Source organism: Trachypithecus francoisi, unplaced genomic scaffold, assembly GCF_009764315.1.
Source record: "Trachypithecus francoisi isolate TF-2019V2 unplaced genomic scaffold, Tfra_2.0 Lachesis_group3, whole genome shotgun sequence".
Classification (NCBI taxonomy): Eukaryota; Metazoa; Chordata; class Mammalia; order Primates; family Cercopithecidae; genus Trachypithecus; species Trachypithecus francoisi.
In genome coordinates this window covers 131,610,850-131,732,745 of record NW_022681468.1, presented here as the reverse complement: position 1 = coordinate 131,732,745, position 121,896 = coordinate 131,610,850, and the positions used below count along the sequence as shown (strand labels likewise).

General features: G+C 41.8%; 1 protein-coding gene across 2 annotated transcripts; it reads left to right on the top strand.

The window, feature by feature from the left end:
- The first annotated feature begins 2,958 nt into the window (after nt 1–2,958).
- AQP9 (aquaporin 9) lies at nt 2,959–52,250 on the top strand. Of its 2 annotated transcripts, XM_033189971.1 has the most exons (6): nt 2,962–3,438; nt 32,662–32,788; nt 39,372–39,509; nt 41,190–41,308; nt 45,423–45,640; nt 50,305–52,250. In XM_033189971.1, the coding sequence occupies exons 1-6, from the start codon at nt 3,328–3,330 to the stop codon at nt 50,477–50,479; spliced, it is 888 nt and encodes a 295-aa protein (XP_033045862.1). In that variant the 5' UTR covers nt 2,962–3,327; the 3' UTR covers nt 50,480–52,250. The 2 variants fall into 2 exon arrangements, with proteins under 2 accessions (XP_033045863.1, XP_033045862.1); XM_033189972.1 differs by lacking the exon at nt 45,423–45,640 and having other exon boundaries at nt 2,959–3,438; nt 50,305–50,391.
- The last annotated feature ends 69,646 nt before the right edge of the window (nt 52,251–121,896 follow it).

Genomic DNA, 121,896 nt, shown 5'->3' with positions numbered 1-121,896 from the left:
AAGACAAGGTAGGAAGGGGCAGAGCCAAGGGAACTATTAACAAAAGAACAGCATACGCCAGCCCTGGAGAATCAGTATAGCAGTGCATCCAGGAAAGCTCATCAGCTTTAGAACTGTTGATGGCAGTCACCGTACTCATTCTTTCCTCTGTATGTTGCCAAATGCACAGTTAGCGCTCAGATGTCCCTATGGTGACAGAAATTTTGGTTCAGTATCTTGCTTACAACTCTGTTCTACTCTATGGTGTGTCTTTGTCACTTAGACTATTAATTCCTTAATAATAGAGTTTTTTTTTTTTTTTCATTTTTAAATTCCCACTGCTTAATGCTATGCCTAACACATGGTACATATTCAATGAAAACTTTTTCTGAGTGAACGAAATTTAAAAGCTGCCTTATGCTTCCAGTTAGCACTTTGGAGTCAGGGTATTTTGACAAAGGCCCCCTCTCAGGTGGAAGAAAGGAGGAATACTATTCATTGCTTACCCTCTTAGAATGCTTTTGAACATTTTGTTAGGTGGCTGGAACATTTTGTTCAGTGAATATTTTATATGAGTAAGCTATGTTTGATGATGAGCTGTTTGTGATGATGGAGGTGAGAAGTGTGACTGTCAATTGAAGGTAGAAAAACAGAAATAATGAAGATTCCATCCTCCTCTACCTAAGCATGAAATGTTCCATATCAAACTCTTAGCTCTCTTCAAACTCTCTCCCTAGGGAGCCTTTTCACTCCAGGCTCCAGTTATCACTACCATGAGCACACAGACATTCCTTCTTCATCTGGACCCATATCACTTCCTAATTTACGTCACTCAGAAGCCCCTGAGGCTCAACTTTGCACAAGCAGAATTAACGATCTTCCACTGCACTTCTGGTCCTCTTCCAGGATTTCCTCTCACAGGGCTCAGCAGCATTTTCCCCAGCAAGTTAGGAACCAGGAACCAACCTTTCTCAGTCTCTTTTCCTCATCTCCCACATCTGATCTACCAAATTCTTCCAATTTTAAGATATAAAGAACTCTTGGATCCTTCCATTTCTCCATTATCAAAGCTACCACCTGGTTCTGGAATTCAGTAATACCCCCAAATGGATCTACCTATGACCATTCCAAGTCCCCTCCAGTCCCCTCTCTACCTCACAGCTCGGAGGATCTTTTCAAAACTCTAATCTGATCGTGTCATATTTCTGCTTAAACCACCTCAATGACTTAAGCTTTTAGCCCTAACTACCACTTACAAGGCCTAGTAAGGTCTGACCCTTGCCCACACCTCGGGGTTCATTTTGCATGCTGTACTCCTTCACTCTCTCTGGGGCCAACCACAGTAAATTTCTCTTATTCTTTGAGAGACATCATGCTGTCCCCTACCCTCTACCCCCAAACCCACCAAGGCCTTTGTACATGTATTTTCTTCCCCACTTCATGTAGTTAAACCCATGCTTCTTTCTGATCTCAGTCCATACATGATTTCCTTGGAGAAGCCATCAGCGATCTCTCTGACAAAGTCAAATCTTTTTGTTATATTTGCTTATAGAAATATGGCCCCCATCTTTGCAGCATACATCTCAGTTGTGATTTTGTATTTATGTGTATGGGATTATTTCACTTACATCTGTCTGCTTCACTAGACTCTAGGCTCTGTGAAGGGCAAGAACCCTATGTGCTCTTGCTAAGGGCAGTGCTTGGCATGTACTGAGTGTGCAATAAATAGTTGTTAGATGAGTGAATGGGAAGACCAGAGAACACTCTTGCATGTTATTAGCTGTAGTCACAGTAAGAAAGTCCTGTTTCTCTGGTCCACCCACTGGGACTTGGTAATGGTATGGTCATAGGTAACCCTTCTAGACAATGGTAGTTCTGATAACTTCACCAGGAATTAAAGCCAAAATGCTGAGGTTTTGTCCTGGTTCCGCAGTGGTGTGGCCTCAGGCAAGTTATAACTTTTTAAAGTCTAAATTCTAAATGTCACCTGCAGATCAGAAGTCTCCTTCTGCCTTTGGCCTCTCATCAGCTGCTTTCTCCATATCCTCTCCTCCCTCCCTTTTTGCAAAGCTAGGGGAGGGCCTGATGCAGAGCTGGCTTCCCTGTGGGAGGACTGGAAGGAACCACACAGCATGGGTACTAATTCCATGAATCCACACTGGTAATCAGAAACTAGGCCCGCCTTGGTGTTTAGAAACTAATGTTGTATTCTATTTCTTCAGATAAGCCAGTTTTGAAAAACAAGGCTTGACTATTTGGCAGGACAAGAAGCTAGTACCAAACACAGTTTGTTGCCAGCAAGGATGTCAATTTATCAAATTTAAAGGGTATAACCTAGGACCCTTGGTTAGGTGTACTTTCTTATTTGATTAGGATGGCATACATGCTGATAGATCTCTTTCCAGCTCAGTAATCTCCATGCAGTAAAGAATTTCAAGCTGCTATTGTTTATTTCCTATGTATTATGTCTAAATATTTCATGGTAAATGAAGAAGAGTGATTGTTTTCAAACTGGAATACTTCTTCAGAAGAAACCCAAAAAGGTGACTCCTCCATCTTTCTCATTCTTGGATCCTAAAGTATCTTTAGCAAATGAAGCCCAGTTTCATAACCAAAGAGGTGACTTGCAGTGTGAAACTTGCAATGCTCTCCCTGTATGTTAATTTCTCTATCTCTAGGATGGCCTCTGTGGTTCTTACTAACCTCAGAGTGGTATCATGAAGTCACTGAAATGATACTGGAAGAAAACAAGAGTGATGAGTCTTCTAGGGTGATAAATCTATATTTTCTTCAAATTCTTCATTTTGCAATAAAAACCTTTTTCAGAAAAGAATGTTTACATTGGATATATCTACACCTGATTTGACAATTCCAAACTACACTCCAACCACCCACTTCTGAATGAGAAAAAAAAAAAAAAAAAAAAATCAGAAGCCTGCAATTGCGTAACATGCAAATCTTTTCTGGACAAAGGCCCATCACTGTGGTTTGGCAACACAACCGGCACATCTCTTTTCTCATCTCTTGAAAAACACCAACAGAGAAAAACGTACCTTGAGAATAAAGGTAATGATTAATCTATTAGGTACAAAAAGGATCATTTGGGGGATTTCAGGTTCTAAGTCGCAGTTCAAACAAATAGCAGCGAACAGGGAATGACAGTTCCACCAGAAGACGATTAAGCCACAGCCTCTAATTGGAACGGCATTTGTACGTCAGAGACTCTCACCAGACATCTCCAGGAATCTGTGAGCCACTGTCAAAACGTCCATTTTCATGTGGCTGTGAAAGTGAGGACCACAACAGGTAGGCATTGGTGGAAACAGGAGTCCTCAGAGAAGCCCCAAGATGCAGCCAGAGAAAGCAGAAAAGGGGAAAAGCTTCAAGCAGAGACTGGTCTTGAAGAGCTGCTTAGCGAAAGAAACCCTCTCTGAGTTCTTGGGCACGTTCATCATGATTGTAAGTATTTCCTGATTTCCTCGATTCAGACCCAATACTGCCTCCCTAGCTGCCAGGCTGGTAGTGGAGAGTTCTGTTCGGTTTGTTTTCTTTAAGTTAATTATCAGATTCATCTTTTCCAGGAAGCAACAAGTTACTAAAGGCTGTTTGACTATTTAGTGGTTGTGATATTAAGTTTTCAATTACCCATTGCATTTGTCCACAAAAGTTGATGGAAATGGAAGAGAGGGAGTGTGTGAAGTGCCTTCTTTATTTCAGGTATTTACTTATACTCTAAAATGGCTTTGTGATTTAAAAGTCAGTCATTAGACAATGTTTTCATTGATGAACTGATTTGTACCCTGCTTGCTTCCTCTAAGCATTGGGGTGACTTGGTCACCTGGAATAAGCAACAATAGTCAATAAACATGGTTGGCAAAAATACGTATATGGATGGCAAGAGACATCCCAGTATGACAAGTGCTTGACAAGTATTGTGCTGTCAGATCACTTGATTTGTAAGAAATTAAAAATTGCACTAGGTAGAAATAGTATGTCAGGCAATAGTCCAGCTTAGTTTTGTATCATTTTTTGTCTCTATTTAAAGTAAAGTAATCTCTAAAGATCTTTGGAGATTTACAAGACAATTACAAGAACCTTCTAGATATAAACGAGGGATGACTTCTAAGAACCTCTTGAGGATTGCCCAGAGATTTACTCAGCTATTAACAAGAGACTGGAAAGTTTACTTAAGTAGTCTGGGCTTTCATTTTGCTGCACGTTCTAGCATTCTCTGTATCCTGAAGTTTTACCTGGAGCCAGACCATTTGTGAATAGAAATGTATTATCATGTGGCAACTATTGATTTCAACTGTTTTTTTTTTTTTTTAATCCTACTTAAGGATTTCCTACTCCAGGTATAAATAATTTCATTTTCCTTAAAGTTATAGAGAGTAGCCCATAAACTCTGTGCATTAAAAGTTCTTTGCTTTTGGGCAAATACATAATAATTTAGAAGAATAAGCACAGAATGCATCAGCTAAGCCAAGATTGAGAAACAAACGTGAACTCAAAATATTGAACTAGTGTAACGTGAAGAGACAGTCATAAATTTTCTGGTCTCTGAGAGACACATTAGACCAGATTCGTTAAAGTATTTTCAGGGAGCTATGGACAATTTCTTGCACTCCTCATCTTCCCTTGGCATTCATTGTTGACTGCTCTGACCACACTCACTGTCATAATGTAGTAAGAGGAGTTAGAAGGAAAAGAGAGAAGATAAAAGTCAATGATTCTTATGATTCCCAGTTACTGCTTACTGGAAAATCTTTCTTAGGGAGACTGAGACCCCTCTGTCATGTTACCTGACAATCTGGCCCCAAAGAGGAAAGCAGTTGTCGGTACAGACTGGTTACAGCCTCACAGTGACGAGTGCGTCAGAAAAGTGAAGCAAATTCAGTTACAATTCTTAGTGCTCTACGGAAAACAGAGAAGGAAGTGAACTACATATCCTTTTTTTTTTTTTTTTTGCAACCAAAAAGTTTAAAACCTTCTTTATTTCTTAAGAAAAACCCGTTTCATAATCTCATGCTTTCTGCATTGTAAGTGAAAGTTACTTTCAGCAGTTCACTGCTCAACTGGTCTTGTGTCTTCCCCACTACGCAAGGTGGGGGTTTAATAAAGAACATCTTGATATTGTCTGTTGAAAAATTAAACCTTATATCTTCTGGATAAAGCCAGTCATTACCTGAAATATTTAATTTCCATTTATACCATACGTTTATTTTCTAAAGTGAACCCTAATAAAATCTGCAACCTTGATTATCATCTTCAGTTTTGTTGGAGCTTGGGGGGATGTATAAACAAAAAGTTCCTGCACAAACACAATTTTTTTAAACCAAGAAATCTACATGGTTTTGCTCAAAGTTTATCCAAAGTAATTGTTTCTGCTTTATTAGAGAATGTGCATTGTGCCTTGTATTTTCTAGTAAAAAGCTTTGTATATTGATAAGGCAAAGGGGAGGGGAGCATTAAAAAGATGGCAGAGGATATGAAGGGCTCAGTCCTTTAAACATGTGAGATCGGTTTTTTCCCTCGACCTTGGGAGTCTGGTGCTATTTTTTTCCCTTCTTTCAAAAACTGCTCTTATGGGGAGCATCTCAAACTAATCCACACCATGGTATAAATTAGGGGTCCCCAACCTATAGGCCACAGACTGGTACAGGTGATCCCTGGTGCCAAAAGATCGGGAGCAGTTGGTGTAAAGGATTGATAAGGCCTACTGGTAGCATTAAGAGAAAAGAAGGTCTATGAAAAATTCTTTATAAACTACAATTAAAACCAACAACAATTAAGTCATAAGCCAAAAAGCTAGCTCTAATGTGGCCTTTTAGTCATTGGGATAGGTAGGCCTTTCACCTTTACTAGTATCGGGGGAAAGTTTGCAACGCAAAACGCTGATCTCTTCCTTAGGCTGAACTTCACAGATTCTCTAGTCATGTCTAGTCATTTCTCACAGGAACTATGCTCACTCCTACTACTTTATATATTCTCCTCTCTCTTCAAACTTTTCAGGATTCTTTGATACAGAGCTCATCTTATTTAAGATGCTGAAGTGACAACCCAGCAAGCAGCCCCATTTCCTCCTAAGGTGGAAGGACAGGCTTCCAGGGCTGGACTTTTGAGTAGATAACATACTGTGCAGACGGACAGATCCTAAATTCTTTTCTCATCCTGTCAAACTTCCACATTAGAGGTCTAACTTTTAGCATCTCTTAGAATGGAAAAAAATGCAAGTACTTCTGCTAAAAGTAGTACCCTTGATCTTTACCTTGAGTGCCCTGAAGGAAACAGAAAGAAACTATCCCGGAACACAGACTATGGAGGAAATAGGGGAGTGGGCAGTACAGGAAGGAGGAAGGAAGGACGGGGATGGTTGATTGTGTGTGAGAAATTTCAGGCACTGCAGTGTTCCCTTCTTCCTGCTCCTACCTTCTGCCAGGACTGGGTGAGAAAGTGTCCCTCCTTGCTGGGGTCACAGAGTTTGTCACTCCATTTTGAGAGGATTCTCAATCAGATATGCTGGTTATAGACACCCTAGGGATAAAATTATTATTACAAAGTTTGTTCAGATCTTGAAGTAGGTCTATTCTACCTTAGGGAGCGTTTGAGACAAAAGAATCTATGGTCAGGATTTAGAGTGAAATCAGAAAGTTCGTAAGCCAAATTAAAGGAGACATTCACTTTGCAGGGCAGAATCCAGGACAATTTTGGTCTAATACATTATTTGGAATGCCCAGGTACTGGCAGGAGAGCTCTGAGATAAGGGTGGGCAGATATCACTGGCCCTTTTTATTGGTGGAGAAGCTGAGCAGAGGCTGATGTAATCATGCATCCCAGGAATCAGCCCAGAGCCCAGCTGACCTGCCCTGGGCACACACTCGCCCTTGGACTTCCACTGTGCTCTTCCCTCGAGCAGCACAGAGTATTCACTCATCCAAATTCTTGTTTCTGTTTATATGTTTCCTGAAGAGAGAGAAAGGAGAGCGATCAAGTATGTTTTGCCAGATGGAGAGACAAGTGTAACATAATTAAGAGACTTATCAGCCCTTGAATGAAAGAGCTGGGCTTGTTATCTTGACTCCAGTCATTTCCTAATACCATCATTTGATGAGAATTAACTCCTTTCATGTGAAAGCCCAAGAAAACTTGACAAATTTTACAGCCTAAAATACAATAGCAGTGTCAAAAGATGATTTTACAGAACAGACGTGATGGTGGTGGGGACATTTTGTAGAAGATCTGCTAGCAGAGTCTTGGGATCTCTTTACCACCTACAAACACATTCAAACCTCAAGTAACACCAGGGTTCTGAGGTGGCTCAGTGATGTCTTCACAGCTCTGATAAACTCACTGACCATGCATTGCTCTGTATTTTTCCTCTAGTATTTCTGTTTTCTAGCTTCTCCTTAAGACCACTCTTTTGGTTCAGAGCAAAGGACCTACAGGAAAGTGGGCCTCAAGAGATCCCATAACTTCTCTTTCTTGCTTTCTGGCTCAACAGCCACCTGTTCTTTCTCTGTTTCCTCCATGCTTGGTTCTTCTAGCTTGCTATTTTACAAAACCATCCATCTCTCCAAGTCTAGGGTGCCCAGGACTGAGGGTCACACAGAGTTAGAGCTGTCAGTTGGCCAATAGATGATAGATCAGAAGCCCCTGCTGTCAGCAGTACCCTGGATGATTCTGTCTGTGGGTGGTTTGTCTGTCCACGTCGTGCAGGTATCCACCATCCTCGGGCCCTCACTCAGAAGCTTTGGAAGAAGATGGCCTCTGTTGCCTGACCCTTGCATCTTTCAGATGAGAGAACAGACACCCACAGTCTTGCAGAATTTTATCAAAAGCTCTTTCCACCACAGCAGAACATTAGAGGATGTCTACAGTCAGTTTCACCTGCCTCTTGTTATTATGATTTATGTTCAATGCTCAGTCCTTCAAGGATTGGTACTTCTGTACTTGGGAGTTCTGTCCCTTTAAGAATGTCTGAGGTTCAAGCAGAGAGCCAAATCAGGAATGAACTTCCATTCACAATTGCTTCAAAGAGAATAAAATACCTAGGAATCCAGCTTACAAGGGATGTAAAGGACCTCTTCAAGGAGAACTACAAACCACTGCTCAGTGAAATCAAAGAGGACACAAACAAATGGAAGAACATACCATGCTCATGGATAGGAAGAATCAATATCGTGAAAATGGCCATACTGACCAAGGTTATTTATAGATTCAATGCCATCCCCATCAAGCTACCAATGACTTTCTTCACAGAATTGGAAAAAACGGCTTTAAAGTTCATATGGAACCAAAAAAGAGCCCGCATTGCCAAGACAATCCTAAGTCAAAAGGACAAAGCTGGAGGCGTCATGCTACCTGACTTCAAACTATACTACAAGGCTACAGTAACCAAAACAGCATGGTACTGGTACCACAACAGAGATATAGACCAATGGAACAGAACAGAGTCCTCAGAAATAATACCACACATCTACAGCCATCTGATCTTTGACAAACCTGAGAGAAACAAGAAATGGGGAAAGGATTCCCTATTTAATAAATGGTGCTGGGAAAATTGGCTAGCCATAAGTAGAAAGCTGAAACTGGATCCTTTCCTTACCCCTTATACGAAAATTAATTCAAGATGGATTAGAGACTTAAATGTTAGACCTAATACCATAAAAACCCTAGAAGAAAATCTAGGTAATACCATTCAGGACATAGGCATGGGCAAGGACTTCATGTCTAAAACACCAAAAGCAACGGCAGCAAAAGCAAAAATTGACACATGGGATCTAATTAAACTAAAGAGCTTTTGCACAGCTAAAGAAACTACCATCAGAGTGAACAGGCAACCTACAGAATGGGAGAAAATTTTTGCAATCTACTCATCTGACAAAGGGCTAATATCCAGAATCTACAAAGAACTCAAACAAATATACAAGAAAAAAACAAACAACCCCATCAAAAAGTGGGCAAAGGATATGAACAGACATTTCTCAAAAGAAGACATCCATACCGCCAACAGACACATGAAAAAATGCTCATCATCACTGGCCATCAGAGAAATGCAAATCAAAACCACAATGAGATACCATCTCACACCAGTTAGAATGGCAATCATTAAGAAGTCAGGAAACAACAGGTGTTGGAGAGGATGTGGAGAAATAGGAACACTTTTACACTGTTGGTGGGATTGTAAACTAGTTCAACCATTATGGAAAAGAGTATGGCGATTCCTCAAGGATCTAGAACTGGATGTACCATATGACCCAGCCATCCCACTACTGGGTATATACCCAAAGGATTATAAATTACTCCACTACAAAGACACATGCACACGTATGTTTATTGCGGCACTATTCACAATAGCAAAGACTTGGAATCAACCCAAATGTCCATCTGTGACAGACTGGATTAAGAAAATGTGGCACATATACACCATGGAATACTATGCAGCCATCAAAAAGGATGAGTTTGCGTCCTTTGTAGGGACATGGATGCAGCTGGAAACCATCATTCTTAGCAAACTATCACAAGAAGAGAAAACCAAACACCGCATGTTCTCACTCATAGGTGGGAACTGAACAATGAGATCACTTGGACTCGGGAAGGGGAGCATCACACACTGGGGCCTATCATGGGGAGGGAGGAGGAGGGAGGGATTGCATTGGGGAGTTATACATGATATAAACGTCATGCACATGTACCCTAGAACTTAAAGTATAATTAAAAAAAAAAGAATTAATAAGAAATGATAAATTTTATAAATATTTTTAATATTCTGCAGCTGGTATTAAAATTCAGTATACTGTTTCACAAAATATTAAGAACTGATAAAACATCTGGCAATTCTAGAAGTTGTATTTATCAGTGTTAAGATTTATATCATTTGCAATGTTCTGAAAATCATGTCTATGTAATTCTATATTTAAAATACTTTATTAATCTAGAAAAAAAAAAAAAGAATGTCTGAGGTTCTAAATCAATGTGCAGAAGTGCTCAACACTGAGGATTCTCCTCAGATCCTTACCTTGAAGCAAGAGTTTAAAGACCCGAGACTCTCTCCTGTCAAGTATGATGACAAGGAAAAGAGAGGGCAAAGAAGGTTAACACTGAGCATACTCTATACCCCAGACACTTTGATCCTTAAACCAAATCTAAACTAAATCTAATGAGATAAAGATATTGCTCTCATTTTATAGATGAGGAAATTAGGACTTAGTATAGTTAAGTGACTTGACCACAAGCAAGTGTGTGATGGAGTTGGGATTAGAATCAAATCTCTCCAGTTTCTCTTAACCATGCTGCAGTTAACATTCTAATATATGCTTTTGAACTTTTACTACAGTTGTCTATAAGTATATTATAGTTTTATATGTTTAAAAATTTACATATATAGCTTCATAGCTTGTACACCTCCTCCAGTCTGAGACTTTTCCCCAGAGACACTTTCTGAAATTTGATAATTTGGGAACATGTATGGCTGGCTTATGTATCCATCGCCCTCTCACTATTGATTACAATTACCAAGACTGCTGCATTGAACATCTTGGTACGTGTCTCCCTGTACACATGTTCAAGAGTTTCTCTGGAGTATATACCTAGAAGAGGACCTGGTGGTCTTAGGGTATGTGCGTTCTCAACTTTATGTGAATTATAAAATCGCTCTCCAGAGTGATTTCAAAGTTGTACTTCCAGCAGCGACACGAGTTCCCATTTAGCATATACTCAACCTCCCTTGATATCATCCAACTTTTATATGTTGCTAATTTGACAGATAGAAAAATGGAATTTCACTAGTAATTGTACTCAATTCCAGTGCAGTGATTATCTTTTCATATATTTACTAAATGTTTAGGTGCCTCTTTTGTAAATTGCCTGATTAAAGCCTCTGCACATTTCTCTTTGGGATACTTTACTTTTTCTTAATTGTTATAGGATATTTGTATTTATTTTAAATCCATACATTAAAGTATTTTGTGTTTTCTTATTGACTTTTAATATTTTGCTTTTCATATTTGTGTCTTTAAATAATTAGAATGCATTTGGTGTATGATGTGGGATTGGGGTCTATTATCTATGTCTGGAAGGATAGACAATTGTCCCAGGACCAATTTTGACAGTCTATCTTTTCTCCACTGATTGTGATGACATTCCTATCATATACCTGTTCACACGTGTATGTGGTTCTGTATCTGGACTACTCAGAGCCATTGTTCTGTTTGTCCAAATTTGCACTACCTCATATATCATTTTTTTGTTGCTGAGAACATTGTTTGTTGTTGTTGTTCTCTTTCTACTTTTATTACCAAGGTTATATTAGATTCATGAAATGAATCAAAATTTCCCCTTTTTTTTCTATTTTCTGGAGCACTTTGTGTAAAATGGGGGTTATCTATTTCTTGAAGATTACTCAGCATGTGCATGAAAAAAGAGAGGGATGGACAGATGACAAGAAAAAATTTCTTTAAAAGTTACAGGTCTGGCCAGGCGCAGTGGCTCATGCCTGTAATCCCAGCACTTTGGGAGGCTGAGGCGGGTGGATCAAGAGGTCAGGAGTTCGAGACCAGCTGGGTCAATATGGTGAAACCCCATCTTTACTAAAAATACAAAAATTAGCTGGGCATGATGGCATGTACCAGTAGTCCTAGCTACTCAGGAGGCTGAGGCAGGAGAATCGCTTGAACCCGGGAGGCGGAGGTTGCAGTGAGCTGAGATTGTGCCACTGCACTCTGGCATGGGTGACGGAGCAAGACTCCAACTCAAAAAAAACAAACAAAAAAAAATCTCTACTATATCTGAGGTGACATCCTCTTTTCAAATTTTAAAAAGAAGTTAGAAGTTTCTTTGTTTTCCACTTCAGTAATTTCTGCTTTGATCTTCCTTATGTCCTCCTATTGAGTTGATCAGCTTTCTTTATTCTTGCCTTTTCTCCTCTGTGTGCCCTTTCTATTAAAGTATTTACCCTTAGGCTGGGTGCAATGGCTCATGCCTATAATCCTAGCACTTTGGAAGGCTGAGGCGGGTGGATCACCTGAGGTCAGGAGTTCAAAACCAGCCTGGCCAACATGGTGAAACCTGGTCTCTACCAAAAACACAAAAATTAGCCAGGCATAGTGGTGCGCACTTGTAATCCCAGCTACTCAGGAGGCTGAGGCAGGAGAATTGCTTGAACCTGGGAGGTGGAGATTGTGCCAAAGCACTCCAGCCTGGGCAACAAAGCAAGACTTTGTGTCCAAAAAAAAAAAAAAAATTACATATATATTTAAGTAAATCAATTTTTCTTCTGAACAACATAAAAACTTTAAAAAATCCTAATTCCAATCAACCACTCCATCTTACATGTCATTGTTGTCTAATAAATTTTTCCCTCATTATTATGGTTATTACTGGTGTTTTAAAATAAAAACTTATTTTTATTTGCTTATGTAAAAATGCATTCCTATCATTTACTGGTTTATTTGCTAATCATTACTGCATACACTCACTACTTTCTCTTGGGTTCTATCTCCTTCTTCTTGCAGTTCTTCCTTTAGAAAATTTTTCAGGAAGGGTGTGTGACAGATGAACTTTCTCAGTCTTTGTCTGAATGTGTCTATTTTATGCTCAAGGTTGAATGATAAATTAGCTGATACATTTCAGGTTGATAATTATTTTTGCTTGGCATTTTTCAGGTGTCATTCCAATGTCTCTATTATTGCTGCTGACAAGCCTGTTGGTCTCATTTTGTTCCTTAATAATCTGAATTTATCTGGTAACTAATAAGAGTTTTACTTTGTTTTTTATTTTGAAATTTCACCATAATGTGACTAGAGGTGAACTTATGTCTAGTGCTTAACTCATTTTTTATCTTCAGTTTAAAGAGTTACAATTTTTACCAATTCTGGAAAATTTTCATCTTTATTACCTTGTCTTTCCCTCAGTCTGTTTTCTCCTTTTAGAACTCCTATTGGTATGCATGTTTGACCTTGTCTTTTTTTTCAGTCTCAACTGTTTTTTTCATATTTCTTCTCTTATTCTCTTAATCCATACTGAATTTTGTATAGTTGTTTCAAATCTATCTTTCAGTTCACCAATTCCCTATTTGGTTCTATCTAATCTTCTGTTTAACACATTCATTGAGTCTTTAGTTTCATTATGTTTTCATTTCTATATGTTTTGTTTGGTTTTTTTTTTTCTTTTTTTAGTTTCTTTTCTTATGTGCTTATTTCTTTAATTTCCTTAACTCACCAAAGCCTAATATATTTATAATATTTTAAACCTGTTCTGTCATCTCGAGTTTTGGGGGAGTGAATCATTCTGCCTATTTTATCTACTGACTCTTATTCATAAAGGATCTTTTCCTTTAGTGTTTTATACATCTGTATTGTAAATTCTTCAGGGAGATTTATTTTTCCCTGTGGGAATTCCACGTGGCCTGAGCTGTGGATCTGTTCTTCCAGAGCAGGTTTGCATTTGTTTCTGCTGGGTTCCCCAGGTATATCGCCAGCCAGAAATGATTACTGTGAAGTGGCAAACTGAAAAGAGAAGCCTGGGGGATGCAGGTGCCTGTTGAAAAGCACTCTCCCAAAAGAACAGCGCTCTGTGCCCTTTCTCCCAAACTGGGACCTGTGACCATGAATGACTGAGAGACCTCGTGCTTCCTACAAACGAGGCCGGCTCTTCTGACATCCTTAGACTTTGAGTCAGTAGCAGCTGAGGGAGAATTTTCCTACAGACTTCCTCCTGTCAGCAATGAACGCGGAGGACCAGGTTCGCCTGGGAAATCTCACAGTTTAAGGCGCTTGGTAGAAAAGTACGTTCTGAATCATTGATCTAAAGGTTGCAGACTCCCGGAGCCAAACTTGATTCTGCCAAACAGGATTCTGCTTCTGATTGTGAATTTTAATTTTACCCAGAAAACTCACTGTTTTCATTGACTTTCAAAGGGGAAGTATTTTTTTTTCTACTTTCCAGAAGTGGGTTTGGTTAGTTTTTCTTTAGTGATGAAGCCCATTGCAACATGTTCTCATTACATGACAAGAAAGGAAAACATGGTAATGAGAACAGAAGTTGGCCCTTCTTTACTCATCAGCCCTGTGAAAGTGACCTAACAACCCACAGATGGTTCAAATGGCTGAGGCAGTTCAGCCGTGAAGAAATTAGGTGCCCACTATACCTCCAGCAGGCACTTAATTTCATGTCTGGGGCAGGATTGCTGAGTTCACTTAAACTTCTAAGCAAAGCAAATGATTTAAGAGAAACTATGCCAGCAAAGTGTGCCTGCCCTGCCCCCTGCCCTTTTCTCCATCTTGTTATATTGGCTGATCATGCTAAGATATAAGCCTGGAACAGTCAGTCAAGACCATAAAGGACTTGAGGGCTTAGTCCCTTCTCAGCGCACATACCTTAGAGTCTGTCTGGAAACTCAAGCTTTGTTATGAGAATACCTCCCAAAAACCCTATGCTTCTATCAACAGGTGATTGGTTAAAGAAATGGGGGTGCATCTATGCAAGACTCCTATTTTGCCATTAAATAGAAGGTTTACATGCTAATATGAAAATACTCTAAGCTACTCAAGTAGAAAAAGCAGGCAGAAATGGTATGTGTTAAATACCCTCACCTGTATAAACACACACACACACACACACACACACACACAGGCACATGCACATCTTTTTGACAACATACCAGAAAGTATTGATATTAGTTACCTGTGGAGAATAATATTTAAAATCTGGGGTGGGAAGGAAATACATTTCTTATATTCTATTGTATACCCTTTTGAAATTTTTAAAATTGTACATATTCATGTGTATTTTCTTCACCCTCTTCCTCCCCATGAGAGAGTTCACCCAGTAGAGTATGCATTTTCAAAGCATTTTTTTTAGGGAGTTGCTCAAAATCTGTTCTGAAAAACACTAGCTCCAAAAGATGCAAATAAGAATTAAGTGAAAGAAAATATGCAGTCCTTCCCAAATATGCTTGGGAAACACTGAGTTAAACAAAAATAAGCAGTTTTCTCAACTGCAGGAATTATCAGAGCCTTTAATGTTCTCTATAAATCTCTAAGAGGGGAACAGAATGTAAAGCTGTCTTCATCTCTACTTAACCACAAACCCCTTTTTTGAGGAGCATCTCATGGGACTAATGATCTGTGAAACATACTTTGAGATTTGCAGACTCTGGAAACACATCAATCCTCAGAACTCCTCCGTCTGCAGAGATCTCCCAGGTTGAGAGTGATAGGAGGTGGCCTTGGCACTGCTGGGCCCTGTGGGTACAAGGAGAACTGTCCTCAGCAACCCCCACTCACACACAGCCCACTCAGAGTCACAGTTATCCTAACGCAAACACACACAACTTAATTAATAAATGCTTCATTCGTTTCTTATTCTGGCCCTTGGGATGGTGATCAACTTCCCATCCACGTCAGCATTTGGGATGAGTTGAGCGATGTGAATGCCTGGCGGGGTCAGAAAAGGAGAGCATTGTTCTTTTCAGCCCAGTAGAGACAGTGGAGTTCAATCACCTCTCCTTTCTGAGCTTTGAGTTGGTTCTTGGTACTTTTTTCTGCTTGGAGAGTACTGAGGCTGGCCATGTTCCCATTCACCTGGGTCTCACATTGCAGATTCCTCTGTTTTTATGAGCCTGCCCTGTTATTGCCTCTTTTCAAGTACAGCTGGTTCTTGGGTGATTGATCTTATGCTGATATTCTCTCAGGCTGCATGCCACCACATACTTTATTTTTAGCCAGAAGATCCAGGTTTCAGTCTTGGTTCTTTGTGACTATTTTTGTTATGACTGAGAAAGTTTTATTTTGCAATTGGAAAACCAACTGACGGGAAAGTTGTGCATAAATCTGCACTCTGTGCTAATAAAGGAAACAGGCTGACCCACAGAGGCAGCAGCAGTTGTCACAGGAGGAACACTAGGATGGGAATCAAAGAATCTGGCTCCAGATTCAGAAACTGTCACCTATTCGCAATATGTCTTGTATCAAGTCACTCAAACTTTCAGTTTTTAACTGGGGATGAAGTATTGGGAGGACTCACAGAAGTAAAGTGCGTGACAGCGCCTCACCATGGCTAAAGTGCCATGTGAATATTTCCTCTTTCACCCATTGCTGGTCAAAATCATGTGCAGTCAAACCTTGGCCCCAGCACTTACCACTTACGGGAATGTGAGAGCAAGTGTTTTAACCTCTCTAAGCTTTGGTTTCCTAGTTTGTAAAATGGAGACAGGAAGAGGGCCTGACTCATAGGTCATTGTGGGGACTGGTGAGCTAATGCATGGAAAGTGCTTAACTCACAAAAACCATTCAATATAGATTAGTTGTTATTGGTATTATTATCTTCATATGTTCAAAAGGCTATAGTCACATAAGCTGAATAGGTGGGAATAAACAGGTGGAGCAGGACGGGTGGGAGACTTCTCTAACACACACCTACAGCACAGGCTGGAGGGCCAAGGTTTGCAGAGAGTGCCGTGCTGACAGATTGCCATGGATTCTCCTTCCCCTCCAGTTACAACCTTATAGGAGCAGGGAAGCCTCTGGTAAGCCCTGAAGTGACTCCCTTCTCAAGAATGGGGATTGCATTGTTTGGAAACACTATGGCCACCACCTTAGACAAAGTTTTGCCTATAGGCAGCCCTTCCTTTGATGGTAGCCACAGATTCTTTCTTCAGGAGCTAGGATTGCATCCCAACCCAGGTGTGTTATCACCATGGTATCTGCAAGGCCAGGAAATCGCTGGCACCAAAAGCTTAATGGTTTCATCTTCCCAGACCTTAAGACAGGAGTCAACAGCTCCAAAGCAGACTGATGGGTCTTGACTCTTTATCCAGTTTGCCAGTCTGTGTCTTTTAATTGGAGCATTTAGTCCATTAACATTTAAGGTTAATATGGTTATGTGTGAACTTGATCCTGCCATTATGATATTAACTGGTTATTTTGCTCGTTAGTTGATGCAGTTTCTTCCTAGCCTCCATGGTCTTTACATTTTGGCATGTTTTTGCAATGGCTGGTATGGGTTGTTCCTTTCCATGTTTAGGGCTTCCTTCAGGGTCTCTTGTAAGGCAGGCCTGGTGGTGACAAAATCTCTAAGCATTTGCTTATCTGTAAAGGATTTTATTTCTCCTTCACTTATGAAACTTAGTTTGGCTGGATATGAAATTCTGGGTTGAAAATTCTTTAAGAACGTTGAATATTGGCCCCCACTCTCTTCTGGCTTGTAGAGTTTCTGCCGAGAGGTCTGCTGTTAGTCTGATGGGCTTCCCTTTGTGGGTAACCCGACCTTTCTCTCTGGCTGCCCTTAAGATTTTTTCCTTCATTTCAACTTTGGTGAATCTGGCAATTATGTGTCTTGGAGTTGCTCTTCTCGAGGAGTATCTTTGTGGTGTTCTCTGTACTTCCTGAATTTGAATGATGACCTGCCCTACTAGGTTGGGGAAGTTCTCCTGGATGATATCCTGAAGAGTGTTTTCCAACTTGGTTCCATTTTCCCCCTCACTTTCAGGCACCCCAATCAGACGTAGATTTGGTCTTTTTACATAATCCCATACTTCTTGCAGGCTTTGTTCATTTCTTTTTCTTCTTTTTTCTTTTGGTTTCTCTTCTCGCTTCATTTCATTCATTTGATCCTCAATCGCTGATACTCTTTCTTCCAGTTGATGGAGTCGGTTACTGAAGCTTGTGGATTTGTCACGTATTTCTCGTGTCATGGTTTTCATCTCTGTCATTTCATTTGTGACCTTCTCTGCATTAATTATTCTAGCTATCAATTCTTCCACTCTTTTTTCAAGATTTTTAGTTTCTTTGCGCTGGGTACGTAATTCCTCCTTTAGCTCTGAGAAGTTTGATGGACTGAAGCCTTCTTCTGTCATCTCGTCAAAGTCATTCTCTGACCAGCTTTGATCCGTTGCTGGTGATGAGCTACGCTCCTTTGCAGGGGGAGATGCACTCTTATTTCTTGAATTTCCAGCTTTTCTGCCCTGCTTTTTCCCCATCTTCATGGTTTTATCTGCCTCTGGTCTTTGATGATGGTGACGTACTGATGGGGTTTTGGTATAGGTGTTCTTCCTGTTTGATAGTTTTCCTTCTAATAGTCAGGACCCTCAGCTGTAGGTCTGTTGGAGATTGCTTGAGGTCCACTCCAGATCCTGTTTGCCTGGGTATCAGCAGCAGAGGTTGCAGAAGATAGAATATTGCTGAACAGCGAGGGTACCTGTCTGATTCTTACTTTGGAAGCTTCCTCTCAGTGGTGTACTCCACCCTGTGAGGTGTGGGGTGTCAGACTGCCCCTAGTGGGGGATGTCTCCCAGTTAGGCTACTCAGGGGTCAGGGACCCACTTGAGCAGGCAGTCTGTCCCTTCTCAGATCTCAACCTCTGTGTTGGGGGATCCACTGCTCTCTTCAAAGCTGTCAGACAGTCGTTCGCGTCTGCACAGGACTCTGCTGCTTCCTCTTTTGCTGTTTAGCTGTGCCCTGTCCCCAGAGGTGGAGTCTACAGAGACAGGCAGGTTTCCTTGAGCTGCTGTGAGCTCCACCCAGTTCGAGCTTCCCAGCGGCTTTGTTTACCTACTTAAGCCTCAGCAATGGCGGGCGCCCCTCCCCCAGCCTCGCTGCTGCCGTTTTGGTTAGATCGCAGACTGCTGTGCTAGCAATGAGGGAGGCTCTGTTGCCGTGGGACCCTCCTGGCCAGGTGTGGGTATAATCTTCTGGTGTGCCCGTTTGCTTAAAGCGCAGAATTGGGGTGGGAATTACCCGATCTTCCAGGTGTTGTGTGTCTCAGTTCCCCTGGCTAGGAAAAGGGATTCCCTTCCCCCTTGCGCTTCCCAGGTGAGGCAATGCCTCACCCTGCTTCAGCTCTTGCTGGTCGGGCTGCAGCAGCTGACCAGCACCAATTGTCCGGCACTCCCCAGTGAGATGACCCCAGTACCTCAGTTGAAAATGCAGAAATCAGCCGTATTCTGTGTCTCTCGCACTGGGAGTTGGAGACTGGAGCTGTTCCTATTTGGCCATCTTGCTCCGCCCCCACCCACGTCTTTTTAAAAGCTACATATGTTCAGGATCCACCAACCATAATCTCAGTGATGAACAAGACATCTGAAAAATAGGAGGACTATTCAAGACTCTACTCCTCACTTCCTCCTCCCTTATCATTGGCAGCCTTGCACATACAGGTATGCCTTTCCTCACAGGTTTTTATTCTGAAGACCTCATTATTGAAACCACAAACACATCATACACCAATGCCTGAGCCCTTTCTTATTACTCTTATTGCAACCTCCCTAACAGCGGTCTATAGTACCCAAATTATTTTCTTCCCTCTGATAGGATGACCTAGCTTCGCAACTCTGATTATTGTTAATAAAAGTAACCCTTTCCTAATTAACCCAATTAAGTGCCTAATAATCAGCAGTATCTTCGCTGGATGCCTCATTACCAATAATATTGTTCCCACTTCATCCCCCTAAACAACTATGCCACTTCACCTAAAACTCACAGCCCTAGGTGTGACCACGTTAGGCCTCTTACTAGCAATAGAACTAAATTTTATAATGAATAACCTTAAGCTAAAGTATCCATTACAGACATTTAACTTCTCCAATATACTAGGTTTTTACTCAGCCACAATCCACCGTACAGCCCCCCCACCCACTCAAGCCTATTTACAAGCCAAAATATTTGATTAGGAAAGTCCATACCAAAAACCATTTCACAAACTCAGATATCAGCCTCCATTATTGTATCTGCCCCAAAAGGCCTACAAAATTCTATTTCCTCTCCTTTTTTTTATTTTACCTCTTCCAATTCTAATCTTAATTATCTAATCATCACCCCGAGTAACTTCAAGTGCAACATAAATACTAACAAATAACGTTCAACCAGCAACTACCACCAATACCCATAACTTTATAAAGCAGCCACACCCACAGAATCCTCACGCAAACCACCCTCACCCTCAAAAGTTATGCAACTCCCTACGCTATTAAATTAATTGTAATGACCATCCCATCATACTCAGCCATTCGCCAAATCAACACCAACTCTATTAATAATCCTAATAATAAAGCCCCTCAAATGTTAATACCTGACCTTCATATTTCAGGATATTCCTCAACAACCACTGCCACCGTATAACCAAAAACAACCATTATACCACCCAAATAAATTAAGAAGACGATTAACCCTACGAAAGTCCCACCAAAATTCAACACAATACCACAACCCACAGCACCACTAATAATTAACCATAGACCCCCATAAACAGGAGACAGTTTCAAAGAAAAACCTGCAAACCCTATAACCAAAAGAATACTTAATAAAAATAAAATATAAGCCATTATTCCTACATGGACTACAACCATGACTAATGGTATGAGAAACCATCATTGTATTTCAACTGTAAGAACACTAATGACCAAAATATGCAAAACACCTACTAATAAAAATTATTAATCATTCATTCATTGATCTTCCCACACCATCCAACATTTCTACATGAGGAAACTTTGGCTCACTTACTGGTGCCTGCTTAATTCTCCAAATCACCACAGGATTGTTTCTGGCCATACACTGCACATCAGATCCCTTAACCGCCTTCTCTTCAATCGCCAATATCAGCCAAGATGTAAACTAAGGCTGAATAACTCGCTATCTTCATGCTAACGGCGCTTCAGTATTTTTCATCTGCCTCTTCCTACATGTTGGCCAAGGCTTATACTATGCGTCATTTATATTTCTAGAAACCTGAAATATTGGTATTATCCTGCTATTCATGACCATAGCAATAGCATTTGCAGGTTACATACTCCCATGAGACCAAATATTCTGAGTTTTTACAAACCTATTCTGAGTAATTACAAACCTACTATCAGCCATTCCATATATTGGAACTGATCTTGTACAATGAATCTGAGGTGGATTTTCAGTAGACAAAGCCACCCTTACACAATTTTTTGCCTTCCATTTTATCTTACCTTTCATCATTGCAACTTTAGTGGCTGTTCACCTGTTGTTCTTACATGAAACAGGATCTAATAACCCTTCAGGGATCTCCTCAGACCCTGACAAAATCACTTTCCACCCTTACTACACAATCAAAGATATTCTAGGCCTAATTCTCCTCCTCCTCTTCCTAATAATTCTAATAATTCGAGTGCTATTTTCACCTGATCTCCTGAGCAACCCAGATAATTACACTTTAGCCAACTCCCGCAATACCTCACCCCACATTAAACCAGAGTGATACTTTTTATTTGCATATGCAATCTTATGATCCATCCCTAATAAACTAGGGGGTGTACTGGTCCTTATATTTTCCATTCTTCTTCTAGCAGTTATTCCTGTACCTCACATGTCTAAACAGCAAGGCATAGTATTCTGTCCACTAGTCTCACACTCACATGAATCAGAGTGCAGCCAGTCAACTACCCTTTTATTATCATCGGACAAACAGCATCCATTATGCACATCTCTACTATCCTCACCTTATACCAATTATGGCCCTAATTGAAAACAAATTATTCAAATGAAACTGCCCTTGTAGTATAACTCAATACTCTGGTCTTATAAACCAGAAATGGAGAATTCCCTCCCCAGGACAACTCAGGGAAGAAGCATTTCTTCTTCACCATCAACACCCAAGCTGAAATTCTAATTAAACTATTCCCTGTACTTTTTTCGGCACACACTTTAACCACTATGTCAGTATTAATGAACTAATACCTAAGTGCTTTTATGTACTTCATGCATTACTGTTAATCCCATGAATAATATATTGTACTGTAATTGTGTAACCATATATAGTACATTAATACATTAAAGTACATCAAGAATATAATCCACATACATATAACCACATATTAACAATCCCCGAATCAACTATAACACATTCACCATATCAACCGTATTAACTCAAACTAGTCAACACGAATATCAACCCATACTAAAAATCCTTAATATTACATAGTACCTTAAATCGTTCATCGAACATAGCGCATTTCGGTCAAGAAACTCCTCATCAATATGGATGTAACCTCACGGCCCAGGGACCGCAAACTGGGCAGGAAAACTGCAATCCCCTGTAAACAGCATGCAGTTTATATAGTATTTTCGCTTAATAACCTCCTCTTAATGACTTTCACCTGTCAACCTTCATTTAACTCAAAACTCAGGGCCTCAATGCCTTGTACAGCCCATGTTGCATAGAACTGGACAGGGTTCAGATGTTCATGATAGATAGGGAACGCATCTCTGGGTTGGCCACTTCCAGATTCCCTAGCTCAGAACATTCAGGTGCATCTGCCATACAGGGTCAGTCTAAGGGTGGGCTTACGTTATTGCTATCAGGTGCGCTTACCCTACAAATGTCCTCAGGAAAATTACTTAATTTCTTTGTCCAAAGGTTTCTTTAGATGGAAAAAGGAGTCCTTTCCTCCCCCTAAAGGGGACTAAATGAGAATATACATACCACATATATACATGTATACAAACACACATATATGTGTGCATACATACACACAAATCAGTTGATTTAAAATATGTGTTGCCACAAATAAGCTCTTTTAATGCTTGTTTTTATAAATATTTGCATCACTTAATGACAAATTACTGGAGAGTATTTTTGCTTAATAATTTAAATGTGTTCCTTTCCTATATCCAAGAAGACGTGCAGCAGGGTACGAGGTAAAGCAGTCACACGGAACTCATGTTCCTGGGTCACGTTGCTGCTGTCCACATAGCATGGAGCAAAGGTGCCCTGAACTGGCACCACTGGATCTGCTTCCCAGAAAAGTCTTTGAAAGAACAATAATGAACACATTCCAGCTGGGTGAGACTTGGTGTTATTGGGGCATTTTAGAATGTCCACCTGGGTTACTTGTTTGACTTTAGCTAAATAAAATGTAATAAAGGGGGCAGGTGGGAGTAAGGGGAATTGTTCAACTCCCTTGTAAGTGCCCCAAATGCTGACCAGTGCCACAGAAACCCATGTGGCTGTTGGGCGTGGCTCATCCGTGTGGGAAAGGCCCCTTCTAGGTCCATACTCACTTTCAGCATTAGGCATATTTGGTCAGCATTAGCGGGGAGTGTGTGTTGATAACCACAAAATTGGAAGACACTATGAGGAGAGGAGAGGAGAATGTGAGAGAGAACAAGAGAGGAAAGGGTTTAACTGTACCTTTCACTCTAGTTTTCTACTGGTGGGCGCTTGATCATCTAGTGGAAGTTGTCTGTGCAAGCGGAGCTAGAAATCAAGTGAGCAGAAATCAAGAAAATAGATTTTGCATAAATTGAAAAAGCTGGAGGTAATCACCAAAATATCTCAGTCATCTCTGAGAAAGGAAGGGAAATTGGAGCTGAAAGATTTTCTTTTCTAGGTCCCTGAGATGCTTTGATGACAAAGCACGAGTGTTGTATATTTTCTGAACTAGGGTGACCATACTTATTGTTACCAGAAAAGCACTTGTCCTGGCAAAGACCAGGAACTATAAGGAGACAAGTAACTTCAGCCTCAGTCCTTTCTCTTTGGACTGACACATCTGGTTTACAATGAGGCCGTTTATACTAGATAGATTGGGAACAGATGGCTGCTACCTGGGGTCTTCAAGTCCTCACCTTCCCAGACAGCCCTCTGCTTTCAACATGCAGATAGAAAAACTGATGCCCCTATTCCACATCCTGTGGAAAACCCAGTATCCTCCCTGAAGATATCCATGGATTCTTGGAGGCATCAGCTGCATCTGATGACCGCTTGTTCCATCCAGTGTGTGATGGCTAAAAGTTCAGGCCTCTGACTAAGACAGACCTGTGATCAAATCCTGGTTCTGTCTCCTTACAATGATGTAAAATGAGGCAAGTGGCTTTGATCTTTCTCAGCCTCAATTTGCTCATCCATGATATGGAGATAATACTCCTTACCTCCCAGAATGTTATAACTGTCAATAACGGGATAGTGATAAAGGAATACAAGTAAAGCACTTAGCATGCAACCTGGCACAAAGAATGAACTAAATAGAGGGTAGCTAGTATTCCTTTATTCACACTACCCTAAACAGATGAGTCAAGATGGTAAACTTTTTGTACAGTATTTATTCCAAAGCCCGTGACAATCTTTCCCAAGGAGATCTTTTTAACTTCAAAAATTTTCAAGAACTCTATACACTACAACATTCTTTTGGTATTCATTAATTCTGAAAATACAAGATCACAAAAGGAAGATAGAAGACATGTTATTTTTTCAATTTTTGGACAATGTTTGACGCACACAAGGAATCATAGACCTCTTGCAGTAATTCTAGGGTTCCATGGTGGTCCCTGGCCCCAGGTTGCATGCATTCACAAACACTTCACTAAGGAATTCCTAAACTTCATTAACTACTGCTTTTCTGAAAGGACTCAGTTCTTACATACTCACCGAACAAATATTTATTGAGTGTCGGTTATGCACCATGTATTCTGCTAGGACTATCTTGTTTTACACTTTAAAGGACGTAATAAATATACAAGAGATTTGAGAAGGGTTACGTGCAATAAAACCTGTGGGTTGATTATTCCCTCTCTGTTCCCAGCATGTCAGCTTGTGGTAATCACTTCACCATGTCAGCTTTTACATTGTGTCCAATAAACAGCTTGTCATAGGGGTCATGGCTCAGTTGGGAACTGCCCAGCAGTGCCACTTGATATTTCTTAGAAATTACACCTCCTACTTTTCACATTTCATATCATACCTCCAAATTAAGTTGGGTTTTTTAAGATTCCCATTTATTTATCATTTCCACATTGTTTAAAGGAGGATTATTCAGGGTAGTTTTGTATCCTGCTTTTCTTTTTTTATTCATACCTAACAGATGTGCATATTTTGGGGGTATATGGGACATTTTAATACATTCATATAATGTATAAAAATCAAATCAGTGTGATTAGGTGATCCATTGCCTTAAATATTCGTCTTTTCATTCTGCTAGAAATATTCAAATTATTTTCTTCTGGCAACTTTGAAATATACAATAGATTATTGTTAACTATAGTCATGTTACTGATCTGTCAAGCACTAGGTCTTACTTCTTCTATCACACTGTATATTTTTACCTATTAGTCAACCTTTCTTCATTCCTCTGCCGTTTCTTGACCTCTAGTAACCACCCCATCTACTCTCTGTCTTCATGAGACCCACTTTTTCAGCTCTCACATAAAAGTGAGAACATGTGATGTCTATCTTTCTATGCCTGGCTTATTTCACTTAACATAATGACTCCAGTTCCATTCACATTGCTACAAATGACAGGATTTCCTTCTTCTTTATGGTTGAATAATGTTTCGTTGCATATATATGCCACATTTTCTTTATCCATTCATCTGGTTGGTGGGCACTTAGGTTGATTCCATATTTTGGCTATTGTGAATAGTGCTGCAGTAAACATGAGAGTGCAGATAGCTCTTCAACATACTGATTTTATTTCTTTTGGACACATGCCCAGTAGTGAAACTGCTGAATCATATGGCGGTCCTATTTTTAGTTTTCTGAGGAACCTCCTCCCTATTTTCCATAGTGGCTATGCTAGTTTCCATTCCCACCAACAGTGTATAAAGGTTCCTCTTTCTCCGTATCCATCATTCCCTGTCTTTTTGATAAAAGCTGTTTTAACTGGGGTGAGTTGCTATCTCATTGTGGTTTTGATTTGCATTTCTCTGATGATTAATGATTGTTTGAGCATTTTTTTCTTATACCTGTTGGTCACTGTATGTCTTCTGAGAAATGACTACTCAGATCTCTTGCCCATTTTTAAAATCAGATTATTTGGATTTTGTTTGTTTGTTTGTTTGCTATTGAGTTGTTTGAGCTCCTTGTATATTCTGGTTATTAATCCCTTATCAGATGGATAGGCCAAACTAAACTTTTTATCTTTTCCTGCTTTTTCTTGAAAGCAGGGAAATTTTTTTTTTGCCCTTGCTTAAGTTTAGATATTTTAATATCTTTCATCAAATATTATTATACTTAAGCATGGAATATAAAGAATTAGGGTAATCACTCTGTAGTTCTTCCCATGTATACATGTTAAATAAATTTGTATGCTTTTTCTCCAATTAACCTGAAAAACAAATGTACTTCCCTGGTGGACGTTATAGTTTTGGGGGGATTGGTGCCACAAGACAAGCTGGCAGGTATATAATAAAATGGCAAAGTGCAGACGTGGTAGAGTAGGCACAGGAAGTCAGTGAGGGCTTCTGTTGTCAGAGAAAGTCCTATCGAGAAGGCAAGATTTCAGCTCATCATTCAGAACAGATTGGGTTTAGTTGGAGAAGGTGCAAGGAAAGGGTGTTTCTTCTGAAAGGCACAGCATAGCAGATATGCAGAGATGAAAACAAGTGTCATTAGCTCAAAGGGCTCCAAGTGACTAGGATGTCAGCCTGGCTGATGCAGATCTGTGCTAAAGAATACTGGAAAGGAAGGTGGCTGGGAATCGTGAGGTAAGGCAATGGAGAGCCCTGAGCACCCGCCTGAGGACTCTGGGCTGACATTTCCTGAGCAGTGGGGAGGTGGTGTGTGCTGCTTCATCTGGAAGGGTCTCTGGATGGGGAGAGATCGGAGGTGGGGACACTGATTGGAGGCTGCAGACGACCAGATGTGGGAATGACGGACTATGGGTGGCCAAGGGAGAGAAGGGGAAGGAATAACAGGTATTAATAATCCCAGAATTTTTGCTCTGGGTAATCGGGAATGACTGGAGGAATTCCCACCAATCAATGTTTTGTAGGAATTCTGCCTTTCAAGTGTCTTTCTTCCTTTTCCAATGGAAGTCTTTTCCTTCTTCCATGTATGGAAACTGATAGTAAAAAAAAAGCATTTATCTTTCTATTTTCTAGCATTGCTTTCCTACAAAAAGCACTAAAATCCTGCCAATTATGAAATGGCCTATCTTTGGAGAGTAATCACAAATAGTCAAAACACCTTGAAGATCTTATCAGCTTCCTGCTTTCCCTCTCTCACCAAAATTAAATCCCATGACTAGGAATGAAACAACAAATATTTCAACTAGATGTATTCTGTTATAGATGCCTTTTCTCCCCTGTTTTTATTGCCAGGCAGCGAGTTAGCAGTTAAGTTCATGGGTCTATTTTCTTAACCTATTCACCCTAAACTGGAATTTTTGAGTTTATACTAAAAACAATAATATCCTACCCTTATTGTTGCCCATTGTTGTTTAAATATTGCATTTATTCATGTTATCTCATTTGATTCTTTATCAAAAAACCATAAGATTCAAACCTGGCACATATCATTATTCCCCTTGAATATATGAGCAAGCTGAGAACGAGAAATAACATGTTCATTTACATTGCCAACAAGTGTCATCCCTGGAAATAATGTCCAGATCTGTTACTCAATTACATCCAATATACTAGAAGCTGTTACAGAGACAAAAAGAGTTCAGCATATTATCTTGAAAATCTTCTTATACAATTGAGAAAATCAGGCATAAATATGTAAACAGTTAAATAACATTCCATGGCTAAGAGTCGCACAAGACGGCAATAGAAGCCATGAGTCAGAAGGTTAATTACCATGTCATAATGTGATATACAAATATGGGAGGACTGTGTCCATTTCTGGGCTCTGTGTTTTAAGAGAGACACTGACAACATAGAGCTTACCCAGGTGAGACTCACTGGGAGTCTAAGGAGACGCAGAGATCAAAGATGAAGGGACAAGTATCCAAACAAAGAGAAAACCCAGGGAGGACATTATGCCCCTCCACTTATTGCAATGCCTGGTATGTGAAAAGCTTATTCTCCTTGGTCTCAACAGTATGCCAGGGGCTAATGGACAGAAGTTACAGGAAGGAAGCGTCCAACTTCATGTAAGGAAGGATGTTCCAACCACAGGAACAATAAAAAGTATACAGAACAAGCTGCCTAACGTGGTAATGAGCTCCCTATCCCTAAAGGTGATCCAGTATGGGTTAGGTGAACACCGATTTAGGATGTTTTAGGGATAATACCTGTATCACATGCCTTCTGTGTGCTATCGAGTTCAGAACCAGCAAAATGGTATAACTGAGAGATGGCATGGTACAGGATTTAAGAGCACAGTCTCTGGAGTCTATATGATGCTCAGTCTTGGAACTGAACCACCATATTGTAAAGAAGCCAGGCCCCATGGAGAAACCATTTGTAAGCCCCAGCTAAGGTATCAGCAAACAGTCAACATCAACCTTGAGATGCATGAACATGCAAGCTTTCAAATAATTCCAGTGTTTCATTTTTTGAGCCACTCCATTTGATACCAAGTAGAGCAGGGATGAGATGCCCTGCCAAACTCCTCCCAAATTGCAGATTCATAAGCAAAATAAATGTTATCATTTTAAGCCAGTAAGTTTGGGGGTGGTGAATTCTTCAGTGCTGGATAACTGAAATACAAAGTTTGTGTGATATTCTGAGTAACCATTGGTCTTCACATCCATTAATAGGTGCTGAGTCAACTAGAAGGTGGTGTTACATGCAGAAAGGCAGTTGGGTGGGTTGTGCTGATGAGAGAAGAGAAGGCTTGGTGAAGCTATCGAGAGAACATGAATGAAAGATTAATGAGGAACTTTAAAGACACAGTGAAGGACTCATTGAACACTAGATCTTCACTGTGTCCATGCATTTGTCATGCCCTCCATCTCCTCTATAGTTTTGTGACTTTTCTAATTCTTCTTGAAGAGGCAGCTAGATTGAGCAAGTGCTAGGTCCTGCCAAGAAGGTAGAAGAAATCTTAAAGGTCTGTAGGCCTGCCGAGGAGGAGTGGGTGGTGGACTCAGGAAGCAAACCACCCAAGAGGACAGAATGAAATCAAAGAGACTCTCATATTACAGACCATGATACATTAGAATATCCACAATGTTAATATGGAAAGGAACCCAAGAGACTGTTTTCTAGATAAGGAAATCAAGATTAGGCACTTGGAAGGTAACTAAGTACTTACTGTAGAGTATAAACAGTACAATTGAACTTCAGAGGAGAGACACTAGGTTTGTTCAGAAAAATCTGAATGGGCGATGGACCTAAAAATGCTCTCTAGGCCCGGCGCGGTGGCTCACACCTGTAATACCAGCACTTTGGGAGGCCGAGGCGAGTGGATCACGAAGTCGGGAGATAGAGACCATCCTGGCTAACACAGTGAAACCCTGTCTCTACTAAAAATACAAAACATTATCCAGGCATGGTGGTGGGCGCCTGTAGTCCCAGCTACACAGAAGACTGAGGCAGGAGAACGGCATGAACCCGGGAGGCAGAGCTTGCAGTGAGCTGAGATCATGTCACTGCACTCCAGCCTGGGCAACAGAGAGAGACTCTGGCACGAAAATTTAAAAAAAAAAAAAAAAAAAAAGAAATGCTTTCTAGATGGGGAGACCAGGAAAATCAAGCAGAGTGGATATGATAATGTGCTCTTTTTGAGTTTAAGAAGGGAAAGGTATGGCAGTTCTTGAAGGTGAGAGCAGGGAATCAGGATGGAACTTTTATCGTCAATACCATAAAAAACAGTTGTCTCATTTTCGGAGGAAAAAAATACACTAAACACATAGAGAATCAGAGTGGGTGACCAGATCTCCAGCAAGCAGCTCATGATACATTAGAATGTCCATGATCTGCTATCCTGGTGCTACGAATATAGGCAAGAGGAGGCAGGCAAAGGAAGAAACCAGGAGGCAGTTACCTGGCTTCCTCGTTGCTTTTCAGGCTACAGCAAATACATTTCTAAATTAGGATGCAGTTCTGGAAATCTGGGCTCCAATCCTCTGAGCGGCATTTCTGATGAGGGTAACTGAAGTCCCCACATTGCTCATCTCTCCTCCTGTTTCCTGCAGCACACAGCATTGATTATCCTCCTAAGAAAAGCCATTTCAGCATCTAGAGTGGAAGAGGAGAGGATTAATCATAGTGAAATTTGACAAGGCAGAAGCCTCCACGGGCCCACTTGAACCATTTAAAGCTTTTATGTCCCCTCTAGACTCGCACAAGTGAATGTACATCAGGATCATAAAAGAGGGGAGACGCTTATTTAGAAAGCAATCATAGCTCAGGACTGGCCTCTCTCTTTTGTGTCTCTTCTTAGCCCCGGCTGTCTAAATCAAGTCATCTCAGCTGTCAGTATTGTTTTATTCCTCATTTTAGGAGATACTACAAAAATGTCAGTCCGCCTGGAAGTTGTGCCCAGAGCGTTTAATTGGATTTAAATTCAAATGAAAGAAAGACACCAATGTGGTTTTAATTCCAGCAGTTATTATAATAGGTAAGGATTCTAGGAAAAAGTAATGTCAAGTCTAGGTGAAATTGTTAGGCTACAAAATGGACCCAGGGGATTTTTTTTTTTTTTTTTTTGAAAAGAGAAAGGGGACATGTTCTTGCTGTAACTGTATTTAACATTCAGTGTAGGGTGCAAAGCTCTCCACCTTTTCTCTGCTTGCTAAGACAAGTGGATGTATCTTAGAATTGCGGACTGGAAGGGACATGAAAGCATCATCTACGTAATTTCTCCACTGTCAGAGAAATCGTTCTATATGTATTAAATATCTCTTGTTTGTAACTTATACTCCTCTAAATAGCTCCTGAGGGAGCTATTTAGAATTAATTCATCACAATAAAAAAATTGTCTTTGTGTAAGCTTTCATATTTTAGTTTTAGACTCTTCCATTTTCAACCCTTTATGAAAAGACACAATAGTAGGTTATTATCTTCCTGATAAAAAGCCTTCACATTGTTAATCTCTTTTTCCTAAAATATGTTTGTTTCTGAAATATTTCCTCATATGCTCTATTTTCCTGCCCCTAAATAATATGTCCCTCAAGTTAATTGCTCTTCTTTAGTTATAAAATCCCAACTGGGTTCCATCTAATCATCTAATAATTCCTACACTTATGCCTCCAGGGCCACACTAGCTTTTTAAACTACAGCACAGTGAAAGCTGGTGGTCATTTGCTGTCTCATTCTCCTACCAAAATTGTATGCAACTGTTCTGTCTTTCCCAAGAACCGTCCTTTGCCAAGTATTTCTTTAATGGACTGTGATTAAATGGTTTTAACTGATTGTTCAATGAATACGTGGGGCCCATTTAAAACAAAAAAGTAGAAAACACATGGGTTTAAAAAAAGAGAGGATATACAATGAAAAGTTCTCTTCCAGCCTCTGTCCCAGTCATGCGCTCCCCACAACCCTTTCGGGTCTAACCCCATTTCTGCTGCTCATGTATTCATGGAGAGAGATCATATATATAAAAATAAATGCATGTAATGTATTTAATACAATTGGCAGCATGTTTTAGCACTGCTCTGTATCTTTTTTAAATTTTAATAATATACCTTGGGGATCTTTCCACTTGGTACACACGAATCTCCTTTATTCTATTTTCTTTTACTTATTTTTTTTCAGTAGACTAGCAGTCTACTGACTGGATGTACCATCATATATTTATTGCAAACCTTTCTGAATATGGATTTCATTCTCCAAAATATCCTCTACCAGCCGAAGACCGTGGAAGACTCACTATCACACTTCACTATGCAACTGTTTGCAGAATGCTTACTGTCAGCACAGCACTGGGCTTGGTGCGATGGGGAATATAAGAAGCAGTGAGTTTGGCAGCCTCTGCTCCCTAGGAAACTATAGTCCCATCAGGGAGAACTTACATGAGAATAAGGGGGTCCTGATTGCCAAATCTATCCCCCTAAGATTTTCCTTTGTTTTCTTGCATATCAGACATTTTTTCTAATACATAGTACAAATGGCCTTTCCCCTTTATTGGATATGTGTATGGTGGTTTGTGTGCCTGGTCCTGCTTTTATACTGGGAGCTACAAGAACAGGACTATCAAACTCAAATACCTACAGAGGCCAGGAAGGTGACCTAAATGAGTGAAGGGCAGTGAAATGAGCCAGTTGGGAAGGCATAAGCTCTGTTTAAAGGGATCCCCCAGCTGCTACTGTGCTCGATTATTTCCCTGTGAATAACGAGATCTTCTGGTTGATTAAAAGGAACCAGCGGGTAACAGGTACATGGGACTTTTCCGCATTATTTCTTACAACGCATGTGGGTCTATAATTGTCTCAAAATAAAAAATTTAATTTTAAAGAAAATCAGAGGCCGGGCGCGGTGGCTCAAGCCTGTAATCCCAGCACTTTGGGAGGCCGAGACGGGTGGATCACGAGGTCAGGAGATCGAGACCATCCTGGCTAACACGGTGAAACCCCATCTCTACTAAAAAATACAAAAAAATTAGCTGGGCGAGGTGGCGGGCGCCTGTAGTCCCAGCTACTCGGGAGGCTGAGGCAGGAGAATGGCGTGAACCCGGGAGGCGGAGCTTGCAGTGAGCTGAGATCCAGCCACAGCACTCCAGCCTGGGCGGCAGAGCGAGACTCCGTCTCAAAAAAAAAAAAAAAAAAAAGAAAATCAGATAACTAGATCATTGTGTGAAATTTCCTGATTTATAAATGTAGGCAAAATCTGAGCATTGCGCAGGCACAGCAAAACTCATCTATCTGTAAGCCAAATGCAGCCTTGGGTTCACCATTTTGCTCTGCGTATAGCTGAATCATTATAATTTGATTTGTATAAAACCCAAGGCAACCCAATGCACGAGTTTGTTTTAAACATACTTGCTACTGCGAGTTTCCGTTACTTCTGACACTAGCCATCCTCACTTACTTGTTGAGTTTCCCTCTTGTTCCAGGTCCTTGGATGCGGGTCTATTGCCCAGGCTATTCTCAGTCGAGGAAGTTTTGGAGGGATCATCACTATCAATGTTGGATTTTCAATGGCAGTTGCAATGGCCATTTATGTAACTGGCGGCGTCTCTGGTAAGCAGTAGAAATAATGAATGCTGCTATTAATTCAAGCACTCCAATGTGGCAGCACAGTGCTGAGTGCTACACATACCTAAATTTATTTATATCTTAAAAATCCTGCAAAAGTGTGTATTGGATCCCATTTTTATAGATAAAATTAAATTTGTATAGATAAAATTAAAATCACCAACCAATGGTAAGTAACTTATGCAAAGGCAACATTTAACAAGAGACAGAAATGGGGGTTAGAGCTCATAAAGGATTCATTCCTAAGTCTGGCTGCTGCATCTTATTCTCCACCAGTCAATGGGATTTTTTTACTTGCTCTAGCCCACATTTGGAATCCAACTCCCAGATACCCTGTGAATAGCTCAGTGAAGGTCACTCCAACAGAGGCAAGTCCTGGACCTTTATCTATAGTAAACAGGAAGAGTCTGGGTCTCTTGCAAAATGGATGGTGCTTTCATGGACATGTAGATCTGATCTACAAGGTCTTAGTCTAATCCTGCCCTGAGGAGTAAACTGATTAGAAGCCATTCACATGGTTCTCAGAAACAAAATGAAATGATGATAATTTAATGCAGTCTAGGGACTTAGGAAGTGACTGTGGAAATGATCTGGTTACCAAAAACACTCAGAATCTTTCAGCAGCCTGGTGTGGATCCTAAGAGCATTGAGTCAAGACTTGGTGATAAGAGAAGAAAGGGTACTGAGAAACCATGTATGCTGAGCACTGTGCTAAATGCCAGACTGCCTTTATCTCCCTCTCCTTTACAACAGCACTCTGAGGTGGGTATTACTGTCTCCATTCTACAAATAAATCCCTACTGAGAGGGAGTCAGTAAATAACTGGAAGCCCTGCAGCTGGTAAAGAGGCAGAGCCAAGATTTGGCCCAGGTTCACATGATCTGCGTGACAGTGAAGCGCACATCCTCATTTTTTGTTTGTTTGTTTGTTTTTTGTTTTGTTTTGTTTTGTTTTAGAAGGAGTCTCGCTTTTTCCCCTCAGGCTGGAACACAATGGCTCAATCTTGGTTCACTGCAACCTACGCCTCCTGGATTCAAGCGATTCTCCTGCCTCAGCCTCCCGAGTAGCTGGGATTACAGGCATACACCACCACACCTGGCTAATTATTTTGTATTTTTAGTAGAGACAGGGTTTCACCATGTTGGCCATGCTGGTCTCGAACTCCTGACCTCAGGTGATCCACCTGCCTCAGCCTCCCAGAGTGCTGGGATTACAAGTGTAAGCCACTGCACCCTGCCCGTTTTTTGTTTTTTAAGACAGAGTCTCACTCTGTTGCCCAGGCTGGAGTGTGGTGGTGGGATCACAGCTCACTGCAGCCTTGACCTCCCAGGCTCAAGCAATTCTACCTTCGGCCACCTCAGTCTTCCGAGTAGCTAGGACTACAGGCACGAGCCACCACACCCAGCTAATGTTTGTATTTTTTTGTAGAGACAGTGTCTTGCCATGTTGCCCAGGCTGGTCTTGAACTCCTGGACTCAAGTGATCCACTTGCCTCAGCCTCCCAAAGTGCTAGGATTACAGGGATGAGCCACCACACCCAGCCAACACATTCCCATTCTTACACAGCATTTCCAGCGCTCTATTATGAGAAGGGCATTACAAGCAGGTTAGTTGGGCAGAGGATCCTGCAGTTAAGCTGGCTGGCCTGGTAGCAAATACTGCCTTTGTAGCACTGAAGAACAATTGCTTAGACTCCCTGGGAGCTCCTTGGGCTGTGCACCTGGAATGGCCATTGACGGGCTAGCACCCTTTCCATATTCCAGCCAGACTCAGATCCAAAGGCGGTCCAGGTTATGACAGAGTCCCACTCTGTTGCCCAGACTGAACTGTGGTGGTGGGATCACAGCCCATTGCAGCCTTGACCCCCCAGATTCCTGGATATGTGATTTGTTAGCATGCACAGTGTCTTCATTCAAACTCTTGTCCAGCTTTTGCTGTGATCCCAGCACTGTACTGCTTACCTCAAGGCAAACTCCAAGAAGAGCACAAGAAAAACCAGGGGACTGCCCTAAATATGCCAAGGCTTAACTGCTTCCCCTATAAGCTCCCACTGCGTTCACCAGGTAATGTAGATGTAGCCATATTTTCAGCCTTTTTTTAGGTAGAGACATGGTTTTGGAGTATTTTGCCTGCATAACACCCTGAACTGAACATCAAGTAGATACTTAGAATTAGTTGGCCCCAGACCCTACCACTGTTGTTAACACCCTTCACCACTGCAATCCATATCTGTTTGTGTCCATTGATATACCTGGGGATTTCTGCAGTCACTGTAGGAGGGAAAAAGGGAAAGAACCAGCAGGAAGAAGGAGTGAAGAAATGGTATGAAGTCTTCTGTGGCCCCTAAACTGGGGTTGAGTCCCTAGAGTTAGAAGAGTAAGGACCAAAACTGATGGGACTTCTTTCAGTAGAAGCTGTGCTTCTGGGTGAGAGTCAGGACCTGACCACAATGTTTATGAGCAACTATGACACCCTAAAATACAAATAGAGTTGTATCTGTGACTGGCTGGAAAATGGTAACATTGGCTTGGAAAGGCAGTCCTTACCATTCTATCTCTGGAATCTAGCACAGTTCAGGCTCCTTGAGAACTGGTGGCTTTGGGAACTTTTTGGGAACATGCAGCACAACACACTGGCCCATCATGACATCTGTGTGGACAACAGGATCAATATCAGCTTCAGCAGGTACAGGAATAGGAGAGGATTGTGTGTGTGAGGTGACTTTCTCATTGTGGCTGCAGCTAACATACTGGTTTGTGGGCACATACTGGTTTGTAAGATCTGCTTGAAAATTCCAAAAGTAACCAATCTATACTGGGCATAAATGGGATCCCATTTTGTGGTCACCGACTAGCGAGGTCAGCAGATATTTGTCTTTTAAATATAAAACATCACCTTATTGTAAAGAAGTTACAGCATCCTGCTCCCCTGGGAATGTTCCAGTCAAATCCAGTCAATCAGAGGTCGTAATACCCTAATTATGTAGCATCCTGCACAAAGCATTTAGGCTAATGGTAATTGCTCTTGATGTAGCATTTTATGACTAAAATAAACTTATTGAAAAAGCAAATAGCCTTGTTTTCACAACAAATAAAATATAGGGTTATCTTGATCACAGGATTGTGTATGGGTGGGGAGAAGGAAAGGATATGCATAGAATAGAACATTGAAGGGGTTCCCTCTGCTCACCTAAGACTTTCATCTTGTGCCCTGTGGGCTCCAGCTGTGCCCGTGGACCCTTTATGTGAATAATCTGATTGTCCCAGCAAGCTTGGCAAAGCCAAGAGTTGAGTGCACTGACTCTAGTTCTCATGTTCTTTCCAATACACTGCTCTGCCTTGTCCTTGTGATAAGCCGGGGTGACCACTCATCTCTACAGGGAGAAATTTCTAGCAGCCACTTGGCCTCTAACCAGAGGCATCAGGGTGCCACTTGTCCACCTCTCTTTCTGAACCTTTCTGCCTCCTTTCCAGCCCTTTTCCTCATTGCTTTGCAAAGTACCCTTCCAGACATACCCTTTCTGATCCCCAAGCAACTTTTTTTCCTCTGTAGATCTCTGTAGTCTGAGCTATCTAAATAAGGCCTCTGATTATTTCTTCAACCTTTTTTTTTTTTCTTTATGGAGTTGCACTCTGTCGCCAGGCTGGAGAGCAGTGGCACAATCTCGGAGCATTGCAACCTCTGCCTCCCAGGTTCAAGCGATTCTCCTGCCTCAGCCTCCCAAGTAGCTGGGACTACAGGTGTGTGCCACCACGCCCAGCTAATTTTTGTATTTTTAGTAGAGACAAGGTTTCACCATGTTGGCCAGGATGATCTTGATTTCTTGACCTCGTGATCCACTCACCTTGGCCTCCCAAAGTGCTGAGATTACAAGCTTGAGCCACCACGCCCAGCCTATTTCTTCAGCTTTTATATTGAACACCTACTAAATGCCTTGCATCATGTGAGGTCCAAGGTAAATAATAGTTCCAGCCTCAAGATGCTTAGAAGGAGCTAACAAACAGAAACCTACTTATGGGAAATTTTATTTTGCAAGAGGAAATTGTTAAACAAAGAGATCTCCCACTGGTAGACGAAACTCAAGGGAGTTAGATTGGAGGTGATCCCTTACAGCCCCCTTGTTCTTTTTTTTTTTTTTTTTTTTTTTTTTTTGTCACCCAGGTTGGACAGCAGTGGCACAATCTCTGCTCACTGCAACTTCTGTCTCCTGGGTTCAAGCAATTCTCCTGCCTCAGTCTCCTGAGTAGCTGGGATTACAGGTGCGAGCCACCATGCCCAGCTAATTTTTTTTTTTGAGACGGAGTTCCACTCTTGTTGCCCAGGCTGGAGTGCAGTGGCACCATCTTGGCTCACTGCAGCCTTCACCTTCTGGGTTCAAGCAATTCTCCCATCTCAGCCTCCGAGTAGCTGGGAATACAGGCACCTGCCACCACGCCCAGCTAATTTTTTTCTATTTTTCGTAGAGACGGGGTTTCACCATGTTGGGCAGGCTAGTCTCAAACTCCTGACCTCGTGATACAACCACTTCGGCCTCCCAAAGTGCTGGCATTACAGGCATGAGCCACTGCGCCTGGCCCCCTGCCCGTTTTCCTTTCACAATGGCTACCTCCAGGCAGCTGGAGGTAGCTACTCTGCAGGAAGCTTCTGGGAGAAGAGGAACTTCCCACTGCCCTGTGTGCCCCCTACTCCCTCCTAACCTCTGTTTCTAGCCTTCCCTGGTAAGGTGTACTGCTAGTCTCCAGAATTGTGGCTCTCCTGCACTGAAAAAGAAAACCCAACAGTTGAAGTGTTTATAATGCTTTAGGAAATCATCCGTGCTTCAATACACTGGCATTTTCTCACTCACAGTAGCCACTGAGTGGCAGGGGCAGGTGAGGAAAGGACCCTTGTGGCTTAGCCAGTAGCCAGAATCCCCCTACCCACTGCAAATCCACTTTGTCCTGTAGACTTGGAAAAAGCATAGCTTTCTCCACAGGGAGTGGTAAAGGCTTCTAGAAACAAGTGCACCTTTTGGTTCTGTGTAGGATCAGCAGCATCATCATCACCACCATCGTCTCTCCTTTGTTTACAACTAAGTCCACAGCCTGAAAGTCCACATCTCAATGTGGTGTCTCTGATTCCCCCTCCACACAAAATGTCATCTGTCTTCCTCAAATGAACATCTGTTTTCACTAGGAAGTGAGCCTATATGCTCAGACAATTTTTAAAAATTCTTCATTTATTTTTCTGCCCACGAAAGCAGAGAAGGCTTTATAAACACAGTGACGATGGTCTGGAAGTGGTATAGCAGAAAATATAGGCTCTAGAATTCAGATCAACCTGAATTTGAATCCTGGTTCTTCCACTTACTGATCATGTAGCCTTAAGAAACTTACTTTCCGTCCATGCCTCAGTTTTCTCATCTGTTAACTGGAGTAGTACCCATCTCATTGGGTTCTTAAGGGGATCAAATGCACCTACTACCCCTACAATAGTGTCTGGCAAGTATTTGATAAATGCTGCTCTTGTTGTTACTAGCAAAGCCAGCTGGAGATGTTAGAGACCAACCACAGAGCAAACTCTCCATTTGATTTTATGGCTGGATGCAAGTCAAGGAAGCTGATTTCTCTAGCTGGAGCCTGGGTTGGGCTCAGGAAAGGGTTGCTACATTTCTGTGTATGACAGAAATGCATTGTTTATGCAGAGGAACTGAGAACTAGCCACTCAAACTCTGTGACCACCTCAAAATCAACTATGCCCCCACCCTCAGCAACTCACGGTCATTTTCCCTTAAAGATACATCTCTTTTGAGCTTGTTTTTATATCCTCTGGTCATGGCCTGAGAAATTGCTAGATATAGATTTAAATCCTATACATATATTGGATAAGCATATTGACTTTTGAAAGATATTGAAGTTAATAGCTAAATCAATCTGTTTGGGGTGATTGCTTTATAGACAGAGGGATATAACCCTATTAATAAAGAGCCACTTGAGCACATCAAGTTTCTTTTTATACCTGACTCTCCTTTCATCAAGATAAACATTCTAAACAGTTATCCAAGGATGCCATGAAAATGATCAGTCCTGGCCAGGCGTGGTGGCTCAAGCCTGTAATCCCAGCACTTTGGGAGGCCGAGAGGGGTGGATCACGAGGTCAGGAGATCGAGACCATCCTGGCTAACACGGTAAAACCTGTCTCTACCAAAAAAAATACAAAAAACTAGCCGGGCGAGGTGGTGGGCGCCTGTAGTCCCAGCTACTCGGGAGGCTGAGGCAGGAGAATGGCATAAACCCGGGAGGCGGAACTTGCAGTGAGCTGAGATCCAGCCACTTCACTACAGGGTGACAGAGTGAGACTCCATCTCAAAAAAAAAAAAAAAAAAGAAAAGAAAATGATCAGTCCTCCCTCTCTCCCTGCTCAGATACACACACTCTCTGTTTCATGTGCATACACACCCCTGTTTCTCCTCACAGGCAGTAGTTCTCTACCTAGAAGACTGAATTCCACCTGAGATCTCTAGATGGTTTTCTGTATATTCTTCATCTTAACTTGCCTTCTCACTTCTCCAATCTTCCCTTCTTTGCAGGTGGCCACGTCAATCCAGCTGTGTCTTTTGCAATGTGTCTCTTTGGACGGATGAAATGGTCCAAATTGCCATTTTATGTGGGAGCCCAGTTCTTGGGAGCCTTTGCGGGGGCTGCAACCCTCTTTGGCATTTACTATGGTGAGTAAAGTCCCTGAGTCTTAAGATTAGGAAGAGCTGGGCATAATTTGAAAGTCAGAATTACTTGGTAGGCACAGGTGAGAAAAAGCAAGGACAGGAAGCGTTCTACAAGTGACAGGAAGTTCTAAATTTGAGAAAATGAGGCCACATTACCGTTCCAGCAAATTCACGAATCCTCTTGATGAAAATGGTCGTATCTTAAATGGGAAGCAGAACTTAAAGAAAGCCTATCTTTGTGCCAAGCCAGAACTACAACATGAACATCCATACAACAAACAATAGGCCAGTGGCTTCCCCACTGCTGTCTCTGATTTGGCTGGGAAAGGAGGTGTTTTCTGGTGGCAAAGGTGTGACCAGTAAGTATTGAGAGAAGGACTCTGGGATGATATCTCTGAAGGAAGAGACACAGCAGAGATGTGGGTGGGTGGGAGCCTCATTGTCCTTCTATCAAACAGCCAGGGCTTCCACTCCGCAACAGTCCTTGGGAAAAACACAGTACTGGTGATAGAAGACCAGACTTTAGTTCTAGCTGTTCAGTAAATACCTGTGCGACTTAAATATCTGATCTGACTAGCCTCAGTTTCCTCCTCTGGAACATGAGAAAATTGAATTACATGACTCTCGAGGCCTTTCAAACTAAAACACCTTGGTGTTTCCATGAAATCAACTGTTAAAGCAGCTCCTTCCTTCTAACCCAAGGTAAGACTTAATACATTATGACTCCCAAACTGAAGGCCTTAGGAAGTCATGGAGGACTAGGTGTGTGGTGGCTCACACCTGTAATCCCAAAACTTTGGGAGGCAGAAGCAGGAGGATCGTTTGAGCCCGGGAGTTCAAGACCAGCCTGGGCAACATAGGGATAGCTTGTCTCTTCAAAAAAAAAAAAAATTAAAAATAAGCCAGGTGTGGTAACTCACATCTGTAGTCCCAGGTACTCAGGAGGCTGAGGTGAGAAGGTTGCTTGAGCCCAGATCAAGGCTGCAGTGAGCCAGGATCACGCCATTGTACTCCAGCCTGGGCAGCAGAGAGAAACCCTGTCTCCAAAAAAAATAAAAAAGGAAAAAAAAAAAAGAAAAAGACAAATAGGTTATGGAAAGGGACTTTTCCCCATAGAGTGTCTCTCTGAGAATTAGAGTCTAAAAGGGCTAAAAGGGAATTCAAGGCCACACAGGAAATTCAGAGCCCACTGCTATGGCAAGAATGGCCTGGGGTCAGTGCTGGCTGTGGCAGTGGCTGCCATACCCCTAGCTCTAAGGGCGTCTTCAGTATACTGCAACACCCTTAAATTCTGGAGTGGTATTAGGGGTTACTGAGAGCCCTCTGGGAAGTACAAATTCTTCCTAGAGCAAGACCAAGCCCTGCTTTGGCTTTCAGTTGAGCTTGAAAAGTCCAAGAATTACCACAAAAGAGAATTCATCCCCAGGACCCTATTGAAGAAGAATTTGTCCAAGTTTAGAGTGGGCCATTCAGAGAGGCCAAGGGCCTTCTTCCTTTGACCCTCCATCCTGGGATTCACATGGGCATTCCTAAAACTATCATTCCTCAGAAGTAGAGAGAGACAAATGACACAGCTATGCCAAGCTCAACCTGAGTGACTGGTTGTTTAGTAGAAGGCCTGGCATAGGCCTCCTTCAACTCTTCCCAGAGAACACTAATGTGCTGGAGTTTTGTCTTTCATAGATGGACTTATGTCCTTTGCTGGTGGAAAACTGCTGATCGTGGGAGAAAATGCAACAGCACACATTTTTGCAACATATCCAGCTCCGTATCTGTCTTTGGCGAATGCATTTGCAGATCAAGTAAGTGTAAATTCAACAAAGACTTAACTTTGGTGAAAAGATATGCTCTTATAAGGGAAATACATTGGAGAATTAGAGACCAATCAGAAAGGAGAGATTGTATTTCCAACGGCAAGGGTTGCTGGGCATAACCCAAGCTTTCTTGATAATCGTTTTACCTTTGCAGGAAGCTGATACCACCAGAAAAGTTTTCTCCTTCCTCTTTAATACATACACTTGTTCCCATAAGTTGAGATTCAGAAAAGAATGAATGACTAAACGTTTCAACCCCTGTAGACACGAATGGAGTTCACTTCACTGTTGTCTCTTTTAACATGTGGTCTAAGTGTGGAGGCCACAAGAGAAGACATTTCTATTTCAAATCAAAGGGACTGTGAAGGGTGGTAGCTGAGCCTAGGGTATCATCAGTCCTCTCCGTCTCACCATGTACATAGGTTTATTTATTTAAACTGTCAAGGTGGCTAGAAGTACCTCTGCATTATTGACATTTAAACAAGCTTCTGGCACCCAGGCATACTGTGGTGTAACCAATAGCACACCTATTTGGTCAGCTTGTGGCAGGACTAACATTGTCAACTCAAAAGACTCTTCTTCCCTTACGGTGTCCCAAGAAGGCTGCTGGTCATCTTGGTTAGTGCAGTGGAAGGAAGGCTATGTTTTTCAGTATCTCTAAGTTCTGCTTCTATGATCAGGTTTATACAGTGGAGCAGATCAGAATGGGCATGTGTATAAAATGGATGTTCCAGTTCATCAGCTCTGCCCATCTCCATTCAATGTATGGATGAAAAACTATGCCCTCATGCCCTTAGCTTTTTTACTTTACACTTTCATCAATAAATCAAACAGGCAACAAGCGTTTATTAAAAACTCACCATGTGCTTGACCCTGTGTCTGGAGCTTGAAAGACTGACAAGCAAACGTGAGTTGTAAAGATCCAAGATGCAGAGTCTGAATGCTTGAATTAAAATAGCTGTTCTGCCTCCAACTTCCTGCATGGTTTCAGAAAAGTACTGAACTTTTTGGGTCACAAGTTTTTCACTTGTAAAATGGGGGTAACATGAGCCTTCATGAAGTTACTTATGAGGATAAAAAGAAAAATGTGAGAAAAATGCATTATAAACAGTATCTGCCCAGAAATTTAGAATCTAGTTGAAGAGCATTGAACAAGGGAACAATGCAAAGTAAGATATAATTAGATAGGGCTGGCCATGGTGGCTCACATCTTAATCCCTGCATTTTGGGAGGCTAAGGTGGACAAGTCAACTTGAGCCCAGGAGTTCACTACCAGCCTGGGCAACCTGGCAAAACCCTGTCTCTACCAAAAATACAACAATTAGCCAGGTGTGGTGGTGCTCACCTGTAGTCCCAGCTACTTGGGAGGCTGAGGTGGGAGGATAGTTTGCACCCAGGAGCTGGAGGCTGCAGTGAGCTATGATCGCACCACTACACTTCAGCCTGGGCAAAAAAAAAGAAGAAAATAAAAGAAAAAATATATAATTAGATAAGAAACTGGAGTATAGGAGCCATATTATAATAGAAATTTGAAGCAGAGAGCATAGAAGAGCTACAACAATTTTGGTTATTTTGGTGTTTTTATCTAAGTTTTTTTTTTTTTGAGACTGAGCCTGTGGCCCAGGCTGGAGTGCAATGGCATGATCTCAGCTCACTGCAACCCCTGCCTCTCAGGTTCAAGCAATTCTCCTGCCTCAGCCTTCTAAGTAGCTGGGATTACCAGTGTGAGCCACTACTCTTGGCTAATTTTTGTATTTTTAGTAGAGACAGGGTTTCACCATGTTGGCCAGACTGGTCTCGAACTCCTGACCTCATAATCTGCCTGCCTCAGTCTCTCAAAGCTGTATCTTGATCAATGCTGACCTGCATACCATATCCTGAGCTTTCTTCATTGTGTCCTTGTCTCAGAGTGAGTTTGCAATTTCTCTAAGGTCTGTGATTTCTAAGTCCATTATTGTGTACATAGTCAAGTAGAAAAAGCAAATATTAGAAAACCCTGATGCTGTAACCATCAGCAAACTCTGAAGGCTCTCTGTATTCCTTAGGCTTTGGAGAGAGTTCCAAAAATTACCAGTTATCAGTCAGTCAACACCCAACAGAGTTCTTGGTCATTATGACCATATTTTCGGGTCACTTTATCTCAAGATTACTAAATTGCTTAGCTCTAAATATTGTCAAAACATATTCCTTGGTTTAGTTAATAATCAATCACTTATTCACCCAATAACTATTTACTGGGCACCTACTTAGCCACGTACAGCTCTATGCTCTTCCTTCTTCAATGAGGTCAGAGCCTGAGGCTCAATCTAACAAGTAAACAGATATTCTTTTGCAGAGTGACAAGGACAGTGATAGAAGTAAAGTCAGAATGTCATGGAAGCCCAGAGGCGGGAGGTTTTACTCTGCAAGAGAGAGTTGGAGAAGGCTTTCCACAGAAGAGTGCTCTTGGGGGAACCTGTGTCTTTTAATATTAAAAATTATTTTAACATGATTATTTTGGAAAGCAGATGAAATGATAATGAACTTAAACTTTAAAATCAGTTGCCTGGTTCCCATCATGATTCTTCCTCTTACAAGTTTGACATTGGACAAGTGTCTTAACCTTGTTCTACTGAAATTTTCTTATGTATAAACTGAGAATAATAACAGGATTTACGTCACAGCATTACTATGAAGTTTTTATTTTATTTTAATTAATTAATTAATTATTTATTTATTTGAGATGGAATCTCGCTCTATTGCCCAGGCTGGAGTGCAGTGGCGTGATCTCGGCTCACTGCAAGCTCTGCCTTCCAGGTTCACACCATTCTCCTGCCTCAGCCTCCCCAGTAGCTGGGACTACAGGCGCCCATCACCACGCCTGGCTAATTTTTTGTATTTTTAGTAGACACGGGGTTTCACCATGTTAGCCAGGATAGTCTCGATCTCTTGACCTCATCATCCGCCTGCCTCGACCTCCCAAAATGTTGGGATTACAGGTGTGAGCCACCGTACCCGGCCCCTACTGTGAAGTTTTAATGAGATAAAGCATACAAAGTACCTGGCATATAATAAATATTCAATAAATAATGGCTATCATTTAACTGTTAAACAGTAGTTTGGGAAATAAATAACATAGAAACCAGCTATAATCGGCCAATTTAGAATACCTATTATCATTTTTGTTTATTGTCTTAAAAGTTTTCTTTTATGTGTGTTTTTAAGTAGAGTCAACCCTACATATCTGTGTATTCTGCATCCATGGATTCAACCAACCATGGATCACAAATATTTTTTAAATTGCATTTGTATTGGACATGTACAGACTTTTTTCTTGTCATTATTCCCTAAACAATAACATATTTACATTATATTAGGTATTATAATAATCTAGAGATGATTTAAAATATACAGCAGGATGTGCATAGGTTATATACAAATAATACACAATTTTATATTGGAGACTTGAACACCCATGGATTTTTGGTACTTGCAGGAAGTCCTGGAAGCAATCCCTCACAGATACTGAGGGACAGCTGTGGAAAACACAAGGCATATACAAATTTTTTTTCACTTAATGTCATAAGCATTTTTAAATATTACTACATAGCTTTTATGTTTATAGTTTTTAATGGCTATGTAGTAGACTAAAAAAAGAGTAAAAGCTTCCAGTTTTTCAGTACTATAAATTTTGCTAAAGTGGACATTTTAAAATGATTTTTCCATGTTTTAGATTATTTCCACGGGGTAATTCTCAAATATCCAGCAGCATCAAATTGTATACATAAATTTATGTTTTTGAATGTATATTGCTAAATTATTGCTCAATTTCCTTTTGAAAGCATAGTACTTATTTAGCTCTATTAGAAAAGCCTGAAATAACGATATCCTTTTCCTAACATTTGATATTGTTTGGAAAGAAACAATATCTTGGAAACAGTGTTGTGGAAAGAAGACAGACTGGCACAATTACTCACCCAGTACATGCCAGTTATTAGTAGGCATATTGTAATATAAGTAAAGTAATACTGTAATATTGCAGAATAGTAAGAAAGGATGGTTTTGAGGCATGCAGGTGAGCAGAATGCAGGCTAAAGCCCTGGCTCAACTTCTCCCTCTCCAGGTGGTGGCTACCACAATACTCCTCATGATCGTCTTTGCCATTTTTGACTCCAGAAACTTGGGAGCCCCCAGAGGCCTAGAGCCCATTGTCATCGGCCTCCTGATCACTGTCATTTCTTCCTCCTTGGGACTGAACAGTGGCTGTGCCATGAACCCAGCTAGAGACCTGAGTCCCAGACTTTTCACTGCCTTGGCAGGCTGGGGGTTTGAAGTCTTCAGGTAAGTAACAGTGGTGGGGAGGAGACAGAGTTATGCTGCACCTTACCAGCAGGGCGGGGCTTCGGCATGGAGATCCAGGGGAGTTCAGAGGACAGCGCCAAGGTTAACTGCACACTCTGGTCATAAGCATGGGACACTGCACTGGTATTTTGTGGCATGATTGTGTGTGTGTGTGTGTGTGTGTTGTGTGTGTGTGTGTGTGTGTGTGTGTGTGCTTGTGTGTGTACATGCACGTGTGCGAGAGAGAGAGAGCGAGAGAGAGAAAGAGAGGCGGCTCTAGGTAAATTCAATAGAGATAAACCTGTCCCACATAATAATCCCTCAATTGCTATATGATTTTATGTGAACATTTTAGCTGTATAACTTGTCTGTAGATTCACTTTGTGACAAAGTTGGACTAGAATTTGCATCCACTGATGCCACTACGGGGCTCTTCCTCGTGAACCACGCAACCTGTGCTGCATTTATTCCACAGATATTTCTTGGGCATTATCTATGCTTTAGTCACTGCGCTAAGCAAGGAAATTTCAAATCAGCAAAAGCACTCGCCTTGAGCAATATAATAAGTGCTCTGGCAGCCCCTAAAAGTGCTGCAGGAACACAGATAACGAGTTAGTAACTGCCAGGGAAGCTGGGAAAGACATGACTACAAATGTGAGAGCTGACTTGTTTCTGGAGATAGAAGTAAGAACTTCCTGACAGGACAGATGTAAGATCGAGCCTCTGCCCCAGAAATGGCAAGACTCCACGCTTTCTACTTCAGAATGTGCTGAGGAAATATGCCAACTGTTGGTACCTACCTTCTAGGACAAACTTTGCCCCTTCACTCCTTCCTGCTTTCTCTGCATGCAGTCACAGAGGAGCATCCTCATCCACCCATGGCAACTCCCTGCAGGGAAGGAGCTCACTTTGGTTCATCAGGAAGCAGGGCTCTACCATGGAGAAAAGTAGGAAAAGCATGTGTGAGCAAATTCTAGGTTAATGTTTCCTGTGAGAACAAAGGACATGAGTGTTCCCAAATGATGACCTAGACATAGAGTCATTGGAGTTTGGCCTGCCTTTCACCAGCGTGAAAAAGAAGTTAAAATAACTGGTACCATTGAGATTGCCACCACAGATAGCACTCAGAGCATCAAGAGTGTAAGTGCCACGAGTACCTTGACAGCCTTTCTCCTGGTATATCCCCAGTGCCTAGAACAGGGTGTAGCTCATAGAAAGGCTCAATAACAAGGTATTGAATAAAAGAATGAATAACTTCTATGTGTCGACACTTCCTAGGAGTAGAAGGATGCAAAGCAACTCAGTCGACATTCCCTGTCCTCAAGAAATTGACAATGCAATAAATTTCCTAGAACAGCAGTTCTCAACCAGAGGTGGGCAACTGTTCCCCCGGGCATTTTTGGTTGTCACAGCTGGAGCTGGGGGAAGCAGATGCTATGGGCATCTAATGGGTAGAGGCCAGGAATGCTGCTAAGCATCCTGCAATGCACAGAGCACACCTCCCACAACAAAGAATTATTCAGTCCAAAATGTTAATAGGGCTGTGGTTGAGAAATTCTGTCCTAGAATGATCACAACTAGAACATGAAAATGTCCCCAACGAGGGTGGATCTCTTGTATCCTTCCAATGGAGCATCAAAAACATACATCCTAAGGATCTCCTTATTCCCAGAGCCCAGAATTAGCCCATGAGTTTCCCTTAATTCCACCTTCCAGAGTCTCAGTCTTGGAGACCATGCTCTTCTCCCACCCTCTTTGAGTCCTCCTTGGCGATTCATTCTAAAGTTCAAGAGACGTGGTTGTTCCGAAACAGACGGAGATCTTGCCCAATGTCTCTTTGCTGTGTTAGGTATATGTTAGGAGAACCCATGTGGAGGAAAATGCTGGAATCACCTAATGTCCCATGTCCCTAGCTAGCATCAGGATCTTTTCCCTTCTATGCACTCATTTATTCATTCACGCAGCTGCTTGATCTCTTACTCAAGGCTCTCTGCTAAAGATGATAAGACCTAGTTTCTGTCCTTCACGGTTTTATTTATACTCTAAGAAGTTATTGCAGAAGCTCTTACACAAGGTTAAAGTGGTCAAGTGCCATTAAAGAGATCTGACGAATTAACTCCAGGAGTTTAGAGGTCTACAGCTCCAAATTTAAGAATTATGGGAGTGGAAGTGGGAGCATTTATAGTATTTGGATATGTTTAAACAGGCAACAGAGGGGATATCTCAGGCAGAGAGAACCCTTATTTAAAGACACAATGTTAAAATCACAAGTGATCTAGTTTAACTGGAAGGGTGCAGAAAGAAAGTTGGAAAGGGCAGTTGTCAGATCATAGAGGACCTGGACTCCCGGAATGAGAATTTTGTTTTTTTTTTTTTCTGCTCCCTATTCTGTAGGTTATAGAGAGTAGCAAAGTATTTGGGGTACAAGTTTGGCAGGTTTAGAATGTCAATTTAGCAAACTTAATCTGACATCATCCTATAGGACTGACTGAAAAAGGAGAGCGTGAGGAAGCAGAAACTCATTAGGAAACAGCAGGGTTGGCTGGTACTCCTCAACCAAAAAGTTCTCCTCAAAACCTTTGAGGGACAACAGGCTTCCAAAGTGTTCTTAGAGTGTCTCATTTCCTCAGAGTTATATATCCAAGGGAAATCCCTCATTAGATACCCTAGCTTGGATCCACACCTAAGGTCTTAGAGAAAAAACAAGGCTACCTTGTTCCCAGGACCCCATGTACCCCTGAATGGCAAGCAGTGGAATGATGGCAGGGACAGTGAGGTGCCAGAGGGTCTGATGAGGGCAAGAGTCAAAAGACCCTGGCCGACTCTTGGTTTTTCCTTTAAATGTTAAGATGTTTCCCATCAAAGTTCTCTCCACTTATTCACATTAAGATGTTAATGACTTAATCAGGGAAAGCTCTCAGGAGCATTATTAAATTTTTCAAATAGTTGACCCAAAGTAACGAATCTCTAAAGATGATCCTTTAGACAGTTAACATAGACATGTTCTTAGCATCCCCCGAATCATAGTGTGCAAATGATCACTATTTGTGTGCATATGGGACTAGGCTAGGCAGGTAACCACATCTGAGCACCTCCATTTGTGACTTGTGAACCTCACACAACATGTCCAGTCTGATAAAAGAAAAAGTCTCCAGCCAGTGAAAGGAGGACATGCACCCTGGCTGATATCTTGGACCTTCATCTGCTGAATGACAGGAAGAGATTTGCCACAAAAGGAAATGATGGACCCAACAGGTAGCTTATACTCCCTTCATGTTTTGAGCTCTAAAGAAGACTTCAAGTCTTTACAGCCAAATGGGAGAAGCAGCCACCCTCCATGTGCCTCCTCTAGAAAAATCCATCTGGATTTGGGGCCTGGGGAAGGGCACTGTGAGAGCGGCAGTGCAGCATCCTCACTGCCATGTTGTAAGAGTGACATCTGGTGGCTGCCGTGCTCAGGCTCAGTGCTCTTCCATCAACTCTGCATGGGCGATGGAGGACTTCAGAGACAACTTAGGTGCTCCAGGTAGAAAGGACCATGCAGATGGAGGAAGTGGAGCTCACGGTGGAGAACAGGAGTTTGATTTGCTCAAAGACCTTCTAGATAATCTTGAGATTAGACCTAGTCTCCTGGATTCTAGGACAGGGTTCTTGTTTCCTGCTTATTTCCTTTATCATTCTTTCTAATCAAAGTTTGAGATACACAAAAGGCCACATGGAACATATGTGTAGTTATTAAGCATAATGATGAAAAGAACAGCTCTGGGTCCTTCCAGAATCCAACTAGAACACTGAAATTCTCACATGCCTCTGGGGACTCCTCTTGTCTTCCACCCCCTCTGCATTTATCCTGAACTTTTGTGTTTGCCATTCTCCCGCTTTTTAAAAATACTTTTATCTTAAATGTACATATCCTTAAACAATATATTGTATACTTTTGTTTGCTTTCCTGATCCTTTCTAAGAAATTATTTACATGAATTTTCTCTCTCCAAAGAAGATGGTGACAACTCACAAAGATACCTGCTTTTCCCCAGAACCATAGCTTTGCTGTAATGTACTGACATTGAGGATTTCTGGAAGAAAGAGCGTCATGGCATGACAACCTTATCAAAGGGTAGCTTCAAGCTATGACCTTAAAAAATAAGTGTGGATTTAAATTATATTTAGTAGGCAATTCACACGTCCACCTTAGATTTTTTAAAAATTCATTCATTAATTGAAAAACATTTCCTGATTGATTAGTTTGATTGTCCTCATACACGAGTGATGCCCAGGAATCTCTCCACATTCTACTCATAATCCACAGGCGTCATTATTTCAGGATGAGGGAAAGGCACTTCCTGAGTAATTGACCTGAACTTTCTTAGGGGCCCTCAATCCTAACCATGGGCTCCGGCACTATATTTTCTAAAAGGAAAATAAATAAGATGTAATATCCCACAAATATTAGTAGGACAAGGAAATAGATCATCTGAAATCAGGTGTAGTGGAAAATCAAGGATGACAGTTGCCATGCTGCAGTGACCCCTCCTTATACTTAGATCTTGCTGAGTTAAGAGGGAACCATGAGCATGAGAAAGACTAACAAGCGAGTGAAAAACTAGACAGTAATACCAGGAGGAAGGCCAAGAAATGTATCACTAATTTCTTGTTTGATTTCAGAGCTGGAAACAACTTCTGGTGGATTCCTGTAGTGGGCCCTTTGGTTGGTGCTGTCATTGGAGGCCTCATCTATGTTCTTGTCATTGAAATCCACCATCCAGAGCCTGACTCAGTCTTTAAGGCTGAACAATCTGAGGACAAACCAGAGAAATATGAACTCAGTGTCATCATGTAGTGGCATACTCAGTTCTGGATTTGCAATCAGTTTGGGATTCTCTTCAGAAAGATGGCATCTAAGTGTCTGTGTTTTTGTAAGCCTGAAGTGGAATCCACCCAGTTTTGTCTGCTAGCCATATGGGACACCTAATTGGAAAAACATCTGAGTAAAAGTTTGGAAACACTGACCACTTCTCTACCAGTGTCCCCCCCCCCCCCCAGGATAACACTGACCGTCCCCTGAAACAGCCTTCTCTCCTGCCCTGTTTATTTCATCGTTGATGGGAATTCTTCCTAGGTAAGCACTAATAACTTCACATCTCGATGATAGTCTCATTTGGGTGTTCTCAGCTGCACTATCTGTATGAAATGCTATCACCAAAACCCTTTTCTTCAATATCAACAAAGATTACATTCTGAGTATCAACCAAACCCTAAATTGAAAGACAAAACCATGGTTTCAGTCAACATATTCATGAACTAGGGAGCTAATGGGTTAAGCTTCTAGTTACGCTGTGCTACTGGATTTATATAAAAACTCATATTCTCCAAACCTAGTGATGTAGGGAGCAAGAGAATGCAGCTGGAAGGCACAAGGGGAGGACATTGTGGCATTCAGAAACTGCAGGAGACAAGATGAATTTGAGAAGCCAAATGGAATTTTTAATGGAAACCATTTATCAGATTAATCTTTTGCTCTCCTGCATTTTAGAGGACACCAATTAATTTCCTGGTCTTTAGTATATAATAACCTAAAATACAATTGTAACCTCAGTCATGAAAAATACATCACTTTGTCTTTTTAGCTCAAATGTATTCTCCTAATTGCCCACTTGAGAACAGACATTTGACAAGTTATATCAACAACTGTGCTTGTCCATTATTTTACACATGCCCTAGAAGCCAAAACTGAAAGCCACTGGATCCTGGTCTAGCTGAATCTTCAGAGTGGGAGGTCTCCAAAAAGATAATATTGCCTTATTGGGCTTAACAATTCACAAGGCACTTTCACACACATTTTCTAATTTAATCCTCATAATGACTATCTGAGGCAAATGCCACATTGCCCATTTTTCAGATAAAGAAACAAAATCTTAGGGAAGATAAGCTGAGTTGTCCAAGAGCACATGGAAGGTTGAACATCATCTAATGCATTCCTCCACCTTTCAGAAGATCAGGAGCTGGCTGAAAATCTTTGTCAAATCTTCCTGGCTGGCCAAAGTGGAATTGGCAGCTTCTAGAATATATACACCTCTAGATATAATGTTCCTCAATCTTAAGATACAAAGACCCTCATTGTCTGGGTCTATTCCCACACTTACTGAGTACAGATGAAGGAAAGTGGTAGCAATGTAATCATAACTTTCATTTGCTTGAAAAACATTATCAGAAGTCCTCCCTTCCTAAGCCACCTCTGGTCTTGCTAAGTCTTGATCTTCCTTCCTGCCAGCACCAAACATTACATTCAAGGGATTTCCTCTGGCTCAGTCTTTTCCCCTTGAAGTTCTCTAATAGATGTTACTTTTGACAAAACACTGTCTATGAGTTACAAGCACCAGGGGATGCTCTATATCAAGGGATGCCCCTTCATTCAAACTGTCGAAAAGCCTAGTATTCCCAAGGGCATTCGGTTTCCCAACTGCTTTGTGCTGATAAGAGAACAACAGAAAGCAAATGTGAAATGTTTCTGATGACTTATGTTCTACAGTCTGTGGACATATGGGATTTTTTCCCTGCTTTGAAGCTACCTGGATATTTCCTATTTGAAATAAAATTGTTGGGTCATTGTTGGTTGGTTGGTTGGTTTTTGTAAGTATTAAGATTATTAAGTACGTTTAGTTCAGAGATTGTCTATTGTGTCTACAAATTTGAATTTCCTGGGGGAACTTTTGAAAAAATACTAGTGCCCAGTTGGTCTTTTGTAAACATCTCAGGTGATTCTAAAATGCAGCAAGGGTTGAGAACATTGACTTGGGTAAATCACACAGGTCTCAAGTTTCTTTGACCATGTCCAATAGTGGCAAGGTAATTCCTGGCAGGATTCCAGAGTCTTGGGATCCTCATGGATTACAGCAATGGTTTTCCTCCCTCCCTACTTCTAAAGGGAAATGTGGCATTATTTGGAGACTTTTTGGTTATCACAACTGGGAAGCGGATGCTAATGGCAACTAACGGCTAGAGGCCAGGGATGCTGCCAAACATCCTACAATGCAAAGGCAACCCTCAGAACAAATAATTATTTGGCCCAAAATGTCAATAACGCTGAGGTTGGGAGACCTTGGAGTCGAGGAAAGGTGAAGAGGAGAATAAGAGAAGACACTGAAATCTTGCACCTTGATTCAAGTTCAGCCAGAAGAAAAGGTGCCAAACAAACTAGGAACAAGCCTTGGGGGTGGACTATAATTCTTAAAGCAAGGGGCAACTCAAAATTTGAGTTTTGAGGATGAACTGTGGAATCGATGATCTACACAGGTGCTCATTAAACACAACTTGATGATTGATGACTAGGATTTATAAAGAGGAAATGTACCATTATAGAAATCAACCCAGGAAGATATTTTTCAATGGAAAAAAAGTGCTTTTGTTCCAGGTGTTCACACTCAAATTCTCTCCCCAACCCACCCCCATTTACGAGTAAGTGGATTTACCTTTGTGGAGTTATTTTCCAAGAGAATGTTTATATGGTTGAATTATCTGTATCTGAAGTCAACTAGATAGAGCCAACTCATCCATTTTTTAAATAGTTGCTTTAAGAGCTAGAATTGTAACATTCCTCCTTCCCTCCCCCTCATCAATTGAAAAACTTGATAGGAGCATTTATCTTAATGCCAAAAATATAATTTCTCTGATTCTTTAACCAGTTGAGATCTCAGAGCATGTCAAAGGTTGCAGGGCTTTTCTAACCAGTAACAACCAGTCAATATTCAGCTGTTAAACAGGATACCCCACATAAAAATGTCTTATGTAAAATTTTATCCTTATGATATAAATTATTATTTCCTTTAAATTGCTTACACACACAGACACACACACACACACATCTTACTTTAAGGTATGTTGATGTTCAATAATATTGTCATGGAAAAAAATACAACTTCCAGTTAGAGAGAATGGTTTATTGAGCCACAGAACCTATCGTTCAAATAAGACCTTATGTGATAGCCATAAGTGAACTGGAATTACTATAAAGAAAGAAAGGGAGGGAGATCAGGAGCTTCATTCTGCTTGTAATATCACTTAAAAACACACCCCCAAAGCAGCCCCTAAGGGGTCTCTGAAGAGAAATTGTGTTTGTGTATGTGTGTGTGTGTGTGTGTATCAGGGCTGGGAGGGGGTTTTCAGAACACAGTGTCACAGTTTGAAAATCATTGATAAAGATTTGGGATAAGTTGTTGGTGCACACTTTTATGAAAATTTCAAGGATATAACCTACAAAAGACCATATTAGTTTAATCTCAGGTCATTTTCCAAAGACTTCTTAATAAATGAATGCGCTGGGGTGAACAGAATTACTCAACCCAGAAAACATCATTCACAAAGAGATGTGGTAAATCAGTTCTCAAACTCAGAATTTAAGTTCTCTGTGACAACATGTTTACTAATCACAGCCCATACCGAGAAGCAATGGTAGTCCTGGTCACACTTAAACTGTGTTGACTGTCTAAGTCTGTATAAAAATAAATAGATAGATGCTAGACAGACAGACAGATAGGTAAGCAACCAACCATGCTCCAATCTCTTTCTTATTGCTGGAAATGAAGTAGCTCTTATTCAAGAGATGCTGTCTCTGGATTAGTGAAAAGAGGGCCCCAGGCAAACTGAACATGAATCCATAGAACTCTGTGTGGATGAAGATGCTGCCCAAGCCAGTGGGACTCTGTCTCCCTCCAGGGCTACCTTATGTTTCTAGTCGCTTTCCACACTTTTGCCTTCGTGGACCTCTCCCCACCCCTGAAAGTATTGATCAAAATAAATTGTTTTGTAGTTGTACTAGTGACAAGCTCGTTTATATTCCTTTTTTCTGGATGTGATTTCAGAAGAGATTTAAGCCTTTCGGTGGTCTCCTAGAAGTAGCATGGATTCCAGGCGTAGCGCCCAGTGAGGAAGCTCTACTGCCTGCCGCTGCCTCCCTAGTCTAGCGTGCCCCTCCGTGTCCCAGAGCCCTGCACACCACAGCCCCTTCCTCCACGGGGAGCCCTCAACTCCCTGACTGTGGGGCCTCAGGAAATGCTGTGGGAGCCTTGGGAGTCCTGGAGGTTGTGAGGGATGCTCCAGAGGTCAGACCACTGTTCTCGGGGATCGGCCGCATTGTGGCCCTCCCCCTTCCGCCCTCCACCCTCTCCCTCAGGCTCCCAGCAGGAAAGAGGCTTCCTGACTTCCATCCTGCAGAGGAAGCAAGGCGGTCCAGGGGCCTGAGTACCTCTGATCCAGAGGTCTTGTGCTTTAATTCTTGGTGTCTCACAGTTCACAAAGCACGTTCATATCTAGGACCTCTAAGACTCTCAGAACAGCTCAGCAAGTAGATTATTATCTCCACTTAGAGATGGGGAAACTGAGGATTGAGGCCTTAAACAATTTGTATCAAGGTCCAGAGTGAAGAGTGAAAGCGGTGGGATGTGAACCCCGTGTCTGAGCGGGGTGACCAACCGTCCCAGGTTGCTTGGGACTCAGGGGTTTCCTGGGATGCAGGATTCAGTGCCAATACCAGGACCAGTCGGTCACTCTCCATCCTGAGCCAAGACTCCTGCCCTTCCCACCACTCAGCCTCCTTGCAGACACATGGTCTCCTTTGGGCTCATTGTCTTGCAGCAGATAAAATGTTCTTTGATTAATTTAACAGAAAGAGAGAATGTCTTCATTTTTAATTTCAATTATAAATGTGAATAAATATTTTAAGAGTGGCACAGTGGTTTAGAGCATAGGCTATTAATGAAAATTCTGTCAGCTCTACTTTCCAGATATATTCCAAATCTGACTTCTTCTCACACACAGCCCTACTCTAAGCCATGGCCTCCGTCTCTTAGGTCTTAGAAAAGCCTCCTAATAGGTCTCCCTACCTTTCTGCTTAAACTCCTGCTGCCTGTAATCAACACAGCAGCCTGTGTGATCTTTAGATAAAAGCCCAACTGTACTTAGAAGCATCACACGCTCTGACCTTCCTGGCCTGGTCTTTACTGCTCTCCCCTTTGTCTGTCACCTTGGCTCCAGCCATACAGGCTTCCATCCTGATCCTTGAACCCACCAAGCAAGCCCCTGCTACAGGGCCTTTGAACCTGATGTCTCTCTTGCTTGAAATTCCCTACCCCACCTCCTTCAGGTGCCTATTCAGTGTCACTGTTAGTAAGGCCTTTCTGATCACCCATCACTCTCTACCCTCTTTCCTGATTTATTTTTCTCCCCATCACTTACCACCCTCCCTAAAATACACACATTTTGTATTAAACTTACTGGATTTTGTCTGTTTCCTCCCATTGGAATAGAAGGTCCATGCTGGCAAGACGTTTTGCTCTTCAATTCTCCACCTCTGCCCCAGGGCCTAGAACATGGTAGTTGCTCTATGAAAATTTGTTGAATTAATGCAGTACAGAGTCATCCTCTCTGGGTTCAAATCCTAGTTCCTCTACTTGCTAGTACAGTAGCCAAGTTAGTTAGCCTCAGTTTTCTCACGGATTAAGTAGAAATAATAACAGTGAGATAATTAATGTAAAGTTCTTAGAAAAGTCCCAACCTTATGGTATATATTATATAAATATGAACTGTTGCTGCCACAGCATCTGCTGTTGTTATTATTTCTGATGTCATTATAATATGTGGGAGTTTGAAAACATGGAATCATGTCATTAAAATTTGGTGACAAGCTCTTCTCTTGCTTTTTATAATTCAATCCTTCTCAGTTGCACATGTCTTTCAGGAACTATCTTTCAAATACCTAAGTTTTCAGTTTTACTTTTCAATCTTTAAAAGAAGTCAGTAGGATTATCTTATTTTATTATGGAAGATTTAAAAAATACACAATAGTGAGAAAATGGTAGAATGATACCCCATGTACTCTTCACTCAGCTTCAACAGTTACCAAAATACAGCCAATAATGTTTTATTTATTCACCCTCTCTGCTTCTCACTTCTCCCTCTGGGATTTTTTTGAAGCAAATCCTAGACATGATATCATTTTACCCATGAATATTTAAGATGTGACTCTAAAAGATACAGATTCTTTTTAAAAACATAACTACAATACCATTATCACACATAAACTAAGCATCAATAATTTCTCAATTTCTTAATATCATCAAATACACAGTCATTGTGGACATTTCCAGTGAGACTGCCCTTTGTTGTTGCTGTTGTTTGGAGGAGAGTGTCTCACTATATTGTCCAGTCTGGACTCGAAATCCTGAGTTCAAGGAGTGTCCTGAGCAGCTGGTACTAAGGTACACACCACCACACCTAGCTGAGACTGCCTTTTAACTCTGGACGTAACAATGTAGATTCTGTAAAGGTTGAAAACCAATGAGTCACTCTGATGTCTAATGGCTCAGGCAAATACCAGGGTTTTGCAGCAACAGTTTGGGACTGAAGGGTATCCTGGGGTACAGGATTCAATGCCAATACCAGGACCAGTTGGTCACCCTTCATCCTGAGCCAAGACTCCCGCACTTCCCACCACCAACCCTCCTTGCAGACAGATGCTCTCCTTTGGGCTCATTGTCTTGCATCCTCAGATTTGTACCTTCCTGTCCAATTCTTCTATAAGATTTTTGCAAAACATTTTCATTTTGATGCAAAAAGGAAAATGCATTTGTCTGCTACTACTAAAAAATAGCCATCTACCAGTAGTAGTTATGTTTAAGCAAGGAGGAAGTCCTGACTTTATTTGAAATTATGGAAAATATAATTAACAATTGTTGTTACACTAAGAAATCCACACTATACAAAATGCTTATACTTTAAATGGTAAAATATACTGTGAAAAGAACTCCAAATATTTAACATCTGTGCTGCCCTGTGAGTGACATTGTGAGTGATTAAGGCAAACGAACACCTAGAAAATCCTACTATAACCTATGGTGGTAGTACTTATTTGATATTTATGTATTTATTCTTACTCAAAGACTTCACACCTTTGGAAACAGAAACTTACACAGAAGTGGCACAATAATTCTGTGTTCCAAACTTTACATGAAGGAAATCACCTTTATCTAGAGAGGATTTTGATGTCCCTTGGCTGGCTGATCTGTGGTGATATTCTGATAATAAGGTTCTAACCCAATGGAGGACATAGTTATGGGCAAAAATCACCGGTAGATCATCCCAGAGCCTGTTCTCAGCCTAGAACCATAAAAAGACCAAATAAAAAAACCGGCAGAGAATTGATGTTTCGTTGCTGATGTGATTATCTTTGGAATAAGACCATGGGGGCATTCAACTACTAACACATTGGAGACTGTGTAGCTAGTGTTCAAAATGTCAGGCTCTAGAGACAGCCAGATTGGATTCCAGTCCACCACTGAATAACTGTGTGACCCTAAACCTCAGCTTCTTCATCCATTAAATGGGAATGAAACTAGTACTTGTATCCTATAGGTTATTGAAAATATTAAGAAAATGCCTGTGAAACATGTAGCACAATGCCTTGAATTTCTTTCCCTCTTAATACTTCTTAGCTAGTTCTGTTATTATTATTTCACGTTTACAAATTCAGCTGTATATCTGTGTAAGAATTTGAAGCCCAAGAAAAGTTTCCAGGAATATGAATTTGCTAACACCTACATAATCTGATTCATATGGCTGGCTTAGCTTTGACAGTGTTCTTAGCATACTCAGGTGAAAAGAACCTACATAAGGCTGTGCTTAGCTTATGAATTACAGAGTTGAGTTTTGATAAATTAATTAAACAAATTATTTAGTTGCCTAATGGAGCTGCCAAATTAATCTGAAAAAATCTATCAAAAATAAATGAAGAATGATTTACAGAGTTAACGAAACTCCCAGTAAAAAATCAACAGGCTATTTTTTGGAGAAATTAACAAGCTGACTCTAAAATTTATATGGAAATACAAAGTAACTAGAACAAAAAAACTAGGAAAAGAGGGAAAACATAGGAAAAGATAGGCTATTTAATTTCAAGACTTTCTATAAAGCCATGCTAATCGGAACAGCATGCTATTAGTACAGGAAGGAATAAATAGATTAATGAAGTATAATAAAGCATCCATAATTTGACCCATGCTTATACAGTAAATTGATTTTCAATAAAAGTAGCTAACGCAGTCCCATGGAGAAGGGAAAGTGTTTTCAGCAAATGGTACTGAACAACTAGAAAAAAAGGTAAATCTTGACTTCTACTTCACAAAAACATAACAGAAAAATTAACTGAATATGGATCACAGACTTAAAAATAAAAGTTAAAACTATAAAGCTTTTCAGAGAAATATGAGAGAATATTTGCAACCTTGGGATGGGCAAAGGTTTCTTGTATACGAATACAAAACTATAAAAAATAGAACAATTATATGTCAATAAAACTTAAAACTTCTACCCATTAAAAGAGATCATTAAGAAAATGAATGGGCAAGCCAGAGACTGGGAAAAAAATGTTTGTAATAGCTGTATCTAACAAAGAAAATGTACTCAAAATATATAAACTCGCCCAACTCAATAAAAAAAGACAAATCAATTTTTAAAATAGACTACGGATGTAAACAAACAGGCACTTCATTAAAGAATATATATGAATGACCAATAAGCACATCAAGGAAGTTCAAATTAAAATCACAATGATATACATGTTGCAGGCATTAGAATAGTTATCTTTAAAATAGACTGAAGACACCAAACAGCAGGATGTGGGGCAACTGAAGCCCTCATATATTGCTAGTAAAAGTGTAAAATGGTACAACTATTTCATAAAAATATTTATTATAAAGGTAAACTTACACCTACTCCATGATCTTCAATTCTACTCCCAAGTACTTAACCATAAAAAGACCAAATTTTAAAAACCAACAACAAAAATTGTTATGCAAGAATGTTTATAGTGTCTTCATTCATAATAGTTCCAATCTGGAAAGTGAAAATTGCTTTTGGAATTTCCATATTTGGAATTTTGGAATGCAAATGTCCATCAAGATGAAAATGAACAAAAAATTTGTGGTACGTTCTTACAATAAAAATATTTCTCAAAATAAAAAAGAAAACACTATCAATATATGCCATAATATGGATAAATCTTAAAACATGCTGAGCAAAAGAAGTCAGATATAAAAGAGTGCATAATGTGTAATTTCATTTTTATAGAGCTCAAGAATAGAAAACAAGTACTCTATAGTTATAGAAACCAGAGCAATGGTTGCTTTAGAAATGGAAGAGGGCACTGTTTATAAAGGGGCTTGAGGAAACTTTTGAAGGAAATGGAAATTTTATATAATATGTTTGGGCTATCCATGTACACACATGTCAAAACTCAGCAAACCCTACACTTAAAAATATGTGCAGGTAACTATGTATAAATTATGCAAAAGTATTTATAGTTGATTTATCATCAGAAAACATGAAGGCCAGAAGGCAGTGGCATAGTGTATTTAGAGTAATAAAAGAAAAAGACTGTCAACTAAAAATTCTATAACCAGCAAAACATCCTTCAAAAATGAAGATGAAATTAAGATATTCCCAGATAAACAAAAAATGAGAGTTGTTACAACTATATCTGCCCTACAAGACATTCTAAAGGAAATTCTTCATGGTAAAATTAAAGGACACTACACAGTAACTCTAATCCACGTGAAGAAATAAATAGGCTGATAAAGGTAACCACATAGGTAAAAACAAAAGACAATATGCATGTATTTTTGTTTGTAACTTTTTTTCCCCATGGTCTGGTTGTAAAGATAACTGCATAAAGCAATAATTACAAAGCTCTGCTGATGGAGGCTATAAAATCAAAAAACAAAAATCAATTTTATATCCATACACTAGCAACAATCTGAAAATAAAATTTTAAAAATAATCCCAGTTACAACAGCAATAAAAATAATAAAATTTACAAACAAATTTAACAAAAAAAAGTAAGAAGTACAACATTTGTACACTGAAAACTGTGAACTATCATTACAGGCCATTAAAGAATATATAAAAATTAAAAATATATTCCATGTTCATGGTTTAGAAAGTTTAACACTGTTAAGATGGTATGGCTATTTCCATCTCCAGCACTGTGAGAGGAACCGCCACCATGTCTGTGCTTCTGCAGTGGATGGTGGTGCAGAACTGTTCCAGTTTCCTGATCAAGAGGAATAAGCGGACCTACAGCACCAAATCCAGTAACCTGAAGGCCCACACTCCCTCTGCTACCAGGCCAACTCACCACAAGACTGTGGATGTGAAGCCAACAGCCGATGGCAACATTGTAGTGGTGGTCATGAAACAGAGATCAGGCCAGCAAAAGCCAGCCACCTCCTACATGCATGCAGACCACCATCGACAAGAACAACTGGGCCACTTTCAGCAGCATCATGCACATGATCCTCGAGAACAAAGACTGCCCTGACCTGCACATGGCTGCCATCCACAGAGCCAATGCCATCCTGCACAGTCAGAGCCTGTGATGGTGAAGAGAAACAGTTTCTCAGTAATTAAGCATAGACTTCCCATGTTAACTAACAGTTCCACTCCTAGGTTTATACCCAAGAGAATTAAAAACAAGGGTCCACACAAAAGCCTACCCCAGCAAGAGTGCCTGAGCCCCCGTCTGCCAAAAGTAATAGTCAGATGACTATTTCCCAATCAAAAAAAAAAAAAAAAGAAGAACAGTAATAAAGATGGTATGGTAAGCAGAATAGTGACTCATCAAAGATATCCACATTCAAACTCCTAGAACCTGTTAAAATGTTAATTTATGTGGCAAAAGAGAATTTGTAGATGTGATTACGTTAAGGACCTTGATGGGGGGACTGATACTGGATTGCCTGGATGAGCCCAATCTGATCACATGGGTCCTTAAAAGTAGGGAATCTTTTCCAGCTGTGGGAAGGAGGTGTGACTTCAGAAGTGAGAACCAGAGAAATAGCAGCCTGTGAAGGACTTGGCTTGCCATTGTCTTGGAAGATGGAGAAGGGTCTGGTAAGCCAAGGAGCGAGGGTAGCCTCTCGAGTGGCCAGGAAGGATGCTGTTAAGAGCCATGTGGGACTTCTGACCTACAATATTATAAGATAAAATTTGTTGTTTTAAGCCACTTCATTGGTACTAATTTGTTACAAAAGTCATAGAAAGCTAATGCAGATGGCAATACATCCAGATTCATATACAGATTCAATGCAATCCCTGTTAAAACTCTCAGCTTTGATTTTAAAGAAATTGACGAGCTGATCATAACATTCATATGGAAATGCAAAGGATGAAGAATAGCCAAAACTTTGTCTTTAAAAAGGACAAAGGCAGATGACTCAGACCTCCTAATTTTACAACTCAGTACATAGCTGCAATAATCAAGACAGTGTGAATACAGACAGACATTTAGAACAATGAAATAGAATTAGGAGTCTAGAAATAAATCCATAAGTCTATGAACAGTTGGTTTTCAACAGGGTTGCCAAGGCAATTCAGTGGGGGAAAGAATGGGCTTTTCAACAAATGATGCTGGGAAAACTGGATTTCCACACGCAAAAGAATGAATTTGGACCCATACCTCACAATATATGTGAAAACTAACTCAAAAAGAATCAAAGACCATAAATATAAAAGTTAAAACTATAAAATGCTTAGAAGAAACATAGGCATAAATCTTTTGTCCTTAGTTTCGGTAATGGCTTCTTAGATATGACACTAAAGCATCGTCAACAAAAGAAAAAAATAGATAAGTTGGACTTCAACAAAATTAAAACTTTTATGTTTCAAAGGACATCATCAAGAACGTGAAAAGATGGCCAGGCACAGTGGCTCACGCCTGTAATCCCAGCACTTTGGGAGACCAAGGCAAGTGGATCACTTGAGGCCAGGAGTTCGAGACTAGCCTGGCCAACATGGAGAAACCTTGTCTCTACTAAAATACAAAAAAACAGCCAGGTGTGGTGGCACACGCCTATAATCCTAGCTACTCAGGAGGCTGAGGCATGAGAATTTCTTGAATCTGGGAGGTGAAGGCAGTGCGCCAAGATAGCACCACTGCACTCCAGCCTGGGCGACAGAGCAAAACTCTGTCTCAAAAAAAAAAAAAAAAAAAAAGTGAAAAGATGACCCATAGAATGGGTGATAATATGTGCAAATCATCTCTGATAAGGAACGCATATTAATAATATATTTTAAAACTCTTACAACTCAACAATAAAAGGACAAATAATCCAATTTAAAAATGGGCAAAGGACTTAAACAGACATTTAGAACTTAGAAACACTTAGAAAGATGCTTAAAGTAATAATCAGAGAGATGCAAATCAAAACCATAATGAGATGCCATTTCACACCTACTTGGATGGTTATAATGTTTTTAAATGAACGATAACAAGTGTTAGTGAGGATATTGAGAAACTTGGTCCTTTGTATATTACTGTTCAAAATGTAGAATAATGCAGCTGTTTTAGAAAACAGTTTCTCAGTAATTAAGCATAGACTTCCCATGTTAACTAACAGTTCCACTCCTAGCTTTATACCCAAGAGAATTGAAAACAAGGGTCCACACAAAAATATATGCATAAATGTTCAGCATTATAGCATAATAGCGAAAATATAGCAGTATTATTCATAACTGTGAAGAAAGTGGAAGCCATCCAAATGTCCATCAACTGATGAATAGATAAATAAAATGTAATATCTCTATACAAGGGAATATCATTCAGCCATAAAATGAATGGAGCACTGATACATGCTATAACGAGGATAAACTTTGAAAACTTTATGCTAAGTGAAAAAAGTCAGAGACAAAAGGCCATGTATGTGTAATTCCACTTACCCGAAATGTCCAAAACAGGCAAGTCTACAAAGACAGAAAATAGATGAGTGGTTGTCAATGGTCAGGGAGAAGGGAAAATGGGAGTGCCTGCTATTGGTTATAGAGTTTCTTTTAACATTTTTTAAACTAAAAAATGTTAGAAATATTATTAAAAAAAAAAAAAAAAGAGAGATGGAGAAATAAAGCCCACTACAATGACACCGCTCGGAGACAACGAGAATCTTGAAGTGATGAAAATGTTCTGGTTGGACCACGATGCTGATTTCACACATTCATGCGTAATCCAAAAACCCCTGAAATGTACACTTTAAAAAGGTAAATTTTATGGTATATGAATCCTTTCTTGGTTAAAAAAGAAAAAAAAGAATGTTGTAGCCATTTGAGAAACAATCTGGAAGTACTTAGTGTTGCTAAATATGTGTATTCCTGTGACTCAGCAATCTCACTGCTTATACACTTCTGATAACCAGATCCACATGGGCATATGCGTGGGGATATTTATTGTGTTGTTTTTGGCAGCGGGATACTAGAGGCAACCTAGAGTCCATTACTAGGGGAATAGATATGTGAAAGGAGGAGAATGTCACTCTGTGACAGCATGTAACAGCTAACTTCAATGAGCCAGAGAGACATTCTGTATTGCAAATAGATCACAGAAACAGTGATGGGCTTAAAAAAAAAAGAAAGTGAGGGACTGAACAAGGCCTATAACAAGTAAAACTTATGTAAATTAGAAATACATAAATACAATATATTCTTCAATGATGCATGCAAATGTAAGAACATAGCACCTTATAATGGCTACCAATGGTGGGCAGTGGCGGGGAAAAGGAGTAAACACTCAGGATGAAGCGGGAAAATAATAAAGTAAAATAGGATAAAATCAAGCACATGAAAATGTTGATAATGTGCCATGAATGAGGGGTATAAATAACCCAACTCTCTGCCTTTGAAACCCAAAGGGAGAAAGATAAGAAGGATAAGAAGAAGGAAAGGCAAGAGGGAATGAGGGAAGAAAGACACTAGATACCCTCCAAAATTTTTAACAGAGATGGCCTCCAGAAGGTGCGATTGTAGTGGGGTTTCTGTACCTTTAAAAAAAAAAAAAAAAGTTTTTTTTTTTTTAACATTTCTTAGTTTTAAATGGTTAAGAAATGCCAAAAGTTTTAGATGGCTTTTGAGTGGCATTTAAGGATAGCCAGAGAATTATAATCAGTACCATTCCCTTAGGTCATTAGAGCAGATTAAAAATGACTGCGCTGTGAAGTGTAACCCATCACTCTCTCCATTCTTCTCAGATACGTTCTTGCCTTAAACTGGCATTTTGAATACTCAGAGAGTCATTAGTGACCTGGATTCTACTCTGTGTGGTTGAATATTGTCACCCTGCTGAAAGAAGGGCATCTGATGGGTTTCTGACCAATAAGGCCATCTCTCAAAAGACTTGAAACCAGTAAGAGAAAGGTTCTCCAGGATTTAAGTCAGGACTAGCCAAGTAACAGAATGGGATGAGCAAGTGTCAGGAATCTTAGACATTCTCCTGGAGAACATCTTAGTACCTTGCTTGGCTCCCTGTTGGGGCAACACAGTAACCTCCACTGCTGGGGCCACCTAATGCAACTTGTAGATTCAACTTAGACCCAAGATCTGGTATTACCTACTTTAGAAGGGGGATTTTAGGAATGCTGAGTCTAGCACTTTCTGGTTTCTCATTGTGTCTGTCTTGTAGTTGGTTCCATGACTTGGTACCCAGTCCGTGCTAGTATGATTGTATTTCATTTTCCTTCCTGGTGCCCAGGTTCTCCCATGACTGAGGTGCTCTTCTGCTTGTCCAAGTCAATCTAAACCTAGATCCCATGACTTCTTCAGGTTGCCTGGTTTTCTACTTCATTCTGGCAGAGCTAAGTGACATCTAGGCTTGGCCCAACACAGTCCTGGAGATGACAGACCTATAAAAAGTTGGTGCATGGGCCCTATAAGCCAGGAGAAATGTGAAAAGTGGCCACAGTGGGCTTGTCTGACACCAGTTGGAACCCCAAATGGGTTGAACTGTGTAAAATATGGGAGGGACACAAAGGGTGTGAGTTGGGCATGGATGGGGGTTGGGGGACACATTGTAATTAACATTTTGAGAAAGAAGAGCAAAAGAAAAGGGATAAGGCTACAGTTCTGGGCAGATGGTTATTATGAACAGATGGCAGACAGAAAGAGCACTATTTTTATTTTTGCTATATTCTTCAATGTAGTACCATAAGATTGGGGATAAGCATGTAGTCTTCAAATTTTCAGAGAAGTGAAAAGAAAGAGGTCCATTTCACAGACTACAAATTGAGGAACAACTTACTATTACAACAATATAGCAATAACAGTAATGAGCTTTAACAGTTATTAAGTGTTTATTACATGCTGGGTATCCTGTTAAGCGCATTCCACATTTTATTTTGTAATCATCACGTGAAACTCATGAAAAATGTATTAATTTCCTCATTTTACAGATGAGGAAACTGAGTATCAGAGAAGTTGAGTATCTTGCCTTAGTTCCCTATGAAAATAACCAGGATTTCAACCCAGGTGTGTTTGACTTCCAAACTTGTGTTCTTCAAACTCTAAAACAAATTATTCATGATTGTGTAGGAAATAAAGTGGTGTGCATTAGCCACCCACATAAGTGGGTTAACAGCCAGTCATGTCACACTAAATTTGCTTTATTCAACAATTTTACTCTGAAAGTTCAGGGAAAGGCTAGAGAGCTGACTTCTATGCTGAAGTCAAGGGGAATTTCTCCACAATGCTTTCACATAACAAAGGAAGAAAAGCAATTTGGTGGACAACAGACTAGACATACTTGAGGTGGAATGACCATTTCCTAAAGGTGTTGTGTAGTCAATGGATAGAAACCTACTCAGCAGGAGATCTTCAATGCTCTGCTGAAGGACTTTGAATTTGCCAGGTCCTGCTCAGTATGTAGGCATATTTGTCAAATTGCAGAAAACACAGGAACAATTATTATGTTAGAGGATATATTAACTTTTTTTTTTCAAATCTCATCAAGCTGGAATGACGAGTCACAACAGACAAGATAAAAATTATCAAGAAAAATAATATAAAATCTGTTATTTAGGTCCGTAGCAACATTTAGAAAAAAACTGGGAAGAAAGAACCAAACAGCAGTCCTGTGACAAGTGCTGGGGATTTATAGTTGGCTACACAGTCAATCTGATGATATGATTGCTAAATGTAAACTAGATCCAGGACTGGGTTAACAATGTCAGAATACAGAGGCACTATTCCTTCCACGCTCAACACTACACAGACTCATTTTGATCCTAGGAATATTTTTTAGAGGGTGGTTTCAGTTATATATTTGATATGGTTTTGGCTCCACCCAAATCTCATCTTGAATTGTACTCCCATAATTCCCACATGTTATGGGAGGGATCCAGTAAGAGATAATTTGAATCACGGGGGCACTTTCCCCCATACCGTTCTTGTGGTAGTGAGTCCGTCTGACAAGAACTGATGGTTTTATCAAGAGTTTTCGCTTTTGCATCTTCCTCATTTTCTCTTACCGCTGCCATGTAAAATGTGCCTCTTGCCTCCCACCATGATTCTGAGGCCTCCCCAGTCATGTGGAACTGTAAGTCTAATTAAACCTCTTTTTCTTCCCAGTCTCGGGTACATCTTTATCAGCAGCATGAAAACAGACTAATACAGATTTTGGTACCAGGAGTGGTTCTAGAGGAACAGAATATTAAGGATGGAGTTCTTTTGCTGGTTTGGGGGTTTCTGGAGTTGGCTGCTTTATATGATTAGACCCAGATATACTAAGGACTCTACTTCTAATTGTATGGAGAACACTGCTAGTCCTTGGCATAAACTGTTTAGTGAGTTCCTAGAAGTGAAACTGATAGGAAGCCTACTGCATTCCTACTAAAGAGAAAACTTCTAGACCAAATGGACAAAACACTAATTTGAATTATAAAAAGGAGAATCATGACCCAATCAATTTCCAGACTTGAGCCAGTTTACAGACCCAGAAACCCTTGAATGAAAGGGAGGTTGAGTCCTCTTGAGGAAGGATCCCACTACATTACTGACAATTTATGCACTGAAAGTTTTTCCCATCCTCCCCCAAGGAGACCTCTGGCCTTTTACCAGGGTAACTGTGCACTGGGGAAAGGGAAATGATCAGACATTTTGGGGACTACTGGACACTGGCTCTGAGCTGATGTTGATTCCAGGGGACCCAAAACATCATTGTGGTCCTCCGGTTAAAGCAAGGCCTTAAGGAGGTCAGATAATTAACAGAGTTTTAGCTCAGGTCTGACTTACAGTAGGTCCAGGGGGTCCCCAGACTCAGCCTGTGGTCATTTCCCCAGTGCCAGAATGCATAATTGGCATAGACATACTTAGCAGCTGGCAGAAGCCCCACATTGGCTCCCTAACAGGTACGGTGAGGGCTATTATGGTGGGAAAGGCCAAATGGATGCCATTAGAGCTGCCTCCACCTAAAAAAACAAGTAAATCAAAAACAATATTGCATCCCTGGAGGGATTATGGAGATTAGTGCCACCATCAAGGACTTGAAAGACACAGGGGTAATGATTCCCACCACATGCCCACTCAACTGTCCCATTTGCCCTGGCCAGAAGACAGATGGATCTTGGAGAATGACAGTGGATGATCGTAAGCTTAACCAAGTGGTGAGTCCAGCTGCGGCTGCTGTACCAGATGTGGTTGCATTGCTTGAGCACATTAACACATCTCCTGGCACCTGGTATGCAGCCATTGACTTGGCAAATGCCTTTTTCTCCATTCCTGTCCATAAGGCCCACCAGAAGCAATTTACCTTCAGCTGGCAAGGCCAGCAATATACCTAGTGTCCTATCTTATGAGTATATCAACTCTCTGGCTTGGTGTCATAATCTTATTCAGAGAGACCTTGACCACTTTTCACTTACACAAGATATGACACCGGTCCATTACATTGATGACATTATGCTCATTTGATCCAGTGAGCAAGAAGTAACAAACACACTGGACTTACTGGTGAGACATTTGCGTGCCAGAGGATGGGAAATAAACCCAACTAAATTTCAGGGAACTTCTACCTCATCAAAATTTCTAGTGGTCCAGTAGTGTGGGGTCTGTCGAGATATTCCTTCCAAGGTGAAGGATAAGTTACTGCATTTGGCCCCTCCTACAACCAAGAAAGGCACAACGCCTAGTGGGTCTGTTTGGATTTTGGAGGCAACACATTCCTCATTTGGGTGTCTTACTCCGGCCCATACATTGGGTGACCCAAAAGGCTGCCAGTTTTGGGTGGGGTCCAGGAGAAGGCTCTGCAACAGGTTCAGGTTGCTGTGCAAGCTGCTCTGCCACGTGGGCCATATAACCCAGAAGATCCAATGGTGCTGGAGGTATGACTGATAGGGATGCTGTTGGGAGCCCTGGGCAGGCCTCCAAAGGTGAATCACAGTGGAGGCCTCCAGGATTTTGGAGCAAGGCCCTGCCATCTTCTGCAGACAGGCAAAAGAGACAACTTCTGCTTGTTATTCTTCTCTTCTGCAGAAGAGACAACTTTGGCTTGTTATTGGGCTTTGGTGTACACTGAACATTTGACTATGGGTCATCAAGTCACCATGTGACCTAAACTGCTTATTATGAACTGGGTGCTTTCTGACCCATCTAGCCATAAAGTGGGTCATGCGCAGCAGCATTCCATCATCAAAGGAAATGGTATATACATGATCAGGCTCAAGCAGGTCCTGAAGGCACAAACAAGTTACGTGAGGAAGTAACTTAAATGTCCATGGTCGCCACTCCTGCCACCCTGCCTTCTCTCCCCCAGCCTGCACTGATGGCCTCGTGGGGAGTTCAGTTGGCAGAGGAAGAGAAGACTAGGGCTTGGTTCACAGATGGTTCTGCACGATATGCAGGCACCACCTGAAAGTGGACAGCTGCAGCACTACAGCCCCTTTCTAGGACATCTCTGAAAGACGACGGTGAAGGGAAATCTTTCCAGTGGGCAGAACTTCAAGAAGTGTGGCTGGTTGTGCACTTTGCATGGAAAGTGAAATGGCCAGATGTGCAATTATATACTGATTCATGGGCTGTAGCCAATGGTTTCACTGGATGGTCAAGGACTCTGAAGAAGCATGATTGGAAAATTGGTGACAAAGAAATTTGGAGAACAGGTATGTGGATAGACCTGAGTGGTCAAAAACTGTGAAGAAATTTGTATCCCATGTGAGTGCTCACCAACAGGTGACCTCAGCAGAGGAAGATTTTAATAATCAAGTGGATAGGATGACCCATTCGGTAGACACCACTCAGCCTCTTTTCCCAGTCACCCCTGTCATCACCCAATGGGCCCATGAACAAAGTGGCCATGGTGGCAGGGATGGAGGTCATGCATGGGCTCAGCAACATGGAATTCCACTCACCAAGGCTGACCTGGCTACAGCCACTGCTGTGTGCCCAATTTGCCAGCAGCAGAGACCAACACTGAACTCTTGATACAGCACCATTCCTCGGGTGATCAATTAGCTACCTAGTGGCAGGTTGATCTTATTAGACCTCTTCCATCATGGAAAGGGCAGAGGTTTGTCTTCACTGGAATAGACACTTATTCCAAACATGAGTTTGCCTATCCTGCATACAATGCTTCTGCCAAGACTACCATCCGTGGATTCATGGAATGCTGTATTCCACCGTCATGGTATTCCACACAGCATTGCCTCTGACCAAGGCACTCACTTTACAGCTAAAGCAGTGTGGCAGTGGGCTCATGCTCATGGAATTCACTAGTCTTACCATGTTCCCCATCATCCTGAAGCAGATGGATTGATAGAACAGTAGAATGTCCTTTTGAAGTCACAATTACAATGCCAACTAGGTGACAATACCTTGAGGGACTGGGGAAAGTTCTCCAGAAGGCTGTGTATGCTCTGAATCAGCATCCAATATACGGTACTGTTTCTCCCATAGCCAGGATTCACGGGTCCAGGAATTAAGGGGTAGAAGTAGAAGTGGCACTGCTCACCATCACCCCTAGTGATCAACCAGCAAAATTTTGCTTCCTGTTCCCAGGACATTACATACTGCTGGCCTAGAGGTCTTAGTTCCAGAGGGAGGAACCCTGCCACAAGGAAACACAACACTAATTCCATTAAACTAGAAGTTAAGATTGCCACTTGGACACTTTGGGCTCCTCCTACCTTTAAGGCAACAGGCTAAGAAGGAAGTTACTGTGCTGGCCGGGGTGATTGACCTGGACCATCAAGATGAAATCAGTCTACTACTACACAACAGAGGTAAAGAAAAGTATGCATGGAATACAGGAGATTCATTACGGCGTCTCTTAATATTACCGTGCCCTGTGATTAAGGTTAATGGGAAACTACAACAGCCCAATCCAGGCAGGACTACAAATGACCCAGACCCTTCAGGAATGAAGGTTTGGGTCACACCAACAGGAAAAATAACCATGACCTGCTGAGATGCTTGCTGAAAGCAAAGGGAATACAGAATGGGTAGTAGAAGAAGATAGTCAACAATACCAGCTACGACCACGTGACCAGCTGCAGAAACAAGGACTGTAACTATCATGTGTATTTCCTCCTTCTTTTGTTAAAAACATGCTTGTGCATGTATACACTTGTACTAAGACAATATCTTCATTTTATTTCCTTTCTCCTTTATCATGTGACATAAGATTTATTGACATCACATCCGCATTTAAGTATTGTTAACTTCACGTAATAGTATTTGGGTTGGGGATTGGTGTGTTTCTGGTTGTATGAAGAATAGTTGTATTATGTTAGGCATAATTATGACCATATTATTGCCTTTATTTGAAGATTATGTATGACCTCAGGAGATGTGTATGGGTTCAAACTGACAAGAGGTAGACTTGTGATCATTAATACTGAGTGTCAACTTGATTGAAGGATGCAAAGTCTTGATCCTGGGTATGTCTGTGAGGGTGTTGCCAAAGGAGATTCACATTTGAGTCAGTGGGCCGGGGAAAGCAGATGACCCTTAATGTGGGTGGGCATAATCTATATTCCAGCACAGCTAGAATATAAGCAGGAACAAAAATGTAGAAAGAGAGGCTGGTCTAGCCTCCCAGCCTATATCTTTCTCCCATGCTGGATGCTTCCTGCCCTCAAACATCAGATTCCAAGTTCTTCAGTTTTGGGACTTGGACAGATTCTCGTTGCTCCTCAGCTTGCAGACAGCCTACTGTGAGACCCTGTCACACAATAAACCCATATATATATTTGATTCTACATATATAATATATATAATTCTATATATATATAATTCTATGTGTATATATATATATAAAATCCAAGGACTCTTTCATGTCTTATGTTATATAGCCAGGCATTTCCTGTCACCTTTTCCTTTTTTCTTTTTTGGAGACAGAGTCTCGCTCTGTCGGCCAGGCTGGAGTGCAGTGGCGCGATCTCGGCTCACAGCAAGCTCCACCTCCCTGGTTTATGCCATTCTCCTGCCTCAGCCGCCTGACTATAAGCGCCCGACACCACGCGTGGCTAATTTTTGGTATTTTTTAGTAGAGAAGGGGTTTCACCGTGTTAACCAGGATGGTCTCCATCTCCTGACCTCGTGATCCACCTGCCTCGGCCTCCCAAAGTGCTGGGATTACAGGCGTGAGCCACCGTGCCCGGCCTCCTCTCACCTTTTTATTGTGCAAAATGTCAAGTCCATAGAAAAGATACAGAAATTTAAATATATATATGTGTGTGTGTGTATATATATATGAGTTTGTTAAGTATTAACTTACACCAGAGTACTCCGACACCAGCTGCCAAATGACTGCAAATGCAAGCGAGATTCAAAGGGAGATAAATGGAAGAATCACCCAGCTGAATCCAGTCAACACATGCTATCATGAGAGATAATAATGCAGTAAATTATTTTTTAAGCAACTACATTTGGGTGATTTGTTACAGCAATATTGTATTAGGGTTCTCTGAAGACATAGTCTCCTACTAGTACTGTCCCTCTAGAGAACCCTGAATTATATATATCTATATATATATATATATTAGACATAGTATATGTAACCCTGACTATATATGTGTATATATACATTTATGTATACACATGTATACATATATATGTGTATATATACATGTATGTATATATATATATGTCTTATGTTATATAGCCAGGCATTTCCTCTCACCTTTTTCTTTTTTTTTTTTTTGAGACAGAGTCTCGCTCTGTCGCCCAGGCTGGAGTGCAGTGGCATTATCTCGGCTCACAGCAAGCATTGCCTCCCGGGTTCACGCCATTCTCCTGCCTCAGCCTAATTAAACTAGTAGTAGACATATATACATTTATGTACGTATATACATATATACATGTATGTATATATGTCTACTAATAGTTCTGTCCCTCTAGAGAACCCTGACACCAGTTGGCAGCTGGTGCTGGAGTACTCTGGAGACCCACAGGCTGGAACATCCAACATGGCTTCTCCACGTGGTATTGCATGCCCTGGGATCTCATCTCTCCAGCAGGCTAGCTGAAATTCTTTTCTTTTATTTATATATATATTTGAGATGGAGTCTCACTCTGTCACCCAGGCTGGAGTGCAATGGCACGATCTCAGCTCACTGCAACCTCTGCCTCCCAGGTTCAAGCAGTTCTCCTGCCTCAGCCTCTTGAGTAGCTGGGATTATAGGCATGCACCAGGCCGGGCGCGGTGGCTCAAGCCTGTAATCCCAGCACTTTGGGAGGCCGAGACGGGCGGATCACGAGGTCAGGAGATCGAGACCATCCTGGCTAACACGGTGAAACCCCGTCTCTACTAAAAAATACAAAAAAACTAGCCGGGCGACGTGGCGGGCGCCTGTAGTCCCAGCTACTTGGGAGGCTGAGGCAGGAGAATGGCGTAAACCCAGGAGGCGGGGCTTGCAGTGAGCTGAGATCCGGCCATTGCACTCCAGCCTGGGCGGCAGAGCCAGACTCCGTGTCAAAAAATAAATAAAAAATATAGGCATGCACCAGCACGCCCAGTTAATTTTTGTATTTTTAGTAGAGACGGGGTTTCACCATGTTGGTCACATTGGTCTCGAACTCCTAACCTCGTGATCTGCCCACCTCAGCCTCCCAAAGTGCTGGGATTACAGGCATGAGCCACCATGCAGCCTAGGCTAGCTGAACTTCTTCTGTGGCACTACCTTCTAAGGGCACAAAGATCAAAGTTATCAGGCCTTCTTAAGGCTGAAGATCAGAACTAGCACAGAGTCACTTTTGTCACATTCTATGTAGGTCTAAGGACAACTAAAATTCAGGATGGGAGGGGACTACACAAGGACAGGAGGCATCATTCATTGGAAGCCGTCTTTGTAATCCATCAAAGGGAGACAACCAGGTTTATAATGAATATTGTTCAAAATCATGCATAATGTGAAAGACTTAAAGAAGTTTAGGGTTTTTAGCATGGACACAATGTGTTATAGGTTCACAAGAGCTATTTTGAAATTCTTGGAGGACTGTGCACAGAAGAAGACGTAGATATATCCTGTATAGCTCCAAGTAACAAAATTAGGAGTAGAGGTGGGTTTCAAGTCAAATGCTAAGCACTCAATTGTCAGGGGCATGGAGAGATGTTTCTGTTTGTATAGGAAGTCATAATAGACAGCCTCTAAGGCCCATTTCCACTCTTGAAATTTAAGCTTCTAATTATATGCCTCCTCCTGTTAATTATTTCTTGGTATAACAGTCCTATCTCGTTAGCCAGGTTTTAAATTGGAGAAACTGAATGAAGAAATAAAACACATTTCTAGAATAGCTTCCAGTCTTAGCTCTGCTAGCAGTGAGCTGCTGCCTGACTTCAGGTAAGTCATTTAGTGTCCCCAGGCCTCAACTGCTTCATCTGAAAAAGAAGGGGATTCTATTCTAATCTCCCTTCCAGTGCAACGTGAAGATAATAAATGGCAACTTTCATAGTTTTAAGAGTCAAATGGAAATGAAGATAGATAAAATGCTTAAGACAATGCCTGGCCTATTGTTAGTGCTTTATAAATATGAGCTCTCGTTGTTTCTCTGATTATTATGACATTTCTGATTCTATGACCTCTATGTTTACAATAGAATCCTGAGATACTTTAGACCTTCACTTCTTCTGCTCTGCACAGTGATTAGAAAGTGACTCATAATCATCACTAGTCTAGGTCTCCTCACCAGGTGATCAGGAGTTCACCATGACCTTGTATAGTACAAGCCGTTGATAAATGATTCAATTAAATTCAAAAGGGCTTGGGCAGCAAAATGTGTCCTCTTGCTCCATGCCCAGCAGAGGGAGCAGAAGAAAAGGAACAAATCTTTTCTCAGCTATGTACCGAACACGAAGGAAGACAGTAGGCTGAGGGCTTCTAGAAGTCTCCTTATCCACCCACCTCTCTCCCCTCATTTTGTACATTGTGAAACTGAGACTAAGAGAGGAAAGGGGATTTCTCAAGGTTACCAACCAATAAGTGGTAAGACCCTCAGAAAGACAAGCCTGTGTTCTCAGGCCCAGGTCTTGGTTCTTTAATGCTATCATGTTGCTTTCTTTCTTTTCAGGGAAATCTGCCGTGGGTAACTGCAACCTCACCGTTCTCTTTTGCCTCAGTTCTCTGATGGCATGGGCTTTGGGTTTGAATCCAGCTCTGCTGCTAACTGCGTGGCCTTGGGCAAGTTCCATAGCCTCTCCAAGATTCAGGAACACATTTTTTAAGTAATTATAACAATTTTATTTATCTTAAAAGTTGGAAGGAATAAATAAAATGATGTAATGTAAAACTCCTTGTAAGGCATCCTGAATGCATGAGGTGCCATAACAGATGTAAATATCTATCCTTGTCAAAAAAGAAATCGTTTCAACGAAATGAATTGAAACTGTATGACATAGCTCTCAAACTCAGAGGCTGCTGGGAGCTAGCCATTTAAATAAAGCCGTCTGGATATACAACAGGGACTTCTAGGGATTGCAGTAAACTGCAGAGCTCACAGCCATGGGAGATAAGCAACTTTTAACAGGAGAAAATTCAAGCCCAGGGTTGCCAGATTTTCCCAGAGAAGTTGGAAATCAGGGATTTTATGTGCACATTTCTTATGTTAAAAAATATTGTACAGATAAAATAAAACCTGGCCAACAGCTTGTTATGCCTGCTTTTAAAGAGCTAATTTTAGAGTTCCATATGCAGAGACACACACCATACTACAAAAGAGAAACTCAGCCCCATAAATTCAGGAGAAGAGATGATGTCTGTCATTTGGAAAGAATGTGCCAATAATATCAACCCACAGACTTGTTTTTCTAAGGCCCTTACTCAGCAAATACACTGAACCTCTGGGGCTTATGTTGCAATCTCTGGAATATCCTCCAGCTTTCCTTGATGACTTTTGATTTCCTGCCCGTTCCATGCCTAGTACCATTTAAATTGCCATAGTCTTCCAGCTTGACTGTAAATTATACATTCCACATCGATATGCTTTTTCTCTACAAGGTAGAAAATAACATTTTACAATTTTATATATAACATTCATTTTTATTTAACAGCTACCTTCATTAGTTACTCACTGAAAAGAGGTCCATTATAAACAACAGCTAGATGGGGACAGGACTGACTGTCTAGAATTTTCTATACCAAGCTTTCCAATACACATTAAGGATGAAAATCCTTTTGTTCCAGTCAAAGAAGGAAAATAAACCATAGGTATATCAGAAAAGGAAAAAGAAAATGCAATGTTAAATGAAAACACAAAAAGGGGGTGGGAGAGGGAGGAATTTGGCAAAAAAAAAAAAAAAAAAAACAGCAGAAAAGTTAAATCCAACCTTGAAGATTTCTCAGTTATTTTTACTTCTCTACCTAGAAAGCCTTAAGCCCCTTAATTCATGCTTGATTTCCATTGAGCATCTCCACCACTAGTTCCCTTTCTTTGAGGGGAAAAGGACCCAATAGGAAACACTCTTATTTTCATTGTTTAACTACTTTGCAAAATGTTCTTGTGCAAACTCAGCATGGTGGTTTAATTTATAGGTTGGTGTGTTTAAAGCTACCCTTTTGCGGAAGGCACTACCCCTTTGGAGATTGGAGAAGTTACGGCCCAGAATATAAACTTTCATTTGAAACTGAGGTTTCCAATTAGCATGGCCAAGATATGATTGTGTTGAGTTACTGTTGTTATGATTGGTTTCAAAAATGTAAAACCAATCAGCCCGAGAATATTAAGGAACATGACTGATGGAGTGACATGGCCAGGTCAGTGAGGGTGGTGCTGTGTTAAAGAAACGGTGAGACAGTGGAGTCCAGGAAGTTGAGGTGGGAGACAGAGTGAGAGGGAATGTGAGCACAGGGCTTCCTGCAGTCCCCAAGCTCCGGCCTAATGAGCAGGAGCAACCATGATCCTGAGGAAAGTATCAGGGATCAATCCATGTCAGGCCCCTGCCTCTCCCAGTCCTTCAGATAGGGAAAAGCCAGTGTGGCATGAGAAGGAAATAAAAACTGAGGTTAATTTTCACGAGAGCAAACAGTAGTGAATATAACAGCAGAGGCTGAGCTCTGTTATGTGCTAACTCTGTGGCCTTGAGTAAACTCTATAATGTCTTTGAATTTTAATTTTATAATTTATAAAATGAAAAATTTATAAGATAAAAATCCAAGGACTCTTCCATGTCTTATGTTATATAGCCAGGCATTTTCCCTCAACATTTTTTTTGAAAAATTTGAAGTCTATAGAAAAGATAAATGGATTGAACTAACAATATGCCCTTCTGGATTCACCAAGTGTTAACATTTTACCTTATTTGCTTCCTCCTTCTGTCTCTGTTGCTATTTCTCTATCACTCCATCAATCTACCCATCTATCTACCTACCTACCTACCTATCTACCTACAGAGGAAATACAGGAGGAATAAAATATATATGTATTATTATTATTATTTGTTAAATTACTTAGAGTAAGTTGCAGACATTCATGGCATTTAGTCACTACTTCACCATGCATTGCCTAAGAATAAGGAGGTTCTTCTACGTAACTGCAATATCAGAATCACATCTAAGAACATGGCAACAATTCCATATGATCTAATATTCAGTTTGTATTTCTATTTCTAAAACTATGCCAAATTCTTGCACTTGATCGTGTTTTTAGCCTTTTAAAGCTTTGTTTTAAAATATAAAAAAGATACTTTTTCTTTTTTAATAATTTATTTATGTTGACTTTTTAAAGGAGTCCAGTTATTTCATAGAATGTTCCACACATTCTAGATAAAGCTGATTGTTTCCTCTTGGTGTTTGTTTTGTAACCTGTTCCTCTATCCCTACATTTTCTGTGCTCTGAAAATTAGGTCTGGCGAGTTGATTAGATTCAAGTTAAACATCTCTGGCAAGAACACTGCATTGTCCATTTTGTTACTTAATGTTGAATCACACTAGGGTAGCCACTTAATGTCATAAGAGTGTCCCCGTATAAATGATGCTAAGTTTGATCCTTTGGTTAAGGTGGCGATGGCCAGAGGTCTCCACAGAGTAAAGGTACATTTTCATTTTCCCCTCCTTTGTCATCAGTAATCTGTGAGGTGGTACTTTGGCACTGTATGAATTGACTTTTCAACAAAATGTCACCCAACTGTTTTAGTATTCATTAAAGATCCTTACCTGAGTCCATCATTGTATTACGGCTCTATCCTTCTTCCTTTATTTATTAGCTAATATTCTTCTGTAAAGATGAGCTTTCCTTTTATTCTGTTTCTTCCCTATTTTCTCTCTCTCTCTCTCTCTCTCTGTGTCTGTGTGTGTATATCTGTCTCTGTCTGTCTGTCTCTCTCTTTCCTCTCTCTCTACATCATATTTCCGTGGTCTCATACATTTTTTTTTTCATTTAATGTGTTAAAGTCAGTTGCTTACTTTATTTTTTTAATGTTCGAACTGTCCCAAATTTGTTTCAAGGGAGCACCTTCAAAATGAATCCTGGATCCTTTTTATAAGAACATACTAGTTTTTGAGTTTCTCCTTGATGTCTGGCACCATAAAATGTTTCTGATTCATTTTATATTTTTTTCTCAGATCTGGATTAAGCCATTTGTATTAGTCTGTTCTTGAATTTCTATAAAGAAATACCTGAGACTTGGTAATTTATAAAGAAAAGAGGTTTAACTGGCTCGTGGTTCCACAGGTTTTACAGGAAGCATGGTACTGGCATCTGCTCAGCCTCAGGAAACTTATAATCATGGCAGAAGGAGAAGGGGGAGCAGGCACCTCACACAGCTGGAGCAGGAGCGAGAGAGAGGGAGGAGGTGCCACACACTTTCAAACAACCAGATCTCACGAGAAGTTACTCATGATCACAAGAAGAGTACCAAGGGGATGGTGCTAAAACATTCATGAGAAATCCACCCCCATGATCCAGTCACCTCTCACCATGCCCCACCTCCAATGCAGGCAATTACAATTTGACATGAGATTTGGGTGGGGACACAGATCCAAACCATATCACCATTCTCCAAGGAGTCCTGTTTCTTTGTAATGGAGAGCAGTATTTACAAGAACTAGATAGTAAGCATGTTCATTGCAGCTAGGTGTCACCACTTGTTAGACCATTCAAGTGGGCAAAGCAAGGAAATACATGTGCTCAAGACTCATATATTCAAATTTAATGTAAAAGGTTTTTTTAAACTTATTGTATTTTTTTCTTTTCTTTTTATTTTATTTTATTTTATTTTTTGAGACAGAGTCTCGCTCTGTCACCAGGCTGGAGTGCAGTGGTGTAATCTTAGCTTACTGCAGCTTCCTCCGCCTGGGTTCCAGCAATTATACTGCCTCAGCCTCTCAAGTAGCTGGGACTATAGGTGCATGCCACCACGACCAGCTAATTTTTGCATTTTTTAGTAGAGACGGAGTTTCAGCGTATTGGCCAGGCTGGTCTCAAACTCCTGACCTCATGATCCGCCTGCCTCGGCCTCCCAAAGTACTGGGATTACAGGCGTGAGCCACCACACCTAGCCAACTTATTGTATTTTCAACTTTTATTTTCCATTACAGTAAAGTCTTGATTCCCAATAATGTTACTATATCTACTTATTTGCTTTATCCTAATAATAGTCATGTAACAGTCTAAAATTATACTACTACTATTCTTAAAAACCAATAGCTGGGCGCGGTGGCTCAAGCCTGTAATCCCAGCACTTTGGGAGGCCGAGACGGGCAGATCACGAGGTCAGGAGATCGAGACCATCCTGGCTAACATGGTGAAACCCCGTCTCTACTAAAAAATACAAAAAACTAGCCGGGCAACGTGGCGGGTGCCTGTAGTCCCAGCTGCTTGGGAGGCTGAGGCAGGAGAAGGGCGTAAACCCAGGAGGCGGAGCTTGCAGTGAACTGAGACCCGGCCACTGCACTCCAGCCTGGGCGGCAGAGCGAGACTCCGTCTCAAAAAAAAAAAACCAATAAATATACCACATAAACCTTTAGCTGCCTTTGAAAGTCTTCTTCTTAGAATATATCCCACTGAGGGATGTCAGCCAGAGTCCTAATATCAAAATTTACTTGAATCAATTATTTTTTCTATGTGGTTATTTTAATTTATTATCATTATTATTATATTTTCAGCTTTTATTTTAGATTCAGGGGATACACATGCCGGTTTGTTACCTGGGTATGTTGTGTGATCCTAAGGTTTGGGGTATGAATGATCCCGTCACCCAAATACTGAGCATAATATCCAACAGTTCATTTTTCAACCCTTCCCCCTTCCCTGCCTCCTCTAGTATTCCCCAGTTTATATTGCTGCCATCTTTATGTGCACAAGTATCCAGTGTTTAGCTCCCACTTATAAATGGGAAATATGCAGTATCTGGCTTTCTGCTCCTGTGTTAATTAGCTTAGGATAATGCCCTCCAGCTTCATCTGTGACATTGCAAAAGGCTTGATTTCATTCTTTTTTATGGCTGCATAGTATTTCGTGGCATATATGTACCACATTTTTTTTTGCTTGTTTAATTGTGTAACTTCCTTATAGATTTCAGATATTAGACTTTTGTCAGATGCATAGTTTGCAAATTTTTCTCCCATTCTGTAGGTTGTTTGCTCTGTCAATAGTTTCTTTCTTTGATTGTATCCCATGTGTCAATTTTTGTTTTGGCTGCAATTCCTTTTGAGGACTTAGTCATAAATTATTTCCCAAGGCCCATGTCCAGAATGGTGTTTCCTAGGTTTTCTTCTAGGATTCTTATAGCTTAAGGTCTTACCTTGAAATCTTTAATCCATCTTAAGTTAATTTTTGTATATGGTAAAAAAAAAAAAAAAAAAAAAAAGGGATCCAGTTTCATTCTTCTGCATATGGCTAGCCATGTATCCCAGGACCATTTATTGAATAGGGAGTCCTCTCCCCACTGCTTATTTTTGTCGACTTGGTTGAAGATCAGAGGGCTGTAGGTTTGCAGCTTTATTGCTGGGTTCTTTATTTGGTTCCATTGGTCTACTGTCTGTTTTTGTACCAGTACCATGCTGTTTTGCTTATTGTAGGCCTGTAGTATAGTTTGAAGTTGGGTAATGTGATGCCTCCAGCTTTGTTCCTTTTGCTTAGGATTGCTTTGGCTATTCAGGCCCTTTTTTTGTTCCATATGAATTTTAGAATAGTTTTCCTAGTTCTGTGAAAAATGACATTGATAGCTTGTTGAGAATAGCATTTAATCTGTAGATAGCTTTCAGCAGTATGGCCATTTTAATGATATTGATTCTTCTGATACATGAGCATGGAACATTTTTCTATGTGTTTGTGTCATCTATGATTTGTTTTATAGTTCTCCTTATAGAGATCTTTCACCTCCTTGGTTAGATGTATTCATAGGTGTTTTATTTTTCTGTGGCTATTACAAATGAGATTGCATTCTTGATTTGGCTCTCAACTTGAATGTTATTGATGTATAGAAATGCTACTAATTTTTGTACATTGATTTCGTATCCTGAAACTTTACTGAAGCCATTTATCAGTTCCAGCAGCCTTTTGGCACAGTCTTTAGGGTTTTCTAGGTATAGAATCTCGTCATCTACAAAAAGAGATGGTTTGACTTCTTTTCCTATTTGGATGTATTTTCTTTCTTCCTCTTGCCTGATTGCTTTGGCTAGCACTTTCAGTACTATGTTGGATAGGAGTGGTAAGAGTGGGCATCCTTATCTTGTTCCAGTTCTCAAAGGGAATGCTTCTAATTTTTGGCTTAGTGTGATGTTGGCTGTGTGTTTCTCATAGATGGCTGTTATTATTTTGAGGTATGTTCCTTCAATATCTAGTTTCTTGAAGGTTTTTATCATGAAGGGATGTTGGATTTTATTAAAAGCTTTTTCTATATCTATTGAAATGATCATGTGATTTTTGTTTTTATTTCTATTTATGTGGTAAATTACATTTATTGATTTGCATATGTTGAGTCAATCTTGCATCCCAGGATTGAAGTCTATTTGTTCAAGGTGAATTTACATTTTTTTTTTTTTTTGAGATGGAGTTTCGCTCTTGTTCCCCAGGCTGAAGTGCAATGTCTAGGCTCACTGCAACCTCTGCCTCCCAGGTTCAAGTGATTCTCCTGCCTCAGCCTCCCAAGTAGCTGGGATTACAGGTGCTCGCCACCACACCCGACTAATTTTGTGCATGTATGTGTGTATTTTCAGTAGAGATGGGGTTTCACTATGTTGGCCAGGCTGGTCTTGAACTCCTGACCTCAGGTAATCCGCCTGCCTTGGCCTCCCAGAGTGTTGGGATTACAGGCATGAGCCACTGTGCCAGGCCAAATTAACTTTTTGATGTGCTGTTGAATTCAGTTTGCTATTTTGTTGAGTGGTCATTTCATCAAAACAATATAGAGTTTCATTTTTTAAAATTGTATTTCAATGTTAGATTTTGCTTCTTCCTACCCTTTTTAATTTTAATATTTAATTTTCCAAGTATATAAGACATTCACACACTGACACCGCTGTTCCCTCCAACCCAGTTCCAATCCTCCCCCTTACAGGTTTTATAATTCTTTTTGTATTTCTTTCTTTCTGCAAACACACACACACACACACACTCACACACACTCATAATTTTTCCTTCTTTTTGGACACAGGATATTCTACTGTATGCTTTTTGGACCTTGCTTCTTTTATTTAACAGTATATCCTAAAACTTACTCCAAATCCACTCATAGAGATTTTCCTCATTCTTTTTCATGTTTCACCAGGTATTTTTAAATGCATATTTATTACAAAATAATACAAAATAAGACTTCAGGAAGACAGTAAGTGCCTGACATTATAATAAAAGATTTTAAAGTTGGAAATAGAGTTAAGAATCAAATGGTCCAATATTTCTACTTGATAATTGTAGAATTGGAGGCTCAGAAGGGGGAACTGACTTGGCCCATGCAGTGGATGCTGGATTGTGTTGCCCAGATTGCTTTAGGACTAAAAGGCTAATCGCAGCTGCTAGAGATGCTGCTGGCACTTCCTGCTGTGGTATTGCCCTATACCGGGAAGAGGTGCCTCAACAAAGATCCCACCCCTCCCAGCTGGCATCAAAAGACAGACTACCATGGGTCCAGTCCAGGCACCTTGTCTCAACTCAGGACAACTGTGCAGGGCCACCACAGCTCCAGAGTGACCCAATGGGGTTAGCTGAGCCCTGTGGTGACAGCATCATAGCCCAGCTTCTCCTCTGTCCAGTCCTGCTTTCTTCCTTCAAGGTATTAATCCTATTAATCATCCTGAACTTTGATCTCCAATTCAGGGTCTACCTCCTGGGGCCCAACCTGAGACCCCGAGAGTCATCCATTTTATTATCAGTAGAATAAAAACTAGACACCAAATCTTCTGACAGTAAATCTACTGGTTGTACTGTATTATATTGCCTTTCAGATCCTTATCAATTTCCTTAACTGTTAAGAACACTGAAGTCACTAGTCAAATTTCCTTCTGGGGCAAACAAGTCTCTATCTTTAAAGTTACTTGGCATCAAAGCTAGTATCCTAGTTTTATTTAAAATACAATACATTTAAAACACAACACATTGTGTTTTAAATAAAACAAACCAGAATATCCACTAAAATCTCTTCAACATTTGAATCTGGATAAAATTGGTATGAAGTCCTAGTCCCCACTGTGGAAATTCAAAGCTTTCTGCAAGATTTCTGAAAATGTCCCCCAAAGCTTATATTCTTAAAACAATTATTGCTCTGTCTCCTGTTTCCAAATGTACTCTCTGGCACATAGCAGGTGCTCAACAAATATTTATCGTTAGCCAAGTACCTGTTTTCCTTTCTCCTGAGAATAGTGGCTTCTTTTGGGAAACAATTTCTTTTCCCAGCATCTCAACACTAAAACAAGGGCTCCAAAACAGAGTAGTTCTCTTTTTACATGTGACTATTTTAGCATCAGTGATTGGCCCAGGGTTGAACATAAAACCCCATTCAAGCCAATCAGAGTCTCTTCCAGTTACTAAAGATTAGAACTAAGGGGAAAAGATCTTTCTGTCTCTGGCAGCGAAGCTCTGAGGATAAGAGCCTGGAAGCTGCTGCTGGCCACATCCCTGTTGAGTAGAGAAAGTTCATCTGTCAAGGAAAAAATAAAGCCCCTACATAATGATCAAGAGAGGAATCTGATGGTGTTTGAGTCCTACATAGCATAGTCTCTGAGCCAGTTCCACCTTCACCTTTCCCATAGTGTGAGCTGAAAAATGACATCACTGTCAGAGATACAGGCTAAATTACCTCCCCACAAGATGGAGATGATGATAAGTGGCATTAATTGTAGTGGAAAAGGAATATAGAATTAGAAAATAACACTAATTACAAAAACAAGTCAAAAGCTATATAGATAAAAAGGCAAAGAGAGAGTGACAGATTAAGAAGGTGAACAATGTTGCACAGTTCATTTGTGAATTGTTAAAAAATGTCGCCTCTCCCTGGAACACCCTTGCCCTTTGTCCACCAGCAACCCCTGTGATTCCAAAAAAGACCATGTCTCTCCTCCAGAGGAAAACTTACTTGTGGCCTTTATCTAACCTCCCACCCTACAAATCTCTGTCAGTCCAATGTGGAACATGGGTTTGAGGGAGACTTCATTTGCTAAACACTTATCAAGAAGGCTTCAAAAACCTGGTAGGGTTTTTAGTATCCATGTCACACAGAACAATGGCATTTGGGCTGGAAGAATGGCCTTCAATTGGCTGTCTACATTAGTCAGCATTATCAAACAATCACTGAATCTCCAATGGCCTACCCTAAGACTTTGGGAAGTGGAGGTTTTGTCTTTTGCAAAACATTGATCCTCCTTTCTCTTTCTTTTTCTAGAAAGAGGAGAAAGCTTTATCCTAGCATTAAGTACCAGAGGAAACCTATGTTTGCTTCAGTGGAGCTGATGTGTAAAATCATTCCTCCTTTCCGGTTCTGGGCAGAATCACGTGCTCAAAAGGAAGCAATCCATGGAATTTATAACAGCCAACCTTCTAACATCGTCCCCCTCCCTCCAATACACATACATACTTAGTCTTACAGGGGTGCTGTTCAAAAAAGACCTCACCAAAAGCCCCCTCATATTCGGGTCTGCCTATGCAGTTTTTACAGAGGAAGGGTCTTGGGAATCCTGCCCAATTTCTTCCTGGACAAAAGTCATAAATAACTCCACCTGGGTAGGTGACTGCTGGGGTCTGTAACATGGGCATTTCCCAGTGCAGAGGCTTTGAAATCTTCCAGGGTTTGAGATAAAATGTTAACTCTGCTGACTACAAGAAAATGATGAAGAAACAGAAAATACCACTTTAATACCAAACACTGGATTGTAATATTAATTTTCAAAATTCTAATTCTCTGAGCTTCCACTCCTGCATCCATAAAATGAAGAGTAAGACCTACCTCATGCAGTGTCTTGCTCAGGCAATGTTGTTTGAGTAAGTGAAACACTGAGCTAATTAATTTGCTGAATAAATGCATCAGTGTTCTTGGTTGCAAACAATGGAAACTCAATACAACTAACTTAAGCAGAAAGAGCCTCTGTGGCCAAGGCCCCAGGGGGCTCACAGAGTTGGCCAGGAAGCAGAAAAGCCAGTGCACGATTGTGTGGTGGAACCCAAGCAGGAAACACAGCCAAGGTCTTGACACAGGAGCAGCCAGTCAGGACACAGCTGTCACCCCACAGTGTTCACACACTGCCCAGTTGGAAGCCTGTCCCTGACCACCCCCAGACACGTCCCCTGCTGCTGGGCTGTCCACTCACTGAGTGCAACTCCCCTACCAAAGAAAACAGAAATGGGTCTCATTCTGTATGCCTGAGTCTCCTGGCTTCACCACTTAATGTTTAAAAAGATGTATGAATGTAACAGTGTGGAGAAATTACTGCAATTTTGAAATAGCCATTTCTTTCACAACTGGAGGAATTAATTTCAAGTTTACTTTATACCTGCTTCTGCCAAGGACTTAGGCCCTTATACAGGTTAAAACTCAGTCCAAAAAAAAAAAAAAATGCTAGATGGATGGGTGGATGGAGGCTTAGATAGTTATACAGGTAGATAAATAATACAATAGAAAAAAACAAAACCCCCAAAAAAACAGCTAAAGGGAAATATGTCTTAAGCACTTGACTTGAGTAAAAGAGCACATTTGGACAATGAATTTAACCTTAAGTTATCTGGCACTCAAGACTTGGAGAGAAGTATGAAGTACTATACAATTTTTTTTTTTTGAGGGGGGGGACAGAGTCTCGCACTGTCACCCAGGCTGTAGTGCAGTGGCACTATCTCGGCTCACTGCAAACTCCACCTCCTGGGTTCAACGGATTCTCCTGCCTCAGCCTCCCAAGTAGCTGGGATTATAGGCACCCGCCACCACACCCAACTAAGTTTTTGTATTTTTAGTAGAGATGGGGTTTCACTATGTTGGCCAGGCTGGTCTCAAACTCCTGATCTTGTGATCTGCCTGCCTCGGCCTCCCAAAGTGCTGGGATTACAGGTGTGAGTCATCGCACCCAGTCTAGAATTTTAATTTTATGTTTCACACCAAAATTTTATCTATAGAGACAAAACATTTTCTGGCAATAATCTCATGCAAAAAAGAAATTCCATTTGGGTTTTATATGAAAGGTGTTACCTGAGATAGTACACAGTACTACCAGTTATGGTTTCACTAACACAGAAAGGATGAACCTCATGTGAAATATTTTCTGGAGGCAAACTGTGCCTCAGAAATGTTTCTGTCAGGCATGCCGGAAACGGGGCCCAGGTGCTTTGGCTCCTGTGCTATAGTTTCTACCCCAGATACGACCTGAAGAATCTGGATGTGCTTCTAGCAGATGCTGCCAATGGTCCAACATCAGATGTGTCAGAGTAAAGTTTTGGCACCGGCTAAGCCTCCATGAACGTTTGAACAAATCTAACACATCCCTGCATCTCTGCAGGTCCTTGTCGTCAGGTGCAGTGATGGGTTACGCCTTAGATTCCAGACAGGAGGTGGTAGACTGGCGTTTTGTTCTGGAAGGTTTCAAACCCTACGTGTGCTCTTGCCCAGACAGTAGCCTGGGCCTTGGCAACAGGAGGAGAACCTGCAAATGGAAATGCTTTTTAATTTATTTATTTTTCTTTTTCTGGAAGAAATTCAGAAGCTGCTCAAACTCCAGTACAGTCATGGAGCTTCCATTACCTGGCAGGCAGCCTTCCAGCAGCATGGAGCCTTGTCAGAAACTGCATTGCTAAGCGTGAGAATGGCATTAGAAGCAAAGAGGTAAATTCTAAGCTGTTCTTTTATACAGAAGAGACTTGGGGAGGCAATCAGAACCTGAAAACAGCACTGAAGTTGAATGCTTACAAAAACACCGCCAAAGGGCTGAAAACCTCCACTTCATTTCAAAAGAAGATTGGAGACAGGTTCCCCCCGATTTTAGTAAGAAATTAAGATGAAGACAAAAATAATATTAGGTCGGTCAGATGAAAGGTGGCATCAAAGTGGGTTTTCCAGAAATGCATGCCACATGAGCCTGGAGGAGCCAGAGTAGCTCTGCAAGAAAAGCAGCCGACTGTCTGCCTCTGTGCAGAAGACTGGAGAAGGACCTGACCCAGCGGAAGAAGGAATTACCACGGCCTGAGGACCACACAGTGTCGGCCTCTCTTGGAAAGGCCCACGTTTTGCCGCTCCATTCTCCACTGACTGAACACTACACTTCCTCAGGACTCGGCTCTGAGACACCCCTGGGGATGCTCTGCCTCCTGCAGCTCCCCCTTCCCCACACTCAGCCACCCCTCCCCAAGGTCCCTCCATCAGCAAGGCAGATGGAATAGCTCATAAAAAGGTACATGTTCAACCCCTCGCCTTTGTGTGTTTGTCAACATAGGGCAGAGGTAGGGGGAGAGGGGAGGGATAAAGGAAGAGAAGATTCTCCTTGCCCCGGAACCAGATAGTTGCTAAGTCTAGACCTGAAGTTAAAATTATTTTGCTCCTATCAGAGGACCTAGTTGGAGGGTGGGAAGAAGGGAGAGACACCCTTCTCCCCCCACACCCTTGCTTTTCCCATTTCCCTTAACTCTACCGGTTCCCTCTGTGACAACACTCCTGGGTGACAGACTCTGGATCCCATCCCCACCCCAGAGAACCCCACACCCAGCCTATTCTACTCTGTTACAGGATGCTTTAGCCACTGTTGGGGAAGGGAAAAGTTGGGCGTGTGGAGAGTGAGGGTTGGGGGCTTGGGAGGGGTCCTGGCAAGTGAGAAGACCAGTGGGTTAAGAGGGAATTAGAATTCCTTGACATATTCCAAGAAAACTCAGGCCTAGGATATAAATGGAGAATGGAAGGCAGCCAGGGCCTGGGAAGTACAATCTGGAATCTTTGCCTTCAATTTGCACATGATAACAATGCCCCTGAAACTAGCATCTGGATAACAGAGGACTTGTACACACAGCATCTTGTTTGACTCTTACACCCACCTGGTAACATATAATTATGATCTCAATTTTACAGACCAGGAAAGCTAGCCCTAGGGAAGTGAAATGACTTTCCCCAAAGAAGCAGCAATAAGTGGGCTTTCAGTCTTCTGATCCCAGAGTATATTGATGATAAAATAACTCATGAACTTTAGCAATTATTTCAGAATTCTCATGCTGCGGAAATAACAAAATAAAAAGAAAATAGAGAATATATAAGAAAAAAAGATTTACCTATGTTAAATCATCTGCACTTACATCCCCTAATGTGAACTCCTCATCCTTGGGCCTAAAAATTGTGGAACTGGGTATGATAATGGACATGATGAATTGTGTCTGATTAATACATTTCTTACACGTTTTATTTATTATAACCTAATAAAATCTATACACATGATATTTTCACAAATCATGTTCTTCATGGTATCTGCTTACAATAGTTGTGCGTTCTCTAAGGAACTGCAGTATTCAATTATTTTATTAGGCTTGTAATACTTCACAAGATAAAGTATAAAGCTAATATAAAGACATGGTTTTTGCTCCAAATTGATGCTGAATTCTAAATAAGGATGATAGTATGAGACAAATTAATATCTTTGTAATTTGGCTTGTAAGATACAATTCCCAGAAGAGAGGCTCTTACCACACACAAAAATATGGAGACGGGAGGGAGGAACGTGACTTAATTTAGGTACACTGCCACCAGGTGGAGGCAGAGTGCCATGGACTGTAAGTCCAAAACAATAGGTGGAGGATTTGTTAAAATTACAGACTGCAGCTCTGGGTTCAAACCCTACAGACTTGTAATCACAAACGTTTCCATTTTTTATGTATTAGAAACATTTACTGGAAAATAAAATTCAAGCAAGCGATATACAAACATTTAAAACAGCTCTTTAGAAGGATTTTGCAAATTAAAACTATAGTTACATCTTTCCCTTCAATCTCTTAAGGTTCTTTTCCTCATCAACACCTTCAAATAAGGTGAATATTGATCCCTCCTAATGTTGTTTTAGTGTGAAACCCCCAAGATATCTGGAATGGGTTTGGTGAAAACTTCCAAAGCTCCATTTCAGGCTCTGATCTCTTAGTCTCTCCTTCTCTCAGCCAGTATGAGAAATAGTGATGAAGGGAATTGGAAGGATAATAGTGGTGAAGGCTATGGAGGGCGACCGACTGTCTCAGTTTCCCCAACACTGCCCCAGTGTTAGCCCCAGTGTCCCACACCCAGGGACACCCCTAGTCCCAAGCAAACCAAAAAAAAATATATAGGCTTTCATTTCAGGCTTGCTGGTCCAAGACCTTCATCTCTTTCTATGAGAAAAAGGCCAAATGCCCCCCTATCTAATGAACGCCTCAAATCTCTTGTATAAAAGCCCTCCTTCAGTGTGAGTCTTTGCGGTGAGGTTAAGATTGTGCTTTGTATTTTACGTGGAGGCAGGCATGATGCATAGGAGGAAGATAAATGTATAGAGGCTGGTGAAGTAGCAGCGGGGAGCAGGAAGACCAGCTGTTTCAGGTAAACAGACAGGGCCTCGAGGAAGTCCCTCAGTTTATCATGCCAACCTCTTTGGACACCCTGAAGCCTCTGATAAGGCTGTCTGGTGGCAGGGAAGCAGGAGAGAGTCCGCTCCAACTGACACAGGATGTGACCCTGGAACAGAGGCTGGCGGCTCCTGGAAGGGATATATTTAGTCTAGCTCTGTTAATAGCTGACCTCTTGGATTGCCTCAGGAATGTAGCAGGCAGAGTTCTTCACAGTGAAAGAACATGTACGGGCTTATAACTTGAAAAGAAGACTATCTTCAAGGAATGACCTTAAAAAGAATGACTCCACAGGGACTAGATGAAAATGTTAATGTTATTTTGTGCATTGCTTTCCTGAGCAGTTTATATCCATTAGATTCATTTCCTGTATTCTTTCATGTAATCGGTACAACCATAGTTTAGCTTTTCTTCAGGGCAAGAGTTCTTTGTCAAGTTCATGTTCTCAGGCAGAGTCCTAACAAATCCTGCAGGTATAGTATACCTGGTACCTGCCGGCACCTATTGATGAGGAAAGCCACAGGATGTGGTAACTTTATCAAAAGCAGAGATCTGGTTAGAATTACCTCCAATCCTCCAAAGAATGAAACAGAGATGCTGACCATGGGAGCAATGTCCCACTGGGATGGCAGGGTGATCTCATGTGGTGCCTACCAGGACGGGGGGAGGGAGGGGCTGGGGGGCTGGGAGGCGGGAGTTCCGAGGGCTGAAGCCTGGAATGGGAACAGACAAGGAACAAGGCGACACAATAGCACAAACACTGTTAGAACAACACATTTATTTACTGAATCTGAAGCAGGAGAACTGAAGACAGCTGAGAAATACGGTGGAGTTCCTCACTCGACAATGAATAAACAGACTGTAATTTACAATGGCATGGGTGTTAGGCCGCCATGTGTTATGTAAATAGCTGTGGGTCCCTTTAAGAACAGAAATCCAGTGAGGACAAGGCCCTTTTGTGATACAGACTGGCTTTCCTGACTCAGACCTATCTTGATTTCAGGGAATAAAAGGAAGCCCACTTGGATAGAGCTGCCAGATAAACTAGAGGACACCCAGTTAAGTTTAAATGTCAGGTAAACAACAAACAAAATATATTTTTATTGTAAGTGGGTCCCAAATATTGCATAGGACCTACTTATACTAAACATGTTATGTGTTGTTTATCTGAAATTCAAATCTAAGTGGGCATCCTGTTTGCCAAATAAGGGTTACAGGTAAACAGACAGGGCCTCGAGGCCCTGTAACCCTACACCTGGGATCAAAAAGGAACAGGCAATAAGAGCGGAAGGGAAGCACCGCCATTAAGGCAAAGGAACGGGCACTTGGAGCAACATCAGAAATACCCAAGAATAGAGGAGAAGCTCAAACAGTGAGAGGGCAAAGGGGCATGGAGAGGAAAGGCTGGCCTCAACAGCAAAAGCTCCCAAGAACCCCCTCCAAATAGCTTCAAAGTTTTTCCGCTCACCTTGTTCCTGTTTGAGTGAATGGTCAGATATTGAAAATTATTTTATTGGCCTTGTTGGGGCACATAACATTCGTTTTTAAAGAGTAGAAGGCTGGCCTTCAAACTTAACTGGGCGTTCTTGGCAAAATTCTTCTGATTAAAAACCCACTCAAATGAAGTCAAAGCGGGTTGGCTGGTGGGCTGGGAGTGGGTAGAGAGGTGGAGTTATAAACCCAGAAGGATGAAGAGAACAGGAGGGGATGTAGAACGCAGACCCTGATGGAATTCTGGGAGCAGGAGAGCAGATAGATGGAAAGGAGATCACCACGCTCCATGGAGAGCCCACCAAGCTGGCAGGGACTTGGGTTCAGAGGGGTCAGGCACCCAGATGAAAGGAGACTGGTCCTTGTGCTGAAGAGTAGACACCAGCAGCCACCACATCCTTCACCAGTGGCCAGCTGCGAGTCCCCTGGTAAGGAGACCAGAGAGTTGTTCTCTGCAGAAACTGGAAGGTAGAGAGGCTTCAGTCTTGGAAACTCCAGGTATAGCAGAGCACAGAAGCAAGTCAGGTGGGCTGAAAACAGTAGGAGCGATGGGATCGAACACAGGCACCTTCCTCTGACCTGAACACACAGTGAAGGCTCCAGCCCAGCCCCAGGCAGGGGACAGGAAGGTTCCTCCCCAGAGAGAGAAAAGGACCACAGAGAAGGGGTTCCCACATATCGCCCTCACCCCCAGTACACAAAAATAACTTGCAGAACTTCCAATCAGTTTATTTCTGCCACAGTCTTAAATATAAACAAACAGCCAAGGATGATCAGCCATTGGAGGGAATTTCCCATCCTCCTCCAGAAGCCCCCCAGCCAAAGGACCAAAAGAAGAAAAAAAAAGTAAACAAATAGATGAAAATGTCAGATACAGAAGGTGGACTTTAAAATTTCTACTTAATAACCTCAAATATATGAGACTATATTAGATACTCTTTCTTCCCAGAAAAGAACAGACTGTGATTAAGATGAAACAATTGCAGGACAAAGTAATCTTGGCGGCTTTAAGCATGATACCAAAATAAAAATTCAATAGAAGCCTTAGAATATCAAGAAGACAGTAGCTCTTGTAAAATAGAACAAAAAGACAAAGATATGGAAAATATAACAGAAAATATAAAGGACACAGAGAATTCAGGAAGACCAATTTTCACATAATAGATATTTCAGAAAATGGAGTTGAGAAAACAGAGGTAATGAAACGATCAAAAAACGATATTGAAAAATGAACAGAACTGAATAATAAGAGCTAACATTTATTGAGTGTTCACTGTGTTTTAAAAGTATTAATTAACTTCATCTTCCTGATAATCCTGTGAGGTAGCTCCTATTATTCGTGCAATTTACAGATACGGAAACTGAAGTACAGAGAGGTTGAGTAACTTGTCCAGTGCCTTCCGGCCAGCAGGGCCAGGACCAGGATTCAAACCCAGAGTCCAGCTCAGGAGCTCAAGCTCTGGGACTCACTATGTCTTAGTCTTGATTTCCTACAAACCAAACCCAAAGAATAAATTTTACTTGCTAACTCTTCATTGCAGAATACAATGAAGCAAGAATGATGGAAAACAGGGAATAAGGCAGGGAAGGGGGGGAAACAAAGATGAGAGAGGGTGCTTCCAAGCTGGCCATGGATTTGTAATGAGTAAAGACGCTTGCTTTTCAGTCTCTTAACGATCCAACTCAGAGCAAATAGGAAAAATTATCTGCCGGTTCCCATTTCCAATGGTCAGACTTGCCCCATAAGATTGTATCCTCCCTCCTCTGTGGTTCTTGGCTGCTCCATCTGGCTGTTCCAGAGGCCATCAAGGAAGCCAGATCCCACTGCAGCAGCAGCAGCAGCAGCAGCAGCAATGGCAGCAGCAAGTGTGCATGGGCCAGTGGCACACCCACAAGCTTGCACAATTGCCTGCTGCGTCTCAGGCCCGGCTCAAAAAGCCATCAGGCACGTGCAGGTGCTGAGTGCACAGACAGAGTCTCATGCCTTAATGGGTACAGGGAAGTCCTAGGGAAGAAAGTGAATGACAGTTGCATGAGGTATGAGGAGGGTCCTGTTGAATCATGCCTTCATGTGAGTGGCACGAAGGACTGGAGCAGCTGCCATGGTGGGCCTGGCCAGCCAAGAAAGCAGTGCTCCACACTGGTGATGACAGAGGCAGAACTCAACAAAGGTCAAAAGTCCCCTCTGCAGCCTTTAAGAGTGTGGTTGGCGCCAAGTGGTTTTCCTAGGGGGCCATCAGTGAATGGCAGCCAGTCCAATCAGGGGGACACATGATTGGGTATGGCACTCTACTATGCTGAGTCTGCAGAACTGCATGCTGACAATGACTATCTCAATACAGCATTTGCCACTATGTGCCAGGCACTATTCTAAATGCTGCATGTATATTATTTGTTTTAATCCTCATAGCAATGTCATGAGGTTCCTCGGGATTTTCCAGACAAAAACAACTAACCCAGAGAGGGTTAGTAAGTTAATCAGTGCCATAGCTGGTATATGGTGGAGTCAGGTTTTGAATCTGGGCCATCCAATTCTGGTGTCAGTACATTTAACTATCAAAAGCCCACTGACCTATTATTGAATGATCAACAAACAAATTAAAAAAGACCTCCCAAGAGGTAAAAATTTGGAACATCAGGAATAAAAAGATGATTCTAAAAGCTTCCAGGGGAACAAATCAATAGAATTAGAATGAGAATAGTGTTTGTGTTCTGAGCAACAACGTAAAAGCCAGGAAACAATGAAGCAATGCCTTCAAAATGTTAAAGAAGATAATTTTTCAGGCTAGAATTTTACAACCAGGCAAATTGAATCAAGTACGAAAACAGAACGGACATTTGCAGACATGTTTAGACTCAGATAATTGACCTTCCTTTCTTAAAAGTGCCTGGAGGATATGCATCTTGGTTACAAGGAAGTAATCCAAGAAAAGGAAAGCATGGCATCCCAGAAACCTAAATCCAACCTAGAAAAGCTGTTGAGAGAAGATCCCAAGTTAATCCCAAGTGTGGCAGAACTGGAGAGCCACTAATCCTCACTGGTGCCGGAAGAGATAGTGCTCCATGAAGGAGTGTCCAGGAAAAAGTAGACCCACAGTAGAAAGGGTGATGCAATAGGTGATATGATGACGCTTCTGGAAAGAAGATGCAATCAGGCAATTATTAACTCAAAGAATGACAAAAGGCCTATTCAAGAAAAAATATGGAATCCCAGTATTCTAATGGGTTCTGGGGTGAACAATACTTACACTGTCATAATGGTTTAAAGGCCTATTATTGATATAATTTAAAGTGTGGTAAAATTTGGGCGAGAGGATGAAGAGAGGCGGAGATATGAAATCTTCATCTCTGATAACATTGGTAAGTTTAAATATTGCAATGTACCCATGTATTTAAATGCATAGATAACTCAGAGAAAGCAGCTAAAAATTCAAAGCATGTCCCTTAGCCAAGAACTAGCAGCCAGTGTGGGTTTGTTCATGGAAGTACTGCTTTGTATTATAAGCCTTTTAACAGTGTTTGATTTCTTAATTATGTAAATAATTACCTCAATTTTTTAAAACATAAAACTCCTCTGTTTTAAAAAGAACAAGCCTGCAAGAGAAGTTAATGCAATTAAGAGCATGGCCTCATGGACCCCCCAAGTTTCCCTTGCAGTTCACCTTCTTGGCACAGACCAACTCTTCATGAACTCCCCTCCCTTGACTCACTCATGTCTTTGGTTTGTGCTCTGTCTTTGGCTTTGAGCAGCTGGTATCCTTTCATTTACCATTCTGACATCCGCCTTCCATACAAGGTCCCAATTCGCCTTTTGTCTTGAACCTTGATAGCTCAACCTTTTTCTTCCACCCTGCCTTTTTCCCCAACTTCTAAGACAAATGGCTCAGAAATGTGTCTTTAAACAATTATAGGAAATATAATCTGTTGTAACTACTAATTCATCTCTGTGACTTCGGCCAAATCACCTTGCTTCTCATAGTTTCCTTGTCTGTGAAGTAAGAGATTAAATCTCGATGATTCTAAATCTTCCATCTCCATCTTCCACCTCTTTGATTTATATTTGGATCTTAAGGCTGAGTTGGCAAAGGTCTATAGGAATAATCATAAAGGAAGTGATGCCATCTATTCTATGATTAAGGAAAATAATTTACTGAAGATTCATATTGGGTTCTGTTCACTTTAAAAAGAAATGTAGGCTGGGCATGCTGGCTCATGCTTGTAATGCCAGCACTTTGGGAGGACAAGGCAGGTGGATCACCTGAGGTCAGGAATTCGAGACAAGCCTGGCCAACATGGTGAAACCCCAAATATATCTACCAAAAATACAAAAATTAGCCGGGCCTGGTGGCACATGCCTATAATCCCAGCTACTTGGGAGGCTGAAGCAGGAGAATCGCTTGAACCTAGGAGCTGGAGGTTGCAGTGAGCCAAGATTGCGCCACTGCACTCCAGCCTGGGCAACAGAATGAGACTCAGTCTCCATAAAAATAAATAAATAAATAAATAAATAAATAAGAAATGTGAAACTCTCCATCTGAAACTTAAAGAATCAATGGTCCAGAGCTGAATCAAGCTAATAGAAAGCCTAAATAGAGAGCAGAGGGTTCCAAAGTCATTGAATTAGTCAGTCCTGATCAAGCTTCTTTTATGAACCTTTTTATGAGAGGGATATTCAAATCCAGGTTATAATAATGGCTCCAGTGACCTTGTAACACAAAGATGGGAGTTTGGTTTTAAATTTCCTAAACTCTTAGGTGAGATAAAAGGTAACTGGAGACAGACAAAGGCAGAGGCTTCCATTACGAAGGGCCCAAATGACAAAAGAATAAAATAAGAGCCCAAAGATGCCCAGCCATCCCTAATTAGGAAAAAGGATATTGTGCTGTTACAGGCAAAAGCATTTTTCCTTTCTTCCAAGGTACAGAACACCAAATTGTGTGAACTAATCCACTTGCCAAGTGGATCTTAGGACCAAAACAGAAATGATGGTATGCATTTACAATTACCAACAGGTAAATTATAAATGGCAGGTTTAATATGCCTTCTAGAATTAAGGAGAAAAACCTTATTAGATATATGAGAGCCCGGAGTCATGTCACTAAGTAGATTAGACTTGATGGAACCTGCCAATTATGTACCAGCATATCTGTTAAACCCAGAATTAGCATCTTTGCCCCTCTCCCATCCAGGAAAGAGAGCCCCACACTGTGGAACAAAACAGGTTTTATATTCTGGGCCCACTGAAGAGGACTAACCTCTTCAGCTTCAGTGGAGGTCTGGAAGTTTGATGGGCTACCTGGGATCCTGGTGGGCTGCCTGTCAGAGAAACCCAAGGAAGACACCCTGTTCAAAAGACCTATTATAAACTTGCCTACAGATTTTTCAAGTTGAGTATAAGCAGAATTCAGAGGCTCCTTCATCTCCCTGGCCCTAGAGGCCTGTGTGCCCATCAAAGAGGTGGTGAGTGTCTACCGGAAGCTGGTCTTGGTATGTGATGTTTCTGGTCTGTGTGTGTGTGTGTGTGTGTGTGTGTGTGTGTGTGTGAATGAGTAAGTGGGTAGGGGGTGGGGGAGTGGAAGAAGTTCTCCACAAGCTCAAAAATTTCTTTGAAGTCTCAGATTGTGTCTTTAAAAGTCAGGCTTTCAATTCTTCCCCGTAATAGATCAGTCCTTATTTTAATACAAAAGTTCCCTCCCAAAACATCGAGTAAATCTATGCTCCACAGTGAGGATCCATGATTATCTAAAAGCTTAGGGAACCCCAACTCAGATGCACAACTGGTACCCCTTGTGCTGGGGATAGGCTCCCAAATCTGGCCATAAACTGGCCCCAAAACTGGCCATAAACAAAATCTCTGCAGTTCTGTGACATGTTCGTGATGGCCATGATGCCGACGAGATGGCTGTGATGCCCATGGGCCATGACCCATGATGTGGGTTTACCAGAATGAGGGCAAGGAACACCCGGCCCACCCAGGGCAGAAAACCACTTAAAGGTGTTCCTAAGCCACAAACAATAGCATGAGCGATCCGTGCCTTAAGCACATGTTCCTGCTGCAGATAACTAGCCAGACCCATCCCTTTGTTTCGGGCCATCCCTTTGTTTCCTGTAAGAAATACTTTTAGTTAATCTATAATCTATAGAAACAATGTTTATCATTGGCTTGCTGTCAATAAATATGTGGGTAAATTTCTGTTTTGGGCTCTCAGCTCTGAAGGCTGTGGGTCCCGTTTCCCACTCTACATGCCATTTTTCTGTGTGTGTGTCTTCAATTCCTCTAGCACTGCTGATCTCGACCGAGCTGGTCTGGGCAACTTGTCCCCCAAACGAGAAGCAGGGCTGCTGGAAAGAGCACTGTGCAAGGAGTGAGGCTGTGCCCTGTATGCTCATGGCACCTGGGGAGACAAGGAGGCTCAGCACATGTCAGATGAGAAAATGAATGAATGAATGAATGAACCAACGAAGAGCTGGTGACTCCTAGTGGAATACCAGTTTCTACGAGTCCTACTTGACCTGCAGCAGGTGAGCCATTTCGCTGACACTCATGGCACAAGCCAAACACGTACACTCAGGACAGACTTTGAGGACATACCCTGAAGATACAAAAGGACAAACCTAGCAGGAGTAATTGCTCACTTGGGAAAAAGGAACCTGAACTCAGGAGACAAAGCAACTGACAAGAGGGGAATTCTATCTGGAAAACTATTAGACACGGGTGTTAAACATCCCCACTGTCTGTGGCAGGAGAATAAATCATGTTGCCAGCAGCAATTTGCAGGCAAGGGAAGGTTAAGGAGAATAGAACAGGAGAGCCAGAAAACACAGAGGAGCTTCTCCGGTAGGAAGGTGACTTCACACCACCTGGGCCAGGACCCTCGCAATCTGGAGAGGGACACACACCAGATACCCTGAAGGCTGTATGGTGACCTGGTTCAAAACAAAATGATGAGAAGGCTTCAGAGAGGACAAGAGGGGTCTCTCCTCTCAGAGTGCTTGGTGTGTCTGGGAAGTGACAGGAGAGAATGTGTCCCCATTCAAAGTCAAGTGTGTAACAGCTACATAATGGCATGCCAGTTTTTACCCGGATGTGCCATAATATTTGAATTTTTATGTCTTTAAAACATGAAGCATGTAGCATTTATGTATTTGTGTACTTTCAAAGTAACATAAGAAACAACCTGTAACATTGTGGGAAGGATTTGTAATCTGCCCTGATTCCTGAGCAAGGGCCTGTATGTATGTGGATTTCAGAGTCTAAAAAACTGGGTCAACTTATATAAAATGTCCAGAATAGGCAAGTCCATCCATAGAGACGAAAAGTAGATTGGTGTTTACCTAGGGCTGAGCGGGATGGACTGGGGGAAATGGAGAGTGACGGCAAATAGGTATGGGATTTCTTTAATGGGTGATGGAAATTTTCTAAACTTCATTGTGATGATGGTTGCACAACTCTCAATATATTAAAAACCACTGAGTAATACACATTAGATGGGTGAGTTATATGATATGTGAAATATATCTTAATAAAAGTGTTAAACCCTGAATCAGTGTCCTACCTCTGTCACTGGATAGTTATATGCCCCTGAGAAAGTTACTGACTCTTACCTCAGTGTCCTCACCTGTAAAATGGGGATGAGATGATGGTACTACTCATCTTACGTAAGTGACGGGGTTTCTCAATGAGATCATATCTGTGAGAGGACCCAGCACAATGTCCTGTACGTGGCAGAAATGTGGTCAATGTCAGCTCTCTGCCCATTTGTCCCAACATAACAAATGAATGAACACATTTGAATAGTAGAGTTTAGATTGAGTTCCCCATAGAGGACCCTCAGAGAGCCTAGAAAATAATTGTAGGATTTTTCTGGCTATCTTTCGCCAGGAAGCCCACCTAAAGTTGCACAGTTATGAGAGATCAGCCTGCCCCAAACTGGTAAAAAAATCAAGTTTCTTTGCTTTGGGCTGGAATCAGATTAACACAGTGTGACTATTTGCTGACTGGAAGTTCAGTTTGGACAATGTATAAGTCTTTGGTCAATTAATCCATTATTACCTGGTAAATGCTGCTTATTTGAAAGACAAAAATCTTGAAAAATAAGGGGACCATGGAGTACACTCATGAAAGGGTTTTTCATGGTGACAGGGTAGAGAACCACCAAACCAGGTGCCTCTGAGCTCCTTCCAGCTCTATTGTTTTGGTTGAGTTTTGAAAGATGGGTGTTTGACGCCGACAGGGAAATAGCAGCACGAGTGGCAGCTTGGAACGTGAGAGGCCTGGCATGTTTGGGGAAGAGAAGAGAGTTCCATGGCTCTTTCCTGGCTCCTTCTCAACTGCTAAGACCTGACTCTGGCTGCAGGATCCACGGCATTTTAAAAGCTACTCAAAGGTAATCCGGCTCCTTTTCCTGTCACTAAGCTTGCCTTTTGTTTGGTGACACAGCTGGGGTCAAAGCCATGGTTCTAGTTATTGTTATTCCAATACAAATGGAGGCTCAATGTGGCTTGTTTTGCCTCCTAAATCAACTCTTACAAAGCACTCTGAGGCTCCTAGCAACTGCCAGGCTCAGCAGCTGAACCAATTGCTGGGCAGAAAGAAGAGCCAACTGGAACGTTAGTTCCAGGTGGGTCTCCAATTCTGCTTAGGGCACTCATTGCCCCGCCGTGCACACAGCACAGTGGACATTAGCGCCTTCCTGGACTTGGGAGCTGCTGCCTTTGACTATGTGCCATCTGTCAGAAAAAGACTTCTGCCTACAGAAGTTTAAAGAAAGAAAAGGGCTTGCCCAGGAGTGTTGGAGAAGGCCCAACAGCTGTCTTCCGAGAGGCTTCCCAGGGTGACTACTCTTCATTTAACGACTTGACCATGATTCATGGTCTGACCTTTGGTCTCAGGGTAGACACAAAGGGAGCAGCCAACCAAGGTCAGGTGACTGAGGCATAAAGTCATTCTCCTCCTGAAGATAGATCTGGGAGGAAAGCCCACTGGCTGTGGAATGTTATTTTGTGGTCCTGGATCAGAACAGAGAGTGATGATGTAGGTGAAATGTGGCAATTATTAAGATTGCCTGGGCCGGCCGGGTATGGTGGCTCACACCAGTAATCCCAGCACTTTGGAAGGATGAGGTGGGCAGGGGGAACACCTGAGGTCAAGAGTTTGAGACCAGTCTGACCAATATGGTGAAACCCCATCTCTACTAAAAATACAAAAAATTAGCCAGGCCTGGTGGCAGGTGCCTGTAGTTGCAGCTACGCAGGAGGCTGAGGCATGAGAATCACTTGAACCCAGGAGGTGGAGGTTGCAGTGAGCCGAGATCACACCATGGCACTCCAGGCTGCATAACGGAGTGAGACTCTGTCTCAAAAAAAAAAAAAAAAAAGATTGCTGTGTTAGCCATCTCCACAGCCAGGCCTGATGGTAGTAGGTTGGGAACCCTTAAGAGATGGTGGTTAACATTCTACCACTCCACCAACAGCCAAGACAAAGTTCAGGTAGACATTCTAATCGACATTACCTATTTTTGTCTCAGGGCCTCTCCTTTTCCTTAGTTTTCATGATGACCGTGTCTCTGTGATTGACAGCAACTGTCATTAAATATATAAAAATATTCAATGGAGTTAGTAAAATCCCAGCCAGAGGCTTGGGGGCCAAGCTGTCTGTCTTAGATTTTGCTTCTATCTGCTGGGATCTGGTTGGACCCTCATAAGATGATCTTATGAGGCTTTGTTTGAGGCTGTCTCATTGCAGTCTCTGAGTATTCAGTGTAGCAGACTAACCTTCACTGCCTACAGAAGGTCAAAATGCCCACAACGTGCCAAGTACTACGCTAAGTATTTGGCAAATATTAACTCATTTTATCCCCATAAAACCCCAGGAAGTGTGATCTGTTATTATCCCCATTTACAAATGAGGAAACTGAGGCACCGAGAGGGTCAGTAACTTGCCAAAGAGCATGAAGCTAGTAAGTGGAGGAGGCAGTATCCAAACCCAGGTAGTCCAGTGTCAAGGCCAACACCCCCAACCAGTGTGTCTCAAGTCCTAATAACAATCACTGTTGCAAAGGTCTTCCCCAAGAAAAAGAAAATTACCTCGATTCCAGAGATAACAGATGAAGTTTACTGGAGATTCGATAATCTAATTGGGTCAAGGGAAAATGTTGAGTTGATCTTTCTGATTAAGTAGCTGCTGACCTAGAAAGAAGAGTGAGGTGTAGCTGAGCCTGTTGTCCTCCAGTGCCCTCCCCTCCCCTCCTGTCTGGTTTGACTCCCTGCGATTACAGTCACTCCTTTGACTTGCTGTCTTATTTATTCAGGGCACTTGAATTGAGTACTTTCTACATAACAGACACTAGGGACACCACAGGACATAGTTGCTGCCTCTGAGGAGCTCCCAAATTTGGTAAGAAGTTACCATTTGTTTTCACCTAGATTGTCTAGTTAATCCTCAGAACCACCCCATGAAGTAAACAAGACGAGAATAGATATACCCATATTTTATTTTATAATAATAATAATTATTATTATATACCCATTTTATGACACAGCACACTGAGGCACCAAGGAGCTCACTGTTCTGCCCCACGTCTCCAACAATCACACTCATAAGAATTCCAACCGAAGCACTGTTTTCAGTATTCTGTCTTCTTGCCTCCACACTTAGGAAATACACCTACATGGCAAGTCTGTTAAAAGTTTCCACTAGTCATCAATGAAATAAGAAAAAAAAAATGATAGGAAAGTTTTTTCATTAAACTAATTTTTTTCTATTTAAATAACTATTTTTCTATTCTGAAATTATGACCTTCCTTCTTTTTGGTATTAAAATGCTCCTTTATAAAATGGTAGTTTTTTTTTCTTTTTACTGCACTTATATGGCAACACAAAATATTGGTGATTCTGTTGATTCCTGTTGAAACCTGTTTGCTGGTCTTTGAGTCACTGCCGTAGATGCAGATGATCCCTGAGAGGGACAGAAAGGCCATCCCATCATTCACGGGCATAGGTGAGCCACTCTTACTATTTGCAATACCCAATGTGTCTGAGACCATGGCCTTGACGGGGAAGACAGGGACTCTTTGAGGAGACTTGGATTGAGAAAAACAAGGAGCAGTGACATGCTGTGATCCCTTCACTCTGATTTACGCAAGACCCAGGACTCTCCATAGCCATGGCAACTAGCCCAAAATGACAAGGCTGATTAATTCCACAAGTGCATTATTCACGTGTCACCAAATATTGACTCTTATCAACGTCCTTCCCCCAGCCATCTGTCCTGGTGTGTCAAATCAAAATAAATCAACAAACAAAAAGTGGCAGGCAGATGCCACCCCAGGGATGCTGCAACCAATTGCACAGTTGCCAGGGCTAGACTGAGTTCTAAGTGGCTCTTTCATTTCTCCATCTCCCTTCTTCCCCAGATGACCAGGAGTGCACACACATGTGCGTGCACGCGCATACACACACACACACACACACGTTTTAGAAGGCAATGCTATGGGTATGTGAGAGGGAAAAGGTTGGGGTTGAGGGGGCTGCTGGGATGGAAAAGATTTAAAACGTCCTAGGAAGTGATAATGATAGACCATTTATTGAGCTCTTATTAAATACCAGGCATATAAATGTCATGCTAATGTTTAACCCTCACCACAACTTTGAGATATAGAAACTATTATTATTTCCCCTTTATGGATGAAAAACTAAAAATAATTTGCATTAATTGACTTGCCCCAGGTCAAACATCTAGCAATTCATGGCCTGAATTCAAAGCCAATGCTTTGAATCCCTGCATGAGCCAACTCACCTGTCACTGTCACCTGGATGTGTCATTCGATCTCTCTGTGCCTCCATTTCTGCATCATGGTAATGACGCACCCAACTTACAGGGTTCTCGTGAGAGCTTAATGAGCTCATGCACGTCATGCATTGAGAATAATCCCCAGAACATAACAAGTGCTCAGTAGGTGTTGGCTATTGTTACTGATAGCATTGTTATTTTTTATTACACAATATTGTCTCCCTTTGCTGAATGAAGGGAATGTGGAGGACACAGACTTTACAAGCAAAGAGAATATATTTGAGTGTATGAACATTCTTGGCAATCAAGTGCCAGAAGAACTACATCTCTGTTACTAAGCAGGGAATAAGCTGTTTTCTCTACATCTGCCCACACCAGGTTGCACATTCTGTACCCTGTAGATTGCTCAGCCTCTTGTTCTCCTCCCCACTTCCTCCTGTCTCTTCTCTTTTGACAGCTCTCCAGAGAGGCCTCTCACCCCACCTTCCATAGCTTTGTCTCCACTGAGTCAAAAGCTGTTAGATCATCTGTTTGTCCCCTGAATGGTCCTTAGAATGAACAGCCACATGGATGGCTTGGTGGTGGTGTGTGCCACACCTGGAGGAAGCTCCCAAAGAAACAATTTCCAGCACTTTTCCCTCCGCAGCTTCCCACCAAGCTAGGCAAAAACATAGCAATGATTTGACTGCAACATCCCTGACAGCTGCTGCCCATCTCCACGTGGGGCTTCTGGTGCCCTCCAACAACTGGAAACTTGGTCTTAAATTTTTTAACTTGGAAAATACAGACAACGACCACTGTGAATGTGAGTTATTACTGTGATTTCTCTTTTCACTCAAGTCCATCCAATCACCAGTTTGAGCCTGTCACAAATCTGCTTCTCTCCCACACAACCTTCCCTGGCCACTGACTGCATTTTCAAAAGTAGCCCAAGGCCAGAGAACAGCTGTTTGCTGGTTCCCTCAAGAACAAATTGCAAATGGTGCATCATTGGCATTTGCTCTTGGCTTCTTCAAAGGATGCATTGAAATGTGCCAAATGGCAAACAAGAATCATAGAATCCAGGTGTCTCTTAGTCACTAAGATATAACTGACATGAAACAAAAAGTGTAAATTTAAAAAATAAAAGGAGCATCAGTCTGTAACTCCTTGTGCTGGATTGTTCTAGAGCCAACTTGTTTCCACTGGGCACTACATTTCCCAGGGCGTTCCGGATTTCAGCTGATCCGATGTGAATTTGTGTAGGATTTGGGAGGGGAAGTGAAGCCTTTCACTCTGTTACTGTTACTGGTGGCGGTTACTGTTGGTTTGGAGAGGTGAGATCAATGAGGAGATGCCCATGAGTTCCAGCTGGTCACTTTTCTCTGCTGCACACGCAGCTCTCCTTCCCAGCTCCTGAGCCTACTGACCGGCAGCGATGTCAAACCCAGCACTGATGCCTTGCTGTGAATTCTGACCCAGCAGGCTTCCATGGACTTCCCTGCCTGCCTCCTTTGCAGTCCTGCTCCAGTAGCTAGAGGAGCCTGGCTCCCCATCTTCCCTGAAAGCACAGATTCCTTCTTCTGCTTCAGTGCTTGCTCATGACATTTCTATGACCCTCTAACTCCTCTTTTTAAACCCTTATTTTCCCAACACCTCCCACCATCATGGACAGTCTAATTCATAGAATATGTTCCTTTTTCTATGAAGCCCATAGAGGCTCTGACTTCCTGGCTGGACCCTGACTGATGCTTGGCCAGATCAAGAGGTCAGAGTGTGAAGCAAAGAGAGACTTGTCAAGAGATGTCCATGGAGGGAGATGCACTGAGCTATGTGCCCCACCTCCTCCTTTACTTCCCATCTCATGATGGGCCACCACAGGATCTCCCAGGGAGCTTTGCTATGTGCTCCCTGCGGCTGAGATATCAGGGGCTGCCATCTAACTCATGCCTCAGAAAGCAGCAGCAGAAAATCAAGGCGGCTGCACTGCGTTCCACTCACTCCCAGAGTTTGGGGACAGTGAGCAAGGGCTGCCTGGGAAGGTCAGCAAGGACAACTGAAAGGGGCAGAGCCACTCAGTAGCAAGAAGCCAGAGGTGAGCTCAGGCCTGCTGCTACCTCATTCCAGATTTCCCCAGGATTCGTCAACTCAAAAATAAACGTAAGGACAAGAAGAATGAAATGCAGGACTAGAACTTACATCAGCAAGTGCAGGGTCAAAAAGGAAGGCCTTGGTGAAAACACAGAGGCCCAGGTGCCTGGAAGCATGTTCAGCCTCTAGGTTACTTTTGACCTTAGTAGGGGGAAGCAGTGACCAGCAGTCACTTGGGATGGAGGTACACCTACCAGGACAAGGGATCTGCAGGAGAGTCCAACAAGGAGAACCTTGGAGGGGCCCAAGAAAGCAGCTCTTGGCAAAACAGCATTCGATATCTCTCAACCCAGAGGGCATGAGGCCAACTCCTGACACTGCCAGCACCTTGTTGAGCACAGCTTTCTCCCTCCTCTCTGACCCTGGAACGAGAGGTGGCAGTAAAAAAGGTGGCAAAGATTTGCTATAAAGTTAAGTTCCAGATTTTGGTTAATCTCTTAGAATGGACACGTTGAACTGAGGCTGTGTTTTGTGATGAAGTGACCACGCAGAGTGTGAACTGGCCAAGTGGGGGCCTGCTGGAGTTCTGTACCCAGGGGTGGGAAGAGCACTCCCACTGAAAAGACTCTAAAGTGGGAAAGGAAGCTGTGGTTGCTCACGTGCAGAGGCCAGGCATTGGGCATGCCAGTTACAAACATCATGGCAGGGAGACTAGACCTGCCGGCCTCACCTTGCATTTGCAGACCCCCAGGTTCCTCTAGTGGAGCCTCAGGCTCAGGAGGGGACACAGAGAAGGCTGAGGATGTAGAATTTTGAGGGCTTTCTCCGCTTCAAGCAGAGCTTTCACTGCTTTTTATATTCGAGTTTCAAATAAGCTTCCATTTGAAGGGGATAGAATTCCATTACTTTAAAAAGCTCTTGCAGCCTGCTTTCTGTCTAACCCCATTTAACCAATTACAGGGGGAAGGTGCTAGATGGGAAGCGATCTGCAAATGTGGAGGCAGAACTAGAGGCGCAACTCTGACTTAAAACCCTGGGCCCTCCCCTGCCACCCCCGACCCCATAGTCCAACCTACGTTGACGTCTACTACTTGATTTCAGATTTCTCCAGGATTTGTCAACTCAAAAATAAATGTAAGGACAAGGATAATGAAACACAGGACTAGAACTTACATCAACAAGTGCAGAGTCAAAAAGGAAGGCCTTGGTGAAGAAATGGAGGCCCGGGTGCCGGGAGCATGTTCAGCCTCTAGGTCTCTTTTGACCTCAGCGGTCCCCTGTCACCTGCTATGCTTGTGGAAAAGCAGATTCCCAGTCCCCATGCCATCCTGGGGTATGACCCAGAACCTGGATTTCTAATGAGCAGCTCAATGATCTAATTGTTAGGGTAAGTTTGGATCCATAGGGTGGTCACACATATCAGGCCAAGGATGCTCCACACGTGGTGGGGACAGAGTGCTGCACACGGGCCGGCTGCTCACCAGCAATGAGACACACCCTGAAGGAGTGTGACAAGGTAGCTTGCAGGCTGGGCGGGTCTTCGGGTTCTGGAGAAGCTCAAAGGGGTGATTTCTAGGCCAAAGAGGGCACCATGAAGGAACAGCAGCTGAGAGACCCCAGGAGTAATCCATGTAAGGACCTGTTCTAGAAGATAGCCCAGCAGAGGCAGGGCATTAGGCTACACAGTGGGTAGCACCTGGAATGACTCCAGAAGGAAGAGCTGGTGAAGGAGGCCTTAGAAGGGGGGTTGCAGCCTGAGGGACAGAATGAGGTCAGGCTGTAGGTGACAGGGATAATTCTGGTGAGGCCCTGTCTGGCCATCCCAGGGGGACTGAGACCTCAACGAATGAGGAAGAGGTTCTGCTAACTTGGGCATCTCGGGGTAGCTCTGGCCATGGACCCTCAAGACAAGGTTGTATATTTTCATAAGGAGTCTGAGCCCCAGAGCATCTGGAAATTAACATATTATTCTTGCTCATCTATGTCAGTGGTTCTCAATCAGGGTCAACTTTGACAACATTTGGAGACATTTGGTCACCACTCCTGAGAGTCAGGGTGGAGAAGGTGCGAGTGCTACTGGCATCCAATGGACAGAGGCCAGGGAGGCTACTAAATATCCTACAGCACACAGGACACCCCCTACAACAAAGAACTACTCAGCCCAAAATGTCAATAGTGACAAGGTTGAGAAACCCTCATCTATGATGAAATCATTAGAGGAGCCCACTGCCCTTTGGGAAAACCTACATTTGAGTTGCTATGATACGGAGCCCTGACTTAACTCTCTCCACAAAGCGGCACACGATGGAGTTCTCACATCCTGGAGGGCAGCCAGGCCTGGGAACCAGACCCCGGCATGCAAGTATGTGCCGGCCACTGTGTACCATAGCAAGTTTTATTAAAAGAAAAGATAAACAGCAATCCATTGTGTAATCAGCTAATAATAGGTAGAGAAGCCTGTTGGCTATATAGGGTGGCTGTAACCCACCCTAAACCCAGCATGTGTCTTGCCACTCAACTATAGGTGTTCATGAGAGATCACTCCCAACTGTCCAGACAGCCGCACCCTACTTTCTCCCAATTTGCTCTCATGTGTGCAGGTCACTGAGGCACAAACGTCATTCCTTCTAAGATATCAGGGACATGGGTTCTCTGAATCTCTCAAAGTCTGACCAAGTCCCTTAAAGGGCATGGCAGGGTGCAGAAGGGTGAACGTACAGAAGCCTTGCTCTCTCTAAGCAGGGCTCACCCAGATTCTTTCCACACTGGAAACAAATCTATTTGTTATTTTGAGCTTTGACTGAGATGACACTGATGACGTATAGCAAAGTAGGAATTATCTTTAGGAGCAGAAAGACGAAGATGTACTGTGGGTCTGATAAGATAAAAGCGGCAGCAGATAAAAACATTTATAAAGAGAGATGATGGCTATCTGCCAACCAGGAGAAAGAAAACTCACCCACTAAATAGAAAGAAGAAATGAAAGGAAGTCAAGCTGAATTCTGTGACAGGCTGCATATTAGCATTCTTTTCTGTAAGAAGATTCAGTAACAGAAGAGAAAATGGAAAGGGATAGTGGGTGCTGGAGTTTGGGAGCCTTTGATGACCATGGAGAAGATGTTTTGCCCTTCAGCAGCAGTTTCCTGCATATAAAAGGAAAGAGAGAATGCTGTGTTTGCCTCTCAGAGTCATGGTGATGTTTAAATGCAGTCAACACAGGTTAAAACACTGTGTGAGCTGGGAAGCATCATATGTTTAAGAAATAGGTTCTCAAACTGTAGTATACAGAATTGTGGCTTAGAAAAGCTGTTAAAAGTACAGATTCTGACCCACCTTGGGCTGATTTTTGTACAAGGTGAGAGACAAGGATCCAGTTTTGTTTTTCTACATGTGGTTTGCCAATGATTTCAGCACTGTTTGTTGAATAGGATGCCCTTCCCTCACCTTATGTTTTTGTTTGCTTTGCTGCAGATCAGTTGGCTATAAGTACTTGGCTTTATTTCTGGATTCTCTATCCTATTCCATTGGTCTATGTGCCTATTTTTATGCCATTACCATGCTGTTTGGGTGACTATAGCCTTGCAGTATAGTTTGAAGTCAGGTAATGTGATACCTCCAGAGTTGTTCTTTTTCTTTACTCTTGCTTTGGCTATGTAAGCTCTTTTTTGGTTCCATATGAATTTTAGGATTGTTTTTTCTAGTTCTGTGAAGAATGATGGTGGTATTTTGATGGAAATTGCATTGAATTTGTAGACTGCTTTTGGCAGTATGCTTATTTTCACAATATTGATTCTACCTATCCATGAGCATGGGATGTGTTTCCATTTGTTTGTGTTATCTACGATTTCTTTCAGCAGTGTTTTGTAGTTTTCCTTGCAGAGGTCTTTCACCTCCAAATGGTGTTCACAGCAACTTGGAATTTGAGGCCACTATTCTAAGTCAAGCAACTCAGGAATGGAAAATCAAAACACTGTATGTTCTCACTTATAAGTGGGAGCTAAGCTATGAGGATGCAAAGCCATAAGAATGATACAATGGACCTGCAAACTTGGGGGAAGGTAGGGAGGGGATGAGGGATAAAAGACTACACATTGGGTGCAGTGTACACTGCTTAGGTGACGGGTGCACCAAAATCTCAGAAATTACCACTAAAGAACTTATCTATGTAACCAAACACCACTTGTTCCCCAAAAACCTATTCTTTTTTTAGTACAGATTCTGGATCCCAATCCAGAGATGCTGATCCAGTAAGTTTGAGCTGGGGCCAGGAATCTGAATTTTGGACAAGAACTTCAGATTATATAGAAGCAGGAAGTCTCAACAGTCCATGAGATAGAGGAAATGGAGGCACAGTAAAGTCGGGTAGCTCACCCAAGGTCACCTAGTAAGCGAGCCAGTAAGTGGTAGAGGCAGCTCCCAACAGATCTCAGACTCAAAGAAAAGTAAGGCTGCTGAGATCCCTTCCCCCACCCTCTTCTCTGAAGCAGCAAGCAGAGTTGCAGCTCGGGTCCACAAGCATCCAGCAAACTCAGAAGGGCTGTATCCCTGTATCCCTTGAGCTTCAAGCAAACAAATGTGCCTGGGACCTGTATAAACACATAGGCACATGAATGATAGAGACTAGGGAAGAAAGGGGAAGGGAAGTGCCACATTAAACATTAGACATTCCACCCAGCTTATGCCTCTGTGTATCACTGAGAAGATTCACTGGGATAAAAAAAAAAAAAATGCTCTAAAACATGTCAATGCCAAGATGATTAAAATGCCATTCTGTACTGTCAGTGTATGGAAAGGAGAGATAACTGCAACTGGGACGCCACGTTTTCAGGAAATAATAGAAAATGAGTAAATAGGGTTACAAAACCCAGAGTCACAGAATGTTAGAGCTGGATGTGCCTTTGGGGAGACCCTTTATATTACAGATGGGAACACCAAGTCCTGGTGAGGAAAGTGCCAGGTGGGCCAGCAGAACCCAGCCCCAGACCTCGGAGCTCTGCCCCCAATCTGGCGAGTATCTCACACCACACTCTGCCCTCACAAAGCTTTAAAGCAGAAGTGTCCAAACTTTTGGGTTCCTTGGGCCACAATGGAAGAAGAATTGTCTTGGACCACACGTAAAATACACTAATACTAACAATAGCTGATGAGCTAAAAAAAAAAAAAAAATCACAAAAATAATCTCATAATGTGTTTTTATTTTTATTTTTGAGACTGAGTCTCGCTCTGTCGCCCAGGTTGGAGTACAGTGGCCGGATCTCGGCTCACTGCAAGCTCCGCCTCCTGGGTTTACGTCATTCTCCTGCCTCAGCCTCCCGAGTAGCTGGGACTACAGGCGCCCGCCACCTCGCCCGGCTAGTTTTTTTGTATTTTTTAGTAGAGACGCGGTTTCACTGTGTTAGCCAGGATGGTCTCGATCTCCTGACCTTGTGATCCACCCGTCTCGGCCTCCCAAAGTGCTGGGATTACAGGCTTGAGCCACCGCGCCCAGCTTCTCATAATGTTTTAAGAAAGCTTATGGATTTGTGTTGGGGCACCTGCGGCCCATGTGCTGCAGGTTGGACAAACTTGCTTTAAAGGAAAGGAGGTCTATGAAGCAGCAGTCCTTCCAAAACCACCTTTACCTCACCCACAGCCTCAGAGCTGTGGATGCAGGAAGAACAGAAGAGAGGTGAAGATTTCTAGTCAGCAGTTGCAGTAGGTAGGGAGAGAGTCCCAAAGGTTAATTAACAAGTCCATCAATCCCAATTCTCCAGCTCACACACAGAATTTGAAATAAAGAGAATAAGTGATGCGGTAAGAGACCCCCAAGAAAGGCACTCAGTGATGAGTTGGAAGGGGTGGGCACATTTACCTGGTTATTCAGGGATGCTCTCCAAGAAAATCAGACCTTTGAGACACAGGCTATAGTGGCTGGAAATAGAGCTGGGATTGCAGGGCAGGTCACGTCCAGCTCTAAACCTTCCCAGAAGCCTTGGCCAAGCATCCCAGGTCTGCCACCATCTGGCTGCACCCTGCCCATCCAACTTTATCTTCTACCACCGCCCTGCCGACAGCACAGATCCTATCCCTCGTGGATTGGTCTAACCAGCCGATACCCTGGGAGGAGTACTGGTGTCAGCCCAGAAGCCCAGCCCAGGGGCAGTCCTTGATGAGGGAAGAGAAAGAATTTCCAGGGGATGGAGGAGTTGGGGTAAGGCTACAGAGACTGGAGGAAAGGAGCCACAGGTCTCTGGAGACAGGCCTGGGCAAGGGCACACCAAGACTCCTGCGATTTATCCACCCTGCTCCATCAGCACTGTCTCCTCCACATACTTGTACCCTAGCTGGGATGGTGACATCAACATAGAGGGGGAGGTGACCTCGCCACCAGCTCTGAGCTCCCCACCCTCCAGTGACCAAGTAAGTCAAGGCCACCTCTAGAGCAGCCCATTGCCCTGGGTTTTGACAACAACAGCAGGTGATAAAAATGGACAAGATGGAAGGATCCAAATGTGTTCTTTTCTCTTCACAAAGAGATTATAACAAGGATTACTGGCTTGGACTGAGTAAGCCCTGAGAGTTATCACCAGAATGTGGGGTTATAGGAGTGAAAAAAAAAAAATGATACCATCTCAATGGTGAAAGATAAAGAGACAAGAGCTTATTTTCTACCCAGACTGGTAACATAGCACTGACCCTGGAATCTGGGTTTTAGCCACCCACTGGCTTTGCCTTTAACTTTGTTTAAAACCAGCCTGTAAAAAAAAAAAAAAGTAGTAGGAAAGATACTCAAGATGTTATCCATGAAAGTAACCCACTAGATAGCCTCCTAAGCAGTGGGCTTATCAAACTGTCTTCATTTTTCTGAACAGAACCAGGATGTGCTGGAGACACCAGGAAGAATAATTGCCCTAGCAATCCCTATAAGTCTCCTAAGAGCCTCTTGAAGTTCCATTTTTTTCTATTTACCTTGGTAATGAATTCTCTGAGCCTTTGGCCTGCCAGTTCAGTTATCTTTCCATACCCCTGACAAAAGCATAGCTGCGGGGAAAGATAATATTTTCGTAATCAAATCAGTATCAGTGAGATCCACGCAGCAGCTTCTGACATAGTTTTTAATGACTTGATTCTTCAGCAGCTTCTCCCAGGAGAAAGCCTTTGGGTATGATATGAATATGAAGAAATAGTCAGGATTTATTCAACTCATCATTTTTTTAAACTTTAATAATTGTCCACAGAAACTCTTGAACTTTCTAGCTTTTTCTACACAGACAATGGAAAGGGGAAATTTGAACAATTATTTAGAAGATTTGATCGGTTTCGACTTGTAGTTTGGATCTTCAAGCATAAACACTTAGGGTTTTGAAAGAGCTTCATTAGAATCTTTGCTCTGTTGTTTAACCTCTCTCTGTTGCAATTTCCAAGCCTATGAAATATCATAGTACCTTCCTCATAGAGACATTATGAGAATTACACAAAATAATGACCATAAACATTTAACCCAGAGCCAGCTCAGTAAATGTTAGCTTTTCTTTCCTGTAGAAACCAACAGACGATCTCAAATTTCCATTTTGTTTTGCCTCTACGGACATGGCTTCTAGATATTCTAAATGTCACATGGGCAGCTGTAACAGTGAACAAACAGCCTCTCTGAGCAAAATGAAGTCAATAGGACCTGCATATTTATCACATGGAGGAGAAATTGGCTAAAAGATTGCTGTATTTGTTTCCTAGGGCTACTGCAACAAATTGCCACAAACTGGGCAGCTAAAAAAAAAAAGCGGAAATTTATTCTCCCACAATTGTTGAAAGCTAGATGTTTGAAATGAAGGTGTCAGCAGGGGCAGTTCCTTCTAGAGGCTCTGAGGGAGAACATCTCCTGTGTCTTAGCTTCAGATGGCTGCTGGTAATCTGTGACATTCCTTGGCTTGGGGCTGCACGAATTGTCTCTGCCTCAGTCTTCACGTGGCGTTTCTCTCTGTTCTATGTGTCTTAAATCTCCTTCTCCTTTCTTTTACAAGGACACCAGTCATGGGATTTAAGGGCCACCCTAAATCCAGGATGATCTCATTTGAGATCCTTAACTTAATCATAACTACAAAAACCCTATTTCCAATAAAGGTCACATTCACAGGTGTCGGGGTTTGGAGTTTGAACATATCTTTCTGGAGAATGACACGATTCAACCCACTACAATTACTTTGAGTTCTTCAAACAAAATATGTCCCACTACTTTGTTTTGGGAATGAAATGACTTCAAAGCAAGTACAATTCATTTTCCATTTTATCTTTAGAAGCCCAAATACAAAATTTACAAAGTGTGGATTATATCAAGGATTGAAGTTTCTTGGGAACCTAGAATTCTTTTAAGTCATGATAGAAGATGAAGGCAAATAAACTCATCCTGGTAATTTTGATAAGTGAATTTCAAATTTCTCAGTTCTAGTTCATGATGTTGTCTTAGGCAGAATAATGACCTGCCAAAGATGTCCATGTCCTAATCCCTGGAACCTGCGAGCATGTTTCCTAACATAGCAAAAGGGTATTAAGGTTGCACAGAGGATTGCTATCAGCTGACTTCCAGATAGGAAGCTTACCCTGGAATATTTAGCAGGCCCCATGTAATCACAGGCATCTTTAAAAGAGGCAGAAGAGGTCAGAGTGACGACATGTGAGAAGGACTTGTCCCTGACTCTGAAGATCCAGAAAGGGGCCACGAGTCAAGGCATGCAGGCAGCTTCAAGAATTTGGGAAAGGGAAGGAAATAGTCTCATGCAGAAAGGAGCACAGCCCTGCCAAAGTCTTGGGTCCAACAGTGTGACCCATGTTGGACTTCTACTTCAGAACTGTAAAATAATAAATTTGTATTAAGGCACCAAATTTGTGGAAATTTGTTATGACAGCAACAGAAAACGAATACACATGCACTCTGATTGAACACAGTGGCCTTTCCTACTTAAACTCCACTGAAAAGATGCTCAAGGGTGGGCAAAAGGAGGCATGAACTCACAAGGACAAAGGACAGAGGAGAGGAGAAAAGAGCAGCAGGTGTGTTGAAGTGAGAAGGCAAATGGTCAGGTGGTACCTCACCTAGCTGTCCTCATACAAGCTAAATCCTAAGCCATCAGTGTGAAGACAAGTAGCAGCCCAATCTGTTCTGCAAAACCCCCCAAAAGGTTCAGAAATTAGTGGCACCAGATAGATCTAGAGGTTGGGGTAAACAGGAGGCTATAAACGGGATTGTTTAAGTCTTTTCCAAGAGCAGTTACAGCCCCACATTCTATATCCCTCACTGACCAGGCAGACAACTGCTGCTCCCCAGCAAAAGACCAGTGGTTTTTGCCCATAAATGATGTAACCTACAATCTCCACATGGAAGAACACCAGGCATTGCTGAAGATGGGGGATAGAACCAAAACATAGGAATCAATGGACATTGACACTGTGAATGTCAGATTCCAGCTCTCTTCCTCTCCTCAGCTCCCAGACCCAGTGTCGAGGTTTATTTTCTCCAGGCAGGGATTCGGAAACATCTAATCCGGAGACTTAAATCTGACCAGCTTTTCAATGTCCCACTCTGAAAGTGGGACAAGAACCATCACACGTTTGAGGAATCTCTCCCTCTGAGACAGACCCCCCCAAAATTATTGAAAAACAACTTGGAGGAAAGAGACTATGTAGAGAGAAGAAAACTTCAACAACTAAAGTTGTCAGAGTAGGCTCAGGGAGATAACATACTGCATTTGTGAAACAGGAACAGGATGCTCTATCAAAGGAATGTCAAAGAACAAAAAAAAAAAAATTAAGTTAAAAAATGATACCAGAAATTATAAACCCAATAAAAGGACTGGAAAATAAAGCTGAAGAAGTAATAAAGTAAAAAGACATCGTGATAAAAAATACAGGAGAAAAATATGAAATCTAAACAATCATTCTAGAAGTCCAAGATAGAGAAACATAAAAAAAGAGGGAGGGAGAGCACCATTAAATAAGAATTTCTAGAGAATGTCCTAGAAGGGAAGGGCATGAGTCGAGTGTACTCATCAAGTATCAGCAAAATGGGTGAAAAAAGACCTGAAGTAAAGGCGTATCATCTGAAAGTTTAGGGCAAAAGGGACAGAGACATTTTATACACTTCTGAGGGTGGGGGCAGAATGTTTATACAAAATATTCAAAATCAGAATGTCATTGGGTTTCTCAACAGAAACACTTACAGCTAGAACACAGAGTCATGCCTTCAAAATTCTAAGGGAAGATGGTTGCCAACCTAGAATTTTATAACCGGGTGATTCTTAATATGTTCAATGAGATTTTAGAGGCAGAGAGATACCTGACACACATAGAGAAGGCCATGTGAAGACAGAGCAGAAAGAGATTTGAAGATGCTGGCCTTGAAGGCTGGAGTGACGTGGCCCACAAGATAAGGAATGCTGGCAGCCTCTGGAAGCTGGAAGATTCAAGGAATGGATTCTATCCTTGGACCTCCAGAGGGAGCTGGCCCTGCCAACACTTGATTGCAGCCCAGTGAAACAGATTTCAAAGTTCTGGCCTTCAAAACAGTGAAAAAATAAATGTGTCATTTGAAGCAATCCTGTTGTTAGTAATTTGGTTACAGCAGCCACAGAAAACTAATACAGAGCCCCCAGCCCAATTTCTTACCTTCCACAAGACACCTGTTCTGTGGTTGATCTATGACCTGAGTACAAATACGTTCACTTGTAAAATACATAGTGCTGTTATGTAAAAGACATTGTGTCTTTATTCCTATTATTCATATTAGGCTACAGATCTTGCTTTGACTCTTTCTTTTTGTATTCAGTTTTATGTTAAGGTTTTTCTGTGCTGGCAAGTGTATGCACACCTGCTCTGATGCTTCATCAAGAGGCAAGTAATTGCTAAAGGGCTGATGCAATCTTTTCAGGACCTGGCAAAAAGAACAGGTATTACAGTTGGGCCAAAAGTACAATGAGAGGATAAAGCATCAGCTCTGTGCGTGTATAAGTGAGTGACAAGTATGATTTTTGGGGGGTTCTCCTGCCTATCCTTTTCTCACAGGTCCTCTCTGCCCTGGCCCACTCCCCAAGAGACTCCTGGGAAACAAAAGGCCTAAAAATTGCAGCTGTCTTGCTTGACAAATTGGAATGGAAGTCAGCAATGGTTTTCCCTCCAACATCCTCTGGGAAATCCACCCAATGATATGTTCCCAGGCATCCCCTGCTTTCAAAGTTATAATGTTCAAACACAAAGTGGCACCTGCCATGTACAGCACATTAGTGTCAGGAAGCAGTGCAAGCATTGAAAGGGACAGAGACAGCCCCCAGGCGGAAAAGGAGCCAAAGCTATTTAGAAACGGGGATGACATGGGCTCAGCTGCTTCCAAGTGTATGGAAGCTGGTGCTGAGCAACTGCTTCCACTGAGTCAAGGAGCAGACACAGTGGACCTGTGCTGACAAAAAGAATCTGGCTTAAACACTAGACAGGGCTTTTTCACAGGGGAAGTGAGAGACAACAATCATGCAGCCCTAAAGGTGGAAGATGTGGACTAGAATAAACTGCATAGGAGCAAACATTGTGTGAGAGGGACCCTAACAATCACCTGTTTTAGTTCTACCACTAGTTTGCTTAAGAACCTGAGAGACTGGGTGTAGTGGCTCATGCTTGTAATCAGCACTTTGAGAGACCAAGGAGGGAGGATTGCTTGAGGCCAGGAGTTTGAGACCAGCCTGGGTAACACAGTGAGACTTCATCTCTATTTTAAAAAAGTTTTTTCACTAGACAGGTATGGTGGCACATGCCTGTACTTCCAGCTACTCAGGAGGCTGCAGCAGGAGGATCCTTTGAGCCCAGAAGGTTGAGGCTCCAGTGAATAGTGATCATGCCACTGCACTCCAGCACAAGCAACAGAGCAAGACTCTGTCTTTTAGGAAAAAAAAAAAAGAGAGAATCAGAGCCAAGCCCCTTTGTGTCAGTTTCCTCATCTGTCAAGAGGCAGGTTCAAAAGATATGGCTGCGCAAAATTAACTCAAAATAATCCTAGAACGAAATTTAAGAGCTGAAATCCAAAACGTCAAGAAGAAAACAGGAGAAAATCTTTATAACATTGGCTTAGATGGAGATTTCTTAGATATGACAACAAAGCATGATCTGTAAAAGAAAAAAGTGATAAACAGGACTTCATCAAAATTAAACAACTTCTGCCTTCATTTTAATTTCAAAAGAAATTTAAATATAAGCCAAAGACTGGGAAAAAAACATTTTATATATCTGATAAAGGCTTATATTCAAAACATATAAAGAATTCTTAAAATTGACTGGGCGCGGTGGCTCATGCCTGTAATCCCAGCACTTTGGGAGGCCAAGGTGGGCGGATCACAAGGTCAGGAGATCAAGACCATCCTGGCTAACATGATGAAAACCCCTTTCTACTAAAAATACAAAAATTAGCTGGGTGCGGTGGTGAGCACCTGTAGTCCCAGCTACTCGGGAGGCTGAGGCAGGAGAATGGCACGAACCCGGGAGGCGGAGCTTGCAGTGAGCTGACATTGTGCCACTGCACTCCAGCCTGGGCAGCAGAGCAAGACTCCATCTCAAAAAAAAAAAAAAAAAAAAAAAAGGGGGCTGGGTGCAGTGGCTCACGCCTGTAATCCTAGCACTTTGGGAGGCTGAGGCAGGCACATTGCTTAAGCTCAGGAGTTTGAGACTAGCCTGGCCAACATGGCAAAAACCCATCTCTACCAACAATTTAAAAATTAGCCAGGCATGATAGTGCACACCTGTAATCCTAGCTACTTGGGAATCTGAGGCACGAGAATCGCTTGAACCTGAGAGGCCAAGGTTGCAGTGAGCCAAAATCATGTCAGACTCCAGCCAAAATCCCAGACTCCAGTCTGGGAGACAGAGCAAGACTCTGTCTCAAAAACAAACAAACAAAAAAGAATCTTAACATTTAATAATGAGTCAAGATTTGAATAAATATTTTACCAAAGATGTATCAATGGCTAATAAAAATGTGAAAAGATGTTCAACACCAGTAGACCGTAGGGAAGTGCAAATTAAAACCACAGTGAGATACCATCCGCTAAATGTCTATAACAAAGAAGTCCGATGCTACCAAGTGTTTGCAAGGATGTGGAAAAACTGGAATGTTCATACACACTGTGGGAATGTGAAATGGTTGCAGTGTCTTTGGAAAAAGTGTGACAGTTCCTTAAGAAGTTAAATATGCATCCGCCATACAACCTACAGTTCCATTCCTAGGTATGTACACAAGAGAAATAAAAATATGTTTTTATTTGTACATGATTTGTACATGAATGTTCATAGCAGCATTAGGCGTAATAGTTCAACTCTGGAAGCAATCCAACTGTTCATCAAGTAGTGAATGGATTTAAAAATGTGGTGTTTTAGTCCATTTGTGCTTCTATAACAAAATGCCTGACACTGAGTAACGTATAAACAACGGAAATTTATTTCTCACAGTTCTGGAGTCTAGAAGTCCAAGACCAAGATGCTAGTATTTGGTGTCTGATGAGGGCCCAATCTCTACTTTTAAGCTGGCACCTTGTCATTGTGACTTCTGGATGGCAGTAATGCCATGTCTTCACACAGTGGAAGGAACAAAAAACAAACAAACAAACAAACAACAACAAAAAAAAACACAAAAGATTCTTACCTAGTTCCTTCTAGCCCTTTTATAAGGTACTAAACCCAACCATGAGGTCTCTGCCCTTATGGCTTAATCACCTCCTGAAGGCTCAATTTCTTAATACTGTTGCATGGGGCATCAAGTTTCAACATGAATTTCAAAGGAGACAACAAACATTCAAACCATAGCATGTGGTGTATCCACACAATGGAACAGTACTTAGCAACAAGGTCAAAACTCAGAAACATTAAGCTGTGTGAGAGAACCAAACATAAAAGGCTATATATGTGTGATTCCATTATAAGAAAGGTCTACTAACAGCAAAACTATAGATACAGAAAGCAGAAATTGGCTGAAGTGGAGGTGGGGAGGGGTAGAGAAGGGGCAGGTAGGAAAGGGAGTGTCAGGCATCATGGGGAATTTTTGGAGTGATGCAGTGGTGATGGCTGTACAGTTGTATAAATTGACCCCAAATCATCCATTTACAATGGGTGGGTCCCATGATTTATAAGTTCTACCTTGGTAAAATGGAATGAAATAAGATTGTGACAAAATGGAGGCTTCCCATGCCTCTGAAAGTTTATACAAACATTGGTTTTTGTTGAAAACGCACCCACTTATTCACCAAGCTTAGCAGAAAATTCTTAAGAACCATGGTCCAGGAGGTGGTGGCGTTGGTAAATTTTACCCCAGTCAGGGTAAAGTTAACCTGGGTTGACAACCTTGTAAAGTAGGTGGCTTTGTTTGTCTTCTGTTCTCTTTCCTCTCCTCCAGGTTAGCACTTCTGTTCACCAGTCAGGTGTTTTCACCCTTTCTGTGCCCATTGCCCTCAAGTGGTTAACAGTTAGACACAAACGTTCAAAGGGTGAGTTATTTAGACCCAGAGAGATAGGTTCTTCCTCTGTACAGGGGGTAGTATGTTTTGGCTGTGTCCCCATTCAAATCTCAACTTGAATTGTATCTCCCAGAATTCCCACATGTTGTGGGAGGGACCCAGGGGGAGGTAATTGAATCACGGGGGGCCGGTCTTTCCCATGCTATTCTCGTAATAGTGAATAAGTCTCACGAGATCTGATGTGTTTATCAGGGGTTTCCGCTTTTGCTGCCTCTTCATTTTTCTCTTGCCACCACCATGAGAGAAGCACCTTTCACCTTCCACCATGATTCTGAGGCCTCCCCAGCCATGTGGAACTGTAAGTCCAGTTAAACCTCCTTTTTCCCAGTCTCGGGTATGTCTTTATCAGCAGCTTGAAAACGGACTAATACAGTGGTGATAATAAAACCAACCACCAACCTCATCATGCCAAAGGGCATAAATGAGATTAAATGCTTATGAAGCACCAGCCCAGTGTCTACATACAGGAACTGCTCTACAAAGATCATGTGCTAGCTTCTCCTATTGTTTACCAAACCGGCTTCCAGGAAAGAGGGTACTGTTAGTCATTGACACCTTGTGGGAATGCATTTCATTAAATTCCTTCTCTGTAGCTGAAACCACTGTTTCCAGAGGAGATGAAAGGCTTTTACCCTGCCAAGGGGAAAGATGGGCACAGGCCAGCCCCATCTTCCTAAAACTCCTGAAACTCACTCCCACGTCTCCTTACTTGGTTGCCCACCAATGGCTTTAGAAAGCCAATTTTTAGCAGATCAAAAACTGCACTTTCCTGTCTCGAAGTGCTGTGCTGTCTGTCACAGGATCTCAATGAGGGCAGTGCTATTTTCAGATCAGATCAGCAGACACACCCAGAATGCCAAGGACACAGCCACAGTCACCTGAATGTTGTGTGCTTATTATTTTCACTAAGAACAATGGTGTGGACAGAGCTGGGACTAGGGTGAGGCCAGCAGGGTGCTTAGGGTACGATATTTAAGAAGGTAACCTTTCAGTGTCCTCCTCACCCTTGTGTGACCCTGAGGATGAGTGCCTGTTTAAGAATGAGTCTCCAGAACACATTTAGGGAGGCACTGACTCTCAGGTCATGCAAATGCAGGATAGGCCCAGAGAGCTTGTCTCCTTCAGTGTTGCACCCTAGACACCTCACTTGCCTTTGGGGCAGCCCGAGCGAAAAGGGCCTGGACCCAAGCCCAGATGCTGCTGTTAGAGCACCAGTTTTGCCAGCAATTAGCTGCATACCCTTGAGTAAGTTTGTGTCTCCTATTTCCTGCCTGTCCTGGTTCTATGACTCAAGGGCCTACTTCACTCCTCGCAGTAACAGAGCAAAACCATGGTGGAAATACCCATTACCTGGATGGATTAGGTCCCAACTTACATTTCATGTCTTCACAGAAGCATTTCCTGACTTGTAGGCCACCCTCTGTCAGGTGCCATTAGCAACCTGTTCATTTTATTCAAGGCAGTTATCAGAACTTGTTTTAATTTGTTGGTTTATATCAGGCAAGGTGGTTTACATTAAAGTGCAATAATACACAATGTTCAAATCTCAGGAGGCTAAATAGTAAAAGTTTCCAGCTTTTTCACACCACATGTGCTTTGTGGACCGACTGGGAGGCTCAGCTCAGGGACCAGGCTGATGGGCAGCGACCATGTGGAACACTGCCCAGGTCATGGTGCCAGAGGGAAAAGAAAGCTTTAGAGAGCATTGCATGAAATGCTCAGCCCAGAAGGGTACCACACTTCCGCTCACCACTCATTGGCCAGAACTGGTCAAGGGCCCACCCCCAAGGACCTCAGTTATGTGTCCTCTTAACTCACGCCAGCAGAGTTAGCATGAGTTAACTCAACCCAGGAAGCCCAAAGATTTGGTGCATAGTTTTAATGACTACCACATTGTTTATTTGGTTTTGCCTGTCTCCCCTGACCAGAATGGCCCATCAGAGCAGGATGGTCTGTCTTCTTCATCATTTTAACCCCAATGTTAGCACCTCATTGGTGCTTAATAACTATCTCTTGACTGACCAGACAGTTCTGGTATTTTAGGATTGGTGATCAAGACTGCCTATTGGATGAATGTCATCTGTTCAGAGCCTGGAGGATTCAGAGCCCAGCTTA

Excerpts from the sequence above, each read along its gene's own strand:
- AQP9 (XM_033189971.1), top strand. The coding sequence starts at position 3,328 with ATGCAGCCAGAGAAAGCAGAAAAGGGGAAAAGCTTCAAGCAGAGACTG. Across the intron at positions 39,510-41,189 it reads CCTCTTTGGCATTTACTATG|ATGGACTTATGTCCTTTGCT; the intron begins GTGAGTAAAGTC and ends TGTCTTTCATAG. Across the intron at positions 41,309-45,422 it reads CGAATGCATTTGCAGATCAA|GTGGTGGCTACCACAATACT; the intron begins GTAAGTGTAAAT and ends CTCCCTCTCCAG.